Genomic DNA, 141858 nt, shown 5'->3' with positions numbered 1-141858 from the left:
AATGAAAGCATTTACTGCTATTTTCATTTTTAAAAAGTGCGGTCTATGTTTAAAAAGTATATTTTAAAAACGTATATGAAATCTTAACTTTTGTCAATACCTACGGTAGATTTTTAGGTTCCAACGTGGCCAGACAGGCAAATCCGATGAAGAAGCCACAAAACCAGATTTTCGAAAAGATTTGTTTCCAGTAAAATAATTGGTATCGGATAGTCCACAAGAACAGAACAAAGAAGTTTACTAGCATCGTGAGAAATCAAATACAACTGATAAAGACATCAATGTTACTCTAACACAGATTCAAAAACCTAATTTTGAAATACTGAATATGTCGGAATACCAATTAGTTCCAACAGAATAAACATGAAAGACAAAACAAGAAACATTCCCACATGCATATGGCAACAGGAGTGTCAAGACAACGATACTATTGAACACAATATTGAAACAGTAACTGTAACTAATAGAAGTAAACATTAAAGTAGGTGTCATGATTACTGATGCGGGGCACCTGAGGCCGCCTCGTTGGCGCCCACAGCCACGGACCCTAATTGGCTGTTGGACTCTTTTTAAACTCTCGTCTTCCTGAAAGAACCCGTCAGATCGTCTGTGAACCTATGCTCCCAGCTAGGCAAGCTTTTGTGACTCTCCGACTCTATCCAGCCATGTTTTCTGTCTGATTGCTGTTGCCAACCTCTTCTGGACCCGTTTATGTTTTTGCTCCTGCGCCCCGGCCGTCGACTTGTTTTTTCTCGCTGTCAAGGACTACCTTCGCTAGACACGAAAGTGCTACTTCCGCGTTCCTGCAATCTGCTACCCGTGACCGACGATCATCGGATCGTGGATGCAAGTCCTGTTCTCCTTCTCAATAAAACTGAGTAAAACAAACGCTATTGGGTCATGTTTCCGTCCCTGGTCTGTGACAGTGGGATGACACAGGATTAGTTGTAACACTAACTTCATCTCATCTCATCAGCTACACCGCTTATCTAAACAAAAAATAAGGTAAAAATACTCGGGATATTACTTACAAATAGAAAGAACAATAACAAGAGTGCCAATGCAACAATACCATGATGATAATTTTGGAACAATACTTGAACAAAACATGAAGGGCGACAACTCCCATTATTTTTAGGATATCACACTTGCACTGAAAGCACCAAAGCACAGAAGATGTCAATTAAGAAGTACAAAACATGACAATATTGTAGCACCATATTTCATTTTAGCGTATTTAATTAGCTTATATAATCTTGATGATCTTGTTACGTTTCCTTAAACAGTTGAAAATGGTGTCATCCTCGAAAGGATAATATATTATTTTCTGAATCTTTTGTGATATGAAAACGGCTTCTTATCAATGCTAAGACTCAACACATGTTTATATTATTATATACACACACAGACGGCAAGCAAGATAGTTGATTCCTGTTTCAACTCAAGGAAACAGGTTGAGCAAAGATAGCGCTATCTTTTTTCCAATATAAAAACTCCAGAGGAATGAATCATGAGAACATTGGCCTGTTTTACAGTTTTTCTTTTCCGAAAAAAAAAAAAAAGATTGACAAAGCCTGAGTGACTCAGAATTGACAGAAACACTGTACTTTCATTTCTGTAGACTTGCCCAATGGAATCCCATCTGGTGATTGATTCTGCAGGGAAGGGAGTGCTGCGCTGCAGTGGGAGTGATCACTGCCCACTTGAACTATGCCCAATTAAGGTTGGATCTCTTCTTCCCTCTAAATATGATTACACACACCGTATTTTCCAGACTATGAGGCGCAACCTAAAAAACAAAAATTTGAGAGAAATTCCAAAATGAACCTTATTACCAGGTGCTGTCATGATTACCCATATGCATCACCTGTGCCCGCTGCTTTGGCGCCAACTGCCTCGGACTCTGATTGGTTCTCGGTCCCTAGTTAAACCCACTCCTACCTGTCCCCATTTTTTTAGTCCATCTGCGATCCTCAGTTTACGCTAGGCAAGCCTTTTTTCAACCCTGACTCCCACCTGTTTTTTGCTCCCGTCTGTCCCCCGGCTTCGACCCGTTTTTGATACTGACCACGTCTACTCTCCCGTACCGGCTTTTGACCTTTTTCGTCCCCGACCACGTATTCTCTCCTTTCCTGGCTTACGACTCGCTTCAGAACCCCGACCACGTTTTTGCTCTCCTGTCCCGGCTACTGACCCATTTTTTCGTTCCCGACACCACCATCGTTCGTCACAGAAGATCCACTTCCACGTTCAGAGCAACCTCCTTCCCGTGTCCAGCAACCACCGGATCATGGGCGCAACTCTTTCTCTTTCTTCCAATAAAACTTGTGAGGAACGCAACGCAAGTGGGTCCTGTCTCTGTTCTGGTCTTGACAGGTGCACCTTATAACCAGAAATAGAGTCAATAAGATCAGAAATGCATAATAACAATGCAATGCTTCTAGACACGGTAACCATTTATGAATTAATCAAGTTAATTAAGTTATGAAACAGCATTTCCCAATATTGTTTGTTTTATGATGAGTTTTTTTTCTTTCTTCTGATGTTTTTCAATGCAACCCTCGTTCTTAGTTTAGTTTTATAATCAGGTGTGCCTTCAAGTCGGAAAAATACATTTTTTTGATCACATACGGTTTATGAAATATAAGTTGTGTCATATTTTATTGTTTGAAGATTGCTTTAAAAATAAACGCGTTTTATATAGTACACAATTGAGGAGATGAGGCGTCCGAATGTTTAATCAGTGAGCCACGAATGAATCACACCTTGAGTCAACTTTCAACATGACTCTTCGTTTGACATTTGACTCCGATTACAATGGTTGTCACAGCGACTAAATTCCTGCGCGGAACTCCACAAATCAAAATTTGAAGCTTGGGTTCTTTTAATGCCGTTACGATTTGTGAAAAAGGGCAACGTTTTCTTTCTTTGCTGTTTCTTTCAAGTGGCAATGTGTAATAATTCAGCACTCGAGGTCACTGGAGCTTAGAATGGAGCTGAAGTGTGCACACTGCAATAAAACACCTTACGGAAGCCCAGAGGCAACATTCCCAAGCCTACTCCCCATTTTTTTTTTTTTTTTTTGCGTGAGAAAGATGACATTTTGCAAACAGCTGGACAGAGACAACAAATCCTGGGACAACAAAAGGCCAAGCAAGCTAGATACACTCAGTGTCAGAACCAGAACAGGGATACATAACGTTTCTCACACAAGCTATATTTTACAAGAAATGGGGCAGTCATGCACGTTAACACAAACGCCAATGATTCGGCGATCACTGGGCGGAAGAAGTAAGGCAGCAGTCTGGCGTGGAACAACAGGAAACCAGTGGCCGGCGAGATCGATACCAGTTACACGAGCAGATACTGGACAGATGGGGTTGATACCGAACAGGACGGGACAGACAGGATTGATATCAGATTAATGAGACTGGAGACAGATTTCAGACAGGACGAGACTGACGGGATCGATACCAGACACTGGAGACTGGAGTACAATGTCACACAGGACGAGATAGACGGGGACGATATCCAATACTGGAGATTGTAGCAAGGTAACAGGCATGGCGAGACGGACGGGAACGATACCAGACACTGGAGATGGAAATAAAACAGGACAAAATAGACGGGAACGATACCAGACACTGGAGATCGATATGAAACTGAACAAAATAGAAGGGAACGATACCGGACAGGATACACAAGCAGGAAACCGGAAAGAGTCAAAAGACACGTCTTGCGGGTGCAGACGTTCGTTGACGGATTGACAAAGGGTGAGTGAGAGCACTGAGCTTAAATAGGAGGGAAGCCAATCAGTCAAAGAGCCCCAGCTGGTGCCAAACGGGCGAGGCCAATTGGCAACCGTGACACTCGGAGCGGTTGAAAAAAACAAACAAACAGCTGGAGTTGGTCTAAGTGGCAAATTTTAGCGGCTAGCTATAGAAGCTACAATAACCAAACAACTGGCAGCAAGCCATATCCTGCAGCCAAGTGGCAACCATAAGTGGATAGAAAAGAAAACTGGGGGAAAAAAAAACAAAGAATGCTTAAATAAAAGGAAAAATAGTTTCATATTTTCTCAAGTGAGCATAACTGAATTTCAGCTGGCGACAGGACATAAAAGCTGGTGTTAAAATACCAGCAAGTGACTACAAAAGGGTAAGCAAGCTGGATACACCCGGAGCAGCTGTAAAGAGCAGGAGTTGGTCGGAGCTGCTGTAAGAGGCAAAGGCAAGCTTTATATACAGAGATCTACAAAAAATAAAAATAGTCGCAGCCAAGTGCCTGAATATGAAACGGGAAAAAAAAAAAACCCACCAGTTACCTGATTCACATAACTCAGCGACATACGTGGAAAGCAAGTGACCATGAAGGACGAAGCAGGAGCACACTAGCAGTTTGTGATGAGCTATATCCATAGTTAGAGGAGGAAACAGAGGAAAAAAAGCATGGGATGCCTAAATAAGGGAACTCAGTTATATACCTGTACAGTTGCAAGTGACACTGAAGGATCAAACCGGAGCATCTAACAACAACAATAGTTATAGTCTGCAGCCAAGTGGCTTACGTGAGTGGCTAAAGAAGGAAATAATGGGAAAAAAAGTCAAAGCCTGAATCACAGGGATTTTACAACATTTGCTTGCATGAACGGCTGTGGAAGGCGGGTCAGACTGAAGAAAGAAGCAGGAGCAGCTCACAATAACAATAGCCATAGCCTGCAGACTTGTGGCTTACATGAAAGGCTAGAGAAGGAAACGGTGGAAAAGTCGAGGATAAATGATGACGGGAACTGGGCTCAGCAGTGTACCCACTGGAACAGAGGTCTGGAACCTTTTTTATTTGAAGAGCCGTAAAAACAAATTATATATATATATATATATATATATATATATATATATATATATATATATTTTTTTTTTTTTTTTTTTTTTGGAGAGCCATACCATATATTTTCACCAAAACCGCCAAACCTGCTCTCCAAATAAGACCAATTTTTTTTTCAGCGCACTTTACTGTGTGACGTTAGATGATTTAATCAAATTTAACGAAATAATAATTCCGGAGCCTATGTCCATATCAACAAATATACCACTTTAAAATTGTCTCCGTTCTTCAGTTACTTCAGATTGTTGGGCTCATTTTGACCTTAGTATTTCCCATAAATAATGGTTTCAAAACAAGGTGCAAGCAGAGTTCTTTTGTTAAAAAAAAAAATACACAAAAACTGCAAACGAAAAGTTCACGGTTGGATTTCCATTCAGCTCAGTGGGTGTGTGAGAGAGATGGGAGAAAGCGGCCGTCCCTAACGGTCACCCAATCAAATTGCTCTGTGTGCTTGGTTAGCAGTTTAGTTCTGGGTGTTTACAGTTTGTTCTGGTTTTTTTTCTCATAAAGTGTCTCAACAGTGAAAATACATTATTTATGAGCTTACATATAAATTATTCCTTAGCAACGTACAACCAAAACGGGCTCTGTGACACCTTGAATGTAAACTGTAGTTCAAACGGCGCCCTTTTTATCGTGAACCATACAGCTTTTGGAATCAGCGGTGCTGTGATTATGCATGCATCAAACTCACCTTGAGCTTATCAGAATTGAAACACTACAAAGGAATTTCGCATGAGCATCATTTTATCTCCGAGCCATATGTACTCATGACAAGAGCCATATCTGGCTCGCGAGCCAAAGGTTCCCACCTCCTGCCTCAGAACCTTGAAGCCAACCCCAAGTCTCCCCACCTCTATCCCCAAGCCCCCAAAATGGAAGCTTGTAAACAAGGAAAGCCATTTGTATGCTCCAAATCTGTATGCCCTCCACAATAAGGCTCAAATTTGCGCTGGCAGCTTTTCAGAAGCGGCACAAAAGCCACAGGGCCTTTCAAGTCATCGGGATCCAAAACAAAAGCTTAGAGACATCACATCCAATTTGGAGCACACGCAAAACAAATCTCTTCCTCTCGCCGCTTTCGCATTTGCCTTCGTGCTTCAGTTCAAAGGAAGGACGACGCGGAGGAAGGAATGGATATAGAGTCAATCCTGGTTTATTGCGAATGGAGGCCGTTAGTAGAAGTAAATGCACAGTATGGTTGATTAGTGATGAACAAATCGGCTACTAGACCGATCCACCAATAGGGGAACGACTCAGCCAGTTTGTTGTATTTATTTCTGTTTTGGAAAACATTTTCTTTTTTTCAAGTGTTTTTTTTTCCTGTTGTTTTTCAACCTCTTTCAGTTTTTAGGGAAAACATTTTTGTGTTTGAATTATTCTTTTTCTAATTTTAGTAAAATATTTTTTTCCAGAATATATTTAATTTTTTTACATATATTTTTAATCGCAATGTAATTTGAAGGGATGACTCCAAAACAACTGAAGTTGAAGTGCTTTTTGTCTGTATTTTGGAATTATTTTTATTTTTTGGGGGGAGGAAAATTTTTGTTTCCATTATTATGTTGTTACTTCTCCTTTTAGCATCACTTCAGTCTAGAACGCTTGGCAAATACACCCAATACACAGTATTGTATTGCCCACAACAGTCTAATCAAAACATATTACAGTGTGTATTTTATGCAGTACTATTTAAATAATCTATATCAACACGTTATATCGGGTATTTCAGTATTATATTTATTTTATTTTATTATTATTTTATATTCAACACAAGGATACTGCTGGAAGTGTGAATTTCCCTACGGGGATGAATAAAGTATCTATCTATCAATCTATCTATCTATCTATCTATCTATCTATCTATCTATCTATCTATCTATCTGTCTGTCTATCTATCTATCTATCTATCTATCTATCTATCTATCTATCTATCTATCTATCTATCTATCTATCTATCTATCTATCTATCTATCTATCTATCTATCTATCTATCTATCTATCTATCTATCTATCTATCTATCTATCTATCTATCTATCTATCTATCTATCTATCTATCTATCTATCTATCTATCTATCTATCCATCTATCTATATTGACATAAAGGCAATAAGAGGGATTTTTTTCTTATTTTGTTCTTCCAATTAAAAAAAGTTATTTGAACAGTTTTTAACAGTTTCCTTTTATGAATGTCATTTTCTCCAAATTTTTCATCCTCTTATTTTTCTATTTTTTTCTGAAAATTAATTGTATTGGTTTTTAGACTATTGTTTTTTTCTGTTTATTCATTTTTTTTTAATAATATACATTCCTTTTTGTTTTTGCACAATATATTTTTGTCTTTTTTTAGTAATTTTTTTTAGCCTGTATTTGATGATTATTTTTGCTTCCATGATTATTCTGTTTTTGCGTCCCCCTTTAGCATCACTGCAAGCCTTGGGACCCCAAATTGAAAAAAAAACTGCATTCTATCACTCATTCACCATTTTTAAGAAGCATACAAGACTCTGAACTAAATGACAAGACAGAAGGGCATTGTAGGAAGTAGTTCAGCCAGTAGCATACTGAAATGAAATGATCTGCATTTATATAGCGATTCTCAAGTCAATGACTTCCCAAAGCGCTTTACAATGTGCTCCACATTTCCCAATAGCGGCCTTGTATTGCAGCAATGTAAGACGCTAACCTGCTTATGGGGGTATTAGGGGTTCAGTGTCTTACCCAAGGACACTTCGACATGTTACACAGACGAGCCGGAATTCAAAATGGGATCCCTTGATCCCAAGACGAGCGCTCCACCTCCTGAGCTACTGCCGCCACTGGTGTTCTAATGATGCCAAGATGCAAACCAACAGCAGACTAGCATTTGATATGACGTTGACTAATAGCAGACAGGCATAATAAAGACGTCACTCGTCGTACGCATCAACACTGCAAAGTATGAATTTTAAAAGGATGTGGTATATAGTGAGGAAAATGCCGTAAAAACGTCTTATTCCACACCATAAAGTCAAAATGTCATAAGGTGGGGTCGCCATATCCTGGGGTTCTCGTGTAAAATTAAAGATTGCATTCAAATAGTTAAGCATTTAGTGGAGTAACTATATGACTCTTAAAAGATTTTTTCTTTTTAATTTTAACGTCAGCAAATGAAACTCCACCTAAAGAAATTTGTTTTTTAATATACGTTTAGCGAGCCCCAAGGTGAAGTTCTATTTACGCGGCATTTGGGGATTTTGCACAGTTTTTGCTGACTTCTTTTTAAACCTTCTTAGAGTCCTGGCAGGCTTAAAGACGTGACGCTACCTCAAACACTTTTCATCTTGAAAGGGAGATGGAATTTTTACACATTTAACACTTTTACCTTTTTAATTTGTTTTCAAAGAAGACCTCCAATTTTTTTTTATAGCTGTACAATGACAACAAGGCCATTCATCTATTCGCTTAATTGTCACCATATTTTCGATTGTTGGGACTCTGACCCTTTGGAACGTGAACAGGGCCAGGTGAAGGTTTTTTGTTTTCAGAGCAGAGATTTCATTGGTGGAAGCAGAATTAAGGTTGAAAATAACATCCCTGGTCTACAAATATCAGAATTCTCTTGATAAAGAAGCCCTTTTTGGTGGTCAACCAAACATAGTTGACTCTTTTCCTCTGTCTTTATGTGCCTCTCTTCAAATACACTTATAACAGGCATGTTATCAGCCGTCTATAAACATTTATCATGCTCTAAAATATTACTTGTCTCAATTAACAAGCGCCTTTCCTCTCATCTCTTTCATAATGTGCCTATTTCTCGACAGCATTTCGAACAGGCATGTTTAAGCCCCCTATAAATATTTCTCCAGGCCCTTCAGGCATCCATGCTCTAAAAAAAAAAACACTGGCCTCAAAATTAAAGACCACATTTCCTTGATGACTCGTCTCCTTGTTCTAAATGTGCTTCTTTTTTTAACAACATTTATCACATGCATGTTATTAGCCACCTAACAACATCTTTCAAGACCCCTGAAACATCTACGCTCTAAAAATATTGCTTGTCTCTCGATAAATGAGAAGCTTTCTTGACTTGTCTCATGGTTCTTGATGTACCTCTTTTAAAAAAACATTTTAAAAGGTTTATAATCAACAACCTAGAAATATTTCTAAGACCCCTGCAACATCAGACCTCTAAAAATATGACTTGTACCTCAATAAACAAGCGCATTTCTTTGGGGACTTGTCTCCTTGTTCTTAATGAAGTACGCCTCTTTTTTTAACAACATTTCAAAAGGCATTTTATTAGCCACCTATATACATTTCTCAAGACCCCCACGAGATCCACGCTTTGAAAATATTACTTTTAATAAATTGAATCGACATTTCATAACTGCATTTTTTATTTCTTTGCATTGTCTCTGTGTGGTATTAAAACTTGGTTTGATGATCTGAAACCTTTGTGAAAGATGAATATGTAAAATAACGCAGAATTCAATGAAGGGGAGAATATTTTTTCAGGCTCATAAAAAATGAGATGACAGGACCCCTGAGCTCAGTTGACAAGGAAAGGACACTCGCTTATCAAGACTCAAGAAATATTTTTAGAGTGTGGATATTGACATTTTTTTTGTGTCCGAAAACATGCCTGTTATTGATGTTGTCGAAAAGAGACTCGTAAAAAACAAGGAGACGAGACAGGTTAACAAGGAAAGGGTGCTTGTTCATCAAAAGATACAACTACTTATTTTAACGTCATGAATGTTAACATTAATAGGGTTCTGAAAACATGCCTGTTAAAAATTGTTGTCGAAGAAGAGGCACATAAAAAAACAAGGACACAAGTCCCCTGAGATCAGTTGACCAGGAAAAGGCACTTATTTTTTATCAAGAGACAACTAAAATTTTTGGAGCATGGATGTTGGGTCTTATGGAAAAAAAACATATAGGTGTCCCAGAACATGGCAGTTGAAAATGTTGAATAAGAGTTACTTAGAAAACAAGGATAACAGTTATATGAACTTATTTTACCAAGAAAAGGCGATCTTATTACAATTTTAGAGCGTGAATGTCGCAGGGGTCTTGATAAACGTTAATAGGTGGCCAAAATAATGCCAGTAATAAATGTTCTGACTAACTAGATCACTAATTGTTCTTTAGATAGATAAGATAAGATAAGATGAATAGATAAATAAATAGATACTTTATTCATCCCTGTATTCATCTTTCTCACCAACGTTTATGACAGGCATGTTTTTGGCCACATATAAATCTTTCAAGCCGGCCATACAATTAAATGATTTGACTAAATGTTATTTTTAACATCTACTCATTTAAAATAAAGGTAAAATTTAAAATGCAAGAGTCTGTGCTAGGGATGGATGTACCGTAAATGGCAAAAGACAGTTAAGAATGACTTATATTGGCGCATAAGATGTGGAGGGGGTAAACTAGGGTATGCTGTTGGTTCTCTGCTGATGAAAGGTTGCATGGCACAGCAACTCACCCCTTGTTTTGCTCGGGGCTTGAAGTTCAGTGTCAGGTTGGGAAGAGCGAAGGGGAATTAATGCTTGGTGAATGTGAGTGTTTTAGACTCTAGCCAATTACCGATAGTGGTATAAAGCTTCAGTATATAGATAGAAAACATAAAAATATATCCAGAGTCCAATGGGGTTTTATGAGATGTGATCAAATGAATAGAAAAATGAGCAATTTTCTGAGCCCTCACGCTCTGTAATTTGTATTTAATTTTGTTTTCATTTTGAGATGAGGTACTAGGGGCGTGGAAAATCTCTTTTACGCTCGACTGCAAACCATTGTCGGAATTCAGGACCTCAGGAATCCCATCATGCATTGACCCGAATCAACAACTTGGAGATAACTTTCTTCTAACGTCCTCAAATTTGCTGATATTGTTTTTGCAAGGCACAGACACATTTTTTTCTTCCCCCCTCGTTAAACGCCAAGCTGCTTAACAAAGCAGAACGTCCCCTCAAGTCATTTCCATTTAATTAAGCTCGGCCGGCAAAGTCGGGATCAAAACTCTTCTTGCTAATGCACACAGCAAGTACCGCCACAATAATCCCAATAAAAAATTTCAATAACTATTATACTGCCCAAAAATTACCATAAATTATTATAAATTTGCTGTCAAATTTCAGATCAGATAAGTGATTTATCGTCCATATTTACATATATTCTTTTGTATATATTCAATGCTATTATTCATTACATGTATTTTATACATTATCTATCTAAATCTGAATTTATGTTTTTATATATTTTTTTATTTTTGAAAATGTGTAAAATTTTTAAATAATATAATTTTATACTGTCATCATTTTCTAAATGAATATATTTGCTCAATCAAAGGGTTCACGGATACCCAAACAACCTGGGTTGTCGGGCACCAATGAGGACGCAACTTTGGACAGCTTTCTCCACTGTAGACGGTCCTGGCCTGTTTTTGGGTCGTGGCAAAGTTGGCACCAGTCCATTCCAAAATGCCGTGGGCCCAGTTCTGTTTTTGGCCTTCCTCTCCTCCTGCCCCCTTGGACTGTGCCCTGCAAAATTATCTTGAGTGTCTTGTGACGTGACCATACTACTGAAGTATCCATTTGTGCACAATTGACAACAGTTTTCTTTTCCAGTTTTGCTGTAAGAGTCCATTTCTCGCAAGTGTAGAGAAAGATGGAAGTAACCATGGCTGGCATGAGTCTGATCTTCAATTTTACTGCTATGTTCTTGTTTCTCGAGATGGGTGTAAGTAAGGCAGATGCAGCTGTTGTTTGGGCTATCCTGACCATGATTGTTGGTTCTGATCCCTCTTCTGATATGATAGATCCAATACATTTAAATTTGGTGACAGGTTCTAGCTCTCTGTGGTTGATGGTGATGTTTGTGGTGAGATCTTTGAGATTGTTGGTTATTACTTTTCTTTTTTCTGTGCTGATTTCTATCCTACTGTCTTGATGCTTTGACCAGGCGCTTGACCAGATCTCTGAGTTGATGTCTGTCTCCTGCCTATCCGGCAATATCGTCAGCAAAACGGAGGCTAGTGATGTTGTGTCTCCCAATACTGACTCTACCTTCATGTTGCTCCAGAGATTCGGATATGATCCTCTCCAGGAAGATGTTAAATATAGTTGGAGGGAGAATGCAGCCTTATGTCACTCACACAATCAAAGGCTTTGAAACCACACTCCACTGTAGGATTTGACATACATTTGTTCATAGGTCTGAACTTGTTTTTGGCCCATGTTGTACATCCGCATAGTGGCCCATAAAGCGGCTTGCCATACCCTGTCAAACACCATCTTGAAAAAAAGAAAACGTGATAGGGGTTTCCCTGGTGTTATTGAAACTTCCCACATAGGATGTGCATATTAAAAATCTGTTCCCTGTAATACACTTACTAAATGCACTGATGCAAAACACAAATGGTGGTGCAACTCATGTAGAAAGCTAACACTGAAGATTTTTCAGCTCAGGTTTTCCCCTACAATGACCAGTAGTATCCATAAAAAAATAAAAAATTGCCACTGAAACTGTAAACTTGACTAAATTAAAAAAAAAACATTAAAACTAAGAAAAGGAACAAAGAAACAAGAAAGCCAATTATATCTTAAATTTCTACTGAAAGCTAAAAAAGCGGCAACCATGAAATTATTTTAATAAACTTCAAACATTTTTAAAAACAAAAAATGCATTTACTTTTCTATTAAAGAGGAATGCATTATAATTTCAAATGGGAGCAATATTTTTCGAGATTTGCCTTCTGTTACGAGTAGAATCTTAGAATATATCAAAAATCGCATCTCTAGGCAAGATTTCGGAAGCGGAAGAATAAACGTTCGGCAGTCATTGCACATCGTAAACTCAACGATGGCTCTGAAATCTAATCGAATTTTTATGAGGCGGATTTTCATCACCGCAGATCCGAGTGTCAACAGCGCCTGTCGAAAGCCCCATCCCTCCATATTGCCCCCCCCCCCTTTAGCCGACCGCTGCTTTCCCTTCACGGCTCGGGCACAAATTTGCTTTTGATGAAGTCTGACATGCCGATTAACCGTAATGAGCCGATCTGCAGGCGCCGAGAGCAACAGCGCTCACTAATGTGAAGAGCCACGCCCCCTAGCGAGCTCTAGAAAGTGGAAATATGAGCTTGTTAATGTAGTAAGTCATATTTTTAGTAATATCGGTACCCGAGGAATATTGCAATTTCCAGATTCTGAATGGCATTGCTTCACAAAAAGCTGACGCTAGGTATTCAGCACAATGTATTGCGACACTCGATGCAAAATATTGTTTTATTTTTCGGACAATAATCATGCAAAATGCACAAATAAATGTGTATTAATTTAAAAGCCTGTACAAAATATTTTGATGTAAGTATCTATCAATTCATCTGTAGATATGTTCGATTGGTCCAACTTTAGCTTGATCCGTCAGTTATTACAGGCTGTATATCAATGTCTGTCCCTAGATCAATCTGTGATTGTCGATGTCAATCTATCAGCCTCAACATAAAACTGTTTGTTTCAGGATCAATCTGTGCCAAGATTGATCTGTCAGTCACTAGGTGGCTCTTTCAGCCTTTGATCAATCTGTCTCCAGACTGATCTTTTATATCTACATCATTCTTTATCACAATATCAATCTGCCTTTTCTATATCAAATGTGTCCCTTTCTACAGTATAATTTATCATTCTCTAGATCTAACAGTCTCAGGTTTTAGCTGTCAGTCCTTTGATTGATGAGTCTTTTTGTGAATCGATACTTCTCTAGATCTTTTTTCTATCTTTAAACTAATCTGTTTGTAAATCAATCAGTCCAGGATATGTCAATCTGTGCCTGTCTAGATCGTTCGGTTTGTCTCTAGATCGGTCTCTTAGTCAGTCTGTCATTCTAAATGAATCTGTCAGTCTCTAAATCAATATCTCTCTAAATCAATTTGTCAGTCCTTTTTATTTATCCGTAGATTTATCCATTTGTTCCTTAATGGATCGCTCCGCTTCCGGAGATATCTTTCTTTAGATAGATCTGTTACTAAGTTAATCTGTCTCTAGGTAAGTCAGTCTCTAGGTCAGTCAGTTTCTCGGTCCATCTGTCTCTAGATGGTACTGTATCTGAGTCGATTTTTCTCCTGTTTTATCTATAAATCTGTATATATATCCAGAGTATACATCACATTATAATAAAATTATAACCTTACAAATCATTTTATAAAATGTCTAACATTACCTCCAAATATATTTTCTAATTCTCTTCCATAAAAAAAGTAAACTGAATCTTTTTTAATCCTATTAAATCTTTAAAATGACAATATAACAAGAAACAAAATCAGCCAGTTCATTGTACCGTGATTCCATATTTTTTCCTGTTTTGGAGTCACTGTTTGTTTCAAGGAACCAGTGAGATGCAACCGATTCCCAGAGGTGTCGATTATTACTGTGTCTTCTACTGAGAATCGTTTTCATCGGCGAGGCGTCTTGTGCTGCCTGCAGGCTTGCGATAACAAGGAAATAATTGGCCAAGTGCTTTACAAGTCAGGCAAGACCAAAGAGGGGGGATGGCCTATACCGGGTACTCAGACGCAAAGCTTTGATTGGTTGCTATAGTAGCACCGTCATACGATTCATAACCAATTTAAAACAAAAACAGGACGACTTTCAAATTGAAAAGGCATGTCTCTTTTGAAGGTTGCATCTTGCTCAGCAATTTGAAATTTCATCCATTTAAATGCAGTACTACATTTTCTTCCACTATTGGTTGGGTCGCTGTAGCGCTTTTCTACTTTTAAATAACAGTGTGTAGTAAATGACCACAAGAGGTCGATGTAACTTAGAACGGAGCTGATTCATTCGAAGAAGACACATAAGAGAAGTCCGAACGATGCTACTTGGCAATATTTCCAAGTCTACAACAAGATTTACTGTAAACTTTGGCAAGTGATAGGACATGAAACAAGAGTCCAAGGGAGCAGGATTTAACCAGAGACTGAAAAGAGCCAAGAGCTGGTGTCAGTCGCAGCTAATGGAAGTGGCTAATGTTAGCTAGCAGGAGAAGGTACTAAAAAGGAATGTTAATAGTTTGATTTGTCAATAGTCTCGCCACTGAATCATAAAACTCAGCAACGTGAATTGCTAGAGTAGGAAGTGGTAATAAAATATAAAATATAACAAACCTTAATCACAGAACACAGCTGTGAAAGGGGACAAACTAGGAACAGCTAGCAATACCAATACCGGCTAGAAGTGAGCCTTCTCCTGCAGCCAAGTAGTTAACATGTGTTGCCACAAAGAGAAACAAAAAAAATGCAATATGCCTAAATAATGGGATTTGAGCTCAGCTGTGCATGTTGGTGACGGTTGTGTGTTAAAAACAACACTGGACAAGCTACCTTGGCAAAATCTCATTTGGGCTTCCGTATTTGCAAGATGGCCATCGAATATGTCAACTTCTTCAAGATGTGTAATATTTCACAAATTTTGAAACCTAAAATCAGGATTATAAGATAGTTCATGTGTTTTACTTATTACTTGAATCAATTGTGTTTTCTTTAAACGAATTAATTATTTATACACCAGTAGGGGTCACTATATTGTGAACAATGGGGGTTTAATGTAATCAATTATTGATTTAATTATTGTTTATTTTCTCTTTTTAGAACATTGGCCAGCGACAATATAAAGTAAAAATATGGCCATATCCATTATCATTGACTTTCTAAAAGAAAAGGAAAGAAGTAGTCATTAACTTTGGGGTGGTTGCATAACGTGGCAACGATCCATCCGACCAGCTTGCGCTCATAATGCTCCTGCATGGATTTCCAAATCCAATTACAGCGGTGAGCTTCACAAGCTTTGAGAAATCCAATAACCTGAGACAAAAACTATGACATGACACCTCACGCTGAATAAAATATGCACTAAAATGTCGGTTGCCATCTCAAAAGAGAGCTACACGCTAACGTTCATTTAGTAGAAAGAGGGCAACTGGTTTGGTGAAGAAACACGAATGAGGACCCAAGGAAAATAATCACATGTGAATACAACTCGTTAATGTTCCAACACTAACTAGCTTTGACAGAACAAAACATGAAATGAAAATGGCACAAGAAACATTCCCCCACTTAGAACTACAACCAGACCATAAAATGACAACGAGACCATGCATAACAAAAACAAAGCGGCATACAAAGGAGACAAAGTTACATTAACATAACAAAACATGAAATGTAGACAGCACAGGATATATAGATATAGAGAATAACTTGCTACAATAGAACAAAATATGAAAAAGGAGAACCTAGCATATGTAGAGAAAAAAAATTGATCTAGAAGAACATGAGAAGAAGACGACATACAGTCTATAGGCAGACTAGCTACCTCTAACATAACAAAATATGAAAGGAGGACAATCAAAATATGCAGGGACACATAAGTTGCTGTAAGAGGAATTCTACTATTCTGATATCCTATCAGCCCTCGTGTGAGACAATAGCGAGGTGATGACTTACCTTTGAAGTGACTTCAGGCTCGCCACTTTCTAGATGAAAACTTAAAAAAATGATTTTGCTCAAAAGAAAAGGAAGAAAGTCTTAACTTCAAGTCAAGTCAAGTCATGTTTATTTGTATAGCCCTTTATCACAAAGAGTCTCAAAGGGCTGCACAGATCAAAGACTATTGCAAACTACAGACTATTATGACACCATCCCGTCATCTAAAACCTACATGGGGGCAAATAATACACGGATAAAATATAGGCTATTCATATGCTAGAGAATAGAATTGTGTTTTAAGCTTAGATTTAAACATTTCCACTCGGGTTGCAGATCGAATCTCAGGGGGTAGAGCAGGGGTGTCAAACTAATTTTAACTTGGGGGCCACATGATAGAACAAACATTCTGTCGGGGCCCGGACTAGTAGATTAAAGAGAACAAAAAGAGATAAAGAAATAAGAGAAAGAGGGAGGATAAGGAGAGAGTGCGTGACAAAGAAAGAAAAAGAGAGAGAGAGCGTGAGAAACAAAAGATAAAAAGTCGTGAGAGAGGGGAAAAAGAAAGGGAGAGGAAGAATGAAAACCAAAGAGAAATAGAAAGACAGAAGGAGAGAAAAGAGAAAAGAAAGCATGATAGGCATAAAGAGAGAGAGAGAAAAGAGAAAAAGAAAAAAAGGAAGTTAGAGCAAAAGAGGTTAAAAGACACAGAGAGTGAAAGGGACAGAGACAGAGAGTGGGAGAAAAGGGGTGGAAAATAAAAGAGAGAGAGAGAGAGAGAAATAAATACAAGTACAGTGTCTTTGTGAGAGGCACCTAGCTTTAACAACATCAAGTTGACATATTTCAACCTGCAGCTTGTTTTTCTCTTGCGCTTCTCTGAGTGTTGTCTCGCGGACCGGATTCAATCCCTTAGCGGGCCCGATCTGGCCCGCGGGCCGCCTGTTTGACACCGGTGGGGTAGAGCATTCCACAGCACCGGAGTTCTCAAAAGGAACAACCTGGAACCGAAGTTGCTACTGTCCTTCTACAAAGCCAGAGTCGAAAGCATTCTGGCAAACGGCATCACCGTATAGTATGCTGGGAGAATGGTAGCGGACAGGAAAAAAAAAAAAAAAAGAGTAATCTATACAACCCAAAAGATCATCAGCTGCTCTCTGCCCAGTCCAGAGGACTTGCCTGCGTGCAATACCACAGCAGATCCATTAACATTATAAAGGAGAATTCCCACCTCGGCCACCACCTTTTTGACCTGTTGCCCTCTGGTAGATGCTACAGAACCCCCGGAATCAAAGACAAAAAGGCTCAGAGACAACTTCTTCCCCAAGGCCATCACCACCCTAAACAAGGGCACAAAACGGTGAAAACACATATTGCGTCTTATTTATTTTTTATTTTTTTGCCTTTTTTTGTTGCTACGTAAAATTAGAAACAATTTGTGTCAAAAAGTTTAGTCAAAATTTAGTCCCCAAAGAGACATCATTTCAACATCTTGAAAAACGTTTTTCACCTTTCTGTATTCAACCAATTGAAGTAATTTTGAGGTTGAATTTCAGGCTAAATCTTGTTGGTTTAGGACATGATTTAGAACAAAAAGAGGTGTCTAAAATTTGCTTATGTTTATCCTCAGAGTAAAAAGGAACAAATAGCCTTTTAGTCCGAATTTTCATCAATCACTTTTTAAACAATTTAATTTAATGATACATATGAACTGGTTTGGGGAGGCACAGCAGCGCAGTGGTTAGCGCGTGTGCTACACAGTTCTGAGGTCATAGGATTGAACCTACCCATGCAGAGTTTGCATGTGATCCCCGTGCTTGCGTGGGTTTCCTCGGGGCACTCCGGTTTCTCCCCACATTCCAAAAACATACATTTCAGGTGAATTGGCCGGTCCAAATTGTCCCTGGATGTGAATGAGCGAGTGAGTTGTCTGTCCCTGTGTGGAATGAGGGAGGAAACTGGAGTGCCCGGAGGAAACCCACGCAAGCACAGGGAGAACATTCAAACCGCACACAGGGAGGTTCGATCTCATGTCCTCAGAACTGTGCCGCTAACCACTGCACTGCCGTGCTGCCCAGCAAAAAATATATAAAACCAAATCTTAAAAACATAAAAAAATAATGATATATATTAATAGTTAAAAATGTTTTATAATTATTCAAATGTCATTTTTTTATATATACCTATAATGAGAATCACTTCCATATTACCATCTTGAGTGGTTAATGTGCCTCAGGAAATCGACCAACTAAGTAAAAATACGCCACTTAATCATAATTGCATTATTTATGTGAAAATTCGCTTCAAACTTCTTCGCAATTACGGTATAATACTCATGGCAGCAGGTTGCCTTAATTCGGACAGTACAACCGCGCATGCGCATTTATTATTCAAGTATTTTGCGAGCCAATGACGTCAAGAGGAGAGCGTGAACGACAAATTTCAAATGCAATAAAATATAAAAGTAACTGATCAAAAAAGTTATTTTTCCAAGAATATTAATCCAATAAAAATGTTTAAAAAAAAACAACTTGTTGGCATTCTTTAACTGCAAGGGGAAGCTTCTAGATTAATTTTCTCGAGATTCAGATGGTTAATGGAATACAATGCATAATAAATTCAACTTATAAACCAACTAAACAAAATTATTTTTATTATAATTTTTAAAGTTTGCTTCAAAATATCGTTGCAATTTCAAAAAGCAGCAAGTTTTATTTTCTTCCGGGCGGTCTGACTACGCATGCGCATATTTTCTTCAAGTCTGCCGAGCGCCATTGACTAATGGTCGGAATTCCGACACATTTTGGAGAATGGGCTTTTTTAGCACGGCTCACTGAAAACAGGGCCGACTCTTTCGGCTCCCATACGGCTCATCAGATTGTTTTTGTTACTTTAATCCATATATTAACAATTATTACGTGACATGATGCACAAAATAGCTTAAAATGGGAACCAATGAAGCAAAAAAGACAATGAACACCAAACTAAATAAAGTAAGAAAAATAAAATTTAGAAAATACAAGAAGAAAGAAGAAAAAGAAGGCAGGAAAATACGAATAAAAAGCTAAGCAAAGGAAAAAATGAAGGAAAGACAAAAAAGCGAGGGGAAAGGAGGGGAAGTAGTTTTTGGTTGTTTCTTGTCATATTTGCTTTTTGTTGGGGGGCATTTTTTTCATTTTTAGGGTCGTTCCTTGACATGTTTTATCGTCTTTTTTATTATTTACATTTTTTTTGTATGGGGGGGGGAATCACATCATTCTCTATCAGACTTTGGTCGTTTCCCCGGTCAATTTTTGCTAGTTTTACATTTTTGTTTCGTTTTTCAGGTTGTTTCCTGTCATATTTTGGTGGGTTCCTTGTCAATTTTTGTTCATTTCTGTCAGATTTTGTTTAGGCATATTTTGTTTTTTTCCTGGTCAGTTTTTGTTGCTTTTTTGGTCCATTTTCTATTGTTTCTCGGGCAGATTTTCGGTCCTTTTATTGTGGGTTTTTTTGGTCATTATTTGACGTTTTTTTAAATGTGTGTCTTTCCCATATTTTGGGTTTTTCTTGGTATTTTTTTTCTTTATATATATATATATATATATATATATATATATATATATATATATATATATATATATATATATATATATATATATATATATATATATATATATATATATATATATATATATATATATATATATATATATATATATATATATATATAAATAAAATCATGGTCAATTAAAACAACAAATTTAGAGTCATCAACATGAGTTCCTGGAAAAATGCATATTGAGCAATCACTAAAGAAAAAGCGTCAGAAGGGAGCAGGTTCCTGCCTGTCACCTCCAGGAGCCAGCTCGATACCTCGTTTTGTTCGCGAAAGACACATCCCTCACAGAGAGGAAGAGAGAAAGTGAGGGAAAAAGAAGGGAGGAGAAAATAGAAAGAAGAGGAGGAGAGAGACTTGTCAGACTGTGGGTTGGATGTACCCGGAGCGAACCGAAGAAGAGAGGTTCGCTTGGATTTGGATTCCCGAACGGTAAGTCAAAACGACAGCGTCGCTTTCAATTGCATTGAAATAAAATGGTTCCAAAAGTTGCGTGTGGCGTTTATGGAGCAAAGGTTTTGGAGGTGTAATTTTTGTTTGCGAGCTGTATTTTTGAGGAGTTGTAACGGCCCCCACCACCAAACTTTGTTGCGCAAGTCTGAGCTGCACTTTTGCCCCAAATACGGCTTCCTTTTTCCGATTGTTTTTGGAGCATCTGCAAAGCGAGTCTCGGTAATAATAATATATTAGAACATTTAGTGTAATCCACCCTCCCATTCATGCATATTTCTTATTTCATATTCCATCCTCGCCATTGCTCACAGGCAAGAAAATATACAACATACAAAAAAAAATAAGATGACTTGTGAAATATACATGAATTTAAGATAAAAATTTGTCTTTTCAGAAAAAAGAAAAGAGTATTAATGAAAAACTGAAAAAAAATGATAACATTTAAGATATTATGAAAATATATTACACAATTACAGTATGTGTGTATATATATATATATATATATATATATATATATATATATATAGGCAGCACGGCAGCGCAGTGGTTAGCGCTTGTGCGGCACAGTTCATGTCATGGGAACCTGTCGTGGGTTCAAATCCAGCTCCAGACTTCCTGTGCGGAGTTTGTATGTTCTCCCCGTGCTTGCGTGAGTTTCCTCCGGGCACTCCGGTTTCCTCCCACGTTCCAAAAACATGCATTTCAGGTGAATTGGCCGGTCCAAATTGTCTCTAGGTGTGAATGAGCGAATGAGTTGTCTGTCCCTGTGTGCCCTGCGATTAGCTGGCAACCAGTTCAGGGTGTCCCCTGCTCACTGCCTGGAAATGGCTGGGATGGGCTCCAGCCCTCCCGCGACCCTAATGAGGATAAGCGGTACGGCTAATGAGATATATATATATCTCATCTCATCAGCTGCACCGCTTATCCTATATATATTCCAGTTACTGCAGCCTCCCCCTTGAGGAGTTTGCCTGTTCACACCTGCATATGTTTCCTCCGGGCACTTTGGTTTCCTCCCACATTTTTAAAACATGCATGTCAGTTTAATTGGCCGGTCCAAATTTGCCCTAGGTGTGGATGAGCGAGTGAGTTGTCTAACTGTGTGCGCAGGGTGTCCCCTGCCCACTGCCCGAAGATGGCTCGGGGTAGGCTCCAGCATCCCTGCGACCCTAGTGAGGATAAGTGACGCAGATAATGGATGAATGGATATATATCTATATATATGTATATGGTTCTTTACTGATGTGATAACTAAGTCTTTATAATTGCAATTCTGATCATTCTAATCCTGAAATCTCTTTACAAATCCATCTCCCTAATGTTTATCCCTTGAAGGGACTGTGCTGGCCCCCATCCTGGTGGAATGAGGCCACTCTTGTTTTTCTGAAATGAATATTCTGGTGTAATGTCCTAAATATGCATTTCAAAGGATTGACAGAGCTCATCGTAGCAAACGGAGGCGTGTCAAATTGTTTACATCAGCAACCTTGTATATGTTTACCGTATTTACAATACCATACGGCGGACATTAGAGTCTTAGGTTTTCTATTAATAATAATAATAATAATAATAATAATTTCCTTGTATTGTCATTCTGTGTAACAATGTACACAGAACGAAATGTCGATTGCACCTGACCCGTTGTAGCGAGCCGATGCAGCCGCAGCCAACAGAGGGCGCCGCCGACCACTTTTTAAGTCTTAGGAATGACTCGGCCGGGGCGCGAACCACCGACCTCCCAGTCTCAAAGCGGGCGCCTTACCATCTAGGCTACTGAGCTGGTGATGGTGCGCCCTATGTGTGTAGTAAGGCGGACGTAATAGACAACACCATGAGAATGCCAAAAGTTGAAGTGTGGAACTTCAACCGCTGGACTTTGGTGTGAACCAGCCGTTCAAAGTAAGGCTCAGGCGGAATAGAAGTGATGGATGAGCGATCAAGACCACAGTTTCACTAATTAGAACACATGTGTCAAACAGGCGGCCCGCGGGCCAGATCAGGCCCGCTAAAGGATTGAATCTGGCCCGCGAGACAACACTCAGAGAAGCGCAAGAGAAAAACAAGCTGCAGGTTGAAATATGTCCACTTGATATTGCCAAAGCCAGGTGCCTCTCACAGATACACTGTACTTGTATTTCTTTCTCTCTCTCTCTCTCTCTCTCTGTCTCTCTCTCTGTCTCTCTCTCTATCTTTTCCACCCATTTCTCTCTCTCTGTCTCTCTCTGTCTTACTCTTTTCCACCCCTTTTCTCCTTCTGTCTCTTTCTCTCTTCATACCCTTTGCACTTTCTTTTCTCTTTTCTCTCCTTCTGTCTTTCTATTTCTCTTTGGATTTCTTTCTTCCTCTCCCATTCTTTTACCCCTCTCTCATGACTTTTTCTCTTATGTTTCTCACGCTCTCTCCCTCTGTCTCTTTTTCTATCTTTGTCCCGCCCTCTTTCTCTTATTTCTTTATCTCTTTTTCTTTCTCTTTAATTTAGCAGAATGTTTGTTCTATCGTGTGGCCCCCGAGTTAAAATGAGTTTGACATCCCTGAATTAGAATTAGAATAGACATTTTTGTTTTATTGTCATACATTTGAACGTTGTGAAACATTGTATGCAACAAGATTAGTACGGTCACTCCAGGGGGAAACATGTAACATAAAGACTTTGAAGAGAAAATAAAAGACTATCAGTATTAAGAGGCAAAAATAGTAGTTACAACATAGTGCTATAGAAAAACTGGCCGAAATTGTAATAATAACAATGTAATGAAGAAGAACAGCACTATTAAAACAAGCGCAATAACTTTTAGCAATTTGAAGAAACAACATGTAATTCACAAGGTATAGTTATTATTTTTTCTCTCACCAGTTTGTGCAATGGTACATATTTTTCACTGTTTCGTTTGTCAACAACAAAAAGAGAAATAAACCCAAAATTATTGCAAGATATGTTTCCACAATGTGTGCGTTTGTTTAGGGTTGTGATGGCCCTGGGGAAGAAGCTGTCTATGAGCCTGATGGTCCTAGTTTTGAGGGATCTGTAGTGCTTACCAGAGGGCAACAAGTCATAGAAGTGGTGGCCAGGGTGGGAATTGTCTTTTATAATGTTAATGGCTCTGCTATGATATCACAAGCAGGCAATGTCTACTAGACTGGGCAAAGAGCAGCTGATGATCTTTTGGGTTGTGTTGATTCCTCACTTTTTTTTACTGGTCTTAATGTGTCTAAAACCTTTATTATAGTTGAAAACATGTTTTTTTGAGTCAACATTTTAGGAAGTATATTGGTTGAGGTAAGTGTTAGGGGTTAGGGCTAGGGTCTTTAATAGCTTTTTAGAACCCTTTTCATGATTTTTATTATTATATTAGGGACAATTGTCCCACATAAAAACAGTTTCCTAGTCATAATGTGGCAGGACCCCTATTTTAGAGTTGAAACGTGTTACAATTTAAATGCACATTTGAGTTAGATTTTGGTTAAGGTAAGGGTGTTAGGCTTTTTGAGACCTTCTAAGGACCATTTTACAGATTTTTGCCATCATTTATGGGACAAATTAATCTTCTAGGGATGTTTTATTGATCTTAATGTCATGATTACTGATTTGGATCACCTATGCCCGCTCATTTGGCGCCAGCCGCTGCGGGCTATCTGATTGGTTCCATGTCCCTTTTTAAGCCCAGTCCTTTCACTCTCCGGTTGTCAGTCCGCCAGCGAGCCTCTGTTGTTACAAGGCAAGCCTTTTTTTGACCCTGACTCCCGCCTGTCCCGTTTTTGCACCCGTTTTTCCACCTGTCCGTTCCTGATCTCCCCGTTTGTCTCTGGCTACGACTCATTTTTGATCCCGACTACGTCTCCTCTCCCTTCCCGGGTTATGACCCGTTTTTGATCCCGACCAAGTTTTTGCTCTTCTGTCCTGGCTATCGACCTGATTTTCGGTCCTTGACACCACCATCTCCCGCTGTGGAAGATCCACTTCCGTATTCAGATCACGATCCGATTGCGTGAGCGGCTTGCTACCCGCATCCAGCGAGCACCGGATCGCGGCCGCTGCCCTTTCTCTTTGTATTCACTAAACTTGTTGTTAACGCTAGGCATTTGGGTCCTGATTCCCTTCTGGTCGTGACACTCAATGTGTCTTGAACTCTTTTTCAGAGTTAAAACATGTTTTTAAGGTAACTTTGGTTGTGGTTGGGTTCATAGTTAGGTTTCATTGTGGAAGCCAATTTTTGTTCGTTACTAGGACAATTTTTTTGTAGTTAAAATGTCACTTTAGAGTTATGGTTTGAGTCGGATTTTGAGGTTAAGAGTTAAATAAGGGTTAAGGGTTAGAGTCAAGGGGTAGGAAATGCATTATATCAAAGAATGTTCCCACAAGTCTATATATTAAAGCATGTGTGTGTGTTTGTATTTGAGACCTTCTAAGGACTCTTTTCAAAATTTTGACCAACATTTTTCCCATAATAGGATATTTTTGTGGTTTTAATGCGGGTAGACCCCTTTTTTAAAGTTACAACATGGTTTGGCTTAGGTTTAGATTTCATTGTGGTAACCTATAGTCCTTATGACATTTAGGTGGTCTTGCAGTCAAATTATGGTTTTACAATTTTGGTAAGACTTCCGCTTCAGTTGAGGTTGCGTTTCTACCCCAGGTTGATCTTTTTTTGCAAGCTGGATCTGATCCCGAGCGCCACTTCATCAAAACCAGCCTGTGGGAGTCCCAAAACATGTTGGGCTAGCTTAGGCTATTCGTCATCGGCGACGGTGACGGATGAACTCCCCCCTCCAAGATGGTATTGGCCCCCATCCCAGGCTGGACTGGGTCCGGCTTTCCCGCTCTCGATTGACGTTTACAAGCACTCGTCCTGCCAAGGAATTCATTACGAGAGCATGAAATACGAGTTGAGATATTGATTGACGTGCATGCAAAAAGGGGGAAATGAAAAAGGCCGTGTCAGCATGCGTGGGGCTTATTGTAGAGATCAAATTGATCTATTGGAACCACAACTAAGAAGATGATGCAAAAAATGCAGGTTGCACATGCCCAGAACCCTTTGCTCTCCCCAGCCACTTTGTCCAGCTCATCCAGAAGGATTCCCTAGAGTTTTTATCCCAGTCTATCACAGATATATAGCTTGAAGGACTACCAGTTGTATACACATTCCTTAAAAAAATGTATGTTATTACTATGTGGTTACTATGTTATTACCAGGATGTAATTATTAGAATTAAAATAAGCTCAGTCAACCACTTAAGCATCATGACATTTAGAAATTAAATTTCCTAGAAAAGTACAATGACCTATTACTGGTAAGTTATTTTCATAACCTGTCCACGGGCTACTCAGGCGCTCTCAGGCGGCTACTTGGTGGCCACAGGTGCCTCCCAGGAAACCTCTGCTTTACAGAGTATCCTAGGTTGTCCCCAGGGCCTCCTGGGACATACCTGGAACATCTCCTGACTCCAAGCCGCTTCATTCAGCTCTTCCAGTGGGATCCTAAAGGGTTTTCCCAGTCCAACCTAGAGATTAAGTCTCCACAGAGTATCCTGGGTCATCCCAAGGGATACCTGTCCGTGGAACATGTCCAGAACGCTTTGTTCTCCCAAGCCACTTTGTCCAAGTCATCTGATGGGGTTTCGGGTGTGTTCCCAGGTCAGTCTATATATTCTCTACAGAGTATACTGGGTCATCCCAGGGGACTCCTTCAAGTGGGACTGATTCAAAACACTTTATTTTCCCCATCCACTTTGTTAAGGTCTATCTGACGGGATCTTGGGTGTGTTTCCCGGTCAGTTTAGATATATGTAGCCCCTACAGAGTATCCTGGGTCGTCCCCAGGCCCTTCTTCCTGTGGGACATGCCCGGAACACCACTTTATCCTTAGCCACTTTGTCCAGCAGAAGGATCTCAAGGAGTTCCTCGACAGGGATAGACATGTTGTCTCTTCAGCGTGTCTTGGATTGTCCCCTGGTGGTTCCTGCATGTGTGACACCACCTGACCCCAAACCACTTCACCCAGCTCATCCAACAGTTTCCAAAGGCATTCCCAGGCCAGGCCAGACAGATTGTTTCCCCAGAGTGTGTTGATTTGTCCCTGTTCTCTCTTGGTGATTGGACATTGTCGGAACACCTACTGATCCCCAGCCACTTCACACGGCACATCTGAGAGGTTTCAGTGGTGTTCTCAGGCCAGGCTAAATAAATAATCTCTTCCTTTTTTAATTGTAATTATTCAGAATGGCATCTAGAGTCGAATAATTCATTTTAATTGATATCACAGACCCCTAGTTTTATCTTTTCTGATGATATGAGCCATGTGTCTCATTGTTTATACTATTATTGTTTTCAAATGTTTCAATGACCTTCCTTTTTTCAATAATCGTTCTCAAACGAAAGGAATTGTCACCGATTTCAGTCTTTATTCACCCAGCAATACATGAACCTTCTGACAATCATTACAGAAGACGGAAGAAAATGGAGTGGGTGGAGCTTCCTAAGGAGCTCTGTTCATGTTTTTTCTTGGGGGCCCAAACTCGATTAAAAAGAATTATTAAGGCGGCTTGGCCACGGCGGAGTTCATCAAAGAGAGTGAAATGTCTGAGGACACTCAAAAAGAAAATGCTGATTGTCTGAATGGGCAGAAAAAGTGGGCCCATTAGGATTTCTGAGGGCTGAGCAGTTTCGGGGGGTTGACCTGGTTTAAAATTCAGTCTTTAGTTTAGATTTTTTTACAGGCAAATTTGGGAAAAGGCACATGCAAAACTACGAATGAAAAGTGAAACATTTTGCGTCCCAAAAACTACAAGTACAAATATGGATGCTGCTTGAGTAGTCAACAATCGTGTCCCTCCTTTGACATCATCCTGAGTTTTCACGCCTAAACCACTTCTCTTTATGATACATCCCAAAATGAATTCCTCGATTATATGCGGGAGAATACGATTTTCAATCAAGTAACAAAGTTTCACTGTCACGGTTGCCGTGGCGCCCAATTGGCCACGCCCGTGTGGCGCCAGCTGCGGCTTATTGACAGATTGGCCTCCCTTCTATTTAAGCTCACTCACCCTTTGTCAGTCCGTCAATGATCCTCTGCACCAGCAAAACGTGGGTTTAAGACTATGTCTGGTTTCCTGCTTGTGTTTCCTGCCTGGTATTGTTCCCGTCTATTTTGTCCTCTTTAATATCGATCTCCAGTTTCGTTCCCATCTAGGTCCTGTTTAATTTCGATATCCAGTTTTGATATCAATCCTGTCTGTCCCGTCCTGTCTGGTATCAACCCCATCTGTCCGATATCTGCTCGTGCCATTGGTATCGATCTCGTCAGCCTCTGGCTTCCTGTCATTCCACACCAGACAGCTGCCTTACGTCTTCCACACAACGATCGCCAAATCACTGGCGTTTGGGTTAACGTGCATGGCTGCCCCATTTCCCATAAAATAAAAGCTTGTGTGAGAAACATCACACATTTGGGTTCTCCTCCTGTTCCGGTTCTTGACATTCAAATTTTTGAAGGCAAGAACCCAAACTAATACCTAAAAGTACTATGAAGAAAACTATGAAAAAGACACATTTTTAAAAATGGTTAATTATTCCAATGGTTTCGAAAAGAGTCTTCGATATTTTTTTTTGTGTAAATAGAAGGTTTGTCATATTCGATGCAGATCAAAGAAGACAATAAGTCAGTCCAGCTAGAGTGACTCTAATCCAAAACTAGTTTTTATGATTAAGCTTAAAATTAATAACGCAATTTTGGAGGCAGCGCAGTTAGCGTGTCCGGAGCACAGTTCTGAGGTGATGAGACCGCCTTTCTGTACCTTTGTGGGTTTCCTCCGGGCAGTCCACCCACATTCCAAAACATGCATGTCATGTTAATTGTCCGGTCCTAAATTGTCCCTAGTTGTGAATGAGCGAGTGAGTTGTCTCTGTGTGCCCTGCGACGTGCTGGCAACCAGTTTAGGATGTCCCCTGTCCACTGCCCGAAGAAGTCTGGGATTGGCTCCAGCTTCCCCGCGACCCTACTGAGGATAAGCAGTGCAGATAATGGATGGATGGATGGATTTTGGAGGCCATTTCGGGCGATTACGATTATAGATCGGGTGATAAAATTTTAAACCATTACATTTATAAAGGCACCAGCCAAAATTTAGCTAAAAATAAAGGTTTAAAAAAAAACTTTAAAAAAGGTTACAAAAAATTCATAGATTATTACATCATTTTGGGGAAGAATTTCCCAAATAATTTTTTGTGTTTTTGTGTAAACGGGAAGTTTGTCGTTTTTCTATGCAGATCAAAGCAGAAAGTAGGTCAGTGCAGCTGAACTGAATCCAATCTAAGGCTAGGGCTTTCTGATATAGATCTAAATAAATAAGACGCTGAACGAGGACGATCGTGTGTAAGTTGAATTTGTTTGTAAGTTGCTTCAGTGCTATTTTTTGTATGTTTAAAGTTTATATAATTATGTTTAGGGCTTGTTTAAGTAACTTGTATTGTTGTGCACTAAAAAAATAAACATTTCATAAAATAATATGCTCTATAAAGATAAATAAAGTCAAGTTTAACTTACTTTTGGAAGATGAGCTTCAAGAGTTAGGCTACTTCCTCCTACGTGGTTGAAAGTGGCTGAAAAAAAGCAATCCAATTATTTTCTCAACTGCATCAAGCTTCCTTAATCCACTTTCATTTCAAATGAAACAGTTCGCCTCTTCTTTACACTTGACATCAACCATATTGAATAGATGTACGATATATTAAACAATGAAAATGTCAAAATTCTGAGCACGCTGGCGATTCAGACCAGTATGTTTACAGCAGATTTAGTCTTCGGGGTGGATGATGGGTGACCTCTCACAGCGCCACCACACGCCGGTAGCAGCGGAAAAAAGCACTACAGTAATATCCTGTACTCGGAAAAAGGTGCACACAATACAAATTCTTTCTTACAGCAATGTGCGGATGTTTTTCGACATCCCGAAAAAAATGATCATATCTACCATTATTCGTAACTCGAATGTTAGTAAGGGAGCGTCTGTAACTTGGTATTAAATGCCATTTTGGGCAATTCTAATTTTAAGATAGAGTCACCAAATTTCAAAATCAGCAAATATGTAAAGGTTCACGCCAAAACTAAGTTAAAAATAGAATGAGTGTAGAAAAACACTAATAAAAAACAGTAAAAAGAAAGTCATGCATTATTAAAACATTTTAAAAAGAATTTCCGATTAAAACCCTGCCCACTGCCTTAAGATGGCTGGAATGGGCTCCAACACCCCCACGACCCTACTGAGGATAAGCGGTGCGAATAATGCATGGATGGATTTCTGATTAATCGTTTTTTGTGCAAACAGAAAGTTTGTCATTTTTCGATGCGGATATAAGCAAAGAGTAGGTCCGTCGAGCTACACTAAATCGAATCCTATTTTTTTAAGGCCAATGCTAAAACTTATACAATAAAACCTAGAAGGACTTTGATGACAACTATTAGACAAAGGACGTTTAAACAAATGTTCTATTAATCCATGCTTCTGGAGACAAATTTTCAATGAATCGTTGTCTTGCGTAAACACGATGTTTGTCATTTCTTTCAGATAGTCCAGTTAAGTTGAATCCGATTTAAAAGTTGGGCTTTGTAGCCCAAAACGAACAACTCGATTATATATGCCATTCTTGGCGATACAGATTTAAGATAAGATAAGATCCACTTCCGTAGCAAGCAATGGCGGTGTCAGGGACGAAAAAAAAGGTTGGTAGCCGGGACTCGGAGAGCAAGGCGTGGTCGGGGTCGGAAACGAGTCGTAAGCCAGAACGGGAGCGTAGACGTAGTCGGTGACAAAAAGAGGTCGTAAGCCGGGACGGGAGAGCAGACGTAGTCGGGGACAAAAAGAGGTCGTAAGTCGGGACGGGAGAGCAGACGTGGTCAGGATCAAAACAGGTCGTAGCCCGAGACAGACGGGACAGAAAATGGCACAGGTGGGAGTCAGGGTCGAAAAAGGCTTGCCTTGTATACACTGAGGTTCGCAGACGGACTGACAAAAGGGGATTAACAGGACTGGGTTTAAATAGGGACAGGGAGCCAATCAGTCCGCAGCGGTTGGCGCAAAATGAGCGGGCAGAAGTGATTCACATCAGTAATCATGACAATGCCATTCTTGGCGATTCAGATTTTAAATCGAGTAACACAATTATAAATCTTATTTTTTTTAACAAAACCTAGATAAACTTAATAAAATAAAACCTAGAAGGAATTTGAAGAAAACTTATAAAGAAGGACATAAAAAATAGATATATTAATCCAAGGATCTGGAGATGAACTTTTGATTAATCGTTTTTCTTGCGTAAACACGATGTTTGTCATTTTTTGGTCAGACAGTAGGTTAGTCCAGCTAGACTGAATCCAATCAAAAAGTAGAGTTTTATAGAGCAAAATGAATAACTCGATTTTATATGCCATACTGGGCGATTATTATTTCAAATCGAGTAACACAATTTTAAAACGTATTTTTTTTTAAAGCCCTAGCTTAAAATAATAAAATAAAACCTAGAATGACTTTGAAGAAAACTAACAAATGAATGACGTTAAAAAAAATCTTCAATTAATCTGAGGTTCTAGAGACAAATTTTCGATGAATTGTTTTTCTTGACACAATATTTGTCATCTGTTGGTCAGACAGTAGATCAGTCCAGCTAGACTGAATCCAATCCAAAAGTAGGGCTTCATAGCCAAAAATGAATAACTCGATCTTATATGCCATTCCGGGCAATTATTTTAAATCGAGAAACACAATTATAAATCTTCAATTTCCTAAAGTCGCAGTTAAAACTAATAATTGAGACCTAGAAGGAACACAATTTTCGTCATTTTTTGTTCAGACAGTAGGTCAGGGGAGCCAGGCGATTGCTTAGAAAAGTAGAGCGCCCCGTTCTTTCCACTTCTCCGATTCTTTTGTCCCGCTTGTATGAAGGACGGCCTTGTGTCGGGACAACAATGCGACGCTGTGTCCATTTATCGGTAAATTAACATCTCGCAGTGGATGCGATCTCATCTCATCTCATTAGTTGCACCGCTTATCCTCAGTAGGGTCGCGGGGGTGCTGGAGCCCATCCCAGCAATCATTGGGCAGTGGGCAGGGGACACCCTGAACTGGTTGCCAGCCAATCGCAGGGCACACAGGGACAGACAACTCACTCGCTCATTCTCACCTACGGACAATTTGTCCGGCCAATCCACCTGAAATGCATGTCTTTGGAATGTGGGAGGAAACCGGAGTGCCCGGATGAAACCCACGCAAGCACGGGGAGAACATACAAACTCTGCACAAAAAGTCCGGTAGCTGGTTTTGAACTCACACAGGAGGTTCCCAAGACCTTAGAACTGTGCTGCACACGCGCTAACCACTGCGCCGCTGTGCTGCCCGCAGTGGATGCGATATTTGGGAAAAACGATTGTGCTGTATTGGAATTTACAAGGATTTCCTATGGTGTGTCCTGGGCAAGTACAGTCACAGTAAAAATAGAAACTATTGAAATATAAAAATAATTAAACCAAAAATAAGACAGAATGATATTACAGCAAAATAAAACTACCAAAATTAATTTATAAGCATAAAAACAAAAAACGATCAAATAAGAAATATACAATCATAACAAGTAAATTAATTTACAAAATAAAATAAATGGAAAACAAAGATAAAAAAAATAAAATAATAAAAAATATTGAAATTTGATAATAAAACATAATGACATATAAATAAGTACATAAAAAAAACGAAAATAACAGGGCAAAAAAATCCCCCCCAAATATATCAAAATAAAAAATAAAAAGAATAAAAAACAAAAATAATAAACTTAAAATCTAAATATGTAATTAAATAAAATTATGTAATAATAATGAAAATAACAAAACAATAATAGACTATATTATTTAAATACAATTATGAAATATAATAATAATAATAATAAACAAATATTTAAATGGAATATTAAGAAATAATGGTATAAAATAATAATAATAATAATAATAATGATATAATATATTATATAATATAATAATAATAATAATAAAATACAATATTGATACTAAAATAATCGATAAAATTAAATAAATAGAAATAAATAACAACAAAGATACATATAAATGTATTAAAAGGTTAATACTGTACATACAAAATATAAAAAGATACAATTTGTGTATAAAAATGGAAAGGGAATTAATTAATAAAAAAAAAACAAAAACAAAAATGAGGTGAGTTGTGCAGGAATATCAGGCAGACCCAGAAAAATACTTTAACCGGGTCATTTGTTTTCCTGACGTCCCTTTTTTCGGCATCTGTTTTTCCCCCCAAGCGATCTCTCCTTCATAAATATTGTCTTCTCCCGGCTGCCAAACAGAAAAGGAATATAAACTCTCAGCCGGCCTCACCGGCACCATGACAACCGCCTCCCAGACGCTATCCAACTCCATCGATTAGCTCCTCTGCCGCCACACTTTCATTGGGGAGGATGTTTTTATTTTTATCGTGACGGATCCAGCACCTCAAAGTATCGCTGCACAAAACTTGCAAATCAAAACATTTTATTTTGAAAAATTATCCACAAAACTCCAGTATAGTAGACCCGCATGATACGACATCATCCGGTGTGTGTTTTAAGGTGAAACTGCCGTGTAGCGGGGGATAGAGACATATGGTAATAAGCTAATAGGCTAATGAGTTTGTAAACCCGGTACAGCAGACATAAACGTGAAGAAAATAACAAAATAGTATATTGTAACTAACATGTATAAAAACTGCATTTTATTCATGTTTGGTGTGATGTGACTTGAGCTGGTAGAGTGGAGTAGCAGGTGGTTTCAGAAGTGGAAGGAAACAGTGGATTCATATTAAAACTTCCACTTGTGAGGATTGTCATGCCCCAAGTAGATAGCAATTTGTGTGCCTTCCTGTGAATCCTAAACTTTGTTTTCATGGTTGTCACACAGTACCCTATAACACTAACCTGCAAAGATCCTTATTTTCTGCTTTTAAAAATATTAAAGTATAAATTATTTGTGAAAATATTAATATTTATTTAATTATATTTTTTAATATTCATATATATTTTGTATTTTGGAAATCTTTTTTATTTTTGGGATTTATTTTTGCTCTGTTCTTTTCAACTATTTTTCCTGTTTTTTTGGAATTAATATGTCCTATTGTAGGGCAGCACGTCGGCGCAGTGGTAAGAGCGTGTGCGGCCTTGGGAACCTCCTGTGTGGGTTCAAATCCAGCTGCTGGAGTTCCTGTGCGGAGTTTGTATGTTCTCCCCGTGCTTGCGTGGGTTTCCTCCGGGCACTCCGGTTTCCTCCCACATTCCAAAGACATGCATTTCAGGTGGATTGGCCGGTCCAAATTATCCCTAGGTGTGAATGAGCGAGCGAGTTGTCTGTCCCTGTGTGCCCTGCGATTGGCTGGCAACCAGTTCAGGGTGTCCCCTGCCCACTGCCCAATGATTGCTGGGATGGGCTCCAGCACCACCGCGACCCTACTGAGGATAAGCGGTGCAGATAATGAGATGAGATGAGATGTTTTATTGTATAAAATGTCATTCTCCTTGTCGAATCACATTTTTTCAGTTATTTCAGAATACATTTTTGTCTTATATTTTGAAATTGTAATATATTTTTTTAGGTTTTTAAAATATATTTTTTGTTTTCAAAATCATTTTTGGAAAAAAAATGTTTCCAGGTCTTTTCAACTATTTTTCTGTTTTTTTAATGAATGTTTTCTTTATTTTTCAGAATATTATTTTTCATTTCTTAAAATCTTTTTTTCTGGTTTATGTTTTTTTTTCCGGGAGTTATATATTTTTGTTTTTTCACAATCTTTTATATGATCAACTACAAAAAACAGAAGTGAAAGTTCTATTTTACCTTTTCTTTTATTTATTTATTTTTTGTTTCTTTTTGTATTTGTTTTTTCTTTGTATTTTCTTCCATTGAGACGTACGGGCTTGTCGTCGTGATTGAAGGCGTCTTTATTGCTCGGGAATCGGAGGTGATTGAGGATAGGGCGCCCGCCCCGAGACTGGGAGGTTGCTGGTTCTAGCCTCGGCCGGGTCATACATGTTTTTTATTTGTTACACAAAAATTTGTACCCATTGCCTTCCTGCTTAGCGCTCGTCATTAGGGGTTGAAATTGCGGGCATTGGTCACCTAATGACTCCCAACGAGATGTTGCAACACATCAGTTGGGTTGAGCGAGGGGGCTGGGAATCCCCTCCTCTGTATCAATCTCCCAGAAAGAGTAAAAAAAATATGTTGTGTTCTCGACTCTAGCCAACTCCCACTAGGGGCATATGGCTCCGGTACATAAATATATTTTCTTTTTTCACCCTTATCATTGTCCTCTTTTTCTCTTTTATATGTAATTTTCTCTTTTTCTGTTAAATTATTATTGTTTTTCTTTTCATCCTATTTCTTTGAGAAAGGCTGGGCAAAAAATAAGTAGCAAAAAGCAGTTTGTTCACTCCATAGTTTGTGTTTTTACTTGTTCTATTTAGTACATGTTTCAGTTGCATGACACAAAACAGCAACCTTTAGTGGTCAAATATAACACACAGTCCATTTATACTCCAATCTTCTCCAGTATTTCAAGCATAAATCTGTTTTGGGAGGCTTTTGATGACCAGAGTGACAACTCCATCTTGTATTTTTGTTTTTGAGCTGTAAAGTACCAAGATTGGACTAGATGTTTTTTTTTTTTTGGTGGCGCTCGGACGCTGCGTCTGATATCGGGAAGATATATGGGCCTGTCAGTGACATTTATACCTCCGGCTTGAATATTTCCAGCACAAGACTAATTTGACGGGCGATACATCACTCTGGGGAAAGACTCCGGCGCAGATAAGAGGAATATTTTTCTAAAACGGAGTTTTATTATTCAGAGTCCTTTGCAGACTTTGAAATATGCGTCAGATGTCAAGTGCATTCGAGCCATAAACGAAAGCCATCAAAATCTTCCGTCGAGACGTACGAGCTAGTCGCTGTGATTGAAGGCGACTTTATATTGCTCGGGAATCGGAGGTGATTGTGAACATAAATTTTGAGCCGTCGGCCAACAGGGCTCTAAAAACAAACCACAAAACCTCCAAACAAGAAACAGTAAAAACTACAACTGACGTGACAATAGTAACAATATCTGGTGTAGAAACACGTCAGTATAAAGAGCCCAAAAAATGAGGTGCAGGTGTGGACACTGGTTAGTCACAGGTGGGCAATGTCCCGCAACTCCCCTCAAGTTGGTACCCTACAAGGGAGAAATGGAGTGCCATATCCTAACCATTATCCTCCTCAAGGACCAGATGCCAGACGTCCCAAAACAAACAAAAAAGTCCCAGCCTGAGGGTAGAAGTGAGGTTCTGGTAGAAAGCCATTCACTGCCGGAATAGTACCGGGCCTGGCCAAGAGACATTCACCGCAGGAACATGGGATTAAAATGGCCTAGGTACTTCATTGCCGTTGGGCCTTTGCCGCTGGAATAGGAGACAGGGTGGCCGAGGGACCTTCCCTGCTAGAATATGGGATGGAAATGGCCAAAGGTACCTTCATTGCCACTAAAGGGATGGGGCAGCCAAGGGACCTTGGCATCTGGAACATGGGACAAAAATGGCCAAGGTACCTTAATTGCTGAAACAGGCTTGAAAATGACAGAGATACGATCATTGCCGGAACAGGGACAAGGCGGCTAAAGAACCTTCACTACTGGAAGCGGCAAGGTCCCTTCAATGCCGGAACAAGAGAATAGGGGTGGCCAAGGGATATTCGTCGCCGGTCCATGTGATGGCAGAAACAGAGTGACCTTCGCTGCCAAAACCAGAAACAAGACAAAACAGAAGCAGCCGAGGGTTCTGAGGTGCTTGGTCCATTCTGTTACAGTTCACAGAAGGATCCTTATGCAGGGAAGCAAGAACCAAGACTCAAAAAAGATGATGTTTAGGAACAAAGCCCAAGAATAGAGTATAAAAAAACACTGATAGCAAAACAACTCACCAAAAGTTTAAACCAGAACCAAGAAATAAAACAATACACCTGATATTGCGATAACGTGGCAATCTCTGGAAAAAAGCAGGAATAAATAGTTGCAGATGTGGATACTGATTTTGAAGTTTTTTTACTTTTTACTGTGAATGTGTGAAACTGGGGTGTCATGCCCAATTTCGTTGTCACAATATGTTAACCCATTTTGTAACAATGACAATAAAGGTATATTCTATTCTATTCTATTCTGATTGAGCACATGTGGGGCCTCTACAGCCACTCCCCCCATGTTGGTGCCCTCTAGGGGGGCAGATCCTGACAAGCTGTATGGTAGATGTTCCAGGTTGCTTTTTAAATTAAAAAATTCATCAAAAGGACTCACTTCCTGACTTCATGAAAATAAAAAATGAATCCTAGAGTGGACTTCACCAGGGTTTATAAACCAAAATCCGGTTGTGTAGTTTCTCTTTCTGCTCCTTCTAGGATATAGGCGTCAAAATCCAGCATTTGAGGAACAGACCTTCACACCTATTTGTAAAAAGTCAAAAGTTTAGAGAAGTCCAGAAAAGGGCTGCACATTTAACCGAAATTGTATTTCTACCGCAACGTGACGTAGTGCGATTATGTAATCGCAAAACACTGCGATTTTTTTCAAGGATTAATAGTTTGCTATTTGATCGATGGAATGTTTGGCCAACTAGAACTGCGTAATATAATAGAGCAAATGCGCAGGAATTTTCGCTTGCTTTTTTATTTTTGTTCATCTGTCACTCTTCATTTAGGTTAATTTGTTTATTGGTAAATTATTATGTTTTGTATCATTGATCGGATGGAAAAAATAGTTTTGTCTCGCCGCTGCGCTCCTACGTCCCCTGGTGGGGTAAAGGGAGTAGTTGAACGATGCAATCCCCATGGAGCTATCTTTCAATCTTCAATGAATTGTTACCCACGGGCATAGCTAGCCTATTTTTTTTTTTTAGGGACCAACCCCTGTTCCCCAATTTGACCAAAGCACATTCGACCCAAAAATTATAGCATTTTAAAAACTCACTTTTTAAATATGATAAAAAAAGGCTAGATAAAAAATACAAAATGTCACAGTTGCCATGGCAAGCTTGTTGACAAATTGGCTCCCTGTCAGTATTTAAACCCTCTTCTGTCAGTCCCCTTTTGTCGGTCCGTCTGCGAATCTCTGTTTTTACACGGCAAGCCCTGTTTCGCTGTTTCGCTCCTGTTTGTCTCTCGCTACGATCTGTTTTGATCTCGACCACGTCTGCTCTCCCGTCCCGAATTACGACCTGTTTTGATCTCGACCACGTCTACTCTCCTCTCCTGGCTTTCGACTTGTTTCCGATCCCGACCACGTTTTTGCTCTTCCATACTGGCTACTGACCCGTTTTTTTCCATTCCGACACCGCCAGTCCCACTTCCGCGTTCAGAGCGACCTGCTTCCAGCGTCCAGCAACCCCCGGATCGTGTGCGCAACCCTTTGCCTTTCTTCTAATAAAACTGGTGATAAACGTTACGCGAGTGGGTCCTGTTTCGGTTCTGGTCTTGACACAAGAAGGAAAAGAAAACTAGAATTTAAACAATGCAGCGTCAGAAATACACTGCCTTGAAATAGTTCAGTCCATTTGAGTCCTAGCTGTGGAGATTGGGTCCGGGTGAAACTGGGCAAAATCAGGTTTTCCACAAGAACACTTAAGATTCAAAACATTCTACTGTTCTCAAATATATGTTTTTTATTTGTTACACAAATAAGATCTAAAAAAATATTAAGAATTAATGTGAATTATAAATAAATTAATGTGAAAAAATATAAATGAATCCGTAACTTGCATCGGCTTTACTAACGTTAAAGGGACAATGTGTATTATTTGACCACTTAATGTTGCTGCATCAGATAATGCAATAAGAACAAAAAATGGGTGCAAAGAAGAATACAAACTATGGAGACTCAAAGTGACCAAAAGACAAAATTTACCTCCGATTTTCTTGCTTAGCCATTTTTGTGGTTTTTAGTTACCCTTAGCTGCAAGATGCCTGAAAATTAGCTCATATTATGTAAAATAAATGCATATTTCTGGAGCAACAATTATTTTTTTTTATATAATGAACGTTTTTATCACAGTGTGTATTTTGGGATTCTTTTTTGAGCTAATGGAAAAACCTGTGGCCGTAGCAAAACAAAGGCAAGGGTTTTTGATATCTGGACCCGGATTTGAATTCTTTGAGGGACCGTTCAGTAAAGTTTGAAAACAGTTTATGACCGTTTGGAAATTCCATCCATAAATTGAAGCTTTCCAAACATTTTCGGATGTAAAAATGGATAAATGTTTTTTGGGCGCAGTTGTCTTTAACACCCAAGTTTTTAAGGGGTTAGAGACCAGGGGATTTTGAGACTATCTCAACTGAGGATGTGGAAAGCCCTTGGAGACTATTTTTTTAATCAAGCTTTAGACTTGATTTGAATTCAAGTCCACTAGTCTGTCTTGCCACCAAACCCCAGACTTAAAAGTTGTAAAGACAAAGCCGGTTTTATGCCTTGGTTTTTTTAGCATCAACTTCAGAAGAATCTGTGTTCTTTGGAGTTGAACACTGCCCTTTATCCGTAACACATTTTGTGCTTCGTGGTCTGAAACTGCCAGCGCATGTTCGCTTACATATCTCACTGAAAGGCCAGTTTCCCCAGGATAAAATCTTCTGGGACAGGAAAAAATTCAATCTATAATTCGGGAAGAACTTGCAGAAAGTAGCTTTCAGGCATATGCTCAGGCCCCCTTTTTACGATAGTTTTTGCATTTATTGGGGTACGTATTGTCGGTTCTTGCGAAATTGTTTCCAGGAATGGACGCACCCCAGGTGCCTTTGGAGTACAGACGCTCCCCTACTTACGGACGATCGTTCGCTAGTTGAATTTGTCAAGTCAAGTCATGTCTATTTGTACAGCCCTTAATCTCGAAGAGTCTCAAAGGGCTGCACAGACCACAGATTATTGCAAACCACAAACTATTATTACACCATCCCCTGATCTAAAACCTACATGAGGGCAAGGAGAAACTCAAAAACCTCTTGTTTCTTCAGTGCTATATTTTGTATGTTCAAGGCTAATAAAAGTATGTTTGGCTTTTATAAGTAAACTGTACTGTTTTGTAATGAGAAATAAACATTTCGTAAAATCATATGCTCGATAAAGATAAATAGTCAAGTCAAGCCAAGTCATGTTTATTGGTATAGCCCTTAATAACAAAGAGTCTCAAAGGGCTGCACAGATCAAAGACTATTGCAAACTCATACCTGTCAACCTGTACGTTTTTGCCGTACAAAGTACGTTTATTATGCATTTTAAGACGTGTACGACGCACAAGAAAATCTGTACGGAAAAACGCAAATGTATCAATTATGGGTACCATCCGGTATACACAGACTATCACGAGACGGCAAATCAATCAAGCCGCTATCTCGGTATCGTTTTTTTCCGTTGCAAACTAAGTGAGCGGGTTCATGCTACTGTGCGCATGCGTCTGCAGCCTCGGATTGCATATGGTAGTTATGTAGTGAAAGGAAGTCTGTCTCTTTTTAGAGAACCGGCTTTTCAACTCAACTCATCAGAGGAAGCCGGCTATCAAACGGCTCACTTTCTTTGATGCATTATATCACGAATTATTATGTTGTATGAAGAAGTTAAGAAAAAAAGTATAAAAGGAGAAAATGAAGAAAGACAGGTTTATGGTGATCCCTTTAATCAGTATATTACCAACAATAATTTAATGCAGAAAATGAATTAATAATTTAAATATGAAAAAACCTTTTTTTATAATAAACCTCATTCATGTCGAGCAACCGAGGATCTCACAACAAAATGTTAATTAACAATATATATGATATAACGAAACACATGTACAATATATCATGTTAAACTACATAAATAAACACGTTTGAAAAAAAAATATGGTGTAAGATTATTTTGTATTTTGTTAGGGAAAATACAACATTTTGTAAGGGCATGGAGCCCTGGAGCTTGACAGGTATGCAAACTAGAGACTATTATGACACCATCCCCTCATCTAAAACCTACATGAGGGCAAATAATATTTTCAACATAAAATATAGGTTATTCATATGCTATATATATATATATATATATATATATATATATATATATATATATATATATATATATATATATATATATATATATATATATATATATATATATATATATATATATATATGTGTGTGTGTATATATTTATCTCTTATATTATCGATCATATTTTTACCATTTTCTTTCACCAGGCTGGATTAAAAAGCCTGATTTGTACTCCAAAGGAACCTGGAATTTTCCCAGGAACCAATTTTTTGGCTGGTAAATAGACCAAAAAATTCCTTCTTATTTGCAAAACCTCTTGAAAAGTTCCTGCAGTTGAAAAGAGAACCACCATTTCATCTTTACCTTTTCAATTATGCTTCGTTCCCCACGAGCAGCTAAAACAAATTATGCGTGAATGACTTCGTTTATAACTCATACTCCTGACTATTAATTAGACCTCCTGATGATTTGAAGGTTACGATTGGCCATAAACAACGAAGCCACGCCCACCGCTTCAGACATAGCAAATCATATACCAGGAAAGTAAAAAAAAAAAGAAATCTAATCCTCCTGTTTTGATCGACCTTGTGACAGCGGGTTAGCGGCTAACCGCAGAGCGCAAAATTGATTCGGGGCGAGGTGCAGGACAACCTGCCAAAACAGATTTTGTCCTTCGCTCCGGGGTTTTGTTTTTCCTTGAAAGCTTATTTAGTTTCAAGCCGACCTTCAAAATGCCAGCTAGCGGCTTTAGCATTTAGCATAGACTTTAACATAGCTAGCGTCAATATTTGGATTTCTGGGTGGTCCGCATACGATCCATGACTTTTTAAATAAAGCTTTCACTCACATTAGCCACATGGCTGCAGGCAATAGTTCGCCACTAGCCGCTATTGTTAGCTCATCCTGCTTCAGCCTATAGTGTCACTTGCCTGCCACAGCTTTTTTGATTTAAGCATGCTCTTTTTTACATTGTTTCCATCTCTAGCCACTCATGTTAGCTACTTGGGTGTAGGTTATGGCTTACCACTATTATTATCTTTTAGCAGCTCCATAAAAATAAAGCTTGCTCTTGCAATCTTTGACTTTTTGTAGCTTTCCCGCTAGCTATTAGGCGCTCACACCAACTCCCATAATTCAGGCATCTGGCTCTTTTTTCCCCACTACTTTCCTTCTCTAGCCGCTTACTGCAGGCTATTGTTAGCTCCTGCTGCTGCTTTGTGTTTTAGTCTCATTATCCCTTCTCAGCTGAGTGCCGTGGTTAAGTAATTTTTTTTTACCCATTATTTCCTTCTCTTGCCACTCATGTTAGCTACTACAGCGAGAAGAAGGTCATTTGTTGGACTGTAAAACAAAGTGGTTGTTTCATCACAATTGAGACAACAAATAAAGGAATGGCTGGGATTACTACTTTTAAAAAACATACAACTCATATATAATTTTTTTACAGTAATCTAAACACACTGTGGGGCCCCCTCTCAAGGTTTCTTCATTCTCCTCAATCTGAGGATTTTGAGTTTTTCCTTGCCCTCATGAAGGTTTTAGGTCAGGTGTAATAATAGTCTGGATTCTGGAGAGACACTTCTTGTGATTAAATGCTGTACAAATAAACATGACTTGACTTGATTTGGCTGCAGGCTACAGCTTGCTTTCCACAGCTGAAAGCCCCCCACATTTTCACTTCTTTAGCCACTAGCAGCTGAAGTTAGATACTTACAACAGTCATCTGGTGCTTTTTTTTCCATTTGTTTCCTTCTCTAGCCTCGCATGTGAACCATTTGGCTGCAGGTTATTGTAAGCTGCTTCTGCCCTGGCCTACAATGTCACTCACCTTTCACAGCTGAGTTAAGTGAATTTTTTCTACACTTTCCCTCTCTAGCCATTCATGTTAGTCACTTGGCTATCTCCTACTGCTATTGTTAGCTGCTACTGTTGCTACTTTTTTATTATCCTTCCGCAGCTGAATTCCATGATTCAATGACTTTTTGTCCCCACGTTTTCCATCTCTAGCCACTTATTCTAGCCACTTGGCTGCAGGGTACGCCTTGCCTTCCACAGCTGAATGTATCTGAGTTCCGTGATTCCCTCAGGTTGCTGAATTCTGTGATTCATGCATCTGGCACATGTTATCTTTGATATGTTTCCTTCTCTATTCGCTCATGTCATTGAATTATTTGATTCAGTTATCTGGTGCATATTGTCTTTGACTTTGTTCCCCAGTTTCCTTCTCTAGCCACGCATGTTGCTAAGTTTCATGATTCAGGAACCCGTTGCTCAAAATATTGTGCTTTGTTTTATCTGCTTTTTATAGCTAGCCGCCAAAACTAGCAACTTGGAACTGATTCCGTAATTGGGGTATCTGACCCTTTTTTCAGCTGTTTCCTTCTCTGCCCACCCATGTTCCATTATTTTTTTGGTCCCTTTAGTTGCTTTTCCTGCGAGCTGCTTATGTTAGCCACTGACTCAAGCTCTGATCAACTTCAGCAATTGGCAATTTTCAGCCGCTCCGGCTGTATCCATCAAGCTTTTTGCGGCTTCATTTTCGTGTCTTCTTCTCATGCACACGTTTTAGCTTCATTCTAAACTGTATTGACATTTAGTGTCAAACAGTTACACACTGTCACTTTAAACGTGAAATGTGCGTTTTCTTCTGAAGGAAGTCGTGATTTCCGAGGTCATCTATTTCCGAGGCGATTCTTTTTGGAGAGCGTTGCCGTGAAACGCGTGTTTACTCGCAGAGAGGATCTTATGACGGATTCCAACTGCTGAGAGACTCCAGTTGAATAACAGAAAAGAAAAAAAAAGAAAAGAAAGAAAAGAAAACGCAATTCATGTCAAGCACGGAGCAGAACATCCAGTCCATTAACTTTCAAGTTAACTTTGGTTACTGATTAATTGTATTAATCACCGTTTGGAGGAAGGTGGATTTCTGTTGCCGTGACGATGACTTTGCGTCGTCCTTTGAGAATATGAAGGAAATCTGACCAAAATCGGCAGAAAAACAAAAGTATTCATTCTAGTTTTAAGCTGATTTAGGTTTATAATAGCTTTATTGTTGTTATAATATTTTTTATTTATTTGTTACTATTAAATAATTGTTTATGTATTGTTTAAATGTATTCAATTTATTTATTTATTATTTTTATTTATTTATTTGAGGTTTTTATTATTTTTATTTATTCATTCATATTTCATTTTTTTAATTTATCAAAATCTTTTTATTATTATTTTATTCATTCGTTTTTTACCTTTTTACTTGACCACAGAGTCTCCTCTCACACTACCCTAGTGAGGGAATAGGAGTGAGAAGTTAAACTAGGGACCTGGAGAAGATGGGCAATGACTGGCCATCACTGCTGGCCAGGCAACTTAAGGGAGTTGATGTTCAAGAATGAAAGATCTAATGAGTTGGACACCACCTGATGATCTTCTCCTGGTTGAAGGCTACAGTGACTTTTTGGAGTGACTGTTAGAAGTAGCACTAGTTTCTGTATGTAATAGTTTATTTATTACTATCCATTTTCGATTAATTTTATATATATTATATGTATTAAAGGATTTCATTAGTTTCTGTTTTTCTTATGATCTTATTTATCATTGTATTATTGTTATTATTTATTTCGGTAATTATTTTTGGTTTTATTTGATTAATTATCTTTATTCTAGTAATTCAAACATCTATTAAAGCTGTTGAGTTCATAAAATGAAGAAAAAGCACAATAATTGCTATTTTTAACCTTTTTAAACATCAAAATGAAAAAAAACACACTTCAAAACTAGCTACACGGCAGAATTTGCTTTTTGTAAGTATGTTATTTCCCCTTTCATGTTTTATTAAGTTATAAATAGTTGGTTTCCCAACATATCCTGTGTCTTCCTTTCATGTTTTCTTCAATCAGAGTCTAGTGCCCATATATATGTCCCGTAATATTTTCATGGCTCCTTTTGTTCTGTTAGATTCAGTTTGTGTTCCAACATATCATGCATTGTCTAGTTTTAATGTGTTGTTCAGTTAGTGTCAGCCGGGACGGAAGGAAAACTGAGATCACTTGCACTCGTTTCTTGTTTTTTATTGGAAGGAAAGAATGACAAGGCGTGATTCTTCGATCCGTTGTTTGACGGATTGACGAGGCTTGACAGGCGGGTGAAGGCTTGGCGGGAATGGTCGTGGACAGGCGTAATCGTCGTGTTGTTGGTCGGGGCTGGAGAAGAAGGACGTCGTCGTGTTCGGAAGAGTGATCAGGAGTCAGACGGGCAGGGCAGGTCGTAGGCAAATTCGGAAACGGGTCGACAACGGAGATCAAGCAGAAGAAAACAGGAGGCAGGCAAAGTGTCGGAGGTACGGGCTTTCTGAGCAGATGGCAACAGGTAGCATTGTACAATCAGACAGCTTGTTTCCGGAAGCTGAGGATTTAAATGGACAGGGTGCGCCAATCAGCTGTCCTGGCTATTGGTGCCAAATCCTGAGCACAGGTGTTCCAGATCCGGGTGATTGTGACAGTTAGAGCCATTAAATGTCTGAAAATATCCTGCGTAATTATTTCATGTTTTTTTCAGTTAACGTTTGTGTTGCAATAAATGTCTTGTTTCATCTTCCTTTTGCTTTTTGTTCTGTTAGATTTGGTTAGTGTTCCAACCTATCCTCTGCTGTCTTACTTTCATGTTTTTTCAGATACAGCTAGTTAGTGTGCCTGCAATACATTTCACGGTCTCATTGTCCTGGCACTCTGGTTCTTCTTCTCTCCACGAGTGGGAACAAACACTTCTTGTGTCGTCTTACTGCATCATAATGCTTCGTTCAGTTAGAAGCAGTTGATTCTCCAATAACATTCTTTTCATGTTTTCTTCTGTTCGCATCTTCATGTTGGTGTAACATTATGTGGGTGTTGTCCTGAGTCGTCTACCTTTCATTTTTTATTCCACATTCCTTATGAGTTTAGTACAGTTGGAACCAGTTGGTTTGCAACACGCCCTTTGTTGTCTTACTTTCGTGTTTTGTCATGTTAGAGCTGGCTGTTGGTGAAACATTATGTAGTGTAGTTCTTCTATCCCTGCATTAGTTTGTTCCCTGCCTCCTCTCCCTAACATGTTTTGTTCGGTTAGAAACAGTTGGTATTCCAACAAAGTTTTCGCTGACTTTTTTCATGTTTTGTTCAGTTAGAGCTAGTTCGAGTCCCATCGTATTCTGCATTTTCTCTTTTGTATGTTAAAAACAGATTAATGATGTCTCAAATTGTAGCCAATTAAAATGAACAGAATATTTTCTACAGTTGAAAAGAATCGATTCTCAAGCTTTCCCCATAATAAAAATATTTTTAAAATAAAATGTGATAGCGTCTCCATGAAGCTTTGTAGTTCGATTTCTCGTTAGCGCAGACAAGTATGGATTTCTACGCTCTGAACAAGTGGGGGTGAAATATAATCTGCCATACGGCTGACTGCGCTTTATATAAACATTCCCGATACTTTTTTTTTAACAATATGCTCGCTTTTTTCACATGCACTTGTGGGAAACAATGAAAGGCTCTAATGCCCATCATAAAGAAACGCTGCTGCCATGGCTTGGGGTGATGAATCACGCTTGAAACATAAAACAAAAAGAAAAGTCAACATAGCCGAGTCTTGTGATTTTGCATCTTGCACTCTTTCCTACTGTTTCCTTCTCTAGCAACTAATGTTAGCCACTAAGATGCCAGACATGACTCACTACTAAGATAACTGATAGTATCTTTAATTAGCTGCTTCTGCCTCATCCTTTAGTGTCACTAGCCATTTACTTCTTTCCATAGTTTCCTTCTCTAGCCACTGTTGCCAGTTGCTTGATTGCAGGCCATGGCTTGCCGCTATGCGCTATTTTAAGTTGTTCCTTCAGTGTCCTTTAGTGTTAATTGTCTTCTACAGCTGCTCATGCATGTGAACGTCATCGAGTACTGTAATCCAGTCATCTTCCACCTTTTCCCCACTGTTTCCTTCCCTAGCCACCCACTTTGAGGTTGGCTGTGGCTCAATGCAAGCTGTCATTGTCATTTTTGGCTTCGTCCTTTAGTATCACTCGCTTACAGTGACTTTTTCCCACTGTTTCCTTTTCTAGCCTCCTGTAGTAGCTACTTGGGTGCTGGCTATGGCTTGTTATTGTTAGCAAACTGTGGCACACCACAAGGCTTTATTGATTCTGGCATCTGGTACTTTTTTCCCACTGTTTTCTTCTCTTGCCACTTGTATGCACCACTTGTCTGCAGGCCACAATCATCTTTGGATCTTTGTCTTTTATAGGTCACGTCTGGAATGCACTGCGAGCAAAAGAATTCAGTGGGCGGAGTCTAAGTGGAAGTGTGGCCTGAATGCTTTGTGGTTGATTTTGCCCACCAACATCTGGCCAACATCTGATTTCCATTAAAGCCACTTCCTTTGCTGTTCTCGCCCACGTTTCCTTACGCAAAGAATTTTCTCCGTCCATCTTGGAGCTGGACACGTTTGTTTTGGACGCTTCTTTTTACCGGTGAGTGAGAAGCACAGAAACAAAAGACACATTGTTGATTTTCTGTCGCTGGGAATGATTTCATGGATGCTGTGTTCGGGTGCTGCTGAGAATTTGAACATTGTACTTAATGGTGTTTTTCTCTTTCATGAATGGAGGGACTTGTTTGTTGTTAAACCTATCAAATTTGGCCTTTTGTTAAATGATAGATGTTTAGGTTTGTTGTAAAGTTGAATTGTTTGGTTCGGTTCAGTTTACAATATATTCGTTTCTGTACCCTATCCGATTCCCTCCTGTCATATTCTGTTCAGTTGCAGCTTGTTAGTGTGCCTGCACTTTATTTCATGGTCTTGTCATCATGGCACTCTTTATGGTCTGTCCATGTGCGACGATGTTTTTTGTGTTGCCTTTCATGTTTTGTTTTGTTGAAGCTGGTGTTGGAACATAAAGTAGGTGTCCTACCCACGCCTATTTTCCCAGTGTCCTCCTTATTTCATGTTTTGTTTAGTTAGAACCAGTTGTCATCAGGGGAGTGAAATCTTAAAATCATTTTTGGGAAGTATCGTAATGTAAACACAGATGCCTTTTGCAGTTCTATTTTTTTTTGTCCCGCAAAAAAATATTAATAACAATACGGCAGGCGCTTGCTAGTCCTGAGGACAATGTTTAAAATCTATTGTAGCACACCTATGTTACTGTCTTAGATTTAAAAAAAGGTTCTAGTTCATGGGTCGAAAACTTCGTTCACTTGAGCAGCACCAGAGGTAAGGTCTCGGTGAGCTGGGGGCAAATCTGTTCTCAAATACCTTTTTTAAAAATGTCTACACAAAATACGATTTGAGTAGAAGAGACGTTCCACAGCCTGCTGGGGGTTGGAGGGGAAGTCCATAATCCAGCTGCAGATGAAGCAGGAACGCCCCAGTTGGATTGTTTCTTCACTAGAACCTTCGGGACGATGGTGTTGAACGCAGAATTGAAGTCCAGGAAGAGCATTCTGATTTATATTGGATTAGATTAGATCGGCAGCACGGCAGGGCAGTGGTTAGCGCTTGTGCGGCACATTTCTGAGGTCATGAGTTTGAACCTTCCTGTGTGGAGTTTGCATGTTCTCCCCGTGCCTGCGTGGGTTTCCCCGGTGCACTCCGGTTTCATCCCACATTCCAAAAACCTGCATGTCAGGTTAATTGGTCGGTTCAAATTGTCCCGAGGTGTGAATGAGCGAGTGAGTTGTCTGTCTCTGTGTGCCCTGCGACTGTCTGGCAACCGGTTCAGGGTGTCCCCTGCCCTCTGTCGGAAGATAGCTGGGATGGGCTCCAGCACCCTTGGGACCCTACTGAGGATAAGCGGTGCAGATCATGGATGGATAGATAAGATAGATTATGACTTTGATGTCCTTTTATATATTGTCATTCTCAGGTGTTAAAATACTTTTTGCAGCTGTAACACACAAATAAATTGTTAAAAAATCATGCCTTGTGATTTCTGGATTTTTCTTTCTCACAGTGGACATGCATACATATACATATTTTATATATACTGTATTTTCCGCACTATAAAGCGCACCTAAAAGTCTTAATTTTTTTCAAAAGCTGACCATGCGCCTTATAATACAGTGCGCCTTATATATGGCTCAATATTAAGTCGCAAGGTCTCACAACTTACGCAACAGCCGCCGACTCGATTTTCCCCCGAACGTGGAGTAGTCCGCGGTGTATGCTGGGATTTATATACCGGTGTTTTATTGGCTAACCAATGTGTCAATCATCATTTGAATCGATCGCTATTGGCTGAAGTTATTCGGAGCCTCGGATAGGCTAGAGGGCCAAAACAAACCCTGCAATTGGCCGAAAAAGATGTGTCAATCATCCGTTAAATCGATCGCTATTGGCTGAAGTTATTTGGAGCCTCGGATAGGCTAGGGGGCCAAAACAAACCCTTCAATTGGCCGAAAAAGATGTGTCAATCATCAGTTAAATCGATCGCTATTGGCTGAAGTTATTCGGAGCCTCGGTTAGGCTAGAGGGCCAAAACAAACACTGCAATTGGCCGAAAAAGATTACTGTGAATAGCAAGCTTGCTAAAGTACGCCATAAAGAAACATGTTTCATTAGTCTGTATTTGTAAATATTTTACTCTCCTGGATTTACTTCACTCACGGTTGTAAGAAGACCATGGCTGCGTATCATTATTGAACGTGAGAACTTAGGTGAGCTATGCGGCTTTATATTTTCCCGGTATCTTGTTTTGATGTTGCTGTGATGAGTTGAGTGAATTAAACTCAATTCCATGTGTTTATTGTCATATGCACAGTAAAGTTGCGAGCGAAAAATAAAATAGAAACTAAGGAATGGTTGGCATTTCTTGAATCCCAAGACTTTAACCTTCCGATGATATTTGAAACGGTGCATTTGAGTGACATCGTACGGACACCGCATCCGCACGTGTCTACGACACGTATTTGCTTCTTTGCAAGCTTTGGGAATGTTAAGGGGGTAATAAGTTTGACTGAACTATCTGACTGTTTAGTCGACGTTCCCATTGTAGCGCCTTATAATCCGGTGCGCCTTATCTATAGAAGATATAGGACCAAAAACTATTTTTTGTGGGTGCGCCCTATAACCCGGTGCGCCCTATAGTGCGGAAAATACGGTATATATATAATATATATATATATATATACTGGACTGTCTCAGAAAATTAGAATATTGTGATAAAGTTCTTTATTTTCTGTAATGCAATTAAAAAAACAAAAATGTCATACATTCTGGATTCATTACACATCAACTGAACTATTTCAAGCCTTTTATTATTTTAATATTGCTGAATTTGACTTACAGCTTAAGAAAACTCAAAAATCCTATCTCAAAATATTAGAATATCATGAAAAAGTATACAAGTAGGCTATTCAACTAATCACCTGAATCATCTAATTAACTCGAAACACCTTGCGAGGATTTCCTGAGCCTTAAAACACTCAGCTTGGTTCAGTAAACTAAATCACAAGTATGGGGAAGACTGCTGATCTGACTGCTGTCCAGAGGACCATCATTGATACCCTCCATCAGGAGGGTAAGACACAAAAATAAATTTCTCAAAGAGCAGGCTGTTCACAGAGTGCAGTTTCAAAGCATATCCACAAAAAGTCTGTTGGAAGGGAAAAATGTGGCCGGAAACGCTGCACAACCAAGAGAGATGACCGCAGCCTTAACAAAATTGTGAAGAAGAGCCGCTTCCAGAATTTGGGGGAGCTTCAAAGACAGTGGGCTGAAGCTGGAGTCCAGGTATCAAAAGCCACAGTTCACAGACGTGGAAATGGGCTACAATAGCCGTATTCCCATGGTCAAGCCACTTCTGAACTCAAGACAACGGAAGAAACGTCTGACTTGGGCTATGGAGAAGAAGCACTGGACAGTTGCAGAGTGGTCCAAAGTCCTCTTTTCAGACGAAAGCAAGTTTTGCATTTCATTTGGAAGTCAAGGCGCCAGAGTCTGGAGAAAGGCTGGAGAGGAGCAAAATCCAAGTTGCTTGAAATCCAGTGTGAAGTTCCCACAGTCAGTAATGGTTTGGGGAGCCATGTCAGCTGCTGGTGTTGGTCCACTGTGTTTCATCAAGTCCAGAGTAAATGCAACTGTGTACCAAGAGATTTTAGAGCACTACATGCTTCCATCTGCTGAAAAGCTCTATGGAGATGAGGATTTCATCTTCCAGCATGATCTGGCACCTGCCCACAGTGCCAAAACCACCAGTAACTGGTGCACTGACCATGGCATCACTGTCCTTGATTGGCCTGCTAATTCCCCTGACCTGAACCCCATCGAGAATTTGTGGGGTATAGTTAAGAAGAAGATGAAAGACACCAGACCTACAAATGCAAATGAGCTGAAAGCCGCTATCGAAGCATCCTGGGCATCAATAACACCTCAGCAATGCCACAGGCTGATTGCCTCCATGCCACGCCGGATTGATGCAGTAATCCGTGCAAAAGGATTCCCAACCAAGTACTGAGTGCATCAATGGACATTTTCAAATGTTTGATTTAGTTTTGCTGTTATAAAATTATTTTTTTACTTGGTCTGAGGAAGTATTCTAATATTTTGAGATAGGATTTTTGAGTTTTCCTAAGCTGTAAGCCAAATTCAGCAATATTAAAATAATAAAAGGCTTGAAATAGTTCAGTTGATGTGTAATGAATCCAGAATGTATGACATTTTTGTTTTTTTAATTGCATTACAGAAAATAAAGAACTTTATCACAATATTCTAATTTTCTGAGACAGTCCAGTATATACAGCCGTGTTTTCTGCTGGCCTATAAAATCGCTGAAACATGTAATGTTAATTATATTTTGTTAATTAATGACTAATGCTGTTTTTTTTGTGCTTTGCCAAAATAAAGCCGTATAGGAAACATCAGAGGGCAAGCCAGCTATCGAGACTGATATTTAGGAATTTGATGGATATCGGTATTGGCCAATTTATTCATTTTGATGGGCTGATTATTTAGGCTTTCTTATTCAGCCGAGCTCATTCTCTGTCACTCCCAATCATTGTTCTCCCCCTCCCCTTGCTACCAACCCCGCCTTTGGATTGGATAAGCAACGGGGGGCAGAGCCATTAAAGTAAAAGTCAAGTCAAGTCATGTTTATTTGTATAGCCCTCAATCACAAAGAGTCTCAAAGGGCTGCACAGATCAACGACTATTGCAAACTACAGCCTATTATGACACCATCCCATCATCTAAAACCTACATGAGGGCAAGTATTACATATTATCAACATAAAATATAGGTTATTCATATCCTATAGAATAGAAGTGTGTTTTAAGCTTAGATTTAAACATTTCCACTGAGGTTGCTGATCGAATCTCAGGGGGAAGAGCATTCTACTGCACCGGGGCCCGAATGGAGAACACTCTTGAACCTTGGGATCTCTTCTTGGCTCTTGGGATCACTAGTAGACCAGAGTTTTCAGAGCGAAGGCTCCAGACCGGAACATAGGGGGGAATTAAATCTGAAAGATATGAGGGAGCAAGTCCATACATGATTTTGTATACTACCAACAGACTCTTAAAATCACATCTTAAGCTAACAGGGAGCCAATGCAGGTTAGCTAAAATTGGGGTAATGTGATCAAACTTTCTGGTCTTAGTTAAAGGCATTTTGTACCAGTTGAAGGCTCTTGATTTTGGACTTCGGGAGACCGGAGAGTAGTGGATTACAGTAATCGAGACAGGGAGTAACAAACGCATGAATTATAAACTCCACAACCGACTGAGACAGCATAAGGCGAATTTTAGCAATGTTGCGAAGATGGAAGAAAGCTGTTCCAGTGGTATTTTTCACGTGTGTTTGAAGGGATAGGTCGGGGTCAAATATGACACCTAAAAGCTTTTCCTGACTACACAGAGCAAACAACGGGAGGTCTGCTAAGTCCCCGACATGTCCAGACATGCATGGGTGTAAATCAGCCCGCTATTGAGATTTTTAAAAGTGTATGTGTAAAGAGATAGCGTAAAAAGTTTAGTTAACTTTGGGTGGAGGCTGATAGACTAGCTCTTATAACACTAGTTGGTCAATCAAACGTGTCTGTTTGTGATTGAGAGCATAAAAAGCAAGTTAAAGTGAAAGTGATGAGCTCTTACCATAGCATTAGTTCATCAATCTGGTTCTAAAACAGGAGTGCCCACACTTTTAAATTCTCCAACTCCGTTGAAATATTAAAGCACTTTTTGTTTGTTTGTTTTTTTGACATTTTTAGTGTATAAAATCAAAGAGCTATTTAAGTGTTTATGTATCTTATTACAAGTTGCTGCTAAGCCTTATTTTATTTCTTGCAAGGATAGTTTTTGGTTGAAGTCAAAGATTAGTCATGTCAGTTGTGGTGAAATAGTAGTTATAAAAGGTTTCAGCGAGGTGTTTAAGTTTTATTTGAATTTTCAACAGATATTATTCTTTTCTTTTTGCATTATTAACAATTTCTCACACCAATTTTTAAGCGTTTACAGCAAATGAATATCGTCTCCAAATATCGGTTATCGGCCTCCTATCAATACTTAAAATCTGTCAGTATCAAACCCTAAAAAAACATATCGGTTGATCCCGAGTAAACATAGAAGACAGTATAATCCATTTCTTGCCTCAAGTCACACTGTTGGAGAACTTTGTTTGTAACCCACAGCCTGATCTTTTTCCGGTGTTTTCCTATAATTTATTTTCCTTCATCGACTATGAGAACTCGGTGGACAGGGTTTCGACATCTTTGTCCAAGGCGAGCAAAGGAGCAAACTTCCTGCCGATTAAGGCCTGGATGCTCTCGACCACCTGTGGGTCTTTCAGTCACTAAAGGTTAAACGCGGGAATTCATTATGACCAGGTCGTGATTGCTTCCCACGTCCGCTCCTGGATATGTGGGTGTGTTTGCTGTCTTGATTCCACTTTTGAAATGTTGTGGAATAATGATGTCGTCAACCTGACTGTGGTCGATTTTTTTCCCCTCTTTGTTGATCATAGCTTTTTCTGTGTTTCTCAGGTGAAAAATCTAAAGACGTTGGGGAGAAAAAGTGGCCTTCCTTTTCCACTATGAATCGTGCCTTCAACAGGAAAAAAGGTGACAAAAAATTTATTGAATAAAGTATTTGATATAATTATCATTTAGTTATATATATATATATATATATATATATATATATATATATATATATATATATATATATATATATATATATATATATATTATATATTAATTAGATGTTCTTGACACATTTTAATAGTTTACTAGTATTAATAAGGGTCGCATCCTTTTTGCCTTTTTTCTGTCGTCACAAAACACATATGGTTGTAGATTTAGTCATTTTCCAATATTCCTATAGGCTTCCTTTTTTTGGGCCTCTTCCTGGTGTCACGGGACATGCATGGGCCTTATTCTCTTTGGCTTCTTGCTCATGTTCACAAATTATGTCGGGTGCGTGACACATAGTTATCTTATATATACTCATTTACTAGTGTTACTATGGGCCTTGTTCCTTTCAGCCACCTCCTGGTGTCACAAGACTTGGCAGTGTGGATATTTTTGTTTCCTTTACTAGTGTTACTACAGGCTTAATCCTTTTTGCCCCATTTGTGGCATCACAAGACAAACAGGGTGCATTATAGAATAGAATGGAATAGAATAGAATAGAATAGAATAGAATAGAATAGAATAGAATAGAATATACCTTTTATTGTCATTGTTACAAAATGGGTTGAACATATTGTGACAACGAAATTGTCACATTTAACAGTGAGGATAAAAGAAACCAAAGAAGATAAAGGAACAAAGAAGATAAGGTTATAATTTACACAATATAAAGGAACCAAGAAGATAAAGGTTATAATTTACACAAGAAATGTGGGCATGTAGGATGTTACTTACAGTTTTGGAATCGTATTAGTGCAATATGCGGTCGTGCAAAAATAGGCAACATTGTGCAAAGTGAGCATAGGCATGAATACAATTTAACATCTGTATGAGGTAGTGTGTTTGCAAGAATTTCAGTTTTTTGTGCGGTGTGTGCTAAAGGTGGTAATGGCCCTGGGGAAGAAATAGTCTCTGAGTCTGATTGTTTTTGTTTTTTGTGAACTGTAGCGTCTGCCGGAAGGCAGCAGGTCAAAGAGGTGGTGGCCGGGGTGAGAAAAGTCCTTGATTATGTTTTCTGCTCTGCTGAGGTAGCGAGAGCAGACAATGTCCTCCAGACTGGGTAGAGAGCAACCAACAATTCTCTGGGCTGTGTTGAGGACCCTGTGAAGTGTTTTTCTGTCTGCTGCCATGCACCCAGCATACCACACCGTAATGCAGTATGTTACAATGCTCTCCATTGTGCCTTTGTAAAAGGACACCAGCAGCTGCTGTTTCAGATGATTTTTCCTGAGCACTCTTAGGAAATTGAGTCGCTGCTGGGCCTTCCCTACCACTGCTCTGGTGTTTGCAGACCAGGAGTGGTCATCAGAGATGTGCACACCCAGGAATTTGAAAGAGTGGACTCTCTCTACACAGTCTCCTTTTATAATGAGTGGTGCTGGGTTCCTGCCTTTCCTCCTGAAGTCCAGTATGAGTTCTTTTGTTTTTGTGGTGTTCAGTATGAGGTGGTTTTTCGAACACCACGTTGTCAGTGACTCTACCTCATCCCTGTATGCCTCCTCGTCCCCTTCAGAGATGAGGCCGACCAAGGTAGTATCGTCGGCGTACTTATCAATTGTGTTTGTGAGGTGGGTCGGTGAGCAGTCGGAGGTGTATAGGGTGAAAAGCAGGGGGCTCAGTACACATCCTTGAGAGGAGCCAGTGCTCAGTTTTAGGGTGGGAGAGACGTGGTTGCAGAGTTTCACGGACTTTGGGCGATTTGAAAGGAAGTCCATTATCCAGTGGCAGATGGAGGAAGAGAGTCCTAGGTGAGAGAGTTTCTCCACCAGGATCTCCGGGATAATGGTATTGAAGGCTGAGCTGAAGTCCAGAAAGAGCATTCTGACGTAGCTACCCCGGTGGTCCAGGTGTCTCAGCGCAGTGTGAAGTGCTGTGTTTATGGCCTCGTCAGCGGTTTGCCCTGTAGGCAAACTGGTGGGGGTCCAGTGTGGGTGGCAGGGAGTCCTTGATGTGCTGGGACACCAACCTCTCAAAGCACTTCATGACCACAGGCGTAAGTGCGACAGGCCTGTAGTTGTTGAGGCTTTCCACTGCTGACTTCTTGGGGATGGGAATGATGGTGGAGGTTTTGAAGCAGGGTGGGACAATACCCTGTGACAGGGACTGGTTGAAGATGGTGGTGAAGACCCCAGCTTGCGGATTGGCACAGTCCCTGAGTACCCTGTCTGGTACTCCATCCGGTCCAGCTGCCTTCCTGGGGTTAACTGTTTTCAGCACACGCCTTACTTCATGCTGCTGAAGTGTCAGTGTGTTACTGCTGGTTGTTGGTGGGTGTGATGTGACTGTTTGTGGCCTTCCAGCTTCAAAGTTAGCAAAGAACTACACCTATACTCCTTTACTAGTCTTACTATTACCCTCATTCTTTTTGACCTCCGTCTGGTCACAAAAATTGCCGAGTGGATGACACAATTAACTATCATGTATTAACTCACTGTTGGTATCATTGTGGGCTGCATTTTTTGCATCTTCCTGGTGTTACAAGATGTGCAGGGATTCACAATACGCCTCATTCTATTTAGCAATTTCCTGATGTTATAACTCCTGTAGGGTGTGTGACACATGAATTTATCATATTTATCTTTTACTATTATTTCAATGAGTCTTATTTTTTTCTGGCATCTTCCTGGGGTCCCACGACATACATACATCTCACTATAAGCCTTATTTTTTTAGGCTTTTTGTGGTGTCAAGCAGATGCATGATGCATATAGATATCATATATTATTTATTTACAAGTTTTACTATGGGTTTCATTCATTTTGACCTTCTGTGGAAAAGATCCCAGCTGGATTCACAACATGGTATGACAAGACAGATTGGTGGAATTGATGGAAGCTTTTCTCGGACAAATTGGTTGCACCCAGGCGGTCCCAGGCACACTTTCCATCTCCTTACTCGTTCCCTCTTGGCCTCTTCCACTGATTGCTACACGCTACTTGGCCTTTACCTAAGATCCGAGTAAATAGGAGGGGGAAAAAACGGCTGTTTCGGTTTTCTTTTTCAAAGCTTGATGTCTTCTCAGAACAACAGAAAAGTTCTCAGATGAGCTTGCAATTTGAGTTGTTAACGCCTCGTAAGTACTCGCAGTAAACGCTGATTTGCTGCTAATGGAGGAATTGGATAGGAAATGCTCTTCCGTGAATTGATTACTTGACACTCAAAAGTGACTCGATCTTTACATCCGTTCAAACAAATGAGATTCTTTATTATTTAGAGATGTTGATGTTTTTAAAAGCATCACTCACTATTGTCATGCACCAAAGTAACTGGAGAAGCGAACCGATAAATGTAGACACAGAATAAGATTTTATTAAAGCATTTACTTGCAGAAAAGTAATCGGTATCAGTTAGTGTAGAGAAACAAAACAAGGAAGTTTATTAGGATTTTCAGAATGAGTCCATGCTACATCATTTGAAATACTAACTTGGTAACAAAACATAACATAAAAGAGAGAAAACGCGGGATGTATAGGAAAACTAGCATGCGGTAAACAAAACAGAAAGAACAATGTTGAATATGTTGAAATACCAATGGTTCAAAGTAAACAAATCATGAATAATGGAGGACACAGGGAACATACATACACGTGGATAAAACAAGTACATCGTATTCCAACACCAACTTGCTTTAACAGAACAAAACATGAAAGGGAGAAAATGCAGGATATGTTGGAATACTACCCCTTGTGACCGAAATATGTAAGAAAGTCAACGAGGGATATGTTTAAATACTACCTATCATAAACTGGACAAATACCTGAAAGAGGACAGCACAAGATAGTTGGAACACTAACTCTAAGTGAACAAAACTTTAAAAGTAGAAGATAAAATAAAAGAACACCAAAGAGTTCTAACTGAACAAAACACAAAAGAGGATGACGCAGGGAACATGCCCAGATGAGGATAGAACAACTACAGTACATATTGTTCCAAGGGCAACAAGCTCTAACATAACAAAACATTGAATGAAGAGGACACCAGAAACATTCCCAGATGTCGACAAAACAATTCTGAGGGCACCAGTATGACTAGAACATTAAATATAATCCAAATACCTACAACTGAACAAAACCAGAAAGGAAAAACAACAGAGGATACATTGAAGTCCAACAGAACAAAACATGAAAAAAGGCACAGTAACAGAATACCAACTCATTCTAACTAAACAAAACACAAAAAGTAAGAACAAAGGGAACAAACACACATGTGGATAAGACAACTACATAATTATGCAACAGCAGTCAGATCTAACAGCAAAAACATTAAAGGATATATAAAGGATAAATATGTGGGCAAACTAACTAGCTCAAATTAAACAAAACATGTTATTAAAACAACTTACAATTTTTTAAGCTCTAACGAGCTATAACTAAACAAAAAATGAAAGTATTTAACTGTTTGTTTTTGTACTCAGATAAATCATGGATGCATACGCCTGAGGCTCTGGCCAAGCACTACATCCCCTACAACGCTAAGGTAAGTTTCATTTAGCAAAAAGATTATTTTGCAGTCTTCTTCGTAGAGTCATAGGGCTTGCAGGGTGTTTGACACATTTGTTATACTGTATTAACTTCCTAATAGTGTTACGCTGGACTTAATTTTCGGTGGCTACCTCCTGGTGCCAAAAGATGTGCAGGGTACGGTATTTATTCTTTTTGGCCTCTTCCAGGTGCCACAAAACATGCAGGATATGTGACGCATATAGTTTTCATATATCTACTCATTTACAAATATTACTATGGGCTTCTATAGGTTTGGCATCTTCCATGTGTCACAAGATATGCAGGGTGCGTGACGCAGATATTTTTCACATATTTACTCATTTACTATTACGGCATTACTGTGGGCTTCATTCTTTTTGGCCTTATCCTGGTGTCATAAGACATTCAGGGTATGTGATATGGCTTGGCAAATTCCCTATTAAGAGTGGACCATACGACGTGTTATGATCATGTTAATGTGTTTCAAATTATGTCAATAAAATTCCAGGAGAGCAGAAAATGGGAGATTCAAAGTGCATGATGCCCCTCCTCCCAAATGCATTTACTGTATCAAGCTTGAGTATCTGTGTCAAGACCAGAACGGAGACAGGACCTACTTACGTTACGTTTTTCTCAGATTTATTGGAAAAAAAGGAAGGGGTTGCACCCACGATCCGGTGATCGCTGGGCGCGCGAAGCAGGTTGCTCTAAACGCGGAAGTGGGACTTCCATGGCGAGCAATGGGGGTGTCAAGAACGGAAAAACGGGTCAGTAGCTAGGGCAGGAGAGCAAAAACGTGGTCGGGGTCGGAAGCGAGTTGTAAGTCAAGACGGGGAGCAGACGAGATTGGGATCAAAACGGGTTGTAGCCGGAGACAAACAGGAGCAAAACGAAACAGGCGGGGGTCAGGGTCGAAAAAGGCTTGCCTTGAACACACGGAGATTCGCAGACGGACTGACAAAAGGGGATTGACAGGACAGGGTTTAAATAGTGAGGAAGCCAATCTGTCAACAAGCTGCAGCCGGCGCCACACGGGCGGGGACAATTGGGCGCCATGGCAACCATGACAATCTGTTGTTTTTATTGTTCTGGATTGAACAAGATCTAAGGAAAAGGGCCCTGCATTTATCTGTTAATGCTCATTTCCTACCATGTTTTTGCGTCAATTCCATTTAAAACTAAAAAAGTGAATCTCAAAACAAGCAAAAGTTTCGACCAACAAGGCGAGTATTTTTCCCTCGAATGCAGGTAGCATATTTATCCGGTTAAATAGAGCTTGCAAGACAAGAATCTATAATTAGAGTGTGTCTCTGAGCGCAGGATCATTAGCCGGCAAGCCGAGAAGCAAACAATCGTTTTTCAAGAAATCGAGTCTCAGTTTTCTAAACTTTTATGGGGCCAACCGTCAAGTTGATGAGGCAAAGACATTGGATGGAGAAGCTCCCCGTCAAGCTCACTGATGCGCTGGTGCGTTTCATGGTGCCATCTGCCGAGGAATAAAGTACCGGATTCTTTCAGTCATATTTTGTACTTTCTTTACTGTCATGTTCTGCATTTGGGGTTTTCTGTGGAATTTTACTCTTTGGTGTCTCAAAGGTATGATGTCTCAAAGAGTTTGTGGGGAGTATGGAAGGACACTCACAGCTCCCACAGACAACTTTCATGTTCATTTTTTTCCGTTACTTGTTTCCTCACTTTTACTCTCTCCCTCTTTCTTTTCAATGTTCATGTTATGTGCAGTTTTAGGTAATTAGTGTTCCACAAATAATGTTTGATGGTCTTGGCTTGGAACTTCTGTTATTGTTCTATCGATGTTTGAGAATGTTCCCTGTAGAATTACATACACTCCATTGGCTTTCTTCCATGTTTTTGTTCAGTTATGTTGTCTTTCATTTTCATGTGTTGATTCAGTTACAGTTAGTTAGTGTCCTTACATTATTTGTCTTGTCTCTCTTAATGTTTTCTCCAGTTAGAGCTAGGTAGTGTTCCAACATAGTCTGTGTTGACTCATTCATGTTTTGTTCAGTCAAATCTGGTCAGAGTTCCAACTTATCCTTCCTTGTCTTTCTTGCATGTTTTGTTCAGTTAGTGTTAGTCCGTTTTCAATATATTCTGTGTTGTGTCCCTTTTATGTTTTGTTCAGTCAAAGTTAATTATTGCTTTAACAAATCTTACGCTTCAATTTTTCATGTTTTGTTCAGTTAAAATTAGCTAGTGTCCCAACATATCCCATATTTTCTTTTATGTATTGTGTATTAAGATCTAGTTAGTGTTCAACATATCTTGCATTGTCTTTCTGTCAGAATTTTGTTCAGTTGGAGTAAGCCAACATATCCTACGGTGTCCCTTTTTCATGTTTTTGTTGAGTAAGAGTGAGTTAGTGTTTCAACATATTGTGTTGTCACAGCAAGTTAATGTCACAACTAATCTTTTCTGCTTTTGCTTGGTTATATCTTGTTGGTGTTTGTTAATTACATCTAGTTAGCGTTTGAACATAATGGAGCAGGGCTTGTGTTAGTGCAGCTTTGAAATCTTTGTATTCCTTTGTGAATTTCCCTTCGGGGATGAATAAAGTATCTATCTATCTATCTATCTATCTATCTATCTATCTATCTATCTATCTATCTATCTATCTATCTATCTATCTATCTATCTAGAGATCCTAGTAAACTTGTTTGTTCTGGTTAGGTACACTATCCGAAAGTAATTCATTTTTCTGTAAATAAATCATTTCCTAAAATTGTATTTTGTGTCTGCATCTGTGTGGTTTTCTTTTCTGGGCTCGCCGGAACTGGACCTTATGTATAAGATCTTGAAAATACAACTATTTCTCTGATTAATTAAGGTCCATGTATCGTGATCTACAAATCCAACACGATTGAAGTTATTCTCTTGCAGTTCCTCGGTAACACAGAGGTGGAGGCCCCGAAAGGAACCGAAGTCGTCAAGGATGCTGTCAGAAAGCTTAAGGTAAAATGTCAGACTCCCCAAAAACACCCGTCTTTAAAACTACAACCGTTTTATAAATTTGTGAGCGAAAGCAGACGGTGATGAATGTTTGACCATCAGCGACTGGCAAGGTGCCTTTGCACTTGAGTGTCCTGCAGGGGAAGACATTTAGTGACTCCATAAAGGAGGTGATTTATCAACCGCAAAACTGTTATCAAATTCTCCACTTGAAACTGCCACGATTTAGGAATCAAGGCAGGCATGCTAAAAAAAAAGTTTTTGTTTGATACCAAAACGCAGGAATAAAGTAACAAACAAGTAAAAAGGTGCCGAACAAGAAAAAACAAAACAAACCTGACATAATGCGACAGAGACAAAGACCATTAGAGGACCTCAGGAAAAGCCTCCAGACTCATGCCCTGGATCCGCACACCTCCAGGCCCCTGTACCCCTGTACTGGTTCTGTACCACTTCTGTCCCCAGTTTTGGCTGTGAATGACCCTTAGCCGCTTTAGTCCCTTGATTTGCCGGTGAAAGACAGTCCCTCAGCTGCTTTGGTTCTGGGTTTCAGCGTTAAAAACCCCTTGGCTGTTTCTGTTCCTGGGTTGGGCTTTGAGGACCTACGACCAAGGACGCTCAGCCAGTACTGTCCCCGGTTTTGGCGGTGAAGGACAGCACCCTCCAATACTTCTGTCTTTGGTTTAGGCGCCCAAGGGCTCTTGGACACTTTTGTCCCATGTTTAAGAGGCGAAAGACCCTTGGCCGCTTTTGTACCTAATTTTGGTGACAAAGGACTACTGTTTACGGTTTGGGCAGTGGCTGCATCTGTCCTTGCCTCCAGGAGCAAGGGACTGTCATTCCTCGGGTCATGTCATGTCAGGTTTATCTTCCTGTTAAGGGCCCGGTCACACAGCCGTTTGCGTCTGAATCACGGCCAGAAATTCGAGCCTGTGAAGCAGACGCTGTTGGACGCTTTGAGATCGCCATACAGACGAGATACAGCAGTGCTTTACACGCGGTCGGAAATTCACACGCGGTTCGCAGCGCAAAAAAGTTTTGCGCTGCTCAAAACTTTAGGGCCCGGTCACCAAGCCTTTCACGGGCGTATCGAGGCTGAATCACGGCCAGAAATTTCTGCCCGTGAAGCAGACGATGTTGGACGCTTTGAGATCGCCATATAGACGAGATACAGCAGTGCTTTACACGCGGTCGGAAATTCACACGCGGTTGGCCGCGCGAAAAAGTTTTGCGCTGCTCAAAACTTTAGACCACGTGTTAACTGCGGGCGGCACACGAGGTAATGACGCGGAAATGACGCGGAACGACGTGCTCTGGCCGCGGCCAGGGCGTGGTTACACATGGGTAGGGCGCGAAATTTCAGCGGGTAATCGTGGGTGGAGCACGGTCATAGCATGTTCTGCGCCTGTATCGCGGTGTTATTACGTGAAATTGGCGTTTTCCGCGTGTGACGGTCAAACGCCTTTCTCCGCGTATATACAGCGCGATTTGCCGAGCACACGTCAGTTGTGCTCGAGATGTCAAGGGGTGGACATGGATCCCCGTCACCGTAGTGACCTCGTCTTAATCCATTTTTATTTCTTGACATTTCTTTTCATTTCATAACAAGATAATAAAATACAAATGAAAAACTATTACAATAATAACATATTGGCTTCTTCGGTGCCATAGCTTGAAATCTTGATCTTCACGGGACTGTGTCTTGAGCGGTTATGATTTCTACAGCCCGGTGTTATGCCGAGAAATGCATCCCTGCCGAGATTTGCATCCCCTCGCTACTACAACCACTTTTACCTCGTTTTATCTCACTTTTAGGGAATGTAATGGCGAACATATAACCAAATCCACTTCGTCTTGCATTTGTTGGGAATGTAATACAAAATAAACCATTCCGTCTTTGTTTTTGTTGTGAACGTAATCAAACGGTAATGCACACTGTATATAAATCACTTTTGAGAACTGTTATGCACTCTACCGTAAAGCTTATTATGCAGAAATAAGCTTTATGGTAGAGTGCATAACAGTTTCAATACGAGCGATTTGAATAGAAAAAGGCAAAATAAACATGTTACCTGCTCAAAAGTGATTTGTATATGGCGTGCATTACCGTTCGATTACATTCACAACAAATACAAAGACGGAATGGTTTAAGTTGTATTACATTCCCAACAAAAGCAAGACGAAGTGGTTTTGGTTATATGTTTGCCATTAAATTCCCTAAAAGTGATATAAAAGTGAGATAAAACGAGGTAAAAGTGGTTGTAGTAGCGAGGGGATGCAAATCTCGGCAAGGATGCATTTCTCGGCATAACGCCGGCTCGGCAGCTTTTATACCCGTGGTCCACACGAGAAAATGACGCGGAAATGACGCGATGAGGAAGCGGAACAGTCGCCGGCGTCTGTTTTGCGGGCATAACACCGATGGACAGCGGGTTGGCAAAAAAAACCCGCAAAATTTTACCCGTGATACAGACGGGCCCTAAGCACTGTTTTAGTTGTTTTGAAATCATTTTTTACCTGATTTTTGTAATAAACACCATCTTTTTTTAGCATGCCTTCTCTGGATCATGCTTCCCTGCATATAAGGTCCAGTCCCGAAACGTGACAGGAACCAAGAAACAATTTAAAAACTCAAAGTCACATCTAATCTTCTCAGATCACACTAAGTTGCTCTTAAACATCATTGGCAGATAATTGAAGACCTGAACCAGTGGCTGGTGGCCACATTATAACCACCACTTGTTGTCTAAAATGGTCAGACATGCTAACAAAAGTCCTTGAACCCTTTTGAAGTTTCAGAGACACATAAAGAAGTCAGAGGGACAGAAGACCCCCAAAGTGGAGCTGCAGATTTCAATTTATGGGGTGAAGATTCTCGAGCCCAAGACTAGAGTAAGTGCTGCAATGTCTAACGTGGTCTGTTGTTGTACTCATTGCCACTCTGAATCGTACACTCATGGGGAGCCAAAGAAGCCAAAGTCTCAAACACAGGTAGCGAAAGTAAAATCCCATATTGACTTTAGTTACAGGTTCTTCTACAAAAAATAACTGGTCACTGGGCCAATGTGCTCATTAGCAAACACTGCAAAATTCAATAATGTGATCAGAGACAAGACCAAACCACCAATAAAGGAACAAGGATAAACTGTGGCTTCAAAATAAAAGCAGAACAAGACAGAACATCAAACAATTTCCTATTTCAGGATGTCCAGCACAACTGCCAGCTCCACCGAATCTCCTTTTGCGCTGATGACAAAACCGACAAACGGATCTTCACCTTCATCTGCAAAGATTCAGAGTCCCACAAGCACCTTTGCTACGTCTTCGACAGCGAAAAGTGTGTAAGTGCCCCGTCGGACATCAATACCCGTTTCTGTCAATCTCAACCATTCATATCGCAGGCTGAGGAGATCACGCTCACCATTGGTCAAGCATTCGACCTGGCCTACAAGAAGTTCCTGGAGTCTGGAGGCAAGGACGTGGAAACCAGGAAGCAGATCGGGAGCCTGCAGAAACGAGTACGCGCTTGTTTGTTGTTATCCACTTTAAGCGCTACTTCAGCCTTAATGAGGCGTCGTTCGATAGTCCCGAGCTTGTGATGGAGCTCTTTGTTTCATTGGTTTGGCAGCTCAGTTATCATCGACGGAGGAATGATTAAGCAAACTACGTTTAAGTGGCTGTGTAACGCCATCGATATGACACAGTGCTAACCACCTCAGAAGGACTGTGACGTGTAATTGAAGCTTAAATTCCGTCTCCGTTTATTAAAACAAATCAAGACCATGTGCCAAAAAGTTCATGAAAATAATGTGCATAATCTTTGGATTGGAGATCTTCATTGACTTGAAAAGCGCGATATGAATGCAGACCATTTACCATTTTTCTGAACTATTACAAGATATCGATTTTGCATACATCATACACACACTTACAGTATTGCATTGTTAATCCTTTAACATGGATGGAGACGGATTGGACATGCAACCGTCCTGTCAGCCATTGTGTGAGACTACTGATGACAACCAGATCACAGAAGCGAAGTAGTATTATTTCGCAATATATTTCAACTTTAAGCTCAGATAAACACAAGATATTTATGAAGAAGACTTTCTAATGAACTTACATTTATTTTAGCCTTGTATTACATTTCAAACACAGAAGCTAGTCCTTCAAAGGAAACAGTTGCCACATGGGCAAAACAGGGGAACACTGTTCGAAAGTCGTCATGAAATAGTGGTCCTTGTACAGTAAAACCCCAGGTTTCAACATGAATCCGTTCTGAGTTGGTAATCACAAAGGAAAATGGCTGTATAGCTGGGCATAGAAAGCTATGCTAACCAACCAATGCCTTCCGAAGCCTGCCTATCCCAGGTTAAAAACCTTAAAGTAACGGAATAGTATATGGTAAGTACTTCTTATGTGTAATATACGTGCATATGAATAAATAATTCCTTGTATTGATACTTGCTAGATTTGTTTCTGTGGTTATAATGTTTTTGCTTTTCCCTTTAGCGTCATAGCAAGTCTTGAGACATATAAATACGGTACAAAAAACAGTATCATATCAAATTAATTAGCAAAGATTCTGAACTGAACAAAGACAATGTAAAGCATTGTGGGAGGGAAATCTTTTGATATGTTTTTCGAAATTGTTATTTTTCTTTTTTAAAGTATTTTTTCTCCAGTTTTTAAAATATTTGTATTAATATTAATAATACATGTTTTAATAATATTTTGTATTTGTTTTTCTTAATCCTTTTTTCACGTTTTTCTTTTAACTATTTTTTTGTTTTTTTGAGGAGAAAATGATTTTTTTTAACAAATTAAAGATTTTCCCAAGATTTTCTTTTTTTCCCAATTTTTCGATGACTCCAGAAAAACAAAAGTCGATGTTCTGTTTTTCTCATTCACTCTTTGTCGTTTTTTGGGAACTTTTTTTTTTTTAATTTCCGTGATTATCCTGATTTTCTTCTCCCTTGTGCGTCACTGCAAGCCTTGAAACCTGGAGTAAATGAATAGGAGACAAAAAATACATTATTGTGTCGCCAACTCGCAAAGACTTTATAAAATACAAGAAATTCTGAACTTAATGAAGAGAGAGAAGAGCATTGTACATCTTAACCCACATCGTAAAGCAAAAAGGTCATAAAGCCATATCCTGAGGTCTACTGTATATATAATATACTGTACTGTGTTTGTAATAACAATAAGTAATTCTACTTCACAAATTTTAGCCATCACGGGTAATTTTTGGAACTCAACCAGGGGCATTATACAAGATCAGTGGGCTAAGGCTTATTCTAAACCCCGTCTGTTGTGGTTTTCGTTGCAGATTCAAGACCTGGAAGCTGAAAACTCTCATTTGAAGCAGCAACTCCAAGATCTAGAAGAACAGTTGATGATAGCTCACGTGCCGCCGGTAAGGACGAAGCGATTCTCAGCTTTGCACGACCCTGAACCGCCTGCCGGACTCATCCGGCACCGGCGTCCGCCATCTTTTCTTCTTAGCCGTATGCTAACGGAGCTAGCGAATCGCAAAGACCTTCTTCTCTCTTCTGGTGTCACGACCTGTTTCTGGAGGTGTCGTCTGTCACCCTTACTCCCATGAGCTCGCCGGACTCCAACCTCTCTGCCGGACTACTAACTCCGCCTCCTGGCAAACGTGCTTCTCTTTCTTCTAACGCTACAGAGGGCATCCCACAACCTTGCGTAAACTTGCTTGATGTCTGTCCACTTTCTGACTTTTAACACAACCTAGTTCATTTACGAACTTCCATCCACAGCCAGGGAGCGTTTCGGCACAACCGCGGTCCACGGACGTCTTCGACATGGTTCCGTTCTCACCCGGGACGGTCCTTGTGCCCACGCAAGCTAGCAACGGCTGTCAGATGTCCCCGGATATAGGTGTGAACAAGACCCCTGGTGTCACTTTTTTTTGCTAGAACAACCTCTAATGTTTACGTTCCATGTCATGGAAAGGGAAAGACCTGTTCGGAGCAGAACCATTCGATCCATTCACCTGCGGTTCTGCCGACTTCCCTCCGGATATTCAGTCCAAGCTGGACGAAATGCAGGTGAGCAACAATTTCGGTTCGGTCAAGGGATTGTTTTTAAGATCCTTTTTAGTCCTTCGTGATGGAAACGTACGTATATCTGGAGTGGAATAGGATTTTAGCCTTAATCCTATGACTCTGAGAACAAGGTACAAGAAAGGTAAAGTCCAGGGATCAGGTCTTAGCTTGTGGCAGGCAGGCAGTTTAGTTATGTCAGATTTTGTGAGCCGCAGACCCAAAACACAATGTTAACCACTTTAGCGAAAGATAAGGGTCTCAATTGAAAGGTAGGTGGACCAACGGACTCAACAACCAATGACCTGGCAAGGAATAATCAAAAACCGGTAACTAAATACACATTGACTCACGTGACAAACAATAACAACTTGGACGATGTAAGGGGGAGCTTCCCCGATCCTGGACCTCAATGTTTTTGAAGGTTTTGAGATCAAGAACCAAAGTAGAAAATGTGAAGGGAGTCAATTGAAACTTGGGAAAATTAACTTAAACAACAACCAGGCGTGACATGATTTGAAAAGGACTAACCGAAACTCAATAACTAAATACACATTGACGAACAAGACAGACAAGGTTTTTGAACGTTCTGAAATAAAGAACCAAGGTCGCAAGCTAGACTGGAGTGACACAACAACCAATTATGTGTCAAGCACTAACTTAAACACGTTAACTGAGTACATATTGACTAACAAGACAACCGAGACACTCCTTAACCGGGTCAACATTGGAAAGGGAATTAACAGACAAGACCAAACTACAATAGAGAGACACAAGAACACAAAATTTCAAGATAAAGAATCAAAGTACATCAAAAAAGAATCTGACAAAGATTAACCAAAACCAGTTAACTAAATAATGTTAAGTAACAAGACAAGGTTAACATACAAAAGGAAAGGAAGGGGTGAGGGTCAAAACAGAGTTGCCGGATGTTTGATCTTACATTACACAGTCCAGCGTTTTTCCGAATTGCTCAGTCCACAATTTAGTAGATTGGGAGTCCACAATTGAAAGGATTTGGGAGTACAGTCAATAAACATGCCCGATTAAAGTCGCCGTCGACGATAAAGCTCCGTTGGGGTAGTGCAAGCTGATGTTTAGCAGCTGTGGTTAAATACAATTCTACATTGACTAACGAGACAAACGAAAAACACCTTAATCAGGTCGACATCAGAACCAAGAACTACAGTTGGACGAGATAAAATTCCAAGAGATGGACAATACAGTATTTTGTTTTATTCCACTAGGTGGCAATGTTTGAAGAAAATCTTTGAACGCTTGCTTTGTAATTGTCTCTTTCCTAACTTCTGTCTGTACCCTCAATTGCTTGCAGCGGCAAAGATGGTTTGTACTTTTCTCTGAATCATTATCATCATTATTATTTTGATCGTTTTATTTCTGTGCAAAATTTTCAGAGAAAAAATATACAGTATGTAAAACAATTCACTAATAGCTCACACACAAAAAGGTGTTTGATGTAAACCAGCTAGTACTCTAAAATGCTTTTAGTTTATATTTGTAACTGCAGTGTACCCGTCCCACCAAGGATCCACATTCAGGCTGAACTGGATGATGAGGCTTTTATTTCAGTTACGTTAGCAGCACGCTGGAGACTGCAATGAGCGACACAACATACACACACCAAGTAGTTAGCACCTCCGTTGGTTCTCAACATCGTTAACTGCGCGCTGGAGACTGCTCAAAGCATAACAAATAGTTTTCTTTACAGTTGGGATTCAATAAAAGTTCAGAAAATCAACCATGACAATTATTTTTACATACATTTTAACAAGATACTTTTAACAAATGATTGTATAGTGGTTTTAACTTTTACAATGAATTCAACTCGACATATTTTTCAATCTGAATTTCAACCAACATCATCCTGTTTCTATATTTGTGAAAACAGAAATAATTATAATAACGAGTGTAAAAACGGGAACAATTTACTTGCAATGAGCGACAAAACATACACACACCATGTGGTTAGCACCTCCGCTGGTTCTCAACATCAAATTAGCCTTTAAGTACAGTGCAACATACGGCAAAACTAACATAAATGGTGACAGAAACGAAACGAAAATAGATCCAAACAGCTTGACAACATTGGTTACATTACTGTGTATGTTGCAAGATTTGTCTGTTGTGGTTTTAATGTTGTCAATTCACTTTTTGCGGAGCACCAAAAGATCGTGGCTTACCGTTAGCAGCGCGCTGGAGACTGCTAACAATTTCCGCCTTCCGGTCATAAAACCAGAGGCTAAACTGAACCTTACCCCATACCAGCAGGTGGCACTGTTGGATTCGTCATTGCAGGACCCTTACACACCAACTATACAAACATATTTCAGCAGGAATTAAAAAAAAAAAAATAGAGTTAATATTACACCCGTTACATATTTATTATCATTAAGAACAATATCTTGAATAAGAAGCACTAGGTTTAGATCTTATAGATTTTTATTCTTTATTTGATCTTTTATCAAATATTTCAGGCAAGGTTATTTTTTTTTGTAAGATTCTGAGATGGATTTAATCTAGTATGTAAAATAATTTGTTTGTAGTTCTTTCAAATAACATATGTATGCGCTAAAATAATTAGCTAAGAGATAAACAATATTTGTTAATTAAAAGAAAAAATATATTATTTGTGCAAAAATCTTGATGAAAATAGTATGAGTGGATTCACTTGTAGCTCAAACATAAATAAATTCTATTTACTAGCTAAAATAACTAGCTAACCAGCTAAAATAATCATGATAATAATAATACATTTAATAAGAAGCACTAATTATATTCATTTTAATGACATTCCGTTTTCGCTCTGTACTTTTCTCTGTAACAAAAATAGAAAACTTGTTTGCCCTTTTCATGCATGCGTTATTTTCTATTGAAATGCATGCTAAATGTTGACAATTATTAGTATTATATTTTGTCCCCTTTATTATGCTAAATGAACTGATTGTGGTCCGATCCTGTTCCAGGAGGGCTTCGATATGGGACTAACACTAGAGGGCGCCATCTTCTCTCTGGACCCGCTGGACGGTCGCTGCTGAGTGGGTTAGGGTTAAGGGTTAGGATTTGGGATTACCCCTAACCCTTAATCTTTGCCCTAGATAAGAGTTATTCTAGAGAGAGTCCTATTTTTCTACAAACTGGAAGGGAAATTTGCTAACCACGGTACACATATTTTCTATGTCTTTATCACTTGTAATTGGTTTTACTTGTTGTCATTTTGTTTTATTACTCATATTTAGTTTTTTTGTCTTCTTTGAAATATGATTTTTGTATAAGTGCCCGATGCACACTTGAGTTGGGATGTCACATTCTGATATTTTGTTTTTTTTTAATATAAAAGGGTTAAGGTTTGGGATCTGTTCTAACCCTTAACCCTAACTGTAGACTAAACACATCTAGAAAGAGTCCTATTTTTCGACCTATTGGAAGGAAAGTTTTGATAACAACGGTACACATATTTTTTTCGTCTTCATCACTTGTACCGTGTTTTACTTGTTGTGGACGTTTTGTTTTCTTCCTTACTTTCAGTTTTAGATTTTGTTGTGTCCTCTTTTTTTTAAACACCATTTTTGTAAAAGTGCCAAAATGTACACTTGAGTTGGGATGTTACAATTTTAATTTCTAAAAAGGTTAGGATTTAGGATACCACGAACCCTTAACCCTAAAACGAGATGAAATGAATTCAAGAAAGAGTCCTATTTTTCTACAAACTGAAAAGGAAATTTTGCTAACGATGGTACACACATTTTCTTTGTCTTTGTCATTTGCAATGTGATTTACTTCTTTTTAACTTTTTGTTTTCTTCCTGATTATTTCAACATTTTTTTGTTGTTGCCTACCAATGTCTTTCTTGCACGGTTTGGTTCTGGGAGGCACCCTATGTATGAAATTTCTTTATTTTTACCGTTGTTTTCTAAAATACTGTTGAAAAAGGGTACTAAAGGAAAAGAGTGATTAAACATTTCTTGTAAGGGCATATTATTTGTGACAGTATTAATGCGAGAAAATAAATTGCCCAGAAAATGTAGTATAATTTGTCATATTTTAAGATATCTACTCGAATAAAATGAGAAAATAAACCCTTAATGTCCCAGTGTGTTATATAGTGACACCTTAGGGCAGGGGTAGGGAACCTCTGGCTCGGGAGCCATATATGGCTCTTTTCATGAGAACATATGGCTCCGAAATAAAATGTAACTATTGCACATCTCTCTGTGGCGTTCCAAAGTCAAGTGATTTCATCCAGATTTTGGTCCATAAAGCAACTAAATGCAGAATTTCGATAAGAAACCATTTAAACTGATAAATAAAAAAGCTGGCAAACGACTTTGATTGGGTGAGCGGTACTGGTGGGCGGATCCCTGCACACAGCGCAAGGCACTTCCTTCTCTCTCTCCCGCTCAGTGCAGTCTACACCGAAAGTGAATATGCCGATATGCTTATCGTTTGCAGTAATTTGTGACATTTTTTAAAAAGAACTTTGCATGCACATTGTTTTGAAACCGTTATTAAGGACAAATTTCATGGAAAAAAATTGCCACAACACTCTTAACTGACGGTGGAAGACTAATTGTAAATGGCATATTTACATTGATCTGGGACACAGATTTGGCATTATTATCATTTCATACATTTGATTAAATCATCAAATGACACACAGTGAAATAAAATGTGCTGAAGAATTCGCTTTTGTCGAGAGAGCGTGTTTGGCGGTTTTTTCAATTTTGTCTGAAAATATATGATGTGGCTCTCTCAATTTGTTTTTAAAACATTTTTTGCTTTTATGGCTCTTTGAGTCAAAAAGGTTCCTGACCCCTGCCTTAGGGTGTAGAAATACTCCAATTTTACACTGTTGATTCAATAATAAAGCAAAAACACATGTACTATCTCATAAATATGATTTTAGGTTGAGACATTTGTAATTTTATTCCAAAATGTGAAGAAGCTAACATGTTTGGCGGCCATCTTGCTGAATGCAAGATGGTGGTGGTGGTGGTGGTGATGATGGAGATTAACAACAGCTTAATGTCCTCTTGCTGGCTGAAATTCAAAACTAAGGTAGTAGAGATTTTTGGGCCTGGGCTTCTATAGTGCCGTTTTAAGTTAGTGACCTCTTGGGGTCATCGTGAAAAACAACAAGCAAAGTGGATGAGTCTCAAAGTTTGTTTCAAAGCATGAAACATCCAATATGTCCGTTCATTCACTCATTACCTGGACCGCTTATCCTCACTCGAGACCATCCTGGAAATCTTCAGGAGACAATCTGAACTAGTTGCCAGTCGCAGGTCTCAATATGTCAAGTGTTAGGTCCTGCATTTCAGCTTTCTATCCTCTATGATATGAAAAGGAATATTTAAATATAAACGAAATGTTAATGTACTACAATAGTAATTTGAAATAGTATGTTTATTTTGAGTTCAATTTTTTTATCTTGAAACAAAACGAAAACTTGCTCCTCCTAAATTAACAAGACGAGAGTTTAACAAGCATTATGTTGAATGTGTTTCATAGCAAAAGGTAGAAATTGGACGAGATTAAAAAAATGTGATAAAAATAGCCCTGTCTCTGTTTGAAATAATGATTTAATGGTTTCAATAAAGGGCAGCACGGCGGAACAGTGGTTAGCGCATGTGCGGCACAGTTCTGAGGTCGTGGGAACCTCCTGCGTGGGTTTAAATCCAGCTACCGGCCTTACTGTACGGAGTTTGTATGTTCTCCCCGTGCTTGCGTGGGTTTCCTCCGGGCACTCTGGTTTCCTCCCACATTCCAAAGACATGCATTTCAGGTGAATTGGCCGGTCCAAATTGTCCCTAGGTGTGACTGAGCGAGTGAGTTGTCTGTCCACCTGTGCCCTGCAATTGGCTGGCAACCAGTTCACAGTGTCCCCTGCCCACTGCCCGGAGATGGCTGGGATGGGCTCCAGCCCCCCCGCGACCCTAATAAGGATAAGCAGTACAGCTAGTGAGATTAGATGAGGTTTCAATATACTGAAAATAAAGAAGGTACATACATACAGAATATAATAATAAGTACTTTACATTACATTTTCTGTTTGGGTGGCACGGTGAGTGGTTAACGTGTCAACAGCACAGTTCTGAGGTCATGGGATCGACTCCTCCTGTGTGGAGTTTGAATTTTCTCCCCGTGCTTGCGTGAGTTTCCTTCGGGCAATCCAGTTTCCTCCCACATTCCAAAATCATGCATGTCAGATTTATTGGCTGGTCCTAATTGTCCCTAGGTGTGAATGAGCAAGTGTGTTGTCTGTACCTGTGTTTCCTGCGACTGGCTGGCAACCATTTGAGGGTGTCCCCTACCCACTACCCGAAGATAGTTGGGATGGGCCCCAGCACCCCCGCAATCCTACGGAGGATAAGCGGTGCAGATAATGGACGTGTTCTGTTTACTATTTAAAGAATACAAATTAACAAATGTAACAATAATTTTGCAAAGCACTACTTCCTTATGCAATGATGCAATGTTCGAACTAAAAGGCGTTAAACGAAACAAACAACTCCTAAAAGAAATACGTAGAAATAATTTTTGACGGTCGCAATGTTTAAACGGTGTAAACTATCCAATGGCGCCCTCCACAGCTTGCTAAAGTTCACTACCTGCTTTTATACAAAACAGCACCCACATATTACAATTTTGTTTTTAATCGACCGGAAAAACTGCTCGTTGATAAAGATAAAACAAAAGACATTTTCAAAAGAGAATGTTTGGTTTCTATTCGGGCATATTCACCAAACCTACCGTTCTACGCGTTAGACTTCTGCTTTTCTCCCCTTGAAAAATGACTACCGCCAATGCCAGTGATGCAAATCGGGAAGAACGGGAGATTTCCCAAAAGACCAGCTCACGATGGCTGGATGATAATTTGAATATGTATCTGTCACTTGAGGGATATGACCAGGGTAGATAAATTGATGGATAGATCTGTCACTTGCAATATCTTAACTTACTCGTGCATCCATTTTCTAATCAGTTATTTAAGCCACATTCAGCGCAACAGAAGAGCCTAGTTTTATCATCTGGGGGAATTATCTCCTCCCAAAGTTGGTTTGTACCACCACCACTCCTCTTAAGCAGTAAAATGAACACAGATTAGCGCAAATGATGTGAGTCATGTACAATGAAAGGCAGAAAGGTGCTGGGTGGAGACAAAAAAGCCAGGAAAAGAAAAAGAAACGTGTTAAAACAAGGACTGATATTATTCAGTTCACTCATCTGACACTTTTTGCCTGTCATCTGCATACCTGTACAGGTTGTACGTTTTTGCCGTACAAAGTACGTTTATTATGCATTTTAAGACGTGTACGACGTACAAGAAAATCTGTATGGAAAAACGCACATTTGTCAATTATGGGTACCATCCAGTATACACCGACTATCACAAAACGGCAAATCAATCAAGTCAAACGAGTTTGCCGCGGTAGCCTCCATCTCGGTATGTTTTTTTTGTTGTTGTTGCAAACGAAGCGAGCCTTGTGCACATGCATCTGTCGCCTCGGATTACATGTGGTAGTTATTTAGTGAAAGGAAGTCCGTCTCTTTTTAGAGAACCAGCTTTTTAGGCTCAACTTATTAAAGAGAGCCGGCTCTCAAACGGCTCACTTGCTTTGATGCATTATATTACGAATCATTATTGTTGTATACATAAATTAAGAAATAAAGAAAGTATTAAAGGAGAAAATGAAAAAAGACAGGTTTGTGGTTATCCCTTTAATCAGTATATTACCAACAATAATTTAATGCAGAAAATGAATTAATAATTTGAATAAGAAAATTGTACTCAATTATATTTGCATGTATTTTTTCCTTCTACAGTGAACGTCCAAGCTACTTCATTTTTGAACTTTTTTTTATAATAAACCTCATTCATGTTGAGCAACTCAGTATCCCACAACGAAATGTACATCATATAACAAAACACATGTACAATATAACATGTTAAACTGCATAAATGAACACATTTGGAAAAAAAATGGTGCAAGATTATTTTGTATTTTGCAAGGGAAAATACAACATTTTGTAAGGGCATGGAGCCCTGGAGCTTGACAGGTATGCATCTGTGTGTTGTGCTACGTACTGTATTTGCAGAATTTAGCAGTTAAATGCCTTCACCAGAGAGCTCCATCTATCCATCCGTTATCTGCACCGCTTATCCTCAGCAGGGTCGCGGGGGTGCTGGAGCCCATCCCAGGTGTTTTCGGGCAGTGGGCAGGGGACACCCTGATCTGGTTGCCAACCATTCGCAGGTCACACGGAGACAGTCACTTACTCATTCGCACATAGGGACAATTTGGACCGGTCAATTAACCTGACATGCATGTTTTATGAAATGTGGGAGGAAACCGGAGTGCCCGGAGGAAACCCACGCAAGCACGGGGAGAACATGCAAACTCCTTACCTCTAGGCTGGCATATAAATCCCTGTTGAACCTTTCCTGTACTCAGGTTGAATGTGAAAACTAGGCTAAAAAGCTAACTGTCTTCATGCTGATGTACACTGAAAAGGAAATTCTCATCAACATTGTCATCAAAAAAGTTGAAGAGACCAGCGCTTTGATTGGGAGCATTTTGATGTTTTAGGTAGCCAACTTTAAATGAGTGTAGTGAAGCTACTTCGTAAGAGTTTAGTGTAAAGCCTAACAATCCGTTGGGAAGTCAAATGCAAATATGATGTCAAATGACCGATACTGTATATAGGTAAACATGTTTTCATCTACATCAGAATCTTTATATAATTTTCCATTTGCATTAAAATGGTGGAGTGTTTTCTCTTAACTTATCAACACATACATATATTTCTTCCCAATAAAAATGCATCAGAAGAGCTTGTTGCTGTTCCTTTCATTCAAATCCCTCCTCCATATCTAAGTGGGCCTAGGGATTTGGGTAGAAAACTCCCAGGCTGAAAAAAGGTCCCATTCTGGCCCTTTTTACTGCTTTTTCAAATTTACTAACAATAATAAAAATCTTGACTGGAGACTACAGCTACAGAAGCGAGCCTCAGTCTTTGTGCGTGAATAAACAGCTCCAACGATTGCATTCGTTTTCAATTTTGGTAGAAGTTTGCCACTTCCGGTTTTAAGCAAGCACCTTATTTTCCCCTTTGTTTTTGTAGTATTCTGGCGAGGGATTTTCTATTTTCGTGAAAACATAGTGCACAATAAATATTTCTTTTATCCTTCGTGATTGGTGTATTTTTTAATTCCCAGAAAAAACAATATCTATCTATCTACCCTGGTCATATCCCTCAAGAGGGGTGACCGACAGCAAGACAAACACATACAAAAATAAAGACAATTGAAAAGGGAAAAAGTAGCAAAAAACACACACAAACATTTTTTGGACCATGCCCAACCCAAATGCCCAAACACCCAAACAAGTTAAACACTTCGGCACCCAAGTCGGTCATGCTTACGTCCCTCCAGATGAAACGGGACACCAGAAAGCGGCCATGTCACTCGGGTCAGGGTCACGCAACACTACTCTTCAGCAGGGTCCGACAGTTTTCACTGGTTTACCCCTGCCACATCATACGGTTGCCCGGCCCATCCCTTAGAACGCGTCCAAACATCCCGCTATCATTTCACAACACCTCTCCGCTCATTCCTATCACCAACAAGAGCTCTAGCTTCCATTATATTTAGACCTCTTTCCTCATCCATCCTCTCCATGTGTTCAAACCAACCGAGTACTCTCTTTCCACACGCTTGCTCAGTTCCACTACTACTCCATTTCTGTCTGTCACAATTCCATTTCTCAATCTTGTCACTCCTAAAATACTCCTCAAAAGCTTCATCTCAAAAACATTTGTCATACCCTAAGATATTTAATCTTCTCGAATAAACATGAAAAATAAATTATTGAATTGTGGTACGTTATTTTATCTAAAAGACCAAAATAAGATTATCTAAAAAAAAAAATGAAAACGTTTTTCTTTACATTTGCAGGGCAACAGAATCAGTTCATTAGAATTTCAAAATGGCCAACATTGCGTTTGAGTTGGGAATGTCCAACTGTTTACATTTTATTTTTTTATTCCAAGAAAAAACAACAAAAATAAGAACTTGTTAAAAATCAAAGACGTTTTTGCAAAGTTAGTGACAGTTGGTTTCTGTTCAGGGTGCGTTGAAAGTCACAAACAATTGCCACATAACTTTTGTGTTAACATTTTATTTCTGACAGTGTTACATCTTTGTTCACTGCAAAACATAAAAATAATTATACCCATTTTTAGAAGATTTCGCTCGTTTAAAGTATATAATTTTTTTATTCTCAGGTATAATTCAATGTCCAATAATGAAAAAAAAAATGGCAAAATTATCTTGGCTATTTTTGCTCATTTTAAGAAACCTTTTTTGGGGGGGTAAATCTAGAAAACTGTGCTCACTTAAATTTCTTTTAAAAAATACAAAATAAAAACGAGATCACAACTCAACGGTGACAGTCGGTAATTCTCAATTGATATTTTAATGAATGCAGACCAATTTATGTCCACTGGGTGACGCCACCACATTTCAAATCCATCTTGTGATAAACATAGTCAACATTTCCAATCTATTATCTGTATTCGTACATTTAGAAGAGGGAAACAAGACAACCATCATAAAAGGGAATGATTTTGTCTAAGTTAGACATAATATGAGCAGGTATGAAATGTTTGGATGCGTTCTGTGTTGAAAGACAAAATAAATATCCGGCTGGCAGGCCAGAAAAGTCCTCAGAACTGGTATGTACAATTGGGCTGAAGGGGCTCAGCTGTCAGTTCAAAAAGTCTCGGGATGTGCGTAGAACCAATGACTTTTAAAAAGTGTATTTTATTTTATTTTTTATTATTATAAAAAGCAGACGGGACCAATATCGATGCCAAATTCCTGGTTGGGGCCACCAATGTCCACAGGGGCCAGATCCACGATGGGAAGTCTTGCTGTTTTCTGTGTCCTGTACTCAAACACCGTCTTGCCCCAGTTGCCATTCGCTTGCTGCATAAACAAGAGAAGAGAAACATGACTTTAAAAATGTATGCTGTATCGATGAAAGTGTGTAAAACAAAAACCAAATCATTTGGAACCATTTCCATGACATTTACACAGAGAAGAAAATCATTGATATACAAAATAAGCTCAAGTCGCAACCATGAGTGGCTAGAGAAATAAACAGTGGAAAAAATATGGATACACCCGCAGCGGCTGAAAAAAGCCAATAGCTGGAGTTGGTCAGTAAGTGGCTAACTTAAGTGGCTAGTAGAAGAAGCTACTAAAGAGGGAAAAAAATATTGCAAGAGCAATCACTAAAGGACCAAGCAGGATTGGTTCCACGAGCAGCTGATAATAACAGCTAATAGTTAGCTGCAGAAAGTGGCTGGAAAAGAAAACAGTCTTAGAAAACGATAGAACATGACAAGCACTAGATGTCTGAATCAAGGGACTTCGCGACGTTCATATGCATGAGCAGCTGTGAAAAATGAGCGACGCTGAAGGATGAAGCAGGAACAGATAACAATAACATTAAGGGCTAGCTGTGAGCCGTAGCATACAGCCAAGTGGCTAACGTTAGTGGCTGGAGAGTAAAACAGTGGGAAAAAGTGGAAGATGCCTGAATCAACCAACATAGCCATGTTCAGCTGCGGAAAGCAAGTGACACTGAAAGACGAAGCAGCTAACAATAACAATGCTGGTTCTCGGCGAGCCTCAGCCAGTAGCCAAATTACTAAGATAATAGGTTAGAGAAGGAAACAATAGGAAAAAAAATATTCCATGTTTTCTTAAGGACAATATGAGGCAAACTTACAGTGCAAGAGTCTTCAACCACGGTGTAGCGGAATCGGTTGTTGCCCTCAGCTTTGAGCTCCAGATCGTTGGAGGCTTTAAGGACCACAGCCTTCTTCAGGTTTCCGGTCTTCTGGTCTTTGTAACCCACCGAGTTCTTGCAGTGGTAGGTGATGGACTGAGAGGCTTCCTTGGACAGCAGCCTCATGAAGGTCATCTGGACCCGCAGGGCGTTGGGTGACTGCTCTTTGTTACCATAGGTGAACTGCAAAGGGGGTCAGAACAAAGTAAGGGATTGGTATTTTACACAACACCGCAAATGTTTGTTGTTTTAAGGTTAAGAAAACTCACTTGTGTTTCCCTGCTGATGTCTGCTCCGAACCAGACGGGTTTTCCCCTGGAAGAAGAACTCCACCAGTTCTTACGAGGTATGCTAGCCGGGTTTGCCGAGATGCAGGTCTCGCCGGAGTCTAAGTTGCAGTAGACTTTGATTGCGTCTTCGATGCTGCCTTGGTTCGGGTCCACCCAGAATTCTCCTGTATCACAGTTTTAGCGCAAGCGTTAACCTTTGGACCGATATTTAGCTTCGCCTTTTGAAGAGCATACATCCAATTTCGGACCAGGATCGGTTCTGAACAACCCGGTCGTAGGTCGAGTAGATTAATTTTAGCTCAGCTGTCAAATTGTAAAATCCAAAGTACGAATGAGAGCATACATTTACCGGGATCGGTTCCAAACAAACTGGTCGCAAATTTATTGCAATAGAACTATCTGCTGCCAAGGCAGTATTTAGTTCCTTAGTGGTAGATTCCTGTGCCGGCTTGCTGCCGAAAATGACATAGGTGGTGCCGGGCTGCTACCCACTACGGTACTTGATATTGAATTAAAGAAAAAAATGCATATCTTATGGAACACAATGAGGATCTGTTGCCACGTGCAACATCCCTTTAAGCATTAATTGCAAACGTAAAGCAGAATTGTCGTATCTTGGCGTTCCACTGTACTTAGCCAACTCACCGCTCTTTTTGTTGGGGTAGCATCTCTTGAGGTCATCGCAGGTCCTGGCTGGATGCTTACGGCTGCCGTCTGGGCTCTTCATGCTATCGATCTGGCTGCTGAGGGCTTTGAGAGTCGCCTGAACGCCAGGGTCCACTGGCAGCACTGCTGAGGCGTTGGTGTTGGGTAGAGCTTCGTCCTCGCTGAACTCTGGTGGAGGAGGGGGAGCGTCTTCGTACTCGTGGAAACCTCCAAACAGATCATCAACAGCTGCCACAGGAGGTCCTGGTGGTCCAGGCAGGCCTGGAGGTCCTGGTTCTCCTGTAGGTCCCTGTGTAGCAAGTAAAAAATGTTACTCACACTTTGTTCCTTTAGTTTTTTTGGTAGAACTACCAGCTGCCAGACATCTGCTGTAAAGATGCTTTTATCTTCTTGAGGTCCTCCCGACAGTCAGATATTACAATGGTAACTTCTGTTCATACTAATCCAAGGAGATAATACCTCTGGTCCGATTTCTCCCGAGATTCCTCGAGTTCCAGGAGGTCCCATGGGTCCAGGTTGCCCAATGTATCCTTCTTTTCCAGGGGGGCCAATAGGACCAGGTGGGCCCTGAAAAACAAAGGGTTCTCTCAATGCTATAGTAGATACAAACACTTAATTTGCTATTCATTACTGGCAAAGAAATAAATGACAATTTGACATATACCCTTGCACCGTTTGGTCCGACAATTCCGGTAGCTCCCTGTTCACCAGTAGTACCCTAAAAGAAAAAAAATACTGATTAAAGCACATTAATTGAATTATGTCAAAATGTACTCCAAAGTGAATGTGACGGACTCTGACTTACCGGCGGTCCAGGAAGTCCCTGCAACCCAGTAAATCCACGATGACCCTTCTGTCCTCTCTCTCCGTGATCACCCAAATCACCCTTATCTCCGCGTGGTCCTTGGGGTCCCTGCAGGTTATCACAGGTATACATTCCAATCTTGGACCTGTAAGTTTGCCTGTCAACTGGTGTAAGTACTGACCACTAGGCCTCTCTTCCCTGCTGCTCCGGGGGGACCAACAGGTCCTCTGGAACCCTGCAAAATCAAGTCAAAAGTCCTCAGGGGTTGAATGTTTCTGCTGACACCTGTTCATATGCATTTTAATACCCTTATAGCACATAGCGGTTTCATTTCATTTATGTTCCAACATGCCCTAAAAAGTCAGAGAAAGTTCAACTTACAGCATAGCCTCGTTTTCCAGCTTCCCCGGCTACACCTACTGGCCCTGCAGGGCCAGGAAGTCCCTGAGGACCAGTCAAACCTTCTGGGCCATGGTCGCCTCTGTCTCCCTGGAATATGACAAATGATTGGTGTCTTCAGTTCTTAATCACTTCCTAATGTCAGTGTTTTTTGATGGGGCGCTCACCCGCTGTCCAAGAACACCTTCTTTCCCTGGAGGACCATCAGAACCAGAGGGACCCTGAGGTACAAAGTAATTAGTCTCATGGAAGACACTTGGGGTTAAGTCAAATGGAAACCAGAAACAGTACTAACATCAGGACCAGGATCACCGCGTGGCCCATTGGCTCCTGGAGGACCAACTGGTCCTGAAGGGCCTTTATCTCCAGTTGATCCAGGAGCTCCCTGTTTTCCTGGTGGTCCCTTTAAGTAAAATATATGACTATAAAGGGTTGAATGCATTAGCATGGTGGAACTGCAATAAAAATAATACACACTGCTGTCCCTGGGAGACCCCCCATTCCTCGTTCCCCTCGCTGACCGGGAAGGCCCACAATGCCTCTCTGGCCTGTAGTTCCTGCTGGGCCGGGGGGACCATCAGGGCCCTATAGCAAAGTGTATGCAACCCATCTTTAATTCAATCGAAAGTGTTTTCTCAACACAAAACCAACAAAACATACTGTAGGACCGTCTTCTCCTGAATCCCCTTTGTCTCCTGGGCCTCCTGGAGGCCCTGGTGGTCCACGCTCTCCTTGTCTTCCATTAGCTCCGTGGTCACCACGAAGACCGGCAGGACCATCTTTTCCAGGAGCTCCAATTGGTCCGGCTTCTCCGATTGGGCCCTGAGGAGATCATTTACACTCATGAAGGATTACGATGCAGGTCAGGTATAGTCCTTTCTTGGATAAAACATTCATCTAAGTTGACTAAACTTCTTACAGTTGGACCTGGTGGGCCAACTCTTCCAGCTGATCCAGGGAAACCAGTAGGACCCTGGGAATAAAACGTGACACAACATCATTCTTGTTTTATATCAAGAAGGACAATTTAGTCTGGGTTAGTCCACTCTGGTTTAGTCTATACTGGTCTAGTCAATGGTTTTGTTGGGGGCCGTCTTATCCATTTGCTTGGTTTGTCCCGTGCAGTTCAGTCTATAGTCAAATGAGGTGAAGTCTGGTCCAGTCTATTGTCTAGGCTGGACTATTCTGGTCAAGTTCATAATCCAGTCTAGTCTATTCTAGTCTTTTGTTCAGTCAATAGTCTCAAATCATCCAGTCTCTAACCTTTTAACCAAAAGCATTAGTATTCTATGACTATGGACTATCCATACCGGTGCACCCTGTGTCCCTCTTCCGCCTTTAAGTCCAGCAACACCAGTTGGCCCCTATGAAAAAACAAAATAATTTCATTTTGAAAAACTATTCAAACTGTACAAGGTAATTATTATTGCAACATACAGGAGGACCGTGAGCACCAGCTAATCCTTGAGGTCCAGGTGATCCTGCATCCCCTTTCTGGCCAGGTTCTCCTGTCTCTCCTTTGACTCCAGGTTGACCATCAGGACCCTGTGATAGAATGATAGAAAAAGCACATTTTTAATCACATCAAATCCTAGGTTTCTGTCACACAGTGTAACGGGCGAGGACTTACAGGTGGCCCAGCAAATCCAACAGAACCGATTGGGCCAGGGTCTCCTCTGCTTCCCTGCATTTGATGATCAAATACTCAGAAACCATTGTACATTACAGGGCACATTTGCGATGTAAACATAGGCCGGGTTTTCTCACAGGCACTCCTCTTGAACCGGGAGGTCCAGCGGGCCCTCTAGGTCCAGGTTCTCCCTGAAATGTTTCACACTCTCACTTAAATTGCCCCTTATGATTCTGTTTTTTAAACAGTTTCAGCTTCTGAAATATGCAGTACCTTGTCACCACTAGGTCCTGCAGGTCCTAGGGGTCCAACAGGTCCGGGGGCACCCTTAAGATGCAGAAAACAGTTTTCTACTTTCTCATTTTTGTGCAAAAGGAGGAATGAAGCCAATTAAAACAATTTGCATACCCTTGCGCCGTCATTTCCAGGTGTACCTTCAGATCCTTTCTCACCGAGGGATCCCTGCACAGAAGAACATTGGAACAAGGTTTTGGGGATTGTCTCATTTGAATTAGATACCAACACTACCAACAAAAATATTGATTTTCACGAAAGAAACAGAAAAAAAAAAAAACGTACTCTATCTCCTTTCGGCCCAGATGGGCCAGAGATTCCCCTTTCTCCTGGCATTCCCTGAAGACCTGGAGGACCTATATCACCAAGGGCACCGGCAGGACCAGGACTACCCTTCAGGAACACACGTAAATTGCTCTTGTCAGCATATTTGCAAAGGATACTAATTGTGCTACAGTGTGTTACCTTTGGTCCATCAGGACCAGGAGCTCCAGGGATTCCCTTGGGTCCCTGCAGACCAATCGGACCAAGTTCGCCTCTCTCCCCTGGAATTCCACGCTCACCCTGCAGATGAAAGGTCAGTAGTTCTTAAACTCAGAGTTAAGCCCAGTTTTTTGGCACAGTGCAGTCCACCTACCCGTGGTCCAATTTGACCTACAGCACCAAGTTCTCCAGGAATTCCCTAAAAAGGAAAGAGCACATGCTCAAAACTTCACTCATAAGCCAGGACATGACACAGTCGGGACATGCAAACAAATATACCAACCAGGTCACCAGGTTTTCCAGATTCTCCAGGAGGGCCTTGATTTCCTGGTAAACCCTGATAAAGCACAGCCAGGTCAAACTTAATCTGTTTTGAGTTAAGCAATTATGTGTTGGGTATAATGACACACCTGGAATCCGTTAACACCTGGTGGACCCTGCTCTCCTCGTTCTCCTGCAACACCCTGTGGATTGATTTTAGTCAGTAAGGATATTGACAGAAAATAAACTGTATAGGTATTCATGTGCAAAGCTCTTACAGATGGGCCGGGTGGACCAGCAGGTCCGACCTCTCCATCTTTTCCAGGAGGACCCTAGGGTTCCAAAAGAGTCACAGTGTAATTCCAAGAATCAATTCCCAAACTTTATCTCAGTATTACTCACCCTTTGACCAATTACTCCCGCAGATCCTTGTTCACCAGTTTTTCCTGGATCACCCTGGTAATGTTAAGATATTTTTAGAGTCAAAGACAAATTTGTAGGGATGATATGATGAACTTACATTGAATCCTTTGGGGCCAGGGATTCCCATAGTACCTGCAGGTCCTCTGTTGCCAAGGGATCCTGCGGCACCTGGACGACCGTCCTCACCTGGCGCACCCTAAAGGAAAAGCAAAGCCATACTTTGGATTACATCTGCTCGTGTATCTTATGTTCAAAAGGATTAGGGTTGTTGGCATACCAATGGTCCGGGCTTTCCCTCTGCTCCCTGGACTCCAGGAGTACCAGTAAGACCCTTTTGGAGAATAAATTCATCAGTTACTGATCAAAATATTTGAGACATAATAACTATCAGAGACTGTTGCTAAAAATTCAATGTCAGAGTTACCCTTGCACCTGGTAGACCAGGTTCTCCTGTGCGGCCTGGATCTCCCAAGGAACCCTTTGGTCCTGATAGGCCTGACGTTCCACGATCTCCTTGAGAGCCCTTTGGAGATAAAACACGATGTAGTTTATATGCCATATCAAACACTTATCACATTTTTTCAAAAATATAAGTCTACCTTAGGTCCAGGTAGACCATCAGCACCCGGGAATCCTCGATTACCTGGTGAACCCTGAAAACAGAGCGGAGATCACATGAATCTCAAGTGGTTTGCAAGTTTCAAGTCGTATTTGATTTTCTAAACAACGTGGGAAGTCTCATCTCAAAGATGGACAAAGACTCACTCGCTCACCAACAGGACCAGGAGGGCCAACTGTTCCAGGATCTCCTCGAAGTCCTCGCTTCCCTTCCTCACCCTGGGGTCCAATCACTCCCTGGGATCCTGTGGGACCCTAAAATGTCATAAATGAACGATAATGATTTACTTACTCTGGGAATATAACATGTTATCACATTTTTGTTATTTTACATATGACTTCTCACAATTTCTCCTTTGGGACCCGCCTCTCCCTTAAATCCTGGAACACCAACATCTCCCTATAACCAAAAACAAATTATAAAAATAATGGCAAACCCTGGAACCCATCAAAACAGCTCTTGATCTCATGGAGCCAACATACCAATTGTCCTTTGATACCAGGCTGTCCAGTGCTACCCTGTGGTCCTGGAGGACCAGCCGGTCCAAGGTGCCCACCTTGGCCTTGTGGACCCAGGTTTCCCTGTGATAATAAAACATTGTAACTCAAATATTCCGATGTATCTCTCTCTCTCTCTCTCTCTCTCTCTCTCTCTCTCTCTCTCTCTCTCTCTCTCTCTCTCTCTCTCTCTCTCTCTCTCTCTATATATATATATATATATATATATATATATATATATATATATATATATATATATATATATACATATATACATACACATATTTATTTATTTATTTATTTATTCATTTTCAACTGTTTCGTTTACATACCACAGGTCCTTTCGCACCTGGACCTCCATCTGTACCTGTGGGTCCCTTTGGATGGATGATAAAAGGAGTTATAGAAATTTAACTGATACGTCTGTCAATAATCTGCAACAAAAAGGCTGTGTACAATTAAGGTAGCATGAAAGAAACTATTACCCTTAGGCCAACAGGTCCAGGTCTCCCCAGATGACCGGTCTCTCCTCTCTGCCCCTGAGGGCCTTCTGGACCTCGAACTCCGGTGGGTCCTTGTTGCCCCTGTAATATAGAAGCAGAAATAAAATTCCTGGGGGTCCATCTCTGGAACCATGTTATTGGAGAGGTAGTTTCCGGACACTTGCCTTCATGCCAGGCATTCCTGGATAACCAGGAGGTCCACTAAGACCCAGAGGACCCTGGAAAAGCACAACAAGTAAATACAAGGTTTTGATTTAACCTTACTTAACTGTGATCGATGATTTAAACTCAGCCGATTATATCAGGTCAATTTAATTATTTTTGTAACTTCAATCAGGTGAATCCAGACTTACCAATGGACCTGGTTTTCCAACATTCCCAGGCAGACCACGTTTACCCTAGGAGCAAAAAACGTACCAAAACACGCAAAAATGATGAAACTGTCTTGGACTCAGACCCAATAATTCCTGGTGGTCTGAATTTATATCTGCAATAAAATGTTTCCCAACAATGAGTAGTTGCATACCGCTGTACCACCGGGTCCAGGGCGGCCCCTTTCCCCTGGCATCCCTGAAGGCCCCTGTTAACATGAACCATCATTTGTCAGAGGATCTTCTGAGTAATACAGGTAAAAAATGAGTATATAATGAAAACAAATACCTACCATTGGTCCTGGTGCTCCCATTGGACCAGGTGGGCCAGTGGAACCCTGAGGAAGTCAAGTCAAGTCATTTTTATTTGTATAGCCCTTAATCACAAAGAGTCTCATGACTAAAATTGTGGAACTAGAACTCAACATGATCCTGTCCCTCTGCTAGTACAGGACTCAACATTATTAACTGACATCAGTCTGGTTTTACCTTAGATCCAACTGCTCCATGTTCTCCCTTTTGACCAAGAAGTCCTGAATGTCCCTGAAGAAAAAAAAAAAGACTTCATATTTGCAGGACCGAAAACCCTATTAACTGCGAGTACGCATTTACTTACTCTGTGACCTTTAAGCCCAGGAGGTCCTGGTGTACCAGGAAATCCTCTTGCTCCCTAAAATGTAGGCAACAGTTAGAATACTTCAACAAGACCAAAAAAAGTCCAAAAACCAAAAGGTAAAAGGTCTTACTTGAGAACCAGGGAATCCAATTTCTCCTGGATTACCCGCCTTGCCTGCTTCGCCCTATGTGAGGATGAAACACAAGTTGCATTTCTCCAGTTTTACCTCAAAAATTTAACATGCTAGTTTGACGTACATCTTCGCCTGCTTTTCCTGCAGGGCCCTCAGGTCCTCTTTGCCCAGCTGGACCCTGAAGATACAAAATCTTCCTCATTAACATCTGGAAAATCTAAATCTATTGACAAGAAGTAGAAAGGATACTATACCATGTGTCCAGGATCACCGACATCTCCGGGAGGTCCTTGTGGTCCAGACTGACCCTTTTAGAAATGAGAAAATGGAAGTTTGATGATCAACAAATCTTGGAATCAATCACAATGCACCAAGTAGTCCCAACTTCAGGGCTATTTCCCTCAGATTAGGGTGCATAACTGATAGTGGCCACAAGGTGGTGGTAGTGAACAAAACTCAACGGAAATATAAGAATAAAAACAAAGAAAAACAACAAGTAGTCACACTAGTGGGCGCCTTCCTGCAAGGTGGTAAAGGAAAAAGCAAGAATGTGCCAAAGATTTTTTTTTTTTTACCAAAAATTAAGTGAAGAACTGGTCATGACAACGAGGTATCCATAACAGTGATGTACAGCACACCCCAGGTTAAGAAGACCCTGCCTTACAATGTTTTAATAATAATAATAAGATATTTTTTAAGTCACTCTTTTCAGCATTTTTCCCTAGAGGACTGGAGGATGCTGCTTGGGAGGGTGGGATGTAATCCCACTTGAGAAAACAGAGCTATGCCCTTGCACAATAGTATCACCCTTTACACATTGGTTAACTGCTGTTAAAAGTGTCGATAAAAATTGTTCAAACCTCATATTGTTGGAATATGATATACTGAAATTGTGAATGTATTTAATTGCTGTTAAAAGTGTCGACAAAAACTATTGTTGGGATATGATATAATGAAATTGTGTCAAAAATGTCAGAAAGAATTGTTAAAACGTCATATTGTCAGATATAATGAAATTGTGAATATGCTTAATTGCTGTTAAAATTGTCAAAAAAAATTGTTCAAACCTCACATTGTTTATTTGCTGTTAATAGTGTCAATAAAATTGTTCAAACCAAAAACCAAAAAAAAACGCATCAACAACAAATTATTTTGCGTGGCCAAAAACTTGCACGTAAGCAATGTAAATTTGGCAAGCTATTTGATCTATGCGCTGAGTATGCCCCAGGATACGCTGACCCCGTTTTATTGGCCATTTTTATTCACATTAACAACTTACAATGTATACTCAAAAACTTGAAATGTTTGCATAGTCATGGCATATGACGAATAAGGTCTCTATAATGTCTGTCCTTTATTGGTCCACTTCATAAAAGATGCTGCTCTGCTATTGTATTGAAAATACAATATGTTATTAGTTAAACTAACTCCTACACTGCCTTTATGCTTCTTCATTTAGTTCAGAATCTCATTTGTTTCATAAATATTCTGTATGTCTGCCATATGATATTGTATTTTTTGTAAAAGAACAGAAGTGACATGATCAAGATATCTCTTAAAGTCACAGGGTTTTTAAGAGCAATTTTGAATACAATCAAATAGAACTATTTGAAGAATCAAGTCTTTATTTTCAGAATCTTGTGTGCTTGTGATACTGTACTGTTTTTTTAATACCATATTTATTCACTATGGGTCCTAAGGCCTGCAGCATCAAGAAATATGAAGGCACAAGTTTGACTACCCCTCGCTAAGTTGCATGGTTTAACCAGCAAGGAAATGCTTTGAGGTCATGACAATCCTCAGGAGAGAAAGCTGAATTTTAGTTTTAGTCACTATCTTCCCCACCCTTTGCATCCACACGCTACTCTAACCGACCAGTTCAAGTCACATCCCCACCTCAGAACAGATTCAGATCGTATCACGGGGTCTAATGTATAGGTAGAAAGGTGGAAGGATTCAGGTAACAAGGACAACAAACTTACAGGGGAACCAGTTGGACCGGGAGGTCCTCTTGCTCCAGATTCCCCCTAAAACAAAGGTTTTGAGTCAAGAAATAAATAAGAATGGACAAAGGGGTTTAATGTTCTTCTGACGTCTTACCCTTTGGCCGTTCAACATGCTCTGAGGTGCATTCTTTCCATGTAACACTCCGGCCATCTGTGATTCGATACCCTGAAATTTGACCAGACAAATGATGTTGACAGAAAGCTGGACCAGACGCTAATTTTGAGGTTTCCAGTGGTCGGGGGACTTTATTACATACCCCGGGATGAGTCGGGTGTCCTGGGGGTCCGGGTTCACCAGGCTGACCCGGGATGCCTGGCTCTCCGTCATAACCTGGAGAGCCTCGCAGGCCCTTAGAACGAAGGAAGATTGACCTCAAAACAGTTCCAAATTCCTTTTGTGTCTAATGGTCTTTTGGGTCTGACTAGTCCACACTTGGTACTATTCTTGATCTCTTGGGGAGATGCTGACGAATTCTAAGGAACATATATGTGGGTCTGACGAGTTATGGACTGGGTTGAAAATGATATATGTTGTCTTTCATTGTGTGCTATAGTCTAGAAGTTAGGGGATAAACCTAGATGTCCTTGCAATAAATTAGGTGGTGTCGATCAGCTGAGCCAGAATGTGTTCTGGGTTTTAGCTGATCAACCTGTCCTCAGGAGTTAATGTGTATTCTATGAGTGCCAGACCTGACAATTATGTTATGTTTTTAACAACTGCTTAGTTATTGTTTACCCTTTGCTGACCAAAGAAAAACCAGTTCCCAAGATTTGAAATGTACCTATAAAGAAGTGGATCAAACTTACAGGTCTTCCTTTGTTTCCTCTGGGTCCTCTATCTCCTGGAGCACCGGGTGGTCCCTACAAAAAGCAGAGAAGTCATGGATACGTTCGATCAAACTTCAAGAATCGCCAAGAAAGTAAGACGCTCACCATTGGTCCAGGACGGCCTCGAATTCCGGTCACCTACGAACACAATTGTTGTATTATAAGTTTTCTTTCCAGGTTCACAGAATTTCGAAACCAAAATGGTACTCACGAGTGGAACTTCACCAGGCTCCCCTTTTGGTCCCTGTGATCACAGACCGATAAGGTTGAGACAAGTCAATCGAAACAGATCTAATCTTGTGCTTGCATACCTTGTAAATTCTGCCACCACCTACGAGAGAATCAAAAAATTAAACATGAATTTTTGATTTTTTTTTATCAAAGGTATGACTTCAGGTATCTATCAACAAGGGCTTAGAGAGGGAAGCCTCAGGAGCCCAGCCACAAGGACTTATGGATTCAAAAACCTGTAAATCCTCACCATAGGATCCGCCGCCGCCACGGCCAGCCTCGCTCTGACAAATAGGACAGCACTCGCCCTCGGGGACCACCATCTTCTCGCAGTTGGTCAGCTCTTCACACTGGATGTTGTCGCAGAGGACCTGGCCATTGTCGCAGACGCAGAGTCGGCACGGCTCAGGCTTCCAGATGTCTCGGTTGGGGTACACCTGGCCGTCAGCCTTGCAGCTGCCATCTCCTTGGGAAAAACAGAAAAAGAGTTGAGAAGGATTAATGACAATAGTTCCCCCTTTTTTATTTGTACGGCCTACACATAGATAGATCTCAGGCACAATTCGAAGTTCGAGAAAAAACTTTCTGGTCCCCTGTAAAAATAAGGCACTCAATTTCATCAGTGTCAACACCTGCACCTCATTATTACAGCTTTTAAAATAACTGGCTTTAGCACCAGAATATATTGGGTCATTGCCACATAAAGATTGTTTTTCGTTTGGACATTTTATTAGTTGTTTGTTTATTCTCAGTTTTTTTACTTCACAACTGTGTTTGTTGTTAAATATAATCTTTTTATAAGCGCACCGGCCTTAGTAACCTGCTTACCGGCATGTTGGATCAGAATTACCTGACCCGCAAAGGACCTAACGGGCAACCTACGGACCACTGTTTTGGATTTGTGCCCCCTCCAAGGCCCTGTTCCGGCTCCAGCCGCCTCTGTCCCCTGACCGTCAGTGGCACACGTATCCTGTCCTGGTGGTGAAGAACCCTTGGCCTTCTCCATCCCCTGCCTCCAGCCCTTGAGCAATCTGCCACTGAATTTACATCCTACAGAGTGCTAACCTGAAAGAAATGGCTGGAGTGCCCACCTTTGCCTAATCAGTGTCAAAATCTGCACCTCAATATTTGGTCTTACTTCCTGCTTCCCCATATATTGGGTTCACTGCAAATGGTGACAGGTACCCTGTCCAAATTCATCTATGGTGTGTATAGCCTCAATATATAATAGATCTGGAACTTGATGATTCCTGAAGGTGTCATCTAAGTGCAGCAGATAAAAAAGCAGAAGCCCCAGAAGTGAATATCGTAAACCATTGTATAAAAATGGGAGCGGTGCGAAAAACCAAGGATAAAACACAAAGTAAACCAAAACAACTCTTACTCAATACCTCAACCACTGCTGCCCACCTGGTACTGAAACCAAAATCATGGAATACTATTAAAAAAACAAAGCTAAAACAAAAAAGAATACCAAAATCTTTTAGGACCACAAGTACCACTACTTTCCACTGAGTATTGGAAACAATACCACGGAACATTAGGAAAAAGCCAAAGCTAAAACACAAAGTTTAACAAAACCACCTAAGACCACAAGTACCAATACTTTACTCCTGGTACCGGAGAAGTGACAACAAAACTTGAGGATCACCAAAGCTAAAACACAAAGGAAAACCAAAAACACCAAAGTACCACTACCTTCTGCCGGGTACCTGAACCAAGACAAAGCAATACTTGCAAAACACCAAAGCTAAGACACTACGTAAATCAAAACCACTTAAGACCTCAACCACTACTGCCCATCTGTAACAGGAACCAAGAACAAAAAATCTTTCTAAAACACAAAAGCAAAAACACAAAGCTAACCAAAACGACTTAAAAACCCAACCACTACTTGCCACCTGCCACTGGACAAAAGATCACAGAATACTTCTGAAAGACAAAAGCTAAAACATAAAGGAAACCAAAACCATCAAGTACCACAGGTGCCACTACTTTCTGCCTGGTACTGGAAAAAACAACAACACAGTTTTAGCGAAAAACCACGCTATTGGAGGCCGGGTACTGGAACTGACACAATAGAATACTTACGAAACACAGAAGCAACAATTCAAAGCTAACCCAAACCAGTTAGGACCTCGAGTTATACTGCCCGCCTAGTACTGGACCTGAGACTACAAAATACTGAAAGAGAACGTTAATGTTTTCAACTGAATCTCGGAAAATGTAACTTAGCGCCCAATTTCTGCCGATCCAATCAAGCTACTAAACCACAAATGGTGGAAAAAAATTCCTGATTTTTTTGAAAATTTTGATTGATTTGAGTTTTTAGTACCCGCTGAGTATCGATCTGTTACCAAAAAAATTGATTTTTATAACAATGAGGTGCAAGTGTGGACACTGATTAGCCACAGGTAGGCGCTCTTCAGCCACCCCACCAGGTTGGCACCCTCTAGTTCCTAGGCCCGGGAACATTTTTCTCATATGTATCTATTCAAAAATACACATGCAGGCCAAAGAACTTTTCATGGGGAAACCGGGGACAAAAGCAACTACAAATTTTTGTTTGTAATATTTATTAAATCTTTTTTTTTTTTTTTTTTTTTGCGAGCCGGGTTAAACAGCGTGAATCGAGAAAGCTAACTTGACATAAATGGAATTTAAGCTCCGCATGCTCAAACATGATCGAAAAAATGGTCGCCCAATGAATATGGAATCGTGTTCAGTCTAGCTGAGAAGGAAAATGCGAGCGATTGTATCAAAGTGGGAAAATTAGCCTCGGGTTTTGTGATGTGGGTTGGACGGCTTTCTCTTTTATCAAACAGTCACTGTTACTGTGTTACTATGGTATGCTTTTGCACAAAAACAGATAAAAATAACATTTTTAAATGAGAGCCCAGCAGGACACAGAGGGTACAGTTCAGCTTTAGGCCAGAGGTGGCAGTTACAAAAAATCTGCCTCAAAGTCATGACATTGCGAATAGAACTTTTTTCAACTTTATATATTTTTTTAATTTCATTTGATGTTGACATTTTTCAACTTTTTAATTTTTAAAAACTTATTTAAGCTTTATTTTCTATGTTTATTTTTTGTAAATGTTTGTGTGTCTTTATATTATCTTTTTATTTATTTTTTCAGTATTCTTTTTTAATGTAATCTTCATGTTCTGCTTTGATTTCAGACAAATTACTTTCATTATTATTTGTGATTATCTAGTTTTTTTTTTTTTTACTTTGAATTTTTTATTATACGTTTTTTAAAATTTCATTTTACCTCTAATTTTTGCATACCCCAGCTTGGATTCATTTGTCTACTTCAAAACGTTTCATTTGTTAAACTTTTTTTTATTATTTAGTCTTTTTATATTTTAATTTACTTATTTTTCTTTATTTCTATAACTTTTGATACGATAGTTTTCTTTTTTCTTTTTTGACTGTTTAATTTTTGAGTTATTGATTTTATCTCTCATTTTATATTCCTATATTGTTCCTCTGTTATATTTTCTTTTTGAATTTTCATTATGTTTTTTTTTTTATTATTTCCATTACCTAATTCTATTTTTTATTCATTCACTTGACTTGACTATTCATATTTTTTCCTCCATTTATAAACCTTTTACTTTTTTGTCCTTATTTCATCTTATTTTAATTAAACCTTTATTTAATTTGCATACCCAAGTAGTTTACAAAATAAAAAAAGGGCAAAAAAGCTCCAACAATCCCCCCCCCAAAAAACAGATACTGGAATAAGTGTAATCTCTATAAAAAAACTAGAACAAGCTGCTAAATATTAGACACATGAGTATCGAACAAAAACTTTCTAAATAAAAGCTACAAATAAACAAAATTGAAGTTTTTGTGGGCAAATTTCTGACGACCTTCTCAACATCATTAATAGAGACGTCGAACCTCACATTTGGAAACCAGATTTTCCTTTTGCCTTTTTTTTCACCGAAAGATTCTACATACATTTAATATTTCACAGAAGACTCCTGCGGTTTTCAAGTCTGAAGAAGACCGGCACCCCCCCTTAATGTTCCTCATTTTTCCATAAACGTACAAAGCTCACGGCGAACGAGGCCCATCCTGCTTCCCGTGTGTCAGCGTGATGTGGATTTTCCAGCAGTTACCAGTTTTTCCTTTTCGATCTCAGACACAAAATAAAGCCTGGAAAGTCACAAGGCCATCCTGCTACTTTTTAAGCAAGGAAAACAAAGACTGGAAAGACAGGACGGCGGCTAACGAGTCCACTTAGCTAGCAATAGCTTGAGCTACAACCAAAGGAGATGATACGTCGGTGGAACTTAAATATTGGCAATGATTATCCAGTCTAAAGCAGACACTAAAATGATCCTGGACCCCAACTCAGTCTAAAGCGAACCCTAGAACTAATCCTGGATCCTAACCCAGTCTAAAGGGCACCATTCTTAAAAAAAGCTCAATACATTTTAGGTGATCCATTATTAGTGCCTAACACTTGAGTGGAATGTGACCCAGTCTGAAGTGAAATCTAAAAGTGATCCTGGACCCCGACATACTTCGAAGCAGACCCTAAAACCAATTCTGGACCCTGACCCAGTCTAAAGCGGACACTAAAACCAATCCTAAAACAGAACTTGACACATTTGAGGTACCTAACCCTTAGAAATGGGATTAACTGCGAATTAAACAGATCTTGGTCCCTTGCCCAGTTTTAAGCAGACAATAGAAATAATCCGGGACTCTCACCCAGTTTGGTGTGGATCCTAAATGTGACCCTACAACAGAGTTCCACACATTTGAAGGCAGTTATTTAGTCCATTTGGCTAGCCACAGTTTGAGCTACAATGTACAAAGAAAATAACCCAGTGGTACATAACCACGGCAGAAAGGAGCAATGCCTAGTCTGAAGCGGACCCTAAAACAGATCTTAAAATAAAGCTCAAACATTTGACGGCAGCTAACTAGTTTTCTTGGCTTTCGTGAAAAGGAAACACACTGGTTGTATGTAACCAATTGGCAATGAGAAGACCCTGACCCAGTCTGAAGCTGACCCTAAAACAGAGCAAAAAACATTTGATGGCAGCTAACTGGCCCATTGGGTAGCCATAGGTTAAGCTACAACATGGTGTGGGCGCTAGCATTGTGTGACATTAGGCGAATGTAACAAACAAAGTAACAAAACAAACAAAAAGAAACAAGTGGTTTCGAAACGACAAAATGTCCAGACAAGAAACCAATCTGTGTAATGTGCAAATGTGGAGAGAAATTCACACATCTGAGCACTCTCCAGCCACTCCTCTCAGGTTGGTTCCCCCTGAGGGGTGGAATTGGTATGTTAGATCCTGACAGAAGGTTTTAAAAACATAAACGTAGTGTTCTAAATCATCTCAAATCAAGGCCTAGGTTATTAAAACAAAGGCTGATAAATAATAACCAGGTTTTATTTACAGAATATTCTGGGAATTACTAAGCAAACAATGGTCATAAAAATTCACAAATGCGAAGACTAAGGTGGAGTACTATCATCTTTATATAAAAATAAAGTCCATAAGCTGATTGTAAATCTATTAGAAAGTTAAACATTAAAGGGACAGTTGAATAGATCGCTGTCTTACTGACAATAACCCTATGACCTTTGAGAGAAGTCTTGCTCAAGCCCATCAACCTTTGCCTGAGGAAATCATATTTGTTAAAAGAGATCTTCCATTTGAAAAAGAAGGTTGATAGACCTAACAATGGCAGGCAAGGGCACTTCTGGCTACAAAATGAAACGGGAAAGACGGGAAAAAAAATAGCAGAATGATGGTAAGTTTAACTTTGTGCTATAGAAAGTCTAACAATAAAGCCATGTTCAGTTCAGAGTTAGCTTTCTGAAAACCTCCAATGGAAAGTGCGAAGCATAATTTAAACAAGTCCCAACTGCCTGTTCCTGCTCCAAGAAGTGTCACGGCAACTCATAAAACTTTCGCCTCTACCAAGCAATGATTTTGTTTTCCTGAGGGACAGAACCCAAGGTCAAAAGTAGCTTGTAGCAAACACAACGTCGGCTAACATTCGGAAATTCATCTCCAAGCAAGAAAAGCTGAGGTCTGTTTCAAGAGGATTTGCTGCATTACACTTTGTTGATGAGGCTTAAAAGCTCCGGCTGGAAACGCTTCTCCAAACAAAAGATCAGGCTCACAAAGAGTGGAGCTAGCTTCAGAAACCCCATACAGGAGAATGGAAATGGATTACAGCTTGTCCACATCCATCACCTCCTCTCCAAAACAGGTTAGCATGGATTGCAGTACGCCCAGGCGTCCAAAACTAAACCCACAAGTGTAATGATCGAAGGGTGGACCTAAAAAAAGATTCTGTTTATTAACAAAACAGGAACAAAAAAACAGAGAAACAAATGGTCTTAAAATATAACAAATTGTGCCAAACAAAAATAAAAACAAACCTGATATGACAATGGCAATGACTTGACAAACTGTTGTCGGATACAGGCAATATAAAGACTACAAGTAATGAAGTACAAGTGGGCGCTCTCTTGCCAATCCCAAATAACAAATGCCCATAGGCTGGCACCCTCTAGGTGGGAAAAAGGTGAGCAAGATCCTGACAGGGAATGGTGGGGTGAGAGACTATTTCTGTCTCTGGTTTCGGCAACGAAAGGCCCTCGGCCATCCTGAGCTTTGGCAGCCACCCCTTTCCTCTCTTTCGGCAGGGAAGGGGCCCTTGCCCAATCTGTCCCTGGTTTTGGCAACAAAGGACCTCAATCATCGCAGGCTTCGGCGGCCACTCCTTGGCTGTTCTTGGTTGGGAACCACCCTTCGCTACCTCAGGCTTTGGCGGCCACCCCGGTCCCTGTTTTTGGCGGGGAAAGACCCTCGACCACCCCAGTACCTTGTTTTGACACAGAAGTACCCTTGGCTGCATCTTTCACTGCTTTTGGCGACAAAGAAGCCTTGGCCATCCTTAGCTTCAGTGGCCACCCATGTCCTGAGTTTTAAAGAGAAAGGGCGATCGGCCACCTCCATCCCTGGCTTTGGTGGCAAAGACCCTCTAGTAGCTTATAACCCTGCTTTTGGAAGTTAAGAACCCTTAGCTACCCCTGCTTTTGGTCTTGGTGGCACAGGACTGTTTACTAAAGCCACCTGGGATCTGGCCTTTGAGAGGGCAGTAATATCATGATCTGGCACCCCATTTCTCCACATGAGAGCGCCAACCTGGGGGGACTGGCAGGAGAGTGACCATCTGTGCGTAATACATCCCCACACCTGTAGTCTGTTATTCCAGCTCTTTACTAACCCTTGTTTAGTGTTTCCTGGGACACAATGTTGTTTGAGACCATTGGTTTGTTAAATTGTTACCCGGGTTTTGCCATTAAACAAATCAGTTTTTTATGATCACACCTGCCTCAGTTACTTTTTTAACTAACCGTGAATCGTGGAGCCAATGAACTGCACGACACATGAAAAATTCTAAGTCCTTTTCGGGAGTATAGAAAATTCTTCAAGGCAAGCAAGGTTTACAGTAGCTGACTTGACCTTGACACCAGCTAAAGGTTGCTTCATCCTCACTGATGACCACTAAATACATGAGGCATCATTTTTCTGTCTGTCCACACCCCCATCAGTTTTTCACAATGTCCAGTATCCTTATCACTATTCGAGCACTCTAATATCCTACTCACGACACTCACTTTTTTTTCCACAAACTCGATTTCTCCTTTTCTTACTTGGTGTTTCCGTCTCCATTTTGTTATTCTTTTCATTCCAGGAAAGAAAAGCAGCTCCCAAGATTTAGTGCTTTGACGTACTGCTTCGTATATATTCCCCCCTTCCCCCCAAAACAACATCCACCCCGGAGGCCAGGAATGCCTAAAGTTGCTCCCATTGGGAAGCAGACTTCTACATTCACACGTTGATGGTTTTTATTTTATGCTACAGTAGACCCAGGGATCTGGTTAGCCCACCGTACGAACCTTTCTAATTCACGGTGTAGAACAAAATGTTCCTCAGGCCCCTCGTTACAGCATTTCAAAATGAGCATTTTTCTGAATTTGAAGAAGAGAGTTCCGGTTTCTTGGTTGATTTTGGAAGTTTTGAAGTCTGCTAACTTTAAGCAATTAGAAAGTCTTCAAGATGTACAAAAAAAAGCTAAAATTGTCCAAAATTCTGCACTTTGAGACTTGATAGGTTCAAATAAAACCAACATTCCGGACTCACTTTTGTAAGGCAAAAAAAATATGGAAAGGATTCTGTATCTGTAACGAAAACAGTTAACGGATGGTTCGAATTAAGTGGGATCATCTCCAAAATGCCAAAGCTGAATTTTCTGAACGAGATCAAGGCAGCAGATGACTGAACTCATAAACTTGGAGAGGATCTTGTTAGTCCAACGGAAGCTTTCGTAGGCTTGCTCTCAGGAGAGACTAAGGAAGCTCATCGTCCTAGGTAAAGCTAACGGAAGCTAAGGTATTTATCACACCCCTCGGTTGTTTAATGTCATTATTTCCCCCTCAATTCAAGAGCATGTTGACAAAAGTTAAAGAAAACCAGGTGACCTCTATCTACAAGTAGGAGATAACGGCAGGCAATCAGTCTGCTAGCGAACAACTGGAGACAACAGCCAAGTAGCAGACTGCAAAAATGTAAAACAATTGTAACCCCTAACCCTCTAACCCAGAATTCGGCAACACTGTCCTCAAGGGCCGCATGTGCTGAACATCCCTAACCCTCTAACTCTATCCCTTAACCCTTTTCCTTTAACCCTAGCCTTACGGATAATCCCTAAATGTTACCCCCAAAGCCCATTCCCTAACCTTCAAACCCTCAAACCTTAACCCGTCTAATCTTAAACCCCGTTCCTAATCCGTAATGCTTTCACCCCGACTCTAACTCCAACCCTTATCCCAGACCCATAACCCTCAATCCTTAACCCTAACACCCCCACCCTAATCTTTGACAGAGGGCTTTCAGAACAATCATTAATCTTTTATTATTAATCATTATTTACTAATGGATATACATTTTTGATCCTATGTCCAGGCGATAACCCCAAAACAATGTATTTGTGTTGCTGGTGATTTGCAATCCATGCAAGTGAAATTTTGGGAAAAAAATCCAAATCAGGGGTGTCAATCAGGCGGCTCGGGGGCCGGATCAGGCCCGCTAAGGGATTGATTGCGGCCCGCAAGACAATGCTGAGGGAAGCGCAAAAAAAAAAACGGGCTGCAGGTTGAACTATGTCCACTTGACTTGCAAAAGCCAGGTACCTCCCACTAACACTGTACTTGTATCTCTCTCTCTTGCAATCTCTCTCTCTCTCTCTCTCTCTCTCTCTCTCTCTCTCTCTCTCTCTCTCTCTCTCTCTCTCTCTCTCTCTCTCTCTCTCTCTCTCTCTCTCTCTCTCTCTCTCTCTCTCTCTCTCTCTCTTTTTGTCTCTTTTTCTCTTTCTTTGTTCATCTTTGTCTCTTTTTACCTTCTTTTGCTCTCTGTTCCTTTATTCCCTTTATTTTTTCTCTCTTTCTCTCTCTTTCTCTTGCTTTCCTCTTCTCTCTTTCTCCCCTTCTCTCTCTCATTCCCTTTTATCTCATTCTCTTTCTTTCCATCTATTCCTCTTTGTATTTCTTTCTTTCTCTCTCTTTCTTTCCCTCTCTCATCATTTCTCTTTTTATCTCTTTTGTTTCTCACATTCTCTCTTTCTCACATTCTCTCTCCCTCTCTCTCTTTCTTTGCCCCACCCTTTCTCTTTCTCTCTCCCCCACTTTCTCTTATTTTTTTCTCTCTCTTTTTCTTTCTCTTTAATCTACTAGTCTGCCCCCGAGAGAATGTTTAGTCTATCGTGTGGCCCCAAATTAAAATGAGTTTGACACCCCTGCTCTAGATTATATCTAGGCCTCCAACCGAGAGCTTTTTTTCTGTTACAAACAAGAAAAAGGTCCTCCCAGTTTGTAATACATTTCTGCAATAATTTAAGTTACTATGTTATCACTACTAATATGTTATTTCCAGGTTATAATTATTAAACATACAATAGGGTTAAACGGGTCAGTCAACCACTAAAACATAATTAGAAATCACATTTCCCAGAAAATCATGATGACCCAAAACTGGTGAACTATCTTTAGAACATTTCTGTGTTTAGGTTGCTAGCTGTTGCCCGTGGGACCCATGTTGGTGACCCCTGGTCTACACAAGCTACAAGCCAAATTTATCAGTACTAAAATTCATTGTTTGAGTACTAAAGTATAAGCAAGCTGGCATGCAGTGAAAGTGGAAGCCCCTCCCCTAATGACTCACATTCTTCACACAAAACGTCACTCACATCTGTTCCCTCCGTGCACAATCGAACTGAAGTTGGATACACAACACTGTTGAAAATGCAGCGTCCGTCTCCCGATTTGAAAAGGACACCAAATGAGTTCCATCGCTAAGGACGGAGCAGAACCAGGAACAAAAAAGGAACCCCACTTGCCCTTGCTCAACAAAGCTGTTCTTACACTCGAACTGGTGTCATAGAGTACGACATTGACTCATGGAGGAGGACAAACAATGCGTCCTCTCTGTCCACTACCTCATCCACAGCCCTTGAACTGAATATTCATTCAGACCATCTCCGATATGATCCTGTGCACTTTGACATTCACGCGACCTTGAAGATGTTGCTAATAACTCAATGTGGGTGTTTTATGCACGAGCGGTGACCTTACAGCCTTAGTTCGACCACCCACCTCATTAAAGCGCCCAACTCCCCACCTCTTAGACAAAGATACACAATAGCTGGACTATCATAGTCATGTAATTTTCAAATTCAAGTCATAAATATGTCACCACTCAACAATGTGAGGGATGTTAAAAATGCATGCAATACATTCATAATTCATATTTTTAGAACGGATTTACATACATATGACAGCTATGGTCATATACCAATCAATACATGAATGTATGCAAACGGAAATAATTCATATTTTTCTAACTTGTAAGCACAGAAAGGCTAGGTCGAACCACAAATTATTCATGAAAAAAGGAATATCTGGGATACAGGGATTGCATCAAATCACTACAGATGCTCCCCTACTTACGACCATTCGATTCACAAAAAAAGTTAGATAGGATCATTTTTTCGGGTTGCGAAAAATATCCGGACGTTTCTGCATTACTGCAGTGCTTCTTTCCGCCACTACCGGCGTGTGGCGCTGTGAGAGGTTACCGAGCATCCACCCCAAAGAAGTAAAGAAATCCGGCTTCCTCTTGCCAGTTCGTGTGTAAACATACTGTACTGTATCTCTAGCTTTGAAAATTTAATCTTTTTTTGTTTATCATCTCGTGCATTTATTTAATACGGTTGGTGTAAAGTGTAAAGATGAGGCGAGCCGTTTTACCACGAAAGAGGACCTCTTGAAGTGCATCTTCCAAAAGTAAGTTAAACTCCACTCTATTTATCTTTATAGAGCATATATTTCATAAAATGTTTATTTGTTTAGTACAAAACCATACAGGTTCCTTATACAAGCCTTGAACATACTTGTATAAACCTTAAACATACAAAATATAGCACTGAAGCAACTTACTAACAAATTCAACTTACGAAGTAGGGCTGGGTCTGTATAGTCATAAATTCCATTTTCATAACTCATTTGCAGGAATATGACAGGTAGTGTTATACTTTGAAATATAAATAATGTATTTATCATGTATTTCTAATCTGTCAGCATTTAAAGGCCAGGTAGGATCATTAATCACTCTTATTGTATAAAGAATGCAATAAATGCAAACAATCCAATAGCCAGAGAAATAAATCACATTTTCATAATTCATTTCCATACATATGACAGTGAAAGATCATACAACAATCAATTAATACATTAAGGCAAATATGCGCACGTCCAGTTTCCCTAATTTCTCAGCATTGAAAGGCCAAATCGGGTCATAAATCGTAAATAATGCACAGATGGATTTCGATAATGTAGGTATGCATCAAATAACAACAGTCATGAATCCTGTTGTCATAATTCATTTGCAGGAATATGACACCTAGGGTCATTTATCGATCAATGAACTAATTCTAATATGCTTATATTTTCCAAAACCGAGAGCATAAAAATATAATAAAAACAGATAATTCAATAGCCACAGTCAAAAATCACATTTTCATAACTCCTTTCAGGACATATGACAACTAATGTCATACATCAACCAATGAATACATTACTGCAAACTTGCATTTGTCCAGTTTTCCTAACTCCTCAGCATTAAAAGGCCAGGTCGTGTCTTAAATTATCCTTAATACATAAATTGATTTCAGGAATGTAAGGAGTGCAACAAATAACTACGTTCATAAATCATATTTTCATAGATGTGCAGGGAAAAGTCAAATAAAGGCCTATAATCAATTCAATGACCATAGTCATACATTTCCATAGCTCATTTGCATGAATATGCCACAAAAAGGAATAAAGCAATCGAAGATCATAAATCATTTGTTAAGAAGAAAAATCAGAAACTTAATAACGACAGTCATAAATCATATTTTAAAGCTCATTTGGAGAAAACGACGCTTATGTCATAAATCAACGTGCAATACCTGCTGTTATAAATAATGCCCCAAAAATGAATAACTACAGTCATAAATGACGTGTTCATAGCTTCTTCTTTTTAAAAAAAATTTAGACACTAATGATTGAATCCATCTTAACAACAGCTATCTTGAGGTATATGACCAGGATAGATAGATTGATAGTTAGATTGTCTTAAATCATGTTTTTATAGCGAATCTGCATTGATATGACAGGTAGGGTCACAAAACAATGACAAAACACTAGATTTTTACAGGTTTATGGCTCACTAGCCAAACGCGAACATGGTCAAAAAACCTGAAGCCAAATCTTGGATCTGTTTTTAGAAAAAACGGAAATCGTTTTTTATCGGTCAATGTTTTCGATGTTTTCCCAATGACTTTTGCACGTTTTACGCAACATCTGCAATATTGCAGCAGCGTCTCCGATTTTTTTTTTATGAATCATGTGAGGACATTCGAACCAGCGAGGGATTCCCAAATACAATTCCAGATTTGGTTGGCCAGCGAGAATAAGAGCGATCCATTTCTGAAACAAGCCGGATCCACTCAATGTCAATACATTTGAAATGGGAAGTTGTTACTGTATTCTAATCTTAGCACAACTTGCTCGAGTCTCCTATTCATAATTTGTGAGAAGCACTGGAGAGCTTGCCCTGTTAGAAGACTCCAAGCATTTATGTTCCTCATTAGAATGTATTTTTCTATAAAAGTATTAGCACAATTTGGCCATGTCCCCTTTCTACCTCTTAATAATGTGCACGAGGCACCAGAGTAACTTGATAATTAATCACTTTTACCCACGCTAAAATATCCAATCAGCCGATACAACTTGTTAAAAAGATTCAAAGTATTTATGTTATTCAGACTGGGAAGTTCGGGTTCGCGCCCCGGCCGAGTCATTCCTAAGACTTAAAAAGTGGTCGGCGGCGCCCTCTGTTGGCTGCGGCTGCACCGGCTCGCTACAACGGGTCAGGTGCAATCAACATTTCGTTCTGTGTACATTGTTACACAGAATGACAATACAAGGAAATTATTATTATTATTATTAAATATATTTTAATTTTCTATACAAGTATTAGCACAATTTGGTCGTGTCCCCTTTCTACCTCCTCATAATGTGCACAAGGCACCGGAGTAACTTGATACTTAGTCACTTTTACCCACGCTAAAATATCCAATCAGTCAATACAATTTGTTAGAAAGATTCAAAGTATTTGTGTTTCTCATTAGAATTTCTTTTAATTTTCTATAGAAGTAGTAGCACAACTTGGTTGTGTGTGCTACCTACTAAGATCGTTTTCAAGCGAGAACACACGTTGAAGTCATGAATAAAACTGAAATATTCTGTGTCGCTACTCAAGAATGTAAAAAATGTTCCATATGCATATAACAGTCCCCAATCATAATTTAATTACTTATGTGCATAAATATGACAGGTAGGGTCATAAACAAATCAATAATAGAGAATTCCAACACGCATGTGTCATTATTTCTTAACTTGCTAAATATGCAATCAACATTGTCTTAAGTCATATTTTATAACTCATTTACGGGAATATGAAATTCAGGGTCATAAAGGGATTCAAAGAGTGCAATTACCAATGTCTTATATAATATCCTCCTAACTGATTAGCATAGAAAGGTAATAATAGTGAACAAAGAAATGTTGGTGGATGTGAGGAATTCAAAGAATTCAATGACCATAGTCATTAATTATTGTTTTAATTTCCCATTTGCATACACAAGATTCGAAAGATTTGAAGCAATTATGTTCCTCATTATAATATATTTAGATTTTTTTGTAGCGGTAACGGAACTTGGTCGTGTCTCTTCTCTACCTCTTCGGAATGTGCGCGAGGCAACGGAGAAAAGCAAAAAAAATTCTTAACCTTTAGCCACGCTATAATATTCAATCAGCCCAATCTGCCAGATCAGCAATTATGTTTCTCTTTATAATCTATATTTATTTAAAGAAGTAGTGGCACGACTTGGTTGTGTCTCCTCTCTACCTCTACATTGAGTACATTGAGTTTCTTTTTCTTTTTTGGCACAACCGTGTGTGCATTTATGAGTGAGTTAATTATGATTAAAAGTTAATTGCGATTGACAGATTGTAATTGAGAAGGAAATAAAAAGAGACATAAAAAATGATTTTCTGTGTATATTTATTTGTTTCATAATATAGCATATCATTAAAAAGAAGATAAAGTTAGCAGTCATCAGTATATTAAGTTATGATTATTATCTTTCTTCATTTACAACATCTTCATTTATTTAAACGTACTCATGTACCTTAAGTTTGTGTTTTATTTGATATTTTCACCTTAATTATTTGAGTGGATAACACAATGTATGTCAGGAAACATCAACTTCTGTTCATGAAGAGATGTCTAAACAAGCACGTTCCTGAGAAGATCATATTAACTTGAGTCCAGCTTTTGTCTGTTTGATCAAAATTATGGATTTTTCTCACTGAGAGTTGAGCGCCTTGAGTAAAACTTCTAGAATGGTGCACCATTGAATTGTATATTTGACTTGAAAACGGACCTTTCTGCATAAAGATCATCGTGTAACACATCACAATTCACAATTGAATGCCTGCAGCTGATGTCTGTTAGTTCATTAATGCCCAGAATATCTTCCGTAAATAAAACTTTCGATGGATCTGTTTCCAGCCTTTATTTTGAAAGACGGCCTTCTCAAAATCCAGAGAAAAAAAAACAACACACTGAGGAAGAAAGCCATTCCTCGAAATTCTCCGGAAACCGGATTTTATTGGTCATCAGTATCAGTAGTATAAAAATCGATCTTCAAAATGAGAGAAACCCGTGTGGAGGAAGCCGAAAGATAAAAGGTCTGTCCTACAAGACAGCCGAGTGTAAACACAGCGACCACATCGCAAAGCCTTGTGGGACGCCAAGATGGCCGCAACGTAGAATTTAACGCCGTTCGAAACCGGCAATTACGGGCGCAAGTCTGCATTTTGCGGCCGCCGACAAAGTGAGCGAGACCGGTTTGATGACGGATGACTGACATTAACCAGTGGACCAGAGGTGTCAAACTTGTCTGAGGTAGATGGTAGAAAAAAACTCACAGGGGGGGGGGCAGACCAGTAAAGTAAAGAGAAAGAATGAAAGAGATACATGGATAAAAAGAGGGAGAAGAGAAAGAGGCAGACAGAGAGGGAGAAAGAGAAAGAGAAATAAAAAGAAAGAAAGAAAAAAAGATATACAAAAATACACATATATACGTATTAAAAAACATAAATAAACAAAAATATGAAAATGATTGGAAAAATAAATTAAAAATTAATTCGCAAGTAAATGAATTACAAAAAAACACTTTAAAATAAAATAGAGACAAAAATACAATTAAATTTAAAAATAAATGAAGTACATAAAAAAATAACAAAATTAATTGACTAAAACAAGAAGAAAGCACTGAATAAAAAGAAGAATCAGAATAAATAAACAAATAAACGAATAAACAAACGTCTACTTGGCACCGACCATCCCTTTACAAGTGTTACAATTCACATTAAGTTGAATATTAAAGGTACGTGGTGTAATATTTGAACAATAGATGGCACTGGATTGTCAAATGGGAATGAAAACCACTGCCAAATGAGCACATTGTAGCAGCAAGATGCCAGACAAAAATGGCCACGAAATTTCTCGACATGTGAATATTTATAAAAATTAACAAATCAATGTTTTCTTTTTATTAAATAATGTTTTGTACCCCTAGGAGGCACTAAATATTACACACTGTCCCTTTACACAAATTATGTTTTATTTAAATACAATGTGTATCATTTAACTTCTTAGTTCAAAAAATAGACTTCAAGAATTACATCTCTGTATAACGACGTGGTACGCAGGAGGACAGAAACGCCCTACAGAGGATTATAAACACGGGCGAAAAGATCACCGACTGCCCCCTGCCCAGCCTGGAGGACATTGCCAGCTCTCGAAAGACTCATTATACCCCAGCAACTGTCTTTTCGTACTGTTATTATCAGGCCGACGGTTCTCAGATCCCACAAAGCCTGAACGAACAAACTGAGGAATAGCTTCTTCCCCAAAGCTGTTGACACAGTGAAGCGCAGTCTTGAAACACAGTTTTAAAGTGCAATGTCTTGCTTCTAATTGCAGTTTTAGGTGAGCAATATCCCAGTTTAAAGTGCAATATCCCGGTTGTGTAAATAGTTGATTTTAGAAGTGAATACTTGATACCTTTCTTTATATGACATTGTTTTATACTGTATACATATGTTGGCCTGGAGATGAATGGGCACTACCAAGCTGTACTTGCCCAAGACACACCACAGGAAATCGTGCCCCTGCGAACCATGTGGTCAAGGGATCCAACCAACCAAGCAAGCAACTGTACTTTGCCAACTGGAGTGCATCCCTAATTTCATTGGAGCAAAACAATGATAATAAATGAGATTCTGGTTCAAATTTTCGAAACAGCAAAACCTATAATGTGGGATTTTTGTTAAAACGGCTGCAAAACATTTTCGAGAAACAAGCCATTCAATCAAGGAACGATAAAAGACCGTTTTTTTCAGTCGACATGAAATGCTGTTCCGCATTTCGGGGGCCCATTCGAGCCTTATTTTCCAAACAGGGCCAGACATCTGGAACACATCGCCCCGCTAAAAACCCCCTCCACCCTTTTGCTGACTGCAATCGTTTCGTTCCTTAGCGCTTCCCGGGAAGGCACATTCGTGGACTTTGTCACTTTCACCAGGTCAATTGCGGACCCCCTTTTTTTCAAAAGGGAGACCCCAAATTGTGGCCGGAGCCTCAAATTGAAAAATGCCGCTTATGGTTCTGAAATGTCGCAGAACAACTGCAAAAAAAATGCTCAATGAGTGAACTCCTGTGGATCTGCACGAATTGTGAGAGCTGTCCTCAGTTTATTTGGTTAAAAAGTTCTCACAATCAGGGTACCCGTACAGGATAGACCATCAGTTGGCAAACTATGGCTCGTATTAATTTGGCTGGCCAAACCAATAAAACAACTCAATTTAATACATTTAATAAAAAGTGAAATACAATTTAAAAAAAATAATCTAAATTAAATAATTATTTTAATTATCTGAAAAAAATATGAACTAAATTAAAGATAAATAAATGTAACAAGTTATATTAAATTATTTTTATTTAAATTATGTATTATTATATTTAAAATTCAGATAACAATAAAATTTAAATTAAAGAGACAAAAAGATTGACAAAAAAATGTATAAAATAAATGTTTCCTTTGTTTTTTCAGATTCAAGAAAAAAATCAATTACCATTCAAATTTTAACACATCTAAATAAAAATGATATGTTAATTAAAGAGAATGAGCCAATAAAATAAAATGAATAGCAAGAAATTAAAATATCAAAGAAATCTGGATGAACAACAAAAAACTACATTTAAAACAAAAAAATAATGGCAATTACAATAAAGATAACTAAATTGATTAACAATAGAATTAAATCAATTTAAATAACAAATACAAATAAATTAAAAAAAACAAAAATACAAAATCAATTTGAAAAGACAAATATGAATAAATTAAATAAATGTAAATATTCAATCAATTTGAAAAAAACAAATACAAACAAATTAGACAAACAATATAAAAATAGGAAATCCCTTTTTGAAACAAATAAATTTAAGAACCGTTGGGTTGTGAAATGAAATAAACATTATAGGACAGAATTCCGTAACGTCGCCAAATCAAACATCACAGAAGCCCAAATGATACAAAATTTAATACTTTCAGATGTTCTGGGGTGAGAGCAAATAGCTGGAGTTGGTCAGACCTGGTGAAAGGACCTAATTTTAGTGGCTACCCGGAGAAGCAATAAAAAGGCCAGTAATTAATTGCATGAGCAAAATTTGTCTAGCGTCGGGACCCTAAATCACAATATTCAGCAGGAGCAGACACCAATAGCAATAGCGTCTAGCAGCGATACTTAGTCTGCAGGAAACAGTGGAACAAAAGTGAAATATGTAACTACCATTGACAACAATAACAAGTGCATTGAGCCAAAGCGTGCAGCCAAGTGGCTAAAAAGGGTGGCTAGAGAAGAAAACTGTGGAAAAAAAGCACCAGATGCCTGAATCACAGGACCCAACTATGTTGCTTGCATGCCCAGTTATGGAAGGCAGGAGCAGCTAACCATAACAATTGTAGCTAGCAATGAGTCATACCCTGCAGCCAAGTGGCTGAGATGAGCGGTTACAGGAAGAAACAGTGGAAAAAATGCAAGATGCCTGAATCATTGGACCCCTATGACGTTGGCTTTCATGTGCAACTGTGGAAACCGAGTGTCACCAGAGAACACAATACTAATCGAGGCTAGTGGCAAGACATAGCCTTCAGCCAAGTAGCTATCATAAGTGGCTGGAAAAGGAAACAGTGGAAAAAATGGTCAAAAATGGCTAAATGACAGGTCTCTGGCTCATCTGTCTATGGTAAGTGTCCATGGCGGGTTAAAAGCAGAACCAGGAGAAATTAGCTTGGCGAAATTCTCATTTGGGCTTCCATAGTTTAAAAAAGGCCACCAAACGTGTCAGAATGTAGTCCATTGCATTGGACTATGAGCTGGTACATGTGTTTTTCCTTTTTATCACAATCAAGGGTCTTTTGTTTGAATAAACTAAGTATTTTTCCACCACTAGGGATCACTATAATATACTCTCTGGGCTTTTGATATTCATGTAGAGATCATAATATCATACAATTCTGCCAAACGCCCGACCATAGAAAGCATTATAACTTTTTGTTATTACTAGAAAGAGGTTTTCCTTCTTGTGCCACTTATCCTCATTAGGGCCGCGGGGAATATTATTACTTATCTTGTTAATTAAGTAACTAAATCATTAATTGCAAAAACTTTTTCGGAATAATTCCATTTTAAAACAAGTTTTTAATGTGTGGATCATTTAACTTAAATATTCAATTAGAGGGCAAATCTTTATCATTCAATAGCCAGAAGGGGGCGCTCCATCTGCACTATTTAGCAACTTTGTGACAAACTTTCCGACGATTTCACTTTAACGGCGATTGCCGACTTCGTTGAAAATGGTTTTGGGTCAGCACAGTAGGAACCAATTGGATGGTGACATCATTTCTGGGTGACATCAGGAGATCCAATTACCCCAATATAGGGTGAGGGGGGGCTTTAGTCAGGGGCCCAAACAATAGGGGGCGGGGCTCCGCTCAAACAAGACAACTCAGGTGTTCCAACTTCTCAAATTGCAAACTGAAGAACAGAAAAAGAAGAAAATTCGGACCTTCCTGTGACTCAGAGACTCCAAAATTGCCCCCCCTCCCTCCTCAAAAACTCATTCCCCCCTCTTTTTCTTCAAGTCCCTTCACATCTGCCCCAAATTAACATAGCATTGAGTGCGTGTTCCCTTTCCGACGCCTCAGCAATGGAATCGTCTTTGCAGATGTGCATCAGTCGGAGGGGTTGGGGGGCATAAAGGGGGGTGTCTTGTGGTAAGACATAATGAATGTTCCAATGGAAGCTGTGCAGGAGTCATGGAAAACCGCAAAAGGTGCTCCGTCCCTTTTTCTTTTTCTCAATTTTTCTGACTTCACAATTACTGACAGATGTTCCCTTTTCTAGAAAAATAAATTTTGGAGATAATCAACACTACAGCATCACCCCTGAGTGTTGAAACTAGCACACAAAAAAACTTGTTTTAAAACCAAACAATCACACTCTCACAGAATTGTTTTCCTACATACGAGTTCAAACAAACAAGTAGCTCAAAAGGAAGAAAGTCACTCACCATCATCCTGGCTTCTCACTGGCAAAACCTGAGCGATGGAGACCAGCAAAAACAGGAAAATCCTCAAACGTAAAAAGTCCATCATGTCTACAAGAGAGACATGCGTCCCCCAAAAAGGGATTCCCGAAAAAAATGAAGAAGAGCTGATCAGTGCATGAATAGAAGAAGAGCGTCTACTCGTAAGCAGCGAGCCGACCCAGCCCCGACTGCACGAGAACTTCTTTTCCTTTTTTTTTCTTTTCTTTTTTTTTTCTTTTTTGGAGCGGTTACAGCTTTAAATGAGAAGAATGCCGGCCAGCCTCGTTTTCCTCCCCCTTTTGTCAGCCCTCACCCATCCCTCTTGCAATAGAGTACTACACCCCCACGTGTTCCTTCACAAGTTCTTCAGGCGATTGTACCAAACTCTTCCTTTTGCTTCTCTTTGATGGGGCAAATTGGTACAAGTTATGCTGAATGGTCTATAAAAGTCAAGGTCATCAAATTAGAAATTTGACATCTTTAAAAAGATCTTTAACAGTCCAGCCTAGAGACAGTCTTTCCCCTGGGTTGTCCCTGAGGCTTCCAGTTGATGGGACATACCTAGAACACCTCCCTACCTCACATTTGTCCAGCTCATCGAAAACCTTCAAAGCCAGCTTAGAAACATGTCAGGAAAACCTCCTGATTCCCAGCCAATATGTCCAGTTTTTTAGGGCATCTCAAGGCCAGCCTTGACACATAGTCTTTCCAGCATGTCTTGGGTTGTCCCTGGGGAGATGCCCAGAACACTTTCTGGTCCCCAGCCGCTTTACCTTAAAGTTGACAATGTTCTTTCTTGAGAGGAGTCATCAAAGCTTGCAATTACCATTACAACCTGTCAGAAAGTGCATAACTGAATTCATATTTAATAACGCATTTCTGTATCGTTTAACAATCTGTTTTACATGTAAACAAATTCAATATGGCTGTTAGCCTTTGACCTTTTAATTTACACCACTCCTACCGATTGCAAGCTTTTTTCACGGTCCACAGCCTGCAATAGCCAATGAGGCCTTGTATTGAAAATACGGATATGACCTACTATGGGTCCAAAATCTTCAGCCAGTAGTGATTGACTCAAATGGTAATTGACAAATTTGTTAGCCAATAAAATTCCCGACATAAATATATGCATATTTACGATGTGTACTCAAATCAAAGCAGAAAATAAACATGCAACCGGGGTCCATTTTCACATGCGATTATTAGGCGCAAGTGTGCGTATTTTGTGATTGACTTCTGGAAAGATTTCAAACATTTACAACTCTTTCACAATGTCTAAAAATAGGTCAAAGTAAAATAGATTCAAACGCTGTAAACTGGTCGTCTAAAAATGACCACTTTTTTAAAAGCCTTGACATACCCTTTGAAAAATGTGTCAAATCTAATGTTTAGTTTTTGAGATTGTGATCTAATTTGACCTGGGATCAGGTAAGGCTTCATGCAATTGTCCCAGAAGTTTTTCAGCTAATATGCCCATGCTACACTTTTCTGCAGGTTCGTGATTGCAAAAGAAAAAAAAATCAGGCAAGAATAAAAACATTTTATTTCTTTGTATTCCAACTTAGATTACTCAATGTCAATAGCACTTGCAGTGATTATTTCAGAACAACAAAAAGAAGGACACCATACAAGTTGACAAGACACAATGACACAGAGCAACCCTAAAGTCATACAAAATCCATGGACAAAAACGGGTCTACTACATAAGAGTTTTTATTGTCGCCTTTAGCGCCATCAAACCAACCAACAAGCATTAAGCTTTGGTTCTGTTTGTCATCAAACAAAACAGTTTATGGGGCACCAACTTGCCGGGTGTTCTACGATTGGACTACCCGAATACTTTAAACTGTCAAACTGTGGGTGGTCTTGGTCATTGGATGTGGTCTGGCCGTAGGAATCCAGGGTGAATATTTACAGTGTCACCTCCTGATTTTTTGAGAGTGGAACTTGGCCAACACAACATATTATTTGTCCATGGGTGAAGTGAGAAATTGCAATTGTTTTGACGGACAACAACCCCTAAAGTGAATTAAAATATTTCGCCACTAGAGGTCGTTGTATGTTAGAATGGAGCTGAAGCCTGTGCCTTGTGAGAAAATGCACAGGTGTCTAATGGGAGTGGCTAGAGAAAGAAACAGTGGGAAAAAAGTAAACAATGCCTAAATCACAGGAGTTGGTGATGTTCGCTTGCATAAGCAGCAGTGGAAGGTGAGTGAAAGGACAACACGGGAGCAGCTAACAATTATAATAGCCGTAGGCTGTAGTCTGCAGCCAAGTTGTTTAAATGAGTGGCAAGAGAAGGAAACTGGGAAAAAGGAAGATGCCTGGATGATGGCGACCATCGCATTCCGGTGTTTAGCTGGGGAAGGTAAATGACAACAAGAACAACACAGGAGCATCTAAGAATAACAATTGCGGCTAGTGGTTAGCCATAATCTGCAGCCAATGGCTAACATGAGTGGCTAGAGAAGGAAACAGTCAAAAAAGTGGAAGATACCTGGGATTTTGTCACAATCATGTGCAAGGCTTTGCTATGTTAGCTTTACTAAAACAAAACAAAGGAAAAATAATCCTTAAGATAAACCAAAATATAAATTACTTCATTTCAGGTAAACACTTCTATGAAATTACAAATTAGCAATGTGATCTACCATTGGCTAGATAAACAACTTTGCTTAATATAAATACGTTATTATTATTTCACTAAAAACAAGTCAAAATATTTTGCATTTTATGAAAAAAATAAGCTTGAAATTTGATGAGCTAGGATCTTTATTTTATTTTGAAAGAGATGCAGAAGTGCCCTTCTCCAACAAATTTTGGAACCGTGCTTTCTGAACTTTTGCCCATGATACCTGAGCCTGTTGTCAGGAAACAAATGTTTACAGGGATGTTGTAAGATTTTGTGAGTCCAACAAAGAGGCGGGTTTTCTCAAAGACTAATGACAAGCACAGCTGTCTTTGGAATCAGCACCGTCTCCAAAGTACGCCAACTCGGAGATCCTTCAGCTGCCTTTCTTCAAATCCAACAACGAGACAAGACAACCTGAAGACTGCCAGAATACTCGCGATTACAAACACGGAAGAGTTGGAGAAAAAAACGTTTGTGTTTCCTTCTAATCAAGTCAAGCTACGTTTATTTGGATAGCCCCAAATCACACATTTTCAGTTCTTAGGAGTTACAACACTCTCTAATCTCAAAGGCCAAGGAAAAACTCCAAAAATTCATAGGAAAAATAAAGAACCTGGAGAAAGGACTACACAAGATGTAATCCCCTTTTCAGGACCATCAGAATGCAATAGACCAAATATGATCAACATCACCAAAAACTGGAACTATGCAAATGTCCAAAACAGAAATGACTAAGCTTCCCACCTGAATAGGCCAAACCATTAATAAGGTCCAGATACTCATCTCCTGACTCATTATACAGCACAACCCCGGGACACAACATAAATTGCAAAGTGAAATTGTAGACCAGCATTTTATAGGACGTCGACCAATAGCAGATGGACATCTCAGATACGTAATTCCTCAGGTTTTGGGTATGCAAAATAATTTAAATAAGACTGATAAAAACAAGCACGGCGGCGCAGTGGTTAGCGCTTGTGCGGCACAGTTCATGTCATGGGAACCTGTCGTGGGTTCAAATCCAGCTCCAGACTTTCTGTGCGGAGTTTGTATGTTCTCCCCGTGCTTGCGTGGGTTTCCTCCGGGCACTCCGGTTTCCTCCCACATTCCAAAAACATGAATATCAGGTTAATTGGCCGGTCCAAATTGTCCCTAGGTGTGAATGACCGAATGAGTTGTCTGTCCCTGTGTGCCCTGCGATTGGCTGGCAACCAGTTCAGGGTGTCCCCTGCCCACTGCCCGAAGATGGCTGGGATGGGCACCAGCCCCCCCGCGACCCTAATGAGGATAAGCGGTACGGCTAATGAGATGAGATGAGATGATAAAAACATTGTATTCCACACCATAAGGTGAAAACAACATATGGCAAGGTTGCCATATTTGGGATGTCTTCTTCACATTAGGATCAGGATAAATGGGAAGGTAAAAACTGAGAAATGACTGTTTTAGTCTATTTACTGTTGTTTAAAATCTTAAAAACTTTAAAGACTAATGTAAAAAAGAGAGACACAAAACTCTGCTCCTGTTCCTAATACAGAAGTTATCCGCCGCCTTTGGACCTCCTAGTGTAAATTAATCAAGAACAATGCAACAGGAAATATTTTAAACGGAATGTTTGGAAAACTTCTGTGCTATCTTTTTCCCACTCGTGTGATCCTCCTTCAACCTTTTAGATTATGTTCCACTGCCAAGGAAGTTCTGAACATGCAGTTTCTTTTCCTCATCTGCTCAAGTCATTTCACTTCCTCACTCATCTTCCCTCGACAAAACAAGACGTCGGAGGCACATAAAATCAAAACATGACTCGGGAAAGAGGCAAAGGACAGTCTGTTGGAATGGAGCATGAAAAAAAAGAACATTTAGGGTCGTTTACTGACGCAAAGACCATCTTTGGAAAATCACATATTGTCCATTTCTGCCTACTCTAGTCTGAGTCTCTTGGGGAAACTGTTTGTCATTGGCTTACACCGACTTCAATTGTTCAATTGAGTCTTTTTATGTATAGGGTAAGTTTACTTATCCCTCCCTCTTGTATCACTGTTTGAATGCCATCTTTAGAGTATGGAAATCTATGAAAAAAATGATTGTATTTGTTTAGTGAATATTGGTTTCAATTGCTTTTTGAGTCTTCCTGACCAGAGGGTTCATTTACTTATTCCTCCCTCATTCTATCTATTTGCCTGCTTTCCTTATTAAAATATGGAAACCTCTAAATGTGTGTTGAAAATTGGTTGCAATTGCCTTTGTGTTTCTTCAGGAAGAGGGATCCGTTACTTATTCCTCCCCCTCCTGTCACTGGTTGCGGGCTATCCTTATTTAAATATGGAAATTTATAAATGAAAAGGTGGTTTTACTCAAAGCACTGGTATTTAATCCTGGTGATTTGCCTCCTGTCATTGTTTGTTTGCTTTCCTCATTAAAATATGGAAATCTTTACATGTTTGGTTGCTTTTAGTTCAAGAAGTCACAGTTTTTTTTCATTGTTGTGGTTTTGACAAAAATCACATCATATTTTGTTACTCATTCCTCCCTGTTGTGTCTCTGTTTGCATGCTTTGCTTATTAAAAAAATAAAAACCTATAAATGTGTTGGTGTGTAAGAGTTATTCTACTTGTGTGATTTTGAGAAGGATCATATTTGATGGGGATTTGATGCAAAAATGTGAGAAATGCCCAAAAGTTGACATACGTTTTCATACCACTGAAAGTTATAATAACAAAAAAAGGGGCCAGAGGCAAAAGTTGGATAAAGAATAGTACAAGTCCCAGCGTACTTCCCATTAGAAGCCAGCAGGAATGTCGGCTGACAAATGATAAAGTTCAACCATAACAGGATAGTCATCGACTTGAAAGTTTCACCAAGCAATCACAAAACTACCAGAGAAACCGATGAAAATGAAGGTATTCTGCAGTTTTTTTAAGATCAACCTATTGATGGAAAATTATTCCCATTGTACCCAAATAGCTATTTGGGAAGTTTCGGTTCAAATGAACACACATTAATCGTTTTTTGAATGCACGTGCAGCATGGAAAAGAGGAAACAGTGTGTGGAAAATGTGAGGAGGAACGAGTCCACGGAGCATGAGTCATTGGCCAGCTATCTTTTGGGGGGGGGTCTGTTATAGTCTGGCATAGGCAAGATGGTCATGTTTATTTTTCAGACACAGGACTTGCAAGGCACAAAAGAGGCAGGAACGACAGCTAGAAAATGAAAAATGGTGTCACACTTAAACATGTGACATCATGCTGTCCAATTTCCCACTGAGCAATCAACCTCAGCACAATATTCCATGTGCTGATCCAAAACTGCTTACAGTACTTATTCCTCCCCCTTTTTTACGTTCTTCTGGAATCAGAGAAGATGCCCTGCTTGTTGGAACAGAACCTCTGTTTCCTTTGTAAAGGAAATGTTCCAACCTGTCGTTCCTGATCCTCTCTGCCGTTTTAACATCTACAAGCCACTATAACACAGGCTTGGTGCATCCCAGGGAAATCATTTCAAAATACTGACTACATCTTTTTCAACAAAACATGAAAAAAATGATGCAGGCTATGGAAGAAAACCAATTGATTCAAACTAAATAAAACATGAAAGGACAAAGGCCGAGGGATAGTAATGCGTGGATAGAACAAGAACGAAATGTTTCAATACCAACCAGATCCAACAAAACAAAACATGAAAGTATAAAGACACGTGCTATATTGGATCACTAAGTAACAAAAACTTGGATAAAAGACAATACAGAATATGTTGGGACACTAACTAGCTGTAACTAGATAAAAAGTGAAAGACAACCATGCAGAACACGATGGACACTAACAAGCTCTAACTGAACATCAGATGACTTAGGATATGTCAGAACACTAACTTTAACCAAACAATGAAATGTACAACGCAGTATATGTAGGGACATTAACTAGCTTCAACTGAACTAAAAGTAAAAGGAAGATGAAACAGAGTATGTTGGAACAATAACCAATTTGAACTGAACAAAAACGTAAAGGAAGACAAAATAGGACATGTTGGAAAACTAACCGAACAAAATAAAAAAGACTGATCGCAAATATGTTAGGACTCTGAGTGGCTCTAACTGAACAAATTATGAAAGGAGAACAAGGCAGGGAATGTTGGGACACTCATAGTGACAAACAAAACAAAAAAAGTCAACAATGCAAAATATGTGGGACACCAACAAGCAATAAAAGAACTGAACGTGAAAGGAAGACAGCGCAAGCAATGTTTGGAGACAAACAGACTAACCCAAAAAATATGAAAGAAAGACAACATAGGATATGTTAGAACACACCAACTAGCTCCAACAGAACAAAACATGGAATATGATGCAGGGTATATTGGAAAACAACTGGTTCTAACTAAACATAACATGAGAAGACCATGAGAAGTAATTTTGAACACGGCCTTACTCTAGCTAAACTAGACATCAAAGGAGGACAATGCAGAATATGTTGGGGCACCAACTAGCTCTAACAAAACAAAACATGTAATACATTTAAGGTATATTGGAAAACTAACCGGTTCTAACTTAACATAACATGAAGAGAAGACCATGTCGGGTTTTTTGGGACATGACCTCACTCTGAATAAAACATAAAAGTAGGACAATGCAGAATATGTTGGGGCACCTACCAGCTCTAACTGAACAAAACATGTAAGAAGTCAATGTAAAATATGTTGGGACAGCAACTCGCTCTAACCAACAAAACATGTTAGAAGACAAATGAGAATATGGTAGGACACAACCAACACCAACTGAGCAAAAAAAAAATAGGACAACGCTGAACACGTAGGTACACTAACCCACTGAACAAAACATGGAAGGACTTGTTCACCATCCTTCCAAGGCCCGAATCCATTTCTGCTTTTCCTAATTCAGCAATGAGAAATTTTAGTGTGGAAATGTCAGACCTCCTCCGAGCACTTTTAACCACAAACTTGGAAGACAATTTGCAAACGGAGGCAGGAAAAACTCCAGGCCTTGTGGTGCTTCAAAAACATTGTGTCTCGTCTTACAAATGATTGTAGATGAGCTCAACTTAATCTCCAGTTTTTGCAGACGTCAAGACGTGACTTAGATCCTATTTATTCACAAGGCTCCTAAAACGTCCGGCAACAAAAATACTTCAATGATGTTACAATTTTTTATTGTTGGATCCCGAGTTCACGGCCAAAAAAGGGCAGGAGGCGGAGTTAAGAGGGTGGGCGGCATCATGACTGATATATTCCGATGTGTTTCTTCTGTCTGGTGTGGGAAGGGGAGTGGGCTGGGGCCTGACTTTCTCAGAACTGGAATGCAAAATGTAACGCTCTTTAAGGTTTATCTGAAGAAAAAATACATGCCATGATTACAGTAAACCCCAGGATACCATATCAATCCATTTTGAGGTGGGGATAGCCAGGTGGATTTGACATATAGAGGGGGATAGAAACCCATGCTAGTACCCAAGTTAAACATTGAAATACATTATTATTTGTAAAAGAAAATCTATAGAGTAAGTACTACACATTTTTAATATACATGCACAGGATTAAATAACATAAAGGAAAAAAATATGTGTTTTTTATTATATCCTTGGTGTGGCATAAGTTGAACTGGTAGAGTGGAGTAGCAGGTGGATGCAGAGAGGGCAGGAGACTGCTGTTTAAAATGAAAATTAAGTTATTAAACGTCTACTTGGGAGGATTGTCATGTCATCAAAACAGTTGCTTTAGAGGGAGAGGGACATTATGTGTTAATTCGTGCCTCGTAGTGGTAAAAAACGTAAATTATTTTAAAGAAAACGTTTTGATTTTAATGATAAGCAGATATACATGAACTGACATATAAACGTGCATTTTTAAATATTAATATGTAGAAAAGTTTTTTACTTATTTGAACATCTGTAGTAAATAAATACACAGCATGATTACAGTTGACCCCCCGGTTCTGTGTTGGGGATTTTTGGGTGAAATTGCCCTATAGTAGGGGATAGAAACTTATACTAACTAGGTAATGCCTTCCGAAACCGCATTGACCAGGTAAAACATTCAAATAATAACATTGTATAGACTAAGTGCTTCTTGTATGTAATTCAAATGTGAGAGAATAAATAGCATTATAAATAAGGAAATATGAAGTTTTTTTTAATCTTTGGTGTGACTTGACCTGGTGAAGTGAAGTAACGGGTGGATGCAGAGAGTAAGGAGACTACTGACTCAAATTAAAACTGATTTTAAAACTTCCACTCAAAAGGATTGACACACCCTTAAGCGATTTCTTTGCTCTAATTGCCTCCTTACTTTTGATAATATTCCTGATCGTCTATTGGTTAGCATGGGAAACGATGTGTGTGCCTTCTTTGTCTTTCTTGATCATTGCAAGCTTTGTTTCCATTGTTATTATGCAATTTAGCGAAGGGAAGCTATTTGTTTTAAGTTGATGTATTTATATGTCCTCTTATTTCCATGGTTATATTTTAGCTTCTTCCTTTAGCATTACTGCAAGCATTGGAATCCATAGCTAATAAATACAATACAAAATACAGTTTTGCATCGCACAAACTCACAAAGAAGATTCTGAACTTAACGAAGAGAGTAAATTTTTTTGTGCAAAACTGTTCAATACAATCATATTCAGCCATGCTCTTAAACATGCTGTGCCTTTAAAACACAACTTGATATCACCGATGTTCCCTTACAAACAATACCGCATTCTACACAAGAGTATAAACATTTCAGTCTGAACTAAATGAATGAATGAATGAATGAATGAATGAATAAATGAAACTTTTATTTCGAACATGACAAGACAAAAACAAAACAACAAATCGGGAAAAAAAAACTATAACAAAAAACAAAAATACAATATCCGAAAGAGAGTAGGAAGAAGCCTATGCGTATTAAATCCTACCCCGAATAAAGAGAGTCATTGTGGGAGATAGTTCAGCTAATAGCATATTAGCATTTGAATGACGTCCTGGCAGAAACCAATAGTAGGCCAGGATTCTATGCGCATAGCTTAATAGCAGAGAAAAATGTTTGTCACAAAAGTAACACAAATGCAAAGGTTGAAGTTTTTTTGTTGAAAGTGGGGAAAATGCCCTAAAGAGGGGCCTAAAAAATACTTATTTCACACTGTTTAGTTAAAATGTTGTAAGATACGGTTGTAAATGAGCGAGAGAATTGTCTCTCCCTGTGTGCCCTGCGATTGGCTGGCAACCAGTTCACGGTGTCCCCTGCCCACTGCCCGAAGATGGCTGGGATGGGCTCCAGCACCCCCGCGACCCTACTGAGGATAAGCGGTGCAATTAATGGATGGAAAGATAGGGTTGCTCTCGCATGTAGGTTAGGTCATTTGGAAAGAATTTAAGAGATGGAACTTAAAACGTATTTTATCATTATGTGAGAAAGTTAATTATTGGAAAATACAAATTTGTGGAGCGGTTTTCTGCGGGGACAGTAAAGACCCGAGTCCTGAAACTGGTCTCGGTAGCAAAATGGAGTGTTAAAGTAACGCTGACCTCGGAATGACACTGTAGCAAATAGCTGACAGATGATTTATGATTGTCGTACATTTACCTGAGTCGGTGCAGGAAAGGAGTTAGAACGGCTTTTGCTGTGAGGCACTTGCAGTTTCTTATCTTTCGATTTCACTCGTCTGTCATCATTGACAATAAATCGCGGGGCTCACTTTCTTTTCATGTACTGACATGTTCGCTAAGCTAGTTGTCACATAGCATGAAGGAATACTAATTTGTGAGCTTCGAGATGTATTTGGCTTGCTTTAAGACCTAGTGTGTACGATAAAATTGACCCTTAGTGGTATAAAAATACTTTATTTAAACAATGAGGAAAATAACATGTATTTTCTCATAAACATAAATTTAGGTTTAGAAATGTGTCTTTATATTATATTACACAACATGTTTGCTACAATCTACTGGAAAGGCCAACTGACCATTTTGCTAAGCTAGCTTGTCCATGTGGGGCTTTTAGCACACTACAGCAACTTACCGCGCACTCCTGAGCCCCAAATGTGATGGTCGCCAAGTTACGTTGTTCAGTGACATTTTTTCCACTGTTTCCTTCTCTAGCCACTCATTAGCCACTTGACTGCAGGGCATGCCTTACCGCAAATGTCATTGTTTAGTGTCACACTCATTCCACAGATGAGTTTGTGATTCAGGCATCTTCCAGTTTTTTTCTACTGTTTCCCTATTTAGCTAGTCCTAATAGTCAATTGGGTGGAGGCTATGGCTAACTGCTATTGTTATTGTTAATTTTTCCTGCTTTGTATTTCAGTGTCACCTACATTCCTCAATTGCACTTGCAAGCCAATGTTACTGAGTTCTGTGATTCAGGCATGTTCTGTTTTTTCCACTGTTTCCTTCTTCAGCCAGTGATAATAGCCACTTGGATGAGGGCTATAATTTTCCTGTAATTGTTGGCTGCTCCTACTACCTCTTTCAGCATCACTCACCTTTAAAAGCTGCTCAGGTGAGCGAACATTGCTGAGTTCTGTAATTCAAGCATGAGCTATGGTTTTTTTCACTGCTTTCTTCTCTTGCCACAAATGTCAGACATTGACTTAAAGATAAAGCTCTCCGATAGCTGGTATTAGTGCTTCCTCTTGCAGTTTCACTCGCATTCCATAGCTGAGCTTGCTGAGTCCAATGATTCTGGCATTTTCCACTTTTTATCCAGCTATTTCTTTCTCTAGCCAATTTTAACCCTCAGACTATCATACCATGTCTTTTTTCCAAGCTTCAGCTCCTTCTTAACTCTAAGGACCTCAGGGGGAACTTTTTTACAGACTGTCGTTACAAGTAGTTGGTAACATCCTGTATGTCACTTCTTGGACCTTCTGGAGATTTCAGAAAGAGTGTTTTTTGACTAGGCATGGCAAAACCTGGTCCTCAAGGGGTGCATGTCCTGCTTCTCTTTTCGATCTGAGGTGATCCTAGAGAGAGAAGGGAAACGCCAAAAACATGCAGGACAGGAAGGCTACGAAGACCGGGTTCACCCAGCCTTGTTCCAGGCAGCAAATTATATTGTTACATTTAATTTCCTTCCCATTTTTTAATTGATCCAATTGGACCCACAATTTAGCATCTTCACCAGACAAATCTACAACAACAAACCTTTTTTTAGTAAGTGAGTCCAGAATTTGAAGCCGGATCTCAAGTACTGTATAAACCTTGGTTGTGTTAAGCTCGTCAGACTGGAGGAGGCAGAGACATTAGCGCGTTTCCTGTAAACTCAAGTAGCCGGAATCCCCCAGTCGGCGGAGATCAGATCGCTTTAACCCTTCAGACTGCTTAGTCAGACCCTCAAGTAGTGGTCAGTGGGGTGAGAAAAATGTTTACGGAGAAAAACTGTTATATTTTGGGTGTGGACACAAAGACTGAAGGTTTCTTGGGCGCCAGAACAGGGGACCAAACCAGAGCCTGAGACAGCCTAGGGTCCTTTACCACTAAAACAGGAACAGGGTCGGTGGTCAAGGGTTCTTCGCAAATGGAACAGGCAGTGGCAGAGGGACCTTCACCGTTGTAACCTGGGACAGGGATGGCCTATGACCTTTCCCCTCAAAAACAAGCGACAGAGGCAGCTGAAGCTCCTTTGCCAGTGGGTGGACGATGGTCCTTTGCCGTCTTAAAAGGGGATAGGGGTAGCCTAGGGTTTTTCACCGCCAAAACAAGAGACAGGGGCGGCTGAGGCTTCTTTGCAATTGGGACAATGGGTAGCTAAGGGTTATTTACCACTGGAACAGGGTTGCCGAGGGTCTTTCATCATCCACATAGGGTTTTAGGGGCGGACAGGGACTCCCTAGCCATTGGGACATTAGGTGGCCGAGTATCCTTTACTGCTATAACTGAGTACAGGGGGAGGCATAGGGTCTTTCATTGCAGAAACAAGTGATGGGGCCAGCTGAGGCTCCTTTGGAACTGGGACAGGGGGTGCCTAGACACAGGCCTGAAGTCGTGCAAATCCGTAATAGGGGTCTGAAGGCTTCCCACTAGGGCTTTTGGTGGTCTGGTTGGACCTAATATGGGTGGACATCGGTAAATAGGCTGTTGTGATAAAAAAGAATTACATTAAATAGCAAAAAAAAGGATATAAAGTAACAAATAAGGTAAAATAAGTAAGTGGTCGAGAAAAAACTAACAAAGTGCCCAAACAAGAAAACAGATGTGACCATAGCAATGAGATGACAACCTCTGGTGTCAAAGACAGTCAATATAAGGAGCTGGAATAATAAGACGCAGGTGGGCACACTTCAGCCACTCCCCCCAGCTTGGCGCCCTCTAGTGGGAAAACAGGGTGCAAGATCCTGACATAAAACCTCAAATCTGGGTTTATTGTCTCTCAGTGATTCAGACCCTTGCTTTGTTCTAAGGGAGCTTATAAACGACTAGTCTAGTCCAGATGCCAAACTTCTATTCCACGGTATTTGTTCTACGAAATCGTATTTAGGATCACAACTCAGTCAAGCCAGTTCCTTTAACGCCAAGGAAAGCGCTCCCTTGACTATGATTTTCATCATTGGGACATTTGCGGTCTCTGGTCTGCCAATTTCTATTGCTAATGTCTGAGTTGGCTTCGCTCTGCGCCATTTTGTTTTCTTTCAACATTTTTTATTCAGTCCAATATAATGCTTGTGCTTTGGAATTCACACCAGAAGACAAAAAAATGTAAAAATAGGCCGTGGAGCCTCTTTTGCTGCTTCAACTTGGAAACTCTGTCAGCGATCCATCATCTGAACAGCAACGTACAGAAGGTACGAGTTCCAACAGGTTCTGATGAACAGAAGGACATTTTACCTTCTGGGAAAAGTGCAGCAGCAGTACAAAAGAATAATCAAACATCTTGAAAGATTTAAAGTAGCATTTATGAAGCTTTTTGAGCTACTTTTTTGATACTGGTTAAAATAACAACCTACGCTATTACGATGATAATACGAGGTTGTATTTATAGAAAGTAGGGTTAAAATACGATCAGTCAACCGCTAAAACTGCTGACTAGTAGAGAACTACATTTTTGTTACTGATTAGTGCAAAGGGATACCAGTTTGGTATGTATTTATTAAATAAAAAACAATTGTGTTATTACTAAGTTATTACACTCTTATTGCAACTTTGTAATTATTATAATTCGGTTTCAGATAGGTTCAGTCAACCATTAAAACACCTCCCTGGTAGAGAGCTACTTTTTTGTTACAATTCTCTGGCACGTAGGATTAACAATAAAATAACTAGCTATATTACTATGTTGTTTCCATGTTATTACCAGTGATAGGAATGATGCCATTGTAAATAATGTCGTTACATAACAGCATTACCTTTTTCAGTAACAGGGTAATCTAACTAATTATTTTCTCCGCCGTTACCGTTACTTACGATTAAAAGCCGTGTGTTCGAATAGGAGATCGTTCACATTTCCAACTAAATGTGACTGGTAAGCTATCTCCTGTGACATCTGAACATCACCTGTGTGAACGCCAAATGTGTCCCGTATGCGCACAAGAGGACACGCAACGCAATCAGTGTTAGCGGAATTACTCATGGATGCTATCGGCTAAACTTTTTTAGCAATTGCGAGTATTTAGCAATTCGAAAGTTATTATGGTACAGTAGGCTGAACAGAGATATCCCCTCAAATATGAATCAAACCCAAAAGCTTGTGTTTTCATCTTCAATAGTTGTTGTTTTCACCTCGTCATCCTGCCTATCGATGACGTGCAGGTCACGTGAATGCGTCTCGTTCGTTCACACAAAAATGGCGGATATATATTGGAGTTAGCACCACACATGAAAGTTGCTTAGGTCTGGTGTGAAAAAAGCAGACATTTTTAGATGGACTTTAACAGATGGGATTCAGGTCGGGCCTGTGCAAAAGAAAATCTGATTTTTTTTTTACGCTATTGTTTTACAATTGACTTTAGTTGTGAACAAAATACTTGAAGTACACTAGGCTACTTGCCAAGTGATCTCAGGTTGTGAGAGTTAGATTTGGTTTATAAAAATTGTATACTGCTGATTGTTACTTTATTATTTACGGTTTATTTTTGCACTTAAAGCGTATTTTAAATCTGTTGCTGGTGAGGTGCAATAAACATTAGAAGGTTCTATAACCCAAACTACCTGTCAGTTCTTTTCTATTCAACAAACTCAAATATTGCTCAGAATATTACAAATTCTTTGACATACGACTTATTTTTAGTAATGAGAATAGTTACTTTCCCTGGTAACCAGTTCCTTTTACTATAGAGTTATTCACTATCTAGCTCCTATATATCCTTTGGTCTGATGAGGTTGGTTGGTTGGATCCCTTAATAGGGTTGTAGGGGAACCATTTCTTGGGATGTCTTTCCGGGCAAGTACAGCCTGGAGGCACCCATTCTTCTCCAGGCCAACATATGTTTCCACCCGGTCTTGAAAGGGGGACCATTCGCGTCTTAGGCAAATGTGCTAACCACTGCTCTACGGAACCATGGACTAATTTATTAGGTTCAGATGGTGTGAAGCATGTGTGGCGACAACCAGGTAAGGAGTACAAACACGTTCATGTCTTGCCTAAAGTCAAGCATGGTGTTGGGAACGTCATGGTTTGGGGCTGCGGGAGTACAACGGGAGTTGGGGAATTGCATTTTACTGTAGAAAACATGAACTCAAGCATGTAATGTGAAATATTGGAGCAGAGAATGATCCCCTCCCTGCAGACAAGGACAATGTTCCAGCCTGACAATGATCCCAAATTAACTTCTTGATGACCAAGGTTTTTCCAGAGGGGCTGAAGCTAAAGGTGACAGACTGGCCAAACATGTATCTAGCTCTAAATCCAATAGAACATCTATGGGGCATCCTCAAGCGGAAGGTGGGGAAGCACAAGATCTCAAATATCCCCCACCTCAGTCATGTTGTCATGGAGGAGTGGAAGAGCATTCCAGTGGCAATTTGTGAGACTGGTAAAATCCATGGCCAGGAGGATTAAAGTGGTTCTGCAAAATCATGGTGGCCACACAAAATATTGAACTGCAACTGCAGGAACTTTTACTTTAGTGTGTACTCACTTTTGTTACCAGGGGTTTAGCTACTAATGGCTATATTTTGAGTTTTTTGAAAGGGAAAAATAAATTGAAATTGCTATATAAGCTTTTCACAGAATAACTTTCATGGTGTCAAAGTGATCTTTGTTCCGTGTTGTTTAATTAAACATTTTAGTGAAATCTCCGCAGAAATGTCAGGGGTGTATTCCCTTTTATGACATACTGTAACATGCCCGACACTGTTTATTACCAGGTTTTGATTGTTAGAAGACTAGAACAGGTTAGAAATCCGCGTTGGTAAACCCACCTTAAAATATTATTGATATTAGCGGGGATTAGAAACTGAAGTATATGACTGAAAATCTAGGATTATTTTCTCCCCAAATAAAAATTTGAATTTGGATTCAATGTTTTTCTGCCTTTTCTTATTTTCTCCATCTCTGTATCGTTTTTTTTTCCGTTGCAAACAAAGCAAGCGGTTTGATGCTGTACATATGCGTCTGCTGCCTGTGGATTTGCCATCATGCATCATTCTGTGGTAGTTGTGTAGTGAAAGGAAGTCCGTCTCTTTTTAGAGAACCGGCTTTTTCGGCTCAACTCATTCAAAAGAGCCGGCTCTCAAACGGCTCACTTGCTTTGATACATTATCATACCTGTCAACCTGTACAGTTTTGCCGTGCAAAGTAAGTTTTTTATGCATTTTTAGACGAGTACAACGTATAAGGAAATATGTACGGAAAAACGCAAATTTGTCAATCGCATGCGTCTGCCGCCTGGGGATTTCCCATCATGCATCATTCAGAAAAAAAAGATATCGTGTATGATTATTTTGTATTTTGTACGGGAAAATACGACAGTTTTTACGGGCATGGAGCCGTGGAGGTTGACAGGTATGCATTATATTACGAATTATGATGTTGTATAAAGAAGTTAAGAAAAGAAGGAAGTATATAAGGACAAAATGAAAAAAGACTGGTTTGTGGTTATCCCATTAATCAGTATATTACCAATAATAATTTAATGCAGAAAATGAATTAATAATTTGAATAAGAAAATATGATATTCTACTTAATTATATTGGCATGTATTTTTTCCTTTACAGTGAACGTCCAAGCAACCTAATTTTGAACTTTTTTTAAAAATAAACCTGGTCGAGCAACTCAGTATCTCAGAACAAAATGTTAATTAACAATATATATAATATAATGAAACACATATACAATATAACATGTTAAACTACATAAATAAACACGTTTGAAAAAAAAAATGGTGTAAGATTATTTTGTATTTTGTAAGGGAAAATACAACATTTTGTAAGGGCATGGAGCCGCGGAGGCTAACAGGTATGGGTTAGAAATCCGCATTGGTAAACCCACTTAAAATGAGAAACTGAAGTATGAGAGTGAAAATCGAGGATTAATTTCCCCCCAAATATAAATTACAATTTGGGTTCAATGTTTTCAAGTTTTTATGCCTTTTCTTGTTTTGCCTTTTTTAACCTAAATCGGGAATGCATGGTAACGAGAGAGAGAGATAAAATCTTTTTAGCTTAAATAGAATAGAATAGAATATACCTTTATTGTCATTGTTACAAAATTGATTAACATATTGTGACAACGAAATTGGGCATGACACTCCAGTTTTACACATTCACAGTGAGGTATGAGCCAAGAAGATAAAGGAACAGAGAAGATAAGGTTATAAAACAAGGGGGATAAGGCTATAGTTATAATTTACATGGTATTTACACAAGAAATGTCGGCATGTGGGATGTTACATACAGTGTTATCGTAATACCGTTGGTATCGTAAGGGTTGTGCAATATTGCATTTGGTGCAAAGTCATCATAGTGCAAAAAACATAGTCAGCATATGCATTGGTGCAAACATAGACATCATAGTGCAGAAAAAAAGAAATGGTCAGATATTGTGCAAGGTGAGCAGTAAACGTAGTGCAGTCGACATGTGCAAGAACATAGACATGAGTACCATTATATTGTATGAGGTAGTGTTGGCACGAATTTTCAGTTTTTTGTGCGGTGTCTGTTTTGAGCAGTGAACAAACATAGTGAAAATAGCGAAATACAAGGATGTTAAGAAATGCTCTTAAACATGATGTGTCTTTAGGAAACAACTTGAGGAGGACATTGCTGTTCCTTTACAAAAAACCCTCTATTGTATCGCCACTGGCATATCTTTACGGAGTACACGAGATTCAGAACTGTATGAAGAATATGGGGGGCATATCGTTTTGAAGCAAAAGTTTGATAAACTACACCTGAATTCTTTGAAAGGAGTTATACGGTACTAGCAAGATGCCTCTATTTAAATGAATGCGCATATACTGATAATGACGTCATAATCCACGTCGGAAAGAAGCACGACAGTCTGCCCCTTCAGAACTATATTTTCGTGTCAAGAAAATGAATATAGCAAGTTAGGAACCCTGTGATTCATGAATTTTTTTTTTCAGATTTTAGCTTTTTAATTCCGTTTGATCTGTTTAAATGGAGCCATTTCATTACGATTGGACGTAAGGGTTGATTGTAATCAGATTACATGACTCTTTGTAAACCAGGTTCATGTTTGCTTTGCTTTTAAACATAGTATGCGTTTTTAAAACAACACATCAGCACACAGATGAATGTTTAGGTTTTTTTGTAAACAAATTGTGCACTTTGCCGAGAAAGCTTAACGCACGATTTCCTGCAGCTGGAGCAGCCTTCTGCTTTTCCAAATTTGATGTTATGGCGGCCTCTTGTGGCCATATGAAGAACATTTCCTTTCTTTGTGTGGATCCAAATTCTGCAGAAATGCTGCCTCTATAAAGGGACAGTGTGTGATGTTTAGTGCCTCCTAGTGGAACAAAAAGACATTGATTGAAATGAGAGGCAAAAATACACGAACTATCTAACCAATTATATATATATTTTTTAAACTGCACTTTTTTTACATAGCGGAATATATATCCTACTGCCATGTTTGTCTGGCATCTTGCTGCTATGCTGTGTTCTTTTGACACTGATTGTCGTTTGCCTTAGACAATACAGCGACATCTTTTGCTCAAATATTACCCAATGTACCTGTAAAGAAAAAGATAGTTAATTGAAATTATCCTTTTTCTCTGAGGTCTATTTAACCCAATTTTCCCAAAAGAGAAAAATAAAATGGTTACTGATGGTGCCTGAAAAATAGTGGCTGGTGTAACTGAGGCAGCTTCTAGCATCTATCGTCGCATTTAAAAAAATGAAATGAATGAAATTGAAAATGAATGCAGATAATACACCTCAAAACAATGATGTAATTAATAATTCATTTAACTAGAGAGCGCACATTTACCTTTAACGGTTAGCAAATAGCTTTATAAGTACACAATTAAGAAAAGGAAATTTACTGGGAGTGTCCTTATTTTCTACACAAAATGTACTGATTCCATATTTCTTTCCCCAGAAATGAGTCATTCCACATTTATTTCCCCGCACTTGCTCTATAAAAGTAACATTTAGTGACTATTGCAATGTTTTTTCTTAAATTTCTTTTATTATTTCTGAATGCCAATATGTTTGGAATCTTTGGAATAAACTTACGATTGTTTCATGTTTGAGACCTGAGTTTTGTTCAACAGAATAAAATGTCTGAGTGAGGGCTTGCTCAACACTGGTGATTGCATACTTTCTGCGAGGGGTTGTAAAACATTTAAACATAGACACTTCTGGATTATTTATATTAGATTTATTTGGTTTTTTTTGTGCCAACCTTTCTGTATTTAAAAAAAGAGATTTGAATGGAAGGAATATTCACATTTTTTTTCTAAATTTGTTTTGTGTTTTATAGCTGACCTCTGTATTTGAAATATGTTTCTTTTTTCATACAAAAAGTTGTAAAGTAACTCCTACTTTCCACTGAATTAGCCTTATTTGTATTTGTAAAGTAACTCATATTTTCCTCTGAATTAGCCTTATTTGTATTTGTATGCAGATTTTTCTGTATTTTTTCAAACAAATGTTTTTTTTTGAATACAGTATATCCTACTTTCAATGTATAAGATATATTTGTTTTATATTTGTGGTTTATGCTGACCTTTGTATTTGTTTCTTAAAACAAGGCAGTTTTTAAATACAAAAAGCAGTAAATTATACCCTACAACAGGTGTCAGGAACCTTTTTGACCCAAAGAAATTGAGAGAGCCAAATCAAATATTTTCAGACAAAATTGAAAAAACTGCCAAACACGCTCTCTAGACAAAAGCTAATTCTTCAGCACATTTTATTTCACTGTGTGTCATTTGATGATTTGATCAAATGTTGGAAATGATAATAATGCCAAATCCTGTGTCCCAGATCAATGTAAATATGACATTTACAATTAGTCTTCCACCTTCATTTAAGAGCGTTGAGGCAATTTTTTTCCATGAAATTTGTCCTTAATAAGGGTTTCAAAAAATGTGCATGCAAAGTGCTTTTGTAAAAATGTCACAAATTACTGCAAACAATAAGCATATCGTCATATTCACTTTCACTGCACTGAGCGGGAGAGATAGAAGGAAGTGCCTTGCGCTGTGTGCAGGGATCCGCCCACCTGTACTGCTCACCCAATCAAAGTTGTTTGCCAGCATTTTTATTCATCAGTTTAAATGGTTTCTTATCAAACTTCTGCATTAAGTTGCTTCGGCTTTATATGGACTAAAATCAGGATGAAATCACTTGACTTTGGAACGGCACAGACAGATGTGCAATAGTTACATTTTATTTCGGAGCCATATGTACTCATGAAAAGGGCCATATATGGCTCCCGAGCCATAGGTTCCCTACCCCTGCCCTACAAGTTTTCCCTTGTGACTTTTCGTTGCAGTTGCAATTTCCGTCTCGGCCACTACAAGGCAGTCTAAGATAACAGAAAGCATACATGACCAAGAGCATCTTGCCTTTCACACACAATGGTATTAAAAAAACGTGTTTTAAAGCCCAAGTGTGCAATATTTGACCACTACATGGCGCTGGTGCGAGCAAGGGCCAGTGCCTCAGAGAACAAGGTGGCAGCTGCATGCCGGGCAAACATGGCTGCGACCTAAGCGGGGATTTTACAGCATAATAGAAATACAAATTGCTCCACCTATGATTCTTTTCACAATATGTTTTTCAATATATATATATATATATATATTAATATTGGTATGATAGTTCAGGTATTTTGCCACGTTTTCAAATCAATATATATTTTTTTAAAACTGTAAAGGTTTTTTGTGCCACTAGGAGATACATACCTGTCAACCTCCAAGTGTCATGTCCTGCACTGTTGTCATGGCGCCCAGCTGGCCCCGCCCCTTGACACCGGCTGACCTGCATTTTCCTGATTACTCCTATGGGTACTTAATCGTGCCTTTTGGAACTGCCCTTTGCCAGATCATTGTTTACCCTTGTTGAAAACCTGTTCATGCCTGTTTGATACCTGTTTATTCTTGTTGGGCTTGTTGGACTTTGTTGCACTTCGGTGTAACATTCTGAGAGATTCCTGCAAGTTCTGTTTAATCCCGTTAAATGCCTAGTCCGTAGTTTTGCCTGCATTTGAGCCTGCTTTGTTTGGTTTTTGGTCCGTTTGTGTGTTGGACAACTTTTCTTTCTCAATTAAAGTGACGGATCGTCTACGCAAATGAGTTCCAACTTCCTGCTTCCCGACCCGCTTCGTGACACCAAGGCTCCATGCCCTTACAAAATGTTGTATTTTGCCTTACAAAATACAAAATAATCTTACACCATATTTTTTTTCAAACTTGTTTATTTATAATAATAATAATAATAATAATGTAGGTTAACATGTTATATTGTACATGTGTTTCGTAATATCATAGATATTGTTAATTAAAATTTTGTTGTGATATACTGAGTTGCTCGACATGAATGAGGTTCATTCTAAAAAAAGTTGAAAAATGAAGTGCTTGGACGTTCACTGTAAAAGGAAAAATACATGCAAATATAATTAGGTAGAATAATACATTTTTTAAATTCAAATTATTAATTCATTTTCTGCATTAAATTATTGTTGGCAATATACTGATTAAAGGGATAACCACAAACCTGTATTTTTTTCATTTTCTCCTTTTATACTTCCTTTTTTCTTAACTTCTTTATACAACAATAATAATTCGTAATATAATGCATGAAAGCAAGTGAGCCGTTAGAGAGCCGGCTCTCTTTAATGAGTTGAGTCGAAAAAGCCGGTTTTCTAAAAAGAGACGGACTTCCTTTCACTACATAGCTACCACATGAAATCCGAGGCGGCAGATGCATGCGTGCAGTAGCATCAAACCGCTCGCTTCGTTTACAACAAGAAAAACGATACCGAGATAGAGGCTACCACGGCGAACTTGTTTGACTTAATTGATTTGCTGTTTCGTCATAGTTGGTGTATACCGGATGGTACCCATCATTGAAAAATTTGCGTTTTTCCGTACAGATTTTCTTGTAGGTCGTACACGTCTTAAAATGCATAATAAACGTACTTTGTACGGCAAAAACGTACAGGTTGACAGGTATGGAGGTACTAAATATTACTTACTGCCCCTTTTTACAACAGAGAGCACCAACGTATATTTGACTTCTTAACATATTCCCTTAATTAGATTGATTTGTTTTTATGTCAATCTCCGTCCTTTTAACATTTTTTAAATAGAAAGTTAAAACAAATGTCAATGTTGCAGTTCTCCTTTTCTCCACTGGAGTTCAGTCTGGGATAACAAAAGCAAGCAAAATGGCGGATAATTACGCAGCTCCCTCGAGATGAGCTTCATAATATGTCATAAATACCATTATCTTGACCTGTACATTTAAATATAGTTTATGTATTTTGTCTATGCATTTATTAAGCATTTTCTGGTTAAGAAGTTATCTTAATGTCTGGTTCAGTTTTCTGCAACAATTCTTGAGCCTTCTTTTACTTTTTTTTCCCAGTTTAAGGCAAGATTGTGTTGCAAAATATCATGCCTCTCCTACCTTTCGTGTTTCTTTCATTCAAATCTGGTTAGTCAGAACATGATTTAGTAGAGATGCATAGTCGAGCCTGTGTTATCAAAGCTTTGCTACCTTAGAATTCTGAACATCCTAGTAAACTTTCTTGTTCTGTTTCTTTACACTATCTGAACCGAGTCCTTTTCTAAAACCTTAATTTGCACGAAAACCTACGCATGTGCCGCGAGAACATGCAAATTCTGCACAGGAAGACTGGTAGATGGATTTGATCTCATGACCTCAGAACTGTGCCACGAATGCTCTAACCACTTCGCTGCTGTGATGCTACCAGTCAGATATAAGACGCAAAAACACTAACTAGTTTCTTTATTACGTGTTTATCCTGGAGTGCCATGTGTAATCTCTTTGTAAAGAATTACCTGCGTTCTTATCAAGGACAATGACGACGGTTCCAATTCCATTTTTAACTGACCAAAACACGTCAAGTCATGTTTATTTGTATAGCCCTTAATCACAAGAAAAAGGTCTCAGGGGCTGTAAGGACGAGAAACGACCATAACACCATCCCCTGATCTGAAACTTACATGAGGACAAGGAAAAACTAGAAAACCTTAACATGTGTAAAAATAAAAACAAAAATAAACAAAACATGAAAGTAGGAAAATGATAATCTGAAAATTACATGAGGGCAAGGAAAAACTCAAAAACCTTAACATGTGTAAAAATAAAAACAAAAATAAACAAAACATGAAAGTAGGAAAATGATAAATGTTTTGCGACACAACAAAAGAAAGGACGCAGGGCAAAGGGAACATACTCATGCATGGATATCATTATTATTGTCCCTAGCATATCCAACAAAACCTGAAACAATCCCACACATGGACACAACAATGTTGAAAAGTCCAATAACAATGAGACCATGGAATTTAGATGTAACTGGACAATCCACCATGGACCGAACAATATCAATAATGACATGCCTACGAGACTATCAATCATATTGCAGGCACAGTAACTAGCTTTACCAAAACAAGACATGAAAGTAAGGTGAAACATTAAATGTTTTGGGACACTAAATAACTCTAACAGAACAAAACATGAAATAGAGACAACACAAGAAAGTTTCCCACACATAGAACAACATCGACAATGACATGACGAGTAGACCATGAAATAAATTCCAAACGTGATAATTCAAAACATTAAAGTAACAAGGCAAATGTCTTGGGACTTCATTTTTACAGAACAAAACGTTAAAAGTGAGACAACAGAAGAAACTTTCCAACAAATGGACAGAATCATACCTGGAAATATAATCCTAGCACATTAAACACAACAAAACATGACAGAAAGAATGCAAAATGCCCGCACGATAACTCGCTCTAACAGAACAAAACACGAAAGTGAGACGACACAAAAAACCTTCCTTTTCATAGACAGACGGAGAGTGGTGTGCCATGAGACCATGAAATATAACCCAGGCACATCAACTAGCTCTAACTGAAGAAAACATGAAAGGAAGACAATGCAAAATGTCTTGGGACACTGACCTGTTGAAACAGGACAAAACAGAAAAGAGCGACGACACAAGAAGCAATCCAGGGCATGGAAAAACACACTTAGACAACGCCATGAGGACGAGATCATGAAATATCGTTCTAACTGAACAAAACATGTAGGCCGAGGCCGGACATGACACTAAGTTGATGGAACTGATTATCGGATTTATTTTTCTTTGTTAGGAGAAAGTCATGATTTGAAAGGCCAGTTTCTCCGGCACATTCCAGTGGACACTTTGTCCGTCCTAACAGTACGTCCTCTGTGCTTTTTTTTCTGTGCTTTGACTTCTACCTGCCGAGCTGATTCCGACTGAACAAAAGCTCCTCTGTTTCTTCGTTTTCGCGTTCTTTGTCTCGTACGACGCTTGAGGAAATACCACGTTTTCATTTTTTTTTTGAATTCTTGAAACCTGCCAAGGGCATGTCTTTTGGGGTTCTTATCTTTTATGGAGGCCCATTCTGCCATATTTAGACATAAATGTAGAAGTAAATAAACAGATAAAAAATACGCCATAGAAATGAACACATATTACGAAATACGTAATAATATGATGAAAAATGCAATTGATGGATTTGTTGCGAATTTTATTTCTTTCGTGATGTATTCTGTTATGTATTTTCTCGTTTATTTCATCATGTTTTTTGTCACATCAAAATGCTATTCAAATGAGGGGGCGGGTCAAACTGAGTGAGCTTTTCACTTATTGGTTGATCAGCTGATTCGCTCAACGCTGATCAACCAATAGGTAAAAAGCTCAGGCAACTGGACCGCCTCCTCATTTGAATAACATTTAGTTCTTCAAAATAAAATATTTCACAAGTACATGACGAAACAAATGACAAAATATCAGACAAAATACATTAAGCATCAAAATATATGTCAAAAGAATGTGACGAAATATAATATGTCACAACGACAACATAGGTAAGAAAAACAATGTCTGATTACTCATGAAAATACGGTACAAACTGCACAATAAAATATGCGACAAAATACCTGACAAAATACACGACATAATACCCGACATAAAACGCGACTCAATGGAAAATACATAAAATAAATGACAAAATGCAGTACCAATTCCATCCACTCATCCACCCATTACCTTCACCGCTTATCCGCAGTAGGGTTGCGGGGGTGCTGGAGCCCATCCCAGTTATCTTCGGGCAGTGGGCACCCTGAAATGGTTGCCAGCCAGTCGCAGGGCACACAGGGAAAGACAATTTGCCCGCTCATTCTGTCACAGGTGCCATGGCGCCCAATTGGCCCCGTCGGGTGGCGCCAGCTTCTGTCATGGTTGCCACGGCGCCCAATTGGCCTCGCCCATGGACACCAGCTGAAACGCGTTGACGGAGTGCTCCCTGACTACTTGACCGCAGTCTTGTGAGTCGCCTGGTGTCGGATCGTCTGCGAATCTCCTGCTTAACACTGTTGTGATACGTCAAGCCCTGTGAATCCCCGTTTTTGCCTGTGTTTTTGCTATTGTTTTGCCAAGCCCTGTGAATCCCCGTCTTGCCTGTGTTTTTTTTTTCTTGTTCTCGTACCGATCTGTTTGATATTGACCACTTCCTCGTTCCGATCCCCGGATCAATTTTGCGCTCATTCCTCTTCTCCCCAATAAACTGTGAGTAACGTTACGCGATTGGGTTCTGCTTCCTGTTCCCTGTCCTTGTCCTGACATATTCACACCTAGGAACAATTTGGACTGGCCAATTAACCTGACATGCATGTTTTTAGAATGTGGGAGGAAACCGGAGTGCCCAGAGTAAACCCACACAAGCACGGGGAGAACATGCAAACTCCACACAGGCGGTTCGATCTCATGACCTCAGAACTGTGCCGCACACGCGCTAACCACTGCTCCGCCGTGCTGCCCTATACCAATTCATTATACTTATTGGTGGCTGGGGCACCAGCACCCCCGCGACCCTACTGAGGATAAGCGGTGCAGATAATGGATGGATGGATGGATATTGGTATATCTATTTATTATTTTTGGCACTTTTGATCTTCTATTGTAAACAGTGCATCCACCCCCCACCCCAAATAAAAACAAAAAAAAAATAGTTTTTAGATACAACAATGTGAATAAAGTAATTTCCTCATTATAATTCTGTTTACTTTTCACAGTCTTGATACTTCCTGGGTTTACATCGTGTATCGTTTTCTGCATTCTGATTGGATAAACAGTCTCCCTGCTTAATATTATTTAACGGCACAGTGGTTATCACATATAATTATTATATAATTAAAAAAACATCTATGATTATTTGTTAAAAATGCATTTGCCTGTAAAAAGGTGTTATTCTTTAATTTTGCAATAAAATAGAGTATTGAAATGCACAATGATAATATAGAATAGAGATTTTTAGTTCACGGATTTCGCCTTTCACGGGTTCTTTTTGTAACGTAACCCCTGCGAAAAACGAAGGATGACTCTAATGGGAAATTGAACTTTTAGAAAATGGATGCACAACAGTAGTGCAATTTTGGAATATAGACATGTCAAAAACCCTTGAGTTGTGTTCACAATTTGGGGAAACACAGCGACCTTGTCCAAAAGTTGAAGGACAAACAGAAACTTTTCATGTTTTGTTTTGGCAGAGGCGATCTTTCCATGATGTTGCCGGTTTCCTCTCCGGCGTTGAACAATGGCGTTCTCAGGAAGCGAGTCAGGATAAGGGCAGGACGGACCACAAGGATCAGTTTTGTGTCTCAGAGTATCGGGGACAACGTATCGGGAACGCTCAAAAGTCGATTTGGATGTGACGGCTAAAAACGTCTTTGCCGGACAGCAGCCATGTCCCTTTTCTTGGTGAGTGATGATGTCATCGTTTCGGCTTTATCCGGGTTCTGCTTTCGTTTTATTCAAGTCGCTTTAACTAGCTAGTTAAAAACCGTACCACAAAATTGAAAGGTTCTTGTTCTGCTACCCTGCCCAAAAATATTTATTCTTGTCACTAAACATTGTAGAAATCTACTGTCAAGTTCCGACATGTACCATAAATGTAGACACAGAATATTAAAAATGATCTGTAGAGGATAACATACAGAACATGAAAGTTTGCTTAGATCTACAGATCCCAAATATATCAAAGCTACAACAAAACAGTGTACTGCCTATCCGCTAGACCAGGGTCAGAAAGCTATGGCTTGGGAATTATACATGGCTCTTTTCACGAGTACATCCGGCTCAGAGATAAAATAATACTCGTGCAAATCTCTTTTAGTTCCAATTTTAATATGAGTGAAGTCAAGTCTAGTGTAGGATTAGTGTCAGTGGTTTGGTCCGGTACATAAATAGCCTACTCCCCACTACAGTTTACAGTCAAGGTTTTACACTAACATACCCTATTTTGGCTGTATGTTGCTAAATAATCCTTTATATGGAATCCGATTAAACAACTTAGGTCCACTGTTGAGACACTTTATGATCAGAACCCACAGAAACACTGCAAACAGCCAAAACACACCAGCCAAGCACACAGAGCAATTTGATTGGGTGAGCGGTAGGAATGGGCGGGAGCTATGTACACAGCGCCGTCTGCACTGAAGGTAAATACAACAGTATCTTCTTTTGCGGTATTTTGTGACATTTTTACAAAAGAACTCTGCTTGCACCTTGCTTTAAAACAATTATTTATTGAAAAATGAAGGTCAAAATGAGCATCGACGTTCTTAAGAAATTGTAGGAGGGAAACAAGTTTAAAGTGGTATATTTGTTGAATTATTATTATTTCATAAATTCTATCGAATCATCTAACGTCACACTGTGAAATAAAATGCGCTAAAACATAAGATTTTGTCTGGGGGCGGATTCATGGTATGGTTTTCTCACTCTCTCGCGCTCTCTATCTCTCTCTCTCTCTCTTTCTCTCTCCATACACAGAATAGATATATTGCTATAATGGCTCTTTGGATCAAAAATATTCCTGACCCCTGCACTAGACAAAGCATACTTGCTACATCATTCTAAAACAGTCACTGAACCTAAATGAACATAACATGAAAGGAAATGCATGGTATACAGGGAGTGCAGAATTATTAGGCAAGTTGTATTTTTGAGGATGAATTTTATTATTGAACAACAACCATGTTCTTAATGAACCCAAAAGTCTCATTAATATCAAAGCTGAATATTTTGGAAGTTGGAGTGGGGCTTTTTTAGTTTTAGCTATTTTAGGAGGATATCTGTGTGTGCAGGTGACTATTACTGTGCATAATTATTAGGCAACTTAACAAAAACCAAATGTATACCCATTTCAATTATTAATTTTCATCAGGGAAACCAATATAACAGCTCAACATTCACAAATATACATTTCTGACATTCAAAAACGAAACAAAAACAAATCAGTGACCAATATAGCCACCTTTCTTTGCAAGGACACTCAAAAGCCTGCCATCCATGGATTCTGTCAGTGCTTTGATCTGTTCACGATCAACATTGCGTGCAGCAGCAGCCACAGCCTCCCAGACACTGGTGTACTGTTTTCCCTCCTTGTAAATCTCACATTTGATGAGGGACCACAGGTTCTCTATGGGGTTCAGATCAGGTGAACAAGGAGGCCATGTCATTAGTTTTTCTTCTTTTAGACCCTTTCTTGCCAGCCACGCTGTGGAGTACTTGGATGCGTGTGATGGAGCGTTGTCCTGCATGAAAATCATGTTTTTCTTGAAGGATGCGGACTTCTTCCTGTACCACTGCTTGAAGAAGGTGTCTTCCAGAAACTGGCAGTAGGACTGGGAGTTGAGCTTGAGTCCATCCTCAACCCGAAAAGGCCCCACAAGCTCATCTTTGATGATACCAGCCCATACCAGTACCCCACCTCCACCTTGCTGGCGTCTGAGGCGGACTGGAGCTCTCTGCCCTTTACCGATCCAGCCACGGGCCCATCCATCTGGCCCATCAAGACTCACTCTCATTTCATCACTCCATAAAACCTTAGAAAAATCCGTCTTGAGATTTTTCTTGGCCCAGTCTTGACGTTTCAGCTTGTGTGTCTTGTTCAGTGGTAGTCGTTTTTCAGCCTTTCTTACCTTGGCCATGTCTCTGAGTATTGCACACCTTGTGCTTTTGGGCACTCCAGTGATGTTGCAGCTCTGAAATATGGCAAAACTGGTGGCAAGTGGCATCTTGGCAGCTGTAGTATAGTAAAAAGTATAAAATCCTTCATAAGTCTCCATTAAAAGATTCACTTTCTTCATTTTCAGAGTCACTTTCAAGATTCACTCTTCGAAAGCTCGAACAACAATTCCAGCAGACATGTTTGCTCAAGCGTCGAAAATCCGTTCTTTTCAATATAAACTGAAGTTTCTGCGCCACCGTAGTCCTAGACCGGGTGGACAAATGACACAATTTCATGAAAAGAAAACACCATAACAATAACATTTCAATGTTTGCTTGCAGCTTCATAGACTTGTTGTTTTCGTAATAGGCAAGTAGCCCAACCGAAGTCCGATCAATCGGAGCGCAACGTACACTCCATATAGAGTCTGTCCAATATATTTCAACCGAGACAAACGACTTGTCTGCCTTCTGAGTGGTCCGCATCAATTTGGCACGCTAATTTTGTTTTCTTGCCACCAATCACATTTGGCGCCGCTGATGGACTAGAAAATAGGCTGACTCGAGATACAAGTTCAGCTTTTTATGCACTGCTAATGAAATGAGCTGAGAAGTCGTCCCCGAGCTCTCCATCCCAAAAAAAGAAAGATCAATAGTGGGCGAGGCAGGGGACGATTGAAACAATCATAGGCCCTCGTAACCTGTCTAAAAAGTAATAGTAGTTATTGTCCATAATATAACATGTAGTGGACATTGTTCACAACTGGATTAATCCTTTTTTTGTGGGTCTCATTAAAGACAAATAGGCGTTTGGAATTGGAACAGGTGTGTCCAATCACCACACATCTGTTCCTAATCTTCTTTGTTCCTTAATATTGTGTAAATTATAACTTTTATCTTCTCTGTTCTTTTATCTTCTTCGTTTTCTTTTATCCTCGCTGTTAAATGTGAAACTGGAGTGCCACGTCCAATTTCGTTGTCACAATATGTTCAACCCATTTTGTAACAATGACAATAAATGTATATTCTATCAGTGTTCTCGTTTGCCCGCGTCCCTGCGTCCTAGACGCATCATTTTTGCTGGGGACGCATAGTCTCAAATCATCGTGCGTCCCCGGGACGCAACTTTTTTGACACAAAATTGTCATTATTACCCGATTACATTTTTTTTAAACAAAGATTTACCGCACTTCAAACTTTTCGTCAGGCAGATTCGGCAGATGTTGTTTTGGTCTCGCGGTTCGAGTTTGCGTCTACACGCCGATCTCGAGTTTTGTGTGGTGAAAAGTCCGTCTCTTTTTAGAAAACCGGCTTTTTCGGCTCAACTCATTCAAGAGAGCCGGCTCTCAAACGGCTCACTTGCTTTGATGCATTATATTACGAAAGATGATGTTGTATAAAGAAGTTAAGAAAAAAAGGAAGTATAAAAGGAGAAAATGAAAAAAAGACAGGTGTGTGATTATCCCTTTAATCAGTATATTACCAACAATAATTTGATGCAGAAAATGAATTAATAATTTGATGATTAAAACTGAATGAATATATAGATTTTATTATATTATTTGTCACCGATTTACAATTTCAACCTCGATAACACTAAATTTTGGGGACCCATAGATTTTTGAGCATACGAGTCCCCGGGACCCATCACTTTTCATAGGTAAAATGAACACTGCTATTCTATTCTATTCTATTCTATTCTATTCTATTCTATTCTATTCTATTCTATTCTAATCACCCCAAGCCTTCATAAGGACATTTTGGACAGAGCCTGTTGTCGGGTTATGATCCATTTTTCCTCATTTTCCACCATCCCTACTGCCAGCACTGGTTTCCAGGTTCCATCCTGGTTTGTGAGGTTTGGTTTTTATTTTCCGCTTTGTATAGATCATTTGTTCATTGACCATTTTTTTGTTACTTTACTGATGGTTTTGTGATTACATATGATCATTTTTGAAACATTCCATTGTTTTGTCTTCCCTGGGTTCAGGTCCATCGCTAATCACATCGAAGGTTCTGTCAAAATACCTCTGCATTTGGTTGCAAAGACGATTATTTAGGGTCTAAATTTAAATCAAATAAATGAGATAAAGGTGATGACTATTTGCTGGACTCCACTG

General features: G+C 39.5%; 2 protein-coding genes across 8 annotated transcripts; one reads left to right on the top strand and one right to left on the bottom strand.

The window, feature by feature from the left end:
• Positions 1-20243: 20243 nt before the first annotated feature.
• On the top strand, positions 20244-71204 carry LOC148352926 (PTB domain-containing engulfment adapter protein 1-like). 6 transcript variants are annotated; one of them, XM_088353240.1, is made up of 14 exons: positions 20244-20391; positions 46767-46992; positions 53497-53574; positions 58058-58119; positions 61023-61094; positions 63885-63983; positions 64295-64432; positions 64493-64609; positions 66424-66510; positions 66600-66815; positions 66875-66995; positions 67071-67165; positions 68493-68503; positions 70144-71204. In XM_088353240.1, exons 3-14 carry the CDS (start codon positions 53547-53549, stop codon positions 70163-70165), a joined length of 1068 nt encoding a protein of 355 aa, XP_088209366.1. In that variant the 5' UTR covers positions 20244-20391; positions 46767-46992; positions 53497-53546; the 3' UTR covers positions 70166-71204. The 6 variants fall into 6 exon arrangements, with proteins under 6 accessions (XP_088209366.1, XP_088209365.1, XP_088209363.1 ...); XM_088353239.1 differs by lacking the exon at positions 68493-68503 and having other exon boundaries at positions 66600-66800; XM_088353237.1 differs by lacking the exon at positions 68493-68503.
• Positions 71205-77626: 6422 nt separating this feature from the next.
• On the bottom strand, positions 77627-110695 carry col5a2a (collagen, type V, alpha 2a). Of its 2 annotated transcripts, none has more exons than XM_088352350.1 (54): positions 110448-110695; positions 90341-90553; positions 90171-90190; positions 90071-90103; positions 89965-89997; positions 89839-89892; positions 89289-89381; positions 89126-89197; positions 89008-89052; positions 87280-87333; positions 87150-87203; positions 87023-87076; positions 86893-86946; positions 86766-86819; positions 86570-86614; positions 86432-86485; positions 86259-86303; positions 86070-86123; positions 85888-85986; positions 85735-85779; positions 85388-85486; positions 85251-85304; positions 85052-85159; positions 84886-84939; positions 84711-84809; positions 84564-84617; positions 84384-84482; positions 84266-84319; positions 84142-84195; positions 84013-84066; positions 83886-83939; positions 83757-83801; positions 83585-83683; positions 83405-83512; positions 83234-83287; positions 83099-83152; positions 82963-83016; positions 82826-82879; positions 82633-82740; positions 82506-82559; positions 82115-82168; positions 81856-82017; positions 81673-81780; positions 81491-81598; positions 81363-81416; positions 81178-81285; positions 80978-81031; positions 80797-80904; positions 80656-80709; positions 80451-80558; positions 79971-80280; positions 79305-79489; positions 78976-79218; positions 77627-78167 (listed from the first exon to the last, which is right to left on the bottom strand). In XM_088352350.1, exons 1-54 carry the CDS (start codon positions 110530-110532, stop codon positions 78021-78023), a joined length of 4476 nt encoding a protein of 1491 aa, XP_088208476.1. In that variant the 5' UTR covers positions 110533-110695; the 3' UTR covers positions 77627-78020. The 2 variants fall into 2 exon arrangements, with proteins under 2 accessions (XP_088208476.1, XP_088208475.1); XM_088352349.1 differs by having other exon boundaries at positions 90341-90556; positions 110448-110694.
• Between the last annotated feature and the right edge of the window lie 31163 nt (positions 110696-141858).

This window comes from Urocampus carinirostris, chromosome 14, assembly GCF_059441175.1.
Source record: "Urocampus carinirostris isolate Australia breed hairy pipefish chromosome 14, RoL_Ucar_1.0, whole genome shotgun sequence".
NCBI classification, from domain to species: Eukaryota; Metazoa; Chordata; class Actinopteri; order Syngnathiformes; family Syngnathidae; genus Urocampus; species Urocampus carinirostris.
The sequence above is the reverse complement of the archived record's forward strand: the minus strand, read 5'-3'. Positions and strand labels throughout refer to the sequence as shown.

Excerpts from the sequence above, each read along its gene's own strand:
- LOC148352926 (XM_088353237.1), top strand. The coding sequence starts at position 53,547 with ATGAATCGTGCCTTCAACAGGAAAAAAG. Across the intron at positions 66,996-67,070 it reads TCAGATGTCCCCGGATATAG|GGAAAGACCTGTTCGGAGCA; the intron begins GTGTGAACAAGA and ends TGTCATGGAAAG. Across the intron at positions 67,166-70,143 it reads CCAAGCTGGACGAAATGCAG|GAGGGCTTCGATATGGGACT; the intron begins GTGAGCAACAAT and ends ATCCTGTTCCAG.
- col5a2a (XM_088352349.1), bottom strand. The coding sequence starts at position 110,532 with ATGATGGACTTTTTACGTTTGAGGATTTTCCTGTTTTTGCTGGTCTCC. Across the intron at positions 82,560-82,632 it reads CTGGTGCTCACGGTCCTCCT|GGGCCAACTGGTGTTGCTGG; the intron begins GTATGTTGCAAT and ends GTTTTTTCATAG. Across the intron at positions 81,599-81,672 it reads GGGGTCTCCCAGGGACAGCA|GGACCACCAGGAAAACAGGG; the intron begins GTGTGTATTATT and ends TTTTACTTAAAG.